The 144179-nt window shown below is 39.7% G+C and overlaps 2 protein-coding genes and 1 pseudogene across 3 annotated transcripts; 2 read left to right on the top strand and 1 right to left on the bottom strand.

Annotated features, from left to right (window-relative positions):
* The first annotated feature begins 6146 nt into the window (after nucleotides 1–6146).
* LOC110583210 lies at nucleotides 6147–6882 on the top strand (annotated as a pseudogene).
* A 16779-nt stretch (nucleotides 6883–23661) lies between these two features.
* LOC110583500 (NADH dehydrogenase [ubiquinone] 1 alpha subcomplex subunit 5-like) lies at nucleotides 23662–24000 on the bottom strand. 2 transcript variants are annotated; one of them, XM_021693558.1, is made up of 2 exons: nucleotides 23948–24000; nucleotides 23662–23833 (listed from the first exon to the last, which is right to left on the bottom strand). In XM_021693558.1, exons 1-2 carry the CDS (start codon nucleotides 23998–24000, stop codon nucleotides 23662–23664), a joined length of 225 nt encoding a protein of 74 aa, XP_021549233.1. The 2 variants fall into 2 exon arrangements, with proteins under 2 accessions (XP_021549233.1, XP_021549232.1); XM_021693557.1 differs by having other exon boundaries at nucleotides 23662–24000.
* A 23245-nt stretch (nucleotides 24001–47245) lies between these two features.
* Nucleotides 47246–135047, top strand: PHACTR2 (phosphatase and actin regulator 2). The gene is made up of 13 exons (XM_021693268.1): nucleotides 47246–47327; nucleotides 48956–49063; nucleotides 50929–51096; nucleotides 79645–79725; nucleotides 84945–85103; nucleotides 91227–91466; nucleotides 95417–95951; nucleotides 101302–101504; nucleotides 102918–103074; nucleotides 107444–107499; nucleotides 112916–112977; nucleotides 116052–116189; nucleotides 134967–135047. The coding sequence occupies exons 1-13, from the start codon at nucleotides 47246–47248 to the stop codon at nucleotides 135045–135047; spliced, it is 2070 nt and encodes a 689-aa protein (XP_021548943.1).
* The last annotated feature ends 9132 nt before the right edge of the window (nucleotides 135048–144179 follow it).

The following is a 144179-nucleotide window of genomic DNA, read 5'->3' as shown; positions in this document are numbered from 1 at the left end:
GCTAGAGAGAAAGAGATGATTGCAATACAGTGTTTACATTCCTGATTTACCTGTTGTTCATGTTTCAGACTTTGTTCTTAACTGTGTACCTGTTACCTTGTACTAGCTATCATCTCTCCTTAGAGATGGAAGGTCTTTGGAATTTTTAATAAAATGTCCTCAGTTTCTTGGTTACACTTATCTACTGAGAATCAAATGTAGTTTACTTTTCCCCAAGCTTGCTTCCAGTAAGTTGCTGTATAAGAGGTAGAAGAAAGCAGGGGGGGCAGCAGATGTGCTGTTTTCTCCTACTTTCTGGCAAAAATCAGATCTCTAGCAAGATCAAAGAGTCCTTTATTCCACTAACTGCACTTGTTATCCTAAGCTGATTACAGGGACAACTGTTTTAAAGCAAGAAACATCAGTGGAGGAAAGAGGAAATCACAGGATAAAATCCATTCTTTGTTTTCCTCTCCAAGCTGAGCTTCGAGCTGCTGGAAGAGAGCGAGGGCACAGGGACCGTGGGGCAGGGGTGCTTGGGGGGATGTGCCCTGGGATGTCGTACTCCTCCCAGCTAGATCAGGGCAACTGACCTTGGCAACTCACTTACCACCCATGAGCCAAAGATTCCTTGTCTGCAAACTGAGGTATCTGAATTCTTTTCCAGCCAAAAAGGTCTTTTATTTTATGATCACATAAGCTGATCTGGAATTCTTTGAGAGATCAATGCTAAGTGAACGTTCAGGTAGATGAATCTGTAATTGAATGAATATTATATCCAATGTCTTGATTCGTGAATAAATATCATCATGGAAGAAGCAATTTCATGGCTTTCAACAAGCCTCTGTAGCTACAACTGATTAGTGCAGCATTTTAAATTAATGATTCAAACAGAAAGATCGTATCTGTTAATTTTGCAATCCACAAAAAGATGAACAAAACACACATGCTAATTCCCAAACTTTGGTTCAAAAAATTAACTGCCAGACTCCAAATGAACAGAGGCTTGATTGACCATAGTGAAACTTTGAATATTTTGAATGTTGGATGACCATAGTTCAACTTGAACCAAATTTGATCTGGTTACTTTTCTTTTTTACATTTTTTATTGGGATTTTTTGAATTGCACAGATTTTAAGAGAATAATTCAATGAGTTTTGACAGATGCATATATCCATGCAACCCAGACCCCTATCAAGATATAGATTATTCCCGGGCGCCTGGGTGGCTCAGTTGGTTGAGCGACTGCCTTCAGCTCAGGTCATGATCCTGGAGTCCCGGGATCGAGTCCCACATCGGGCTCCCTGCTCTGCAGGGGGTCTGCTTCTCCCTCTGCCCTCTTCCCTCTCGTGCTCTCTCTCATTCTCTCTCTCTCAAATAAATAAATAAAATCTTTAAAAAAAAAAAAAAAAAGATATAGATTATTCCCATCCCCACAATAAGATGCTTCATGCCTACTTCCTTTCAGTCCCCTCTCAGAAGCAAACAGAGGTCTGATTTCTTTCACTATCCATTAGTTTTTTCAGTCTTTGAACTCTATCAATGCAATCATATAATATATACTCTCTTGTGTCTGGTTTCTTTCACTCAGTAAAATGGTTTTGAGGGTCACCCATTTTGTTGGGTTTATCAGTAGTTTCTCACAGGTTGGATTCCCCAGAAAGAGACAAAGATTAGCATGCAGGGCATTAATTAAGGAAGCCTCTTGGGAAGGGAGGGGAGAGAAGCAGAATTGAGCAGAGGGAGAAGTGAAGCTGTGAACCAGTCCCCACACCAGCCTTTAGCAGATCCCAAGGGGAGCTCCCAGCAATGGCCTCCATGGGTACATGGGTAGTTCCTGCCTGCCAAGGGGAGCTCTGGAGCTGGATGGCCTGTCAGAGTGATCTCAAGTTGGGATACATTCTGCCCAACCCCATGTTGATTGGGCATTGGACGTAGACTGCCTCTCCAGGAAGAAGGTGGTGCTTTGGGCAAGGCTGTGTGTTTCAGCCAAGAAAATTCTACCCCCCCCCCCAAAAAAAGGGCTGACTGCTGAGGGCTGTCTTCCAGCAGTGCCCCCAGCAGATGGGGAAATAAGTCCTTTATTCCTGAGGGGGATTCGGGGCAGCACATCAAAATGTTTTCTTGCTGAGTAGTATTCCACTGATGGATATACAAAATATATTTCTCCCTTCTCCTGTTGATGAACATTTGATCCAGTTTTTGGCTATTATGAATAAAGCTTCTATGAACATTCTTGAACAGTTCTCTTAATGGATATGTGTTTTCACTTCTGGATAAATGCCTGCAAGGAGAATTTCTGAGTCATAGTATAGGTGTGTGTTTAACTTTGTAGAAACTGCCAGACCAAATTTCCAAACTCCAAGTTATCATTGTATACTCCTGCCAACGATGTATGAAAGTCTAGTTGCTATATATTCTCCCCAACTGGTATGGCCAGTCTTTGTAATTTTAGGAAAGACTTGAAAAGTTTCCTGACCTCTTGAATGGAATGTCAGAAGGGGTTTCTGCTTGAGTTAGAGTCTGGACTAGAAAGATTCTGAATTTATGATATGCAAAAAGCACAAGTTCGTATACACTTCCATCGAAAAAAAATCACATTTAAGCTTTTGACTTCGAGTCCTCTGTTATTTTGGAGGTGTACTTCTATATTCAAATTTACTTCAAAATTACTTTAAGATTTTTTTTTTTTTGTCAGAGAGAGCACAAGCTGGGGGAGTGGCAGGCAGAGATAGAAGCAGGCAGAGGGAGAAACAGGCAAGGAGCCCGCTGTGGGACTCCATCCCAGGACCCTGGGATCATGACCTGAGCTGAAGGCAGACGCTTAACCCTCTGACCCACCCAGGCATCCCTCAAAATTACTTTAAATTCTTGAAGTTCAAGTTGAACTGAAAACCTAACATGAAGTTGAACCTCCTTGATGATGAGATTCTCCTGTATTTGTAAATGAATTACAGTGCTCAGGTTCTTTTTCCTAATAGATTCCTTCAACAAGTAAATTAGATAATGTGCTTTAATAGTAACTAATTTTTACTGTTCAGTTACTATATGCAAGGCTATGTTCTAATCAATTCACATGTATTACATCAGTTAGTCCTTACAATTGATTCAGGTGGAGACTATTATTATCACCCCCATTTACAAATGAGAAAATGATAGGGAAATATGGAGCCGCTTCATTCATTCAACAAATATTTATTGATTGCCACCAATATGCAAGGGGAAAAGACTAAACAAAAAAAATCTTTTTCTTCATGGAGCTTATATTCCAGTAGTAAGAGAGATGATAGATAGATAGATAGATACATGATAGATAGATGATAGATAATGTGAGCAATTTTACTCTTGTGCTTTCAGTCTATATTTTTTATTTGGAATAGTAATTAGAAAGATAGAATGATATAATGTATATAACCTACATTATTCTATATTATTATACTACTCTGTATCATACAACACAATAGGCAGCCACAGCTGGATGTCTAAGAGTTGCAGATAATGGGTCCAGATACTTCTTTGAGGGTCAAGAATGGATCACAAGCCACAGTCCTTAGGGCTTAGATTCACACTTTGGGCTATAAGTGACTTCCTAAGAGGGCTATAAGTGACTTCCTAAGAATTGCTTCTACAGTTCAGATATACTGGGTGGAAGTGGACAATTCAGCTTTGCTGGTATAATTTTTTTTTTTTTAAGTAATCTCTATGTCCAACATGGGGCTTGAACTCATGATCCCAAGATCAAGAGTTGCATGCTCCACTGACTGAGCCAGCCAGGCGCCCATCCACTATAATATTTTTGAATGAAATATGATATAAGTTTATAAAAGCCATATATTTTGATATATAAACTACATTTGTCCTCAATTATTATCTATTGTGTATTTTTCTGGTGCTAGCCTGAACTCATCAAAGGGGAAAGTGTTAGTTTAACCATCTGGTTTCCTTCCTCAGCTGCTTAAGGTCTCTTCCTATTCCCTGATATGCCTCTCCCTCAATTCAAAGTAAACTTCACATATATTCTACTTCCTCTAGTCCTCCATTTTTACTAAATACATCTTCCTTTCGAGTAATCTGTATTCCCACTTGTGTTAGTTATCTATTGCGGCGTAACAATATTACCACAAATGTAGCAACTTAAAACAATACGTATTATCTCAGTTTCTGTGTGTCAGGAGTTAGGGCACAACTCAATGGGGTCCTCTGCTTTGAGTCTCAGGACCTCACAAACTGCAGTCAAGGTGTAAGCCAGGGCTGTGGTCTCATCTGAGGCTTCCCTGGGGAAGGCTATGCTCCCAAGCCCAGGGAGGCTGCTGGCAGCATTCTACTCCTTGCAGAATGCGGGACTGCGGGCCTCAGTTTGTTGCTGGCCTTGGCCTGGAGGTTGCCTTCTGCTGCTTGCCTCTCAGCACTCTCCACATGACAGCACACAACATACCATTTGCTTCTTCAAAGCCAGGAATACAGTGTCTCCTAACAAGACAGACATTATAACCTTACATAACACAATCACACACACATAATCGCATACATCCTTGCCATAGTCTATTGATCAGAAGCAAGTCACAGATCCCATTCATTCTCACGGAAAGGGGCTTACACAGTGATGTGAATATCAGGGGGCTACCTTAACATCTCTCCACCATACCCCCAGTGTTAACAAACTTTTCTTTTTTTTTTTTTAAGATTATTTATTTGAGAGAGAGAGAGAGTGTGTGTGTGTGTGTGTGTGTGTGTGTGCGCGCGCGTGTACGCATGCGCAAGTCAGGAGAGGAGTCAGAGTGAGGGAGAGGGACAAGCAGACTCCATGCTGAGCACAGAGCTCCATGCAGGGCTCAATCTCATGACCCTGAGATCATGACCTGAGCTGAAACCAAGAGTCAGATGCTCAACCAACTGAGCCACCCAGGAACCCCATTAAGAAATATTTCTTGTGGGGTGTCTGGGTGGCTCAGTCGGTTAAGTGTCTGCCTTCAGCTCAGGTCATGATACCAGGGTCCTCAGATGGAGCCCTGCATCGGGCTCCCTGCTCAGTGGGGAGCCTGCTTCTCCCTCTCCCTCTGCCTGCCACCCCCCCCCTTCTTGTACTCTCTCTCTCTGTCAAATAAGTAAATAGAATCTTTTTTAAAAAAGAAATATTTCTTGCATTACCTCAGTTATCAAATATTTCCTTCCTACAAAAGCAGAGTAAATTAGAATCCTCCCTCCAGTTTGTTAACCTGTGTGCAGTGATTTGTGAGTTAATGGGCATTTCTGTTTAGCTTTAGCACTGCTGTTTTCAACCAAATCAATTTTTAACAAATAGATATAGGCCAGTAATCTCAAAGGAGAAGTTGAACAAAGTTTTAACTGGGGACATTGAAAACGTAAATGTGTGTATTTAGTAGATGCATAACAATGTGATTATGAAAATATTCAGATTCTGGGCGCCTGGGTGGCTCAGTTGTTAAGCGTCTGCCTTCGGCTCAGGTCATGGTCCCAGGGTCCTGGGATCGAGTCCCGCATCAGGCTCCCTGCTCGGCGGGAAGCCTGCTTCTCCCTCTCCCACTCCCCCTGCTTGTGTTCCCTCTCTTGCTCTCTCTCTCTCTGTCAAATAAACAAATAAAAAGCTTTAAAAAAAAAAAGGAAATATTCAGATTGTTTTCTCAATTAGTGAATCAAAAAACATAAGGACTTATCTGTAAATGATATTCTATTGACACTATTGTTTATCACTAGGCCTGATAGTAAAGCCCACACTACTTTTACTGCAGACTCAATTTCCTTTTCCTATTTCCCTGGGTACCCACAGGACTAAATGATTCATTGGTACAAATCATCTCCTCCCTTCCCTCTCTCCCTCCCTCCCTCCTTCCCTTCCTTCCTTTCTTCATTTCTTCCTTCATATATAAAATTCATAGTTCCTGAGCCCTTACCCATATGCTGACTTTGTGCTGGTGTTACAATGGTAAATAAGACATGGCCTCCAAATGACATTCAGTTCAGTGCAGGAGACACAGGAGAGTGCCTTGAGACAAATTCCGTCGGGGAAGTTGCTATAGCAATTATATATAGATTATAAAGCGAAGGAAGCCGAAAGCTCTGCTGGATTTTCTTTTCCCCTTCCTTCCACTGCCCCCTTCCAACCTAAGCTAGAGCCAGTGGGCCTCCGGCCTAGCAGAGCTTTCGCAATGGCCCTCAGCGATGCTGACGTGCAAAAGCAGATTAAGCATATGATGGCTTTTTCTGAACAAGAAGCCAATGAGAAAGCAGAGGAAATAGATGCGAAGGCAGAGGAAGAGTTCAACATTGAGAAAGGTCGTCTTGTGCAAACCCAAAGACTGAAGATTATGGAATACTATGAGAAGAAAGAAAAGGCAAAAGAAAATTCAGATTTCTAATTTGATGAATCAAGCAAGGCTCAAAGTCCTCAGAGCAAGAGATGACCTTATTACAGACCTACTAAATGAAGCAAAACAGAGACTCAGCAAAGTGGTAAAAGATACAACCAGCTACCATGTGCTGCTGGATGGACTGGTCCTCCAGGGTTTGTACCAGTTGTTAGAACCCTGAATGATTGTTCGTTGCAGGAAGCAGAATTTCCCTCTGGTAAAGCATGCAGTGCAAAAAGGAATTCCTATGATCAAAATTGCCACCAAAAAAGATGTTGATGTCCAAATTGATCAGGAGGCCTACCTGCCTGAGGAAATAGCTGGTGGAGTTGAGATCTGTAATGGAGATTGTAAAATAAAAGTTTCCAATACCCAAGAAAGCCGGCTGGATCTCATAGCCCAGCAGATGATGCCAGAATTTTGGGGAGCCTTATTTGGTGCAAATGCCAACAGGGAGTTTTTGGACCAAACTTTTGGGCGAGGTGGAGTTCATCCACTGCTCTCCTGCTGTCATGCGGAAGTTTCTGATATTTGAAGAAACAAGATATCTGTGTGGCTTCCTCTTCACTTTTCTAATATTCTGTATTTATCAGTGGATCCTCTCTGTAGCTAATGCCCTTGGCCTAATTGTTAACATGAGAGAAAGTTTCACTTACTATGATCAGGAAACCTCCTTCTTAGCTTATCTGAAAGTAGCACAACTTTCATTTGCTTCTGTAGCATGAAGGTGAGGGTATCAGATTGTGGTTACTGGAGCTTCCCTGAGTCTCTGCTCTTCCTCTCGTCTTCTGCTGTCAGTTCTCGAGTCTAGAGGGTGATGTGTATGGTGTTCTCTGACATTCAGTCTCTGCTCCTTAGGCTTCAAATGCATGGAGGGCATGCATTCCTGCCAGCAATAGTAGCTTCACAGTTCACCTGTTTGGGCCTAGAAGCATTTCTCATCTGTAAATGTGATTTAAAACCTAAGCCATGAATCGGTCTTATTTATTAAAACAAAAGGTTTACATGGGAAAAAAAAAAGAAATATATAGATTAAGGTCCCAGAGGATTTAACATCTAAGCCAACATACCTCTTAGAACATAAAATATAGGAGAACTGGAGGCCAGATTTCAAGAATCAATCAACCCATGTCGACATAGAAAATAAAACGCAAAGGAGGATGAATCCTCTAGATAGTAATAAAAGGGGGAGACACACAGAGATTTGAGAATCAAGGCTTTCAGTAAACCTAGATAGAATATGGGATGAAAAGAAGCAATGAATTTTTAGTAACTGCAGTGTTGTCAGGCTATGAAAAGAAAGTCTCATTCTGCAGATGGTACCAGATATTTCTATATTGCCATAAATAATGGGATACAACTCAATATTCATGGTGCTTTTGCATAAAAATGAAAAAGTCTAGATGAAATAGGGTAATATTTAACTTGGAAACAAAGCAAGAATTATCACCCTAAAGTCACAGACAAAAATGGGAAATGTATAGTAATGTTGACTAAATGTAGCTGAATATTATATTCATCATTGGTTCAAAGAAATATATCGTAGTATGTCTCATTGGCTCACAAAATAATACTGTATATACACACCTCTGAAGAAGAAATCAAATAATCCGAAAAAATAGTGAAATCTTGGGGGCTTCATGTGGGTTTTGGAATACTTCCCAGAAAAGCAAAATTCACAGCATTTTCTCCTGCTACATGTCTTTTAAAGTGTAACAGTAAAACTTTCAGGTAAAATTTGCTTCTATCTTGTATATTGGGCTCTCCTCTGCCCTGTAGAAATTTCCCTTGTGCATTCTCATAAGAAGTTGGGGAATGAAAATGCTTCAATGAAAAAGCGTCATTGCTTGGGAGAGGGGTGTGTAGATTTAAAATGGCAATATTCCAAGCCCATTTTGTATGTCTACTTATTAATTGTGTGATTATATGATTTCTCCCTGAATAAATCTTGTTTTGATGAAAGATTAAGTCTGAACACCTGCAAGGTGCCTCACACCCCCCAACCTCCCCACCCCCCCACTTCTCAGCTTCCATCTCCATCACCTGTTTGGAGAATGTGTCAACTTTCCTTAATTGAGAAGTAATTTGCAGTTACTGAAATCCATTTTATATTATAAAGCCTCTTCACTATGTACAACTTTTCCCTAGAGGGTTGTGTTACTTGGAGGCATTTCTTAGATTTAAGTTCTAATAAAATTAAATATGTTTTTAGGAACCAACCTTGTAGGGTGTTTTTTCTGTTTTAAAATACCAGAAGTAGGATGTCTGCATGGCTCAGTTTGGTAAGTGTCTGACCCTTGCTCAGGTCTTGATCTCAGGGTCATGGGATCTAGCTTGCATGGGGCTCCCTGTTCAGTGGCGAGTCTGCTTCCTCTCTCCCTCTCTTTCTGCCCTTCCCCCTGCTCCTGCACTCTCTTTTTTTCTAAAATAGATAAATAAATCTTTATCAAAAAATAAAATAATAAAATAAAATACCAGAAGCATGAAAGTAAAGAACAGTTGAAGTTAAGCCTGTTAAATATGACAAACTATTTATTTTGTTTGTGATTCCCTTAAGATGCTATTTGGAGTTTTAAAGATACCATTGTACTACAAATAAAAAATATTACAGAGAGATATTTACTTTAAAGGAAACAAAAATAAGCCGTAGATAGTTCTTCATCCATTTTTAATTCTAGGATGCTGAGCTCTTTAATAATGGAAGTGGTTTAAATAACACTAAAAATGAATCTGTATTTTTCTCCCTGAATGTAAAACAGTAAGTTTTAAATTCACTTCCCTATGGGGCACCTGGGTGGCTCAGTTGGTTAAGCATCTGACTCTTGGCTTCTGCTCAGGTCATGATTTCAGGGTCCTGGGATGGAGCCACTCATCCTCCTCCCCCTCCCCCTCCTACCCCCCCGCTTCCTCCTTCCCCTCCCTTTCCCCCCTCCTCTCCCTCCTTCTCCTCCCTGGAGTCTACTTAGGATTCTCTCTCTTCCTCTCTCTTTGCCACCCCCACCCCTTGCATGTGCACATGCACTCTCTCTCTCAAAAAAAAGTAAATTCACCTTTCTACTAGTGATGTTTCAACTCTTCTAACTTCCAGGTAGTTCTGTTTTTCATTTGGAATTGTCTTCACCTACATTCCAGTTACTTTTTCCATTCAAAAGTGTAGAGCATTCTCTCATTGAGTCAGCCCCTGCTTTTCACATGGATGAATGATGGTACTGAATATACCAAAGCAATGAATCGCCTCTCTTGATTTTTAGTTCTTTTGTTTGTGCCCCCCTTTTTAATTCCCCTTCTTCTCTGTTCTTTCCTTCTTTTTTCTTTTCTTTTTCACCCTCATTAGTTTAATACTTAACTAATTTAATGTGTGAGTTTATCCCTAAAGCCACCTGCCTGCCTCCCTCCCTCCCTCCCTCCTTCCTTCCTTCCTTCCTTAGCTTCCTTCCTTCCTTCCTTCCTTTAAAATAAAGGCAGTCAGGGTTTTAAATATACCTCTAATTACCACATTAACATCAACTCACATGTTCTGTGATACTTTCATTGTTTTTTGTTCTAAACATTTTATAAGTTATAATTTGACTTCCTTGTGTTTCTTAGGAGTACATTTTTTTTAATTTCCAAAAATATATGGGAGACATTTTTGTTCCTGTTTTTAAGATTCTAAGAAATGTATTTCTAAGAAATCAATACATTTAATTATGGTCAGAGATTGTGGATTGTTTAATATGAAGTCTTTAAAATTTATTGGGATTTTGCATATGATCCAGTATTAACTCAGTGTATAGTTGCCATTTGAGTACAGGGCTCTACATACATCTACTTTAAGCTTGTCAATTGGATTGTTCAAATCCCTATCCTTAAAAGTATTTTGCCTGCTTGATCTTATTACTTTTTGATGATATGTTAAAATCTCTCCATATTATTGTGGGTTTGTCAATTTATCCTTGCAATTCTGTTAGCTTTTGCTTTTAATATTTCAAGGTTCTGATGGTAGGGGTATACCCCTTAATAATTTGTATGTGTATCTTCTTGTTACTATTTTTATCCTTTGTAATAGATCCCTCTATTCTATTTATTATTTTGACTTGAATTTTAATTCATCTTTTTTTTTTAAGATTTATTTATTTTATTTTAGAGAGAGATAGAGCAAGCATGGGGGGAGGGGCAAAGGAAGAGGGAGAGAGAGAATCCTCAAGCAGACTCCCCGCTGAGTGCAGAGCCCAACACAGGGCTCAATCCCAAGACCCTGAGATCATGATGCTGAAATCAAGAGTCAGATGCTGAACTGACTGAGCCACCCAGGCACCCCAATTATTAATATTGATATACCAGTTTTCCTTTGGTAAGCATTTGCTTTGTATGTATTTTTCATGTTTTTATTTTCAGCTTTTGCTGTTTGGGATATATATCCTAAAGTTGGCAGAGAGAGAAAGATATATAATATTTCTGCTTCCTCCAGTCTTTTAGTGTCTGTCATTAGATAAAGATATTCCTTTCATATTTATTGGGATTACTGATTTGGACTTGCCTTGACCATCTTAATTTGCATCATCTTTTTTAGCATGCTCTTTTTCAATTTTTTTTTCTTTCATTTTACTATCTCATTATTTGGGTTAGTGAAACTTCTATTTTCCCTTTCTTTTATTTACTGACTTGGAAGCTTATTATTGTATTTTTCTTATTACTTGGAACAATAACTTTTTCTAACAAAATCAAAAACTATTCAATTTGTCCATCCTCTTTCTGGTCAAAATCAGGACCTTAACATATATTAAAAATTTACTGACTACCTCTCCATTTTGCATACCCAATATTTTATTAAGTCCACCATAATTTTATCAATTTCTGTACCCACCATTGTTTTTTGCATCTAACCCTTAATCTGGGCTCATTTTCTTTCTTGTTAAGGAATATCTGTAGAAGTACCTTTAGTGATTAACCACTTTTAGTGAGTGATTATTTGACTTAGTGATTGTTTATCTGGGTATGGAATTCTAAGTGGACAGTTATTTCTCTGTAACATCAAGAAAATATAACTCTGTTGTCTTCTTCAATTTATCGGGATTCCTTAATGTGTCATCTGTCTTGTCTACTTACTAATTTTTTGATTTTCTCTGTATTCTTAATACTTGATTTTACTAGGATGTGCCTAGATTTTTTTTCCCTTGGTGACACCTAGCATTGTTTTAATTCTCCCCTTGGATGTCTACTGAACATCTCAAAATTGGATCTATAATTTTCCACTCTAAACCCACTCTACTCACTGTTGTCCCATTTGGATTCATGGCAATTTGGTCCTTCCCCAGTTGCTCATACAAAATTTTGAAGTCATCCTTGCTTCATCTCTATTCTCTTGTGCCCCACATTCGACCCATGAAGAAATTTGGTTCTATCTTAAAATGGATCCAGAATCCAGGTACATTTCACCATTCCCACTGCTGCCAAACTGGTCTAAGTCGAGATCATTTCCTGCCTGGATTATTCCTGTAGTATCTCTTCTGTTTTCTCTGCTTCCAACCTAGTCTCCCCTGTCCTCTACTCAGAAGCCATAGTGATCTTAAAATATGTCGGATCCTGTCTTTTTTCTTTCTTTCTTTTTTTTTTTTTGGTCAAAACTGTCACTGCTTCCCCATCTCATTTATAGCAAAAGCCAAAGTCCACGGTCAACTACAAGGTCTTACAAGGCTTATAATCACTTTCTCATCCACCCTTCCTTTAGTACTCCAATATACTGCTTGAACATACAGCATACTCTTATCTTTGTATTAACTGGCCTTTCTGCTTGGAATGCTTTTCCTTCAGATAGCCAGGTGGCTAACTCCATCACCTCCTTTGGGTCTGTGCTCAAATTACACCTTCTCAGTGAGAACTACCACAACCATCCCATGCTAATCCAATCTCCTACTCTTCTCTATTTCATATCACTTTTCATCTTCTAAATTGTTATAAAATTTACTGACTTATTGTGTTCATTGCTAATTTTCTGTCCTTTCACTAAAATATAAGTTCTGAGTGCAGGTATTTTTACCTTGTGTTTAATTCTATATATAAAATACTTAGAACAGGCCCTGATACAAAGAAGAAGCATAATAAATATTTGCTGGGTAAATAATGAACCAATAAATAATTCTTATTTATACAGAACTATCACATATAATATAATATAATATAATATAATATAATAAATATAATCCAATATTAGTTCTTATGTATTTTTACAGCACAGGAATACAATGAGATAAAGTTACAACCCAAAGGTCAAGTAATTGGTAAATGGTTAAACAAATTTTGCTATAGCCATACAATGGAACACTACTCAACAAAAAGGAACAGAATACTGATACATATAATGTGGATGAATATCAAAAACATTAAGTGAAAGAAGACAGATATAAAAAAACTGCATATGGTATTATCCCATTTATATGAAGTTTTAGAAAAGTCAAAACAACAGGGATGGAAAGCAGGTCAGTAGCTGCCCAGTGCCAGGGGGTGGGATGGGGATTAACTGCAGGACATGAAAGAACTCTTGAGGGCTCTCAAAGTTTTCTAAAATGCTCTTGTGGTGGTGATTACACTATTGTTTACCAAAACTCATTGAACTGTTTATATAAAATGAATAGATTTTAGGGTTTGTAAATTATTCCTCAAAAAGCTGTAAGCAATAAATAAACAAACAAATGCAGTTTAGATGATCCACACATTATCAAAATTTAATCTTTCTTTGATTTAGGAAGTATGTCATAATCTGGAGGCATCTTCAGAATGAATTGCTGACTCCGTGCTGGAAAGATGCAGATTTGGCAATTAATAAAGCTCAGAGCCTCCTCTGTAGCAGCCCATTGTTCATCCTTAACTCTTGGTGGAACAAATCTCTATCATAGTACTCACTTTTATAATCATTTACATGTAAGCCACAATACCCACCCTTCACTATATATATATATATGAACTCTCGCTGGGGTAGGGTCCGTACCTCATTTATGTCCCATGTGCTATAGGTGCTGGGCTGATGGGAGGTGCTCAGTCAATGTAATTGAACAAATAGACGATTATTCATAGCATGGCATATAAAAGCAAATTTACAGTCATTGACAGACTTGATATTATTTTGCTATGGAGTCTGTATACTATTATCAAAAGCATACATATAGTTCTAGATGATTTTTTTAATCCATACTTCAAGTTGCTGTAATTACGGGGGTAATGTAAATGCTTATTCTTTTGTTCATCACATATGTATCGAATGCCCTCTGTGTGCCAGACATTTTGGTAGGTCCTAGGGATGGATGTGATGGTTAATAAAACGATGATTTGGGGGTGCTTGGGTGGCTCAGTTGGTTAAGCATCTGCCTTTGGCTCAGGTCATGATCTCAGGGTCCTGGGATCAAGCCCCACATCATGCTCCCTGCTCAGTGGGGAATCTGCTTCTACCTCTCTCTGCACCACCACCCCCAGCTTGTGCTCGCACCTGCTCTCTCTCTCTTTCTTTCTCTCTGTCTCTCAGATAAATAAATAAAATCTTTAAAAAAAAAAAACCACACCAATGATTTGGACCTTACTTTAAGCAATTGTTTTCTGTAAATTGGGCAGTAATTATTAAAGATGTCTTTAAGGCTTGGTCTCTATAGATTTTGATCAGTAATTAAAGATTATTAATTTTACAGCAGCTGTCAGAGTCTTAGACACTGTGGATGAGTAATTTATCTTTCCTGTGGAATGAAGTGCAGCAAATTACACACTATTTCTCCTGGGGTGAGGAAAATTTGGGGGAAAGGAAATTGCAGCACCACCCATAAGGTCTTTATTTTCCAGGATAAATCTTCCAACTGTCCAACTCAATCACTAAGTAAGCACACGTGAGATACACCACGCCCTCTGTGGAGACTCACTAAGGGCAAGGCAGGGGCAAAGTATTTTGATAATCCTAGCTTGAGCAAGCAGTAGAAGGAAAACTCAGGAAATAAATCATATAAAAATATGAGAACAATAGGAAAGAAAAGCCTGTTTTACAGGTTTGTTTCCTGTTCTAATACTTGTGGAATGTGTTTTTCTCTCCTACTGATGCTTAATATGACTAGAATGCCCAAAGTTATAATTCTTTTCTTAACCAAAATCTCCTTTGTCTGTTTATATTTTCATGTTAAAACTAAAATCTCTCAGAATTGTCCAAATAAAAGGCATAGGAAGCATTTGGTTGCAATGCTATAGAATAACATTTAAAAAAGTAAACGCTAGTTATGTATACAGAATTTCAACTGAAATTATAAGATCCAGTAAAATTTTAATTTGCATTTTAGTAATTACATTTTTCTTAGTAAGCTTCCTTTCACAAAATGTAGCCAAATTTTGGAGTAATACAAAGTTTTCAAAACCCAGCACACATTCAACTAGAAAAAGTACCTTAATACTTAAAAATGTTTGCATATTAGTTTTTAGTTTCCGAGTTACGTATTCTTTTACCTGATTATTAGAACCCCTTGTGTTAAAATAGTCTTCTAACTTTAAAAATTGCCTTCTAGCGTGCTCGCTTCGGCAGCACATATACTGAAAAATTAAAACTGCCCTCTAGCACCTCCATCAGCGGAAGGAAGAAAAGACAGTTTTCTGCTTTTTGATAAATCTGACAATGGTAATAGAAAGAAAATAATTGGCTAACATAGTGGTCTTAGATTACCTGTGAATTTTAGTTGTTTCTTCTGACCATTGTATCTAGAAAACAAACTAATACATTGAGGAAAAAAATCCTATTTGGGAAATTACTCAGTTTTAATCACTAAGTTTCATTTCCTTCCCAGTAGGAAAGGGTTTTTCTTTGACTATAATTCCCCTGACTCAGGGAAATGTCTGTAATTCGCCAAATTTTCATGGCCAAGTCCAGCAATAAGAGTGGCAATTAAGAGAATCCTTGTCTACTTGTACATGGCCACCACCAGCCACTTTGCTTCCTGGACCACCACTCTTCTGACCAACATCTCATCTGCTGGGAGTCTGCCTAACCCTCCTCTCCCACCCAACTGCTGGTGTCTCAAAATGGATCTTGCAGCATCTGGGCAGAGCAGACCCCCAGGATGTGTATTCATGGCATTTGTGCTCTGAGGGAGAAAGATCTCACTCTTTCTCCCACTCCCAGCTTAGATTTGGCCGCCTAGAAAAGACTGGCAGTCACCTAAAGGATAGGATTTGGTAGTGATGACTGTTCTAATTATACAGCATCTTCTCTAGCCACCAAATTATGTGTCTACAATTTGGACTTGGACCTAGTAGGTAGAGACTTTTCCACAAATAGATGGCTAAAGTTTAGGTTTATTTATGCTTTTCACTTTTATCTAGCAGATCTAGTGATTTCCATCCATCAGCGGTGCATGTGTAACTTCGGGTACCCCAGGTAGGAGAGCTTCATAACTCCAAATCAGACAGACCAGTGAAATCTGTGTGATAAGGTAAAATGCTTGAAAACCTCAATGTGTACATCCAACCTTTTTGTCAAAAGGCAAACCAGATTCAGGAAGGGGAAATTCTGCCTAACTAATCCACTCACTTTAACTTCTTTCTGGAGGTAAACGAATAAATCTTTCAGGGATTGAAAGATATTTAGACTGTCGGGTGGAGAAATCAGTAGATGTCATCATTCTATATTTTTAGGAGACCTTAACATAGACTATTGCTCAGTTTCAGTCATGGTATGACCTGATGACAGCATATCACAAAGGATGAAAGTAGTGGTATGCTGAAGACAGCTCATACAAGCCAGTTGGTAAATTTCCAGGAATTTTGCAAACCAATTGACATAAATTTTGCAAGCCAGTCAACTGCTTGTTGAATTGGCCATTGTAGGAGTATTTACATTAAGGAAATCGGCAAATACTACTTACAAGTCACAAATCAATCTTGTCCCCCACTTCCAGACAAACCCGAGTGTTGAGTATTTATCAGGATATCACTGGATAAGAGTTTGGTTTGGAAATACAGACCAAAGAGCAGGACCAATGGGATTTATGCTGAAGAATTATAAATAGATGGCTTCCTCAGAATTAGATGTTGGCACTAATCTTATTTAGCATTTTTATAAACTCCCTGGAAAGAGGTAATACACAGAGAAATGTCCATATTTTTCCGATGACTTTAAATGTTCCCATAGTTAAACTATAAACTGTAGGATTAACACCCAGAGCTCTTAGTAAGACTGTAAATTGGCTGAATAATTGATTATCTCTAATAAGGCAAGAAAAAGGCAATTTTGGAAATTATCTTAAAATACTCTTGTTAGATGATAAATTCTAACGTGATGACCTATAAATGGAATTTAGGGATTTCTGTAGACTTTTTCTGTGTTCATTAGTATAATTCCTTAGCCTTGATAAAAAGGCAGCAAAATAGAATAACTGTCCCACCCTTATAAAGAAACCTTGATGCACACTTATTGCAGTTGTGGTTGACATGTTTCAAGGATAATGTAATGGAACTGGAAAAGTTTCAGAGAAAAGTGTGTAACCTGATCGGGGGATTAAAGGAATCTCAGATGAGGCTAAGATTATATTAACTAGTGAATCCTGAAAGGTTTTGAATAAGGTAAACATAGATGGATCTAGCAAATCCTGAAAGAAGAGAACTATAGAGTACCCCTTTGATGTTTGAAATAAGAATTTGTAGAAGAAATAAAAAAGAAACACACTATTGTTTCTCAAGGAAAAGAAGTAACGATAGCAAAAATAGCCTCAGATTTAGCCTTTGTCAATTTTAAAAAGTCATTACATTTACCTAATTTTTAAAGATTTATTTATTTATTTATTTGAGAGTGAGAAAGAGAGAGAGCATGAGCGGGTGGGGCAGAGGTAGAGGGAGAGAGAATCTGAAGCCGAGTGAGGAGCCCAACCAGGGCTCAATCTCACCACCCTGAGATCATGACCTAAGCAGAAACCAAGAGGTGGATGCTTAAAGGACTGAGCCACCTGGAGCCCCTCCATTTACATTTTTTTAATGCGCAAAATTTACTGTGTATTTCTTATGATCAATGACCTCCCTTATTAATTAGGCTCAATCAGTGGAAGGAAGACTGTGAAGTTTCCTCCTCTCAGTTTAGGTTGAGAGAACAGGTAACTTGAATTTTTTTTGTTATTGTTTTAAGGCAAACTTACTAAAGTAAAGAAATGGAAGAGCCATTATAATTGTTCACTGTCACTGATGAGTCCCCCAGGTGGGCTGTGTTCCCAAAATACAACAGTTTTGCACTTTATAAAGAAATTTAGTTGATTGATTTCATTGCCCTAATTAGAACTCACATCTTGGTTAATCCTCAATTTCATTTAAAAAAAATCAAGTGTCTTAAGAATGAATTAGGCAAAGGGAAGTAGATAATTGATCACAGTATTCTAGGGGAAAAAATTCTCCACAATAGAGGGTGGGCTCTTTGGGTGTGAACAAAATAGGGCAACTTACATCATTATGATAAAACAGACAAGTAAATGCCTTTCAAAAAATAAAGCAAGGTTGTGTGTGATCTTAATAATACAAACTTCAGAAAAAAAAAGATTTTCATGCTTAAGGTATTAAATAACTTAGATTATTATTTCATTATATATATTATCTAGCTTTTTAATAGTTTAGAGTGGAATGTCTAGGATAATCTGAAAAGTGAAAGCTGTGGCAAATGAATTAAATATATTACAGTTAATTTGTTACTTTTTAATGAAATATATACATTCAGAAAAATGCACAAATCATGGTATACAGTGAAATTTCATCAAGTGAACACATTTATGTGACCACTACCCAGTCTCATGCACTATCTATTGATATATATACACATATATACACACACACACATATATATACATATATGCAATTGATGAGTAATCTATATTTTATATATAATATATACTATATAATCTATATATATAATCTATATATAATGCACTATATATATATAATCTATAGATTACTCATCAATTGTATATACCAAGAGTATTTATCTGTATTCGTATTTTTAAGAAATTTGGGGTTAAGATTTACTTATGGGAAGTTTTAATTCAACTTTTAGGGAATGTTAGCTTCAATTACCCTTTGTTTTTGTTGTTTTCACCTTTTTGTATATTTTAAACACCTTACCACAAGGTTTCAGAGATTTCACAGTGATTCTTTTTAAATAGGAGAGGTGCGCTTCCCGGAGTTTAGGTGGTAGAGAGCAGTCTGTCCTTTGCTGATCTCACACATAGATCCATCTTTCAGATTTATTGTTCAACGTAACTGAGGCCACTAATTTTGTTTGTTTGTTAAAAGGAAGCTACTTTTTAAAACGAGGAACGCCCCACACAGGGCAGACCTCTAACAGTCCTGCAGTACTGCCAACAGAATGTGAGGAAGAAACCAACTTTGAAGAACAAATTTTGTTAAATTAAGTACCGTGACTAAGTACTTTAATTCCTTTTCTTACAGCCCTAAAGGATCATTTGACATTGAACCTTTTAAGTTACGCGGGAGTCGCCTGAACTCTCTACTACCCTAGGGGGGTGCCGGTCTTACCGCCCCCGCAGGCGCCGCTGGGCCCGCCGGGCCTCTCCCCTTCCCACTACTTAGTGCCCCTGCGCCCATTCCCCTCCTCCCCTCCCCCTCGCTCTCTCCCCTCCCTCCTCCCCCGTGACCCCTGACCCCAGCTAATCTGCATAGAGGAATGACAGGCATCCGCTGGGCAGGATCCGCCTCGCCGGCTGCGGCCGGCCGGGCTGGGAGACCCGCGCCGGGGAGAAGGTGAGGGAATCCGGCGGGCAGCTCCGCACAGCCCGGGAAATGAGCGCTTGGAAACCTGCCTGCGAACGGACCCATGATCGAAGGACCAAAGGAGCCGCGTGATCGCCAGACCTGGCCCCGCGACCCCAGACATGGGTCAGACCTCGGTCTCCACGCTGTCCCCGCAGCCCAGCAGCGGTGAGTCCGGGGCGCACGGGGCGCCCCCGCCGCGCGGGCGCTGGGCTTGCTCAGTGCAGCTGGGACGGCCGAGGGCTCCGCGGCAGGTCGGGCTCTGCCCGAACCCGCCAAGTCCCTCGGAGAAACCCGAGAGGTAGCGCTCCCCCAAACTCTTTGTCGTGGAGAAGTGGAATGCGTTTTGGGATCCAGCCGGTTTTACCTTAAAGGCACAGGCTCCATTTTCCGTGCGGGATGCCTCGCCTGGGTGTTTATCTGAATTTCTTCCGAGCCTGAACGTTACGAGAAACGCCATTTGCGTATTGCAGTGTTTTTAAAACGCGAAACTTAGAGAGCAAGATAAACGTGCCAACAGGTTTTTCTGTATTTACGCTTGGCTTCCGAACAGACTAGAACTGAATTCTTTCAAGCTTGTCAACTGATTTATGGTTTGTTTTCGGAGTAGAAGTGCCGGTTGCTTTCTCTTATCCTGGCAGAACTCTGAATACTTCGTAACTTTAAAAAAGCGTGATCGTTTCAAAAGATAATTTGTTTTATGTTAGACACATAAGCTATTAAACTGGGGAAAATGTACCTCACAAACTCAGTTGTCGAGGGCTAAAGTTCGTTTTATGGAATCGTGTGTAACGTTTCTAAGTTACAACGATCTGTTTAAAAAGTTTGTTTTTTCCATTTTCTTTAAAAAAGGGAAGGAAGGTAAGCCTGGCATTTCTCCAGCAGGGAGGGATAAACAACTTTTTGGTGGCGTTACTTGTGATTGGATAATGAAATAAATGTAAAAAGTCCTGTTTTGATATTTTTCCATCAACAGTTAAAAAAAAAACAAAAACCTCAAAGGGACCCTTTACGTTATCCCTTGAGATATCTGATACACTTTTAAAATTGTGTAAACATTAACAGGATCTTGCTGAAAGGAAGTGACAGGGCAGAGATGAAGGTTTTTTTAATCAGCTCCAGGATGTCTCCCAACTAGATAGCATTCTATCATTCCAACTTCCCCCCCACATGGGTTTGTTTATACTGCAGTGCTTCACACCCTGAAAAATCATGAGCTTTGCTGGGGCTTATGTTAATGTCCACAAAAGAGGAACCTTCTACAAAGGAGAGAAATCAAAATCCAAAAAAAGATCACACCTTCCCTTCCTGTTAAGGACAAGGTTGTACAAAGCTCCAGAACATCAGAGCCATATTGATATGGCTTTTAGGGATGGGATTGGGGCGGGAGGGGGGGGGGGCAGGTGGTGATTAGGATCTTAACTTTAGTAAACTATCTTGTGCAAATGAGGCTTAGTTGCCTTTGTCTTTCTTTAAAGCAGGGTGACTTCTTTCATATTAAGGGAGAGTTATTATTTTAAATTTCTGCACTGGTAAAACAGAATTAAATCATCACTCGAATACAACAGGTATAAAATACTGCCCTGAATTTAGTTCTTTTGCTGCAAAATATTGTTAGGGTTAATATTAGAAAAGTGAATTTTCTCGAATACAACAAGTATAAAATACTGCCCTGAATTTAGTTCTTTTGCTGCAAAATATTGTTAGGGTTAATATTAGAAAAGTGAATTTTGGCTTTACGAAAAGCAAAGAATATTACATAACTGATCACTAAGAAGCAGAGTAGAATCTTAAAATATGACTGTCCTAGCTCTTACCCAGTACAGCAAAAAATACCCAGATTGCTATAATTCCCAATAAAATGACTAATTATGTCAAGAAATTGTGCAGCTGATGTATACAAAAAGTTATTTATTTATTTATTTATTTATTTAAGATTTTATTTATTTATTTGACACAGAGAGACAGCCAGAGAGGGAACACAAGCAGGGGGAGTGGGAGAGGGAGAAGCAGGCTTCCCGCGGAGCAGGGAGCCCAATGCGGGGCTCTATCCCAGGTTCCTGGGACCATGACCTGAGCCGAAGGCAGACGCTTAATGACTGAGCCACCCAGGTGCCCCTACAAAAAGTAATTTAAACAAAAAGTTGTGCTTGACCATAAAAGATATTTGATTTGGGCTTTTGTAAAATAATTGTTACAGGCCACGAATCAGCTTGCTTTTCACTCTCTTAATTTTAGTCTCTTGAACTTTCAGCTTAGGGCTGCGTCTGTTTCTCTAGGTTTTAGGAAGACCATTAATCACTATTTCTGAAAACATGCAGTGAGAGCCATTATTTCTATTTTTTAAAAACAACTTTATTGACATATAATTAACATACCATGAAATTCATCCCCTGAAAATGTACAATTTGTTGTTAGTGTATTCAGTGTTGTGTAACCATCAGTCTGTTTTCCCAGCCTACTCAACCCCCAGCCCCAGTCCTAATGAACCACTAATCTGTCTATCTCTATCGATTTGCTATTTCTGAACATTTCGTATGAATGGAAACATACATCACGTGCCCTTTTGTGACTGACTTCTTTCACGTAGCATAATGTTACCAAGGGTCATCCATGTTGTAGCATGTATCAGTAGTACTTCTTTTCATTGCCAAATAACATTCTACTGTATGGACATACCACATTTTATCTATCCTTCCATCAGTCGGTGGACAAATTTGGATTATTTCACTGTTTTGGTTCTATGACTAGTGCTGCTATGAACTTTATGTGCAAGTTATTGTGAACATATGTTTTCATTTCTCTTTGGTATATTTCTAGGAGTGGAAACGCTGGGTCACATGGTAACTCTATGTTTATGTTCTGTTTTAAGGAACTGCCAAGCAGTTTTCCAAAGCAACTGTACCATTTTACATTCCCTCCAGCAGTGTATGAAGGTTTCAATTTCTCCACATCCTTGCCAATACTTGTTATTTATCTTTTTGATTGTACCCATCCTAGTAAATATGAAGTTGTATCTCATCGTGGTTTTGATTTGCGTTTTCCTAATTACTAATGACATTGAGCGTCTTTTCATGTAAATGTTGTCCTTCTGTATGTTTTCTTTGGAAAAATGTCTATTCAGATCCTTTGCCCAATTTTAATTGGATAATTTGACTTTCTATTATTGAGATAAAAGAATTATTTATGTACGAGAGATAAGTCATTACCAGATATGTGGTTTACAAATACTTTCTCCCATTCTCTCGATTGTCTTCTCACTTTCTTGAAATGATTTGCAATTCAGAATTTTGAAATTTTGATTATTTCATGTTTATGGGGGTTTTTTTGCTTTGTATTTTTGGAGTTATATCTAAGAAACCATTGTGTAACCAATGTTAAGAAGATTTACACCTGAGTTTTCTTCTAAGAGTTTTATAATTTTCGCTCCTACATTTAGGTCTGTGATACATTTTAAGTCAATTTTTATGTCTGATGCATTGTAGGGCTCCAATTTCATTCTTTTCCATGTGGTATCTAGCTGTCCAGCACCATTTACTGAAAAGATGATTCTTTCCCTCTTGAATTGTCTTGGCACCTTGTCAAAAATCAATTGACAGTATATGTAAGGTTTATTTCTGAACACTTTACTTCTGTCCCATTAGTCTATATGTCTATTAATATGCCACACTGTGTAGATTACTGTAGCTTTGTAGTAAGTTTTAAAACAGAAGAGTGTGTCGTCTAACTTTGTTCTTTTTTTAAATTTTTGTTTTTTAAAGATTTTATTTTTAAGTTATCTCTACATCCGACATGGTGCTCGAACTCACAACCTGAGAGCTGTGTGCTCTACCAGCCGAGCCAGCCAGGCACCCTAACTTTGTGCTTCTTTTGCAAGATTCTTTTTGCTATTCTAGTCCCTTTGCATTTTTGTATGAATCAGTCAGCTTGTCAATTTCTGCAAAAAAGCCAAAAGCTGGGACTTTGATAGGGATTGTGTTGAATAACACTGTTCTCTTAACAATATGAAGTCTTAAAAACAGAAACAATATGAAGTCTTTCAATCTGTGAACACGAATGTCTCTTCATTTATTTAGATCTTCTTTGATTTCTTTCCACAATGTGTTGTAGTTTTCAATGTATAAGTATTGCTCTTTCTTTGTTAAATTTATCCCTATGTATTTTATTATTTTTGATGCTATTATAAATGCAATTATATTCCTATTTCATTTTCAGAATGTTGCTACCTAGCATATAGATACACAAAAATAAATTTTTATATATTGATCTTATACCCTGCAAACTTGTGGAACTCATTTTTTAGTCCCAGTAGTTTCTTAGTGCATTCTTTAGGATTTCTATTTACAAGATCTATATACAAAGTCAGGTGCAAATAGAGATAATTTTACTTCTTGTTTTCCAATCTGAGTGTCTTTTATCTCTTTTCCTTGTCTAATTGCCCTTACTCATTATACACTATCATGTTGAATAGAAGTGGCAAGAGTTAATTTTTTTTTAAATGTAACAGAACATTTAATTACATCAGTTTCCCATCAACACACTAGTCATTTAATCATGATTATATTGGTCATTTCCATTGATTGGCAGGAGGTTCTTCCACTAAAGTCACCCATGGTTTCCACTGTATCATTTTTCTTGCCAGACTTAGTTCATTTTCAGCCTGAAGAATCACCTCTTCTAGTTGGCCACCCTGAAGTTGGTCTTCTAATTTCTTAACATCTGGTTCTGCTTTAACTGTACTCAGCTTCTCATTTGTAATCTGTTCTGTATACTTTCTGTATGCTGCATTTCTAGGAATTTGCTCAAGAACATCAAGAATCTTTGTGTACAATATTCTTAGCCTCTTGTGTGACTCACATACAGCCAGTCCCACGAGCCTGGTGGTCTTCTTCAGCAAAGCCACCATGACAGAGCCCAAGAGTGAAAGTTCTTGTCTTCTTCCTGATCTAAAGGGGAAAGCAATCAGTTTTTACCATTTAGTGTCATGTTAGCTGTGGGTTTTTCATAGATGCCCTTTTATCAAAAAGTTCCCTTCTGTTCCTAGTTTGTGAGCCTCTTTGTCATGCAAGAATCAAAGGCTTTTTTTTTGCTCTGTTGAGATATTCATTTGTTGTCCTTCGTTCTATTAATATGGTATAGTATATTAATTGATTTTCAGATGTTAAACCAAGTTTCCATTCCTGGAATAAAGCTTACACAGGTTTGGTGTATAATCCTTTTTAAGTGTTGCTAGATTTGGTTGCTAGTATTTTATTGAGGATTAGATCCATTATTTCTAAGCACAGGCTAAAATGTAACCAAGGAGGGTGGTTTCAGTACCCTCTGGCCTCATCCCCTAGAAGCATTGAGACTTCAGTATTCCCCTGACCAAGTACAAGGCATGGTAGATTGGACACAATAAATGTTTGTTGAATATATGAATGAATCAACAAATATTCTCAAGGAACAGCCTGATCACTTTAAGCCAATGATAATATGAATGAAGGTTATGTTTATTTGTTTTTTACTTCAAGAATTCTGTGTTATTCTGGCCCTGTTGTCTGAAGGGTGGTATCTAAATCCAGTAACCATTTCTTCTGTCTTCTTCAGCACCACCCCACCCCCACTGTGTCACACAGACCAACTCTTGGCTACTTGGCCTCTGCCCTGGAGTTAAAAGGGCAGAGAAAGCCACTCTTTAATTTTTAGGAGACAAGGAACAAGTGAGTAAAGTATTCAACATCACACCTAGGCCATGATAGAACCTCTATCTATCCGTGTTTTTAGGTTTTCATATTTTGGTCAGTGCCCAGGTCCTGCCCAGAATACTTACCCATTTCTGTGTAAACCTGGTATAGGAAGAAATCATGAAGGCAAAAATGGATAGAGTTTATTTTCCTTAATGAAAATAACATGCACATGATTAGAAGTAAAACTTTATAAGACAATTCAGGCTACAAGTGAGTTTTTCTCCCTTCCAGACCCCCAGTCTCTTCCCAATTATAACCTGGAATGAACAACTTTTTTTTGTTTTGTTTTCATTTCAGAAAATTTTCATTCAAGTATATGTATCTTTATCAAAACACAGTAAGATATGTTATATAGTTACTGCTCTAGAGTTTGAGTTTTTCATGTAATATAACTTCAAAATATTTCCATATTGATATTTTTAATCCTATTAACAAGCAATTTTATAACATATAAATACATCGTAATTTTTTAAAAGACCTCTATTATTTTTTATATTTTATGTTTATATTTTTATATTGTTTTGGGGTTCTTTTGTGTGGGGGCTATTATGAAAAATGCTGAAATGAGCATCTTTATCTAAACATCTTGAACTACATGGACCAGTAAAATCCCAGCAGTGGACTCGTCAAGTCAAAAGATTTGTATATTTTATTTTGATAGACTTTGCCAAATTACTCTCAGAGAGCCTGTATATCAGTATATCTGCTCAGTATATGCAAATTCCTTTTTCTGAACTCCCACCAACACTGCAGGCATATCAGGATCTCTCTTAGACCATATAGTGCTTTGTGAGAAACTGAAGTCACTCCATCTTCTGAGTGAGGCAGCCCTGCAGGCACAAGATTTAACAAGTGGAATATTAGCAGGAATTCAGTCCCAACTCATTCCCTTGCCTAGAGATGCCCTGTGCAGTGAACACTCTGCACAACTATACATGACCACAATGTTATGCATAATTAATTTGAAAAAATCCATGTCAATCTGTATGCAAAAAGGGATATCTCACTTTGATTATGAGTGAAGTGGAGCATTTGTATTTCTTTTTCTCTGAATTGCTTATAGCAAATCTTACAGATTTTTGTGTTAAGATCAGCCTTGTGCTTATCATGTATTGTAAACATTTTTCTATGTTTTTCTTCTTAAATTTGTTTTTCATAAAAACCGTTTTCATGTAGTCAAATTGATCAGTTCTTTTCTTTCTTATGAACTAGAGTTAAGAATCACGTGTTCCTTCGCTGTTTTTCTCATATTTGAATATTGGATCTCTGTAACTTGTTCTGTTTAAAGTGAATGATTTAATGATATTAAGTTTTTAAACTTATGTATAGCAAAAAACCCATCATCAGCAAATTGAAAAATGAAATCATGAAGTTGACAAAATATTTGCACTGTATATGGAAAACAATGATAAGTATCTTAATGTACTAAGACCCTTAAAAAGCAGTAAGAAAAATATCAATAAGAAGAAAAGTAAAGGCTCAAATAGAAAACAAGAAAAGAACATGAACAGGCATTTTTCAAAATATCTGATGGCTGTAACTGTGAACTCACTGTAGGTGAGGAACTGTTCTAAGTGCCTTGCTTGAATTAACTTTTTAACCCTCACAACATCCCTAAAGGGTAACTACTATTAATATTCCCATTGTACAGATGGGGAAAACTAAAGCACAAGAGTTAACTTGCTCACATTACTTAATCAAAGAAGAGACATAATTTACCAATTGGTATATGAAATAGTTTCAGCAGTTTAATGAAAAAAAAAAGATGTCATTGATCACCTATGAAATGAGCAAGGATTTAAAATAATGATTCTCAGACGATTGTCTTGTGGTAGTTTAAATTGGCACAACCTATCAGAAGAGCAGCTTTGGTGATATATATCAAAAACCTTAAAATGTACATACACTCAGACCCAGCAGTTGCACTTTCAGAAGCATATTGAAAAGGAAATAATTACTCGTTCACTGGGACAATGTTTATTAAAAGCCAAAAATTGGAAGTAGCAGTCAAACACCAAGAAATTTTTTCAGTTAATGGGAATACAGTCATATAATGGAATAAACCATTTAAAAATGGTGTAAAATATGGGGCGCCTGGGTGGCTCAGTTGGTTAAGCGGCCAACTCTTGTCTTTTTTTAAAGATGTATTTGAGAGAGAGAGAGCTCGTGTGCATGTGGGCACACATGCATGAGCAGGGCGCAATGGGGGGGGCAGAGGGACAGAGAGTCTCAAGCAGACTCCCTGTTGAGCAGGAGCCCGTCACAGGGCTCCATCCCAGGACCCTGAGATCACGACCCCAGCTGAAACCAAGAGTGTGATATTCAACCAGCTGTGCCACTCAGGCGCCCCTTTAGTGGCCGACTCTTGATTTCAGCTCAGGTCATGATCTCAGGGTCCTGAGATCGAGCCCCACGTGGGTTCTGTGCTCAGCAGGGAGTAGGCTTGAGGATTTTCTCTCTTCCTCTGCCTCTCCCCCTGCTTGCATGCGCGCTCTCTCTCTGAAAAATAAATAAATCTTTTAAGAAAATGGTGTAAAACATAATTTTGAACAGTGATTTTTATAATAAATAACAAAAATATTAAAAGGCAGGTTTAAAATAAAGATTCTATTTTTAAAATATGTGCATGAAGAGAAATCTAGACAGGGGTGGGGAGAAAGAGAGGAATTTCATTGCTGAGGAGGTTGTGTGACTGTCCCGGCTTTCCTCTGCCTTGTACACAATCCTAGCCAGGACTTCCACATCCTGTGTCCACCTGGACCTCCACTGTAATTAAAGCCACAAGCTGACCTGTAAGTATATCAGCTTTTCTCTAGCTGTCCTCGGACTCGGCTTTAAGTTCATTGGCTGCTTTTCAGCCACTTTTTTTTTTTTCTTGTGAATTCCATGATGAAAACAAAAATAATCGGTCCTACCATAGCCATCTTCTTTTTGGGCTGAATTTTCTTCTTAGCCTATTTGATCATAACACAGATGCAATTGCTCACCTGGAGATAAAGAAAATGAGCAAATATTTGAACTTCATTTACTTCTCTTTGGTTCATAGCTCATCAGGTCTGGTTGACGAGTAATATCCCAGATATTTTTGGCTGCAATGTATTTTTTCTTCAGAAGTCCAAGAGGATAACAATCAGTGGGGGAGTCAGACTTCACCTTTTGCCTACTTAATGCAGTAGGGAAGGAGATAAGGACTCTGGGTTGTTGATCCTCTAATTAAGCCTCTTTCACTTGAGTAAAGGAAAAGTTCCAACACATTTTCTTCTCTTGAGGGACTTCAGTGTAAGAGGCTAACTGTCTATTCTTGGGAGTCTCTGTTCTTGGGAGTAGAGATACATATTTAATGAAGACTCAACTTATATAAAAGTGTTCTTGAGGTAGAAATAGTCTTAAGAAAATAAACACTTGGTCTATCCTCTATTCCACCGCTATCTGAAGCAGGGAAACCCAAACCAAAACCAATAGTTCTGTTCCCCAGAAGGGAATGGGCAAATAACATTACTTTTAAAAGTTTGGTCTGTTATTGTTTATATTTGCTTACTACTCCTGTTTATTTTGGTTTCAAGGGGTGGATGTTTTTATTCATATATACCTTCTGGCAAGGATGACATTCCAGCCATTACCGCTAAGGGAATTTGGGTTGACAAAGGAGGGACTGAACTGGTGTTTTGTTTAAGAATAACCTGGAAAGCTGTGCTGGTATGTGCTGGGTGGATATATTCCTGCAAATCAGGCTTGCTTTGTGAAGCAATATTAAAAGGAAAAAGAGTGACACTTTCATCCAACTGAAGTAATTACATGGAAGGTTCTGTGCTGGGCTGTGGGGGAAGATTCAAAGGGGAATCATACACAGACCCTGCCCACTAAGGGTCTGTGCCTAGAGGTCTCATCCACTTGGTGGAGATGGGCAGAAAGGAAGGTGGAAGGAAAGGGACCCTTGGAGAACTATGAGGGCAAATCAGGGAAGCCAAAAAGTACAGAAGGGGGACAAGGATTCTGGCCCACACAGGTGGTGGGAACCATTGAAGGTTTTTTATCAAATGAGAAATCATTAGAGCTTTGGCCCCAGGGGATGGATCTGCCTGCCCCCTGCAGTATTGATTTCCTGGGGGAGACCGAAGGCAGGACCAAGAGGTCGGCTCTGATAATCCAGCAAGTTGAAGTGAACGCCCTACCTGGGAGGGTGGCTGGAGAAATGGGAGTGGGGTGATGTCTGTATCTGCAGCTCGGCTCTTGCCTTGCACTTCCGGGCTCAGATCTGCAACTGTCTATTGGGCAGGTCTGCTTGGGTCTCTCATGGGCATCTCACAGGTAAAAGGTGTCAACAGGAGGCTTGAGTTTACCCTCCAAACCCCTTCTTCCCTGAACTTTCCACATGTCATCAAATGATACCTCCCACCACTCACTCATTCTAGCCAGAAGTTGAGGATTCGTCCTTGAGTTTTCCCTTCCCTTTCACACCAGACCATCAATGTGTCCTGTACATTTCCCTTTCAAAATATATCTCCAGGCCCCTCACTTCTGTCTTTACTGCCACCTTCCAAACCTTGACCACTCATTGCACGGAAAGCTGTAGTGGGCTCGAGCTGATCTGCTTCTGTTCTCAATTTCCTGCAATTCCTGTCTCACACAACAGCTAAAGTGATGTTCTAAAACATAAATCACGTCACTTCTTACTCACAACCTTCCTGTGTCTTCCCATTGCACTTAGAATGAAATCTAGATTTTGTAGTCTGGCCCTCCAGGCCACACACGATCCTCTATGATCCTTGGTCCCTGCCCCCCCCCCCCCCCCCCCCCCCCCCCCCCCCCCCTTTTTTCCTCTTACCCCCCCCCCCCCCCCCCCCCCCCGCTACAGCTTTACTCCCTGTTTCAGTCATCAGACAAACCTGGCTCATTCCTACCTGTGACCTTGGCAGTTGCTGCTCACTCTATCCAGGACGTAAGGGACACTCTTCCAGTAGCTCTTTACAAAGTTGACTCCTTGTCTTCGATCCAACATGACCTGCTTCATAGAGACCTGCCTTGGCCAGCCCTCTTCAGAGGAGCCTGTCCACCCACCCCTAAAGCTACAGTTCTCTGCTCTTTCATTGCATGGATCTCTCATTGCACTGATCTCTCAGATTATCCTGTTTGTCATTGTCTCCCTTCACTAGAACCTAAGCTCCAGGAGCTAAGGGACCTTATCCTGTTTCCCAGTCTGCCTTCTTATTCTGACATCTATGCCTGACACAGCTGTTTGTTGAATAAATCAATGGCTCTGTCTGGTCAGATTGGATATTAATAGAGTGATAGGAACTGAATGGAAAGTCAGCATCCAAGAAGTGTATGGTTGTTTAAACCGATTCTTTAGTATTTACCTCCAGTCTCTAGCATGCTTACATTGCTAATTATCGATTGTACAGCTTGACACATTATTATTGACCTCACAGTATGGAAACTGAAGACATAGCTTTGTTTTTCACACCTTCTCTGACCCCTGTCTCCCCGCCCCATCACGCATTTCCCATCCTTCCATGTTCTCATCTTCCCAGCATTCGTATATTGTACTTTTGATTAGAACAGTATTCTGTATAACTATGTAAAAATTGGTGATAGCTAAGCCTTGTGGTAAACCAGGATTACTTTTTCTTTCCTGCATGGCTTTTGCTTTCCTTACTGGTGTTTTTGTTTGCTTGAAAAGGGGCCTGCATACTCATCCCCAAATCTTTCCCCAATTATGTAAATCTCTTCTCAGTATGCTCAAACACTTTTGTTATTCTGTCAAGTTCGACTGTAAGAAGTGAATCCAAGTTGGACTGGATTTCCTCTAAGCTTGCTGCCTGGCTGTTACCCTGCATCTCTCTTCATTTCATCCTGGGGAGTCCTCCCACTTCCCTCTTGTGATGGATCTCCGGATTGCTAGATCAGAGTCTTATCTTCTCTGGGTCCATTTCCTAATTTGGACAGAGCACACAGGTAGCTTCTTGAGAAAAGCTCATGGGACGTGGTTTTTTTGAGACCTACTACGAAGACATCTTTATTCTGGTTTTCTACTTGGTCGATAGCTTGGCTGCGTCATAAGGTAGCAAAGCAAACTTGCTGTAACATGTCAAAATACTACTGTCACTTATAATTAACCACAATTAATATTTTCTCTTTATGTAGAAGATTAATTTTTTCTCTTTAGCACATAGCTTTTAATTAATTTCAAAAGACTTTCTCGAGGGTGCCCAGGTGGCTCAGTCGTTAAGCGTCTGCCTTCGGCTCAGGTCACGATCCCAGGGTCCTGGGATTGAGCCCCGCATCGGGTTCCCTGCTCCGCGGGAAGTCTGCTTCTCCCTCTCCCACTCCCCCTGCTTGTGTTCCCTCTCTCGCTGTGTCTCTGTCAAATAAATAAATAAAATCTTTAAAAAAAAAAAGACTTTCTCGAATGATTGTCACATGAGAACTCAACTTTGATCTACTCTTGTTGTTATAGTCTAAAAAAATATTTTATGGATGTTTAATGTTTTATAGCTGAATGAACTAATTTAAAAATACGTTTACTGTGATAATAATGGTACTTTACAGACTTTGCTGATTGTGAGAATCACCTAGTATGCCTGGGGAGAATACTCAGTTCTGGGCAACAGCAAAATCCATCTCTTGGATAGGGGTCTCAGAATCCGAATTTTCAGCAAGCATTCCAGAAGGTTCTTAACATGAGAAATATCCTTTGGAGATTAGCAGTGTTTAAAAAGTGGCTTCGGATGAAAATTTCTCTTCATTAACAATGTGTCTTCTCTTGACTGAGGTAGAAGTTACAAAATGTCCAGTTCAAAAACACTGATGTTCTGTACCCAGTGTCTTGATAAATTTGGTCATTAATATGTCCTGTTCCGAGCAAGTATTCCCATTGTCTAGTACAATTTTGGCAAAATCTTGTTGCCAGAAATTTTTTTGCTCTTACGTACATTTTGCTAATATTATAAACTGCAAGATAATTCATTTCCCACAATATAGTCAGGCTTGAGGTAAATGTAGTTACATTAGAAAGGAAAGAAGTTAATCTGCAGAATGACAATTACTGTTTAAGGAAAGGACACAGAATTTTGACTCTGTTGCCTTTTTAGGAAGACCTCCTTGAACTTCCATCTGAGGCGGCTGCATGCTAATTACTTAAGGCGGAACCAAAGTGACAGAGCAGGGGGTTGGATGAAAACAGGTGTTTAATAATGCGTGGGAGGGACTGTAAGAAAGATTTTAGTAAGATCTATTTTCTAAAAAGGAGGCTGAGCCCTTTTCTCTTTTAGAAATGTGGGCAGCAAATTCTGAAAACTTCAAAAGGAAGCAATCATTTATTTAAAAATTCTTTTCATATGTTCCTTTCAGAAATGTTTGGCTTTTTATTTTTGCCTCTGTTTGTACTTCAGGGGTCTTTCCTTTCAGTGATGTGCCTATTTTGCAGTACATTGCCCAGTGTGAAGTAAATTCCAGTCTTAATTGGGGTCTCTTAAAAGCTTTTACTAAAGGGTTTCTAGCCTCCCCGAGGAAAGGCCACTGTTGTTTGTCTAAGGTGCTCTGAGGAGGGCCTGCTGAGCATTGCCTTGGACCTTCCTTCCAGAATAAAAATGCTTCTGACCACAGCTGGGTAGCCCACAGGGCTGAGTAGGGCAACCTGACAGGATGATTCAGGATTGCAATTGCCGATTTCATCTATTTAAAGGGATTCTGTGTTTTTCAAAATTTCTTCTGCATCTGTAAAGTTAACTCACGCTGACCTGCCAGGCTGTCTGTGGAGGAGCTGGCTGAGGATGGAAACTTGGAATAAGCCAGAACGAGTTAACTGAGCTCATGTTGAATGTTCCTGTGTGTCTAACAGAGCAGTGTTTCATTTTCCTAAAGTCTACTAAAACGGAATTATATACATATGTGCGCAACTAGTGTTCTGTCGCTTGGAAAGTACTTGGCTGCCAATTTTTTAAAGAAAACATGAAAAGAATAAAATCAAACTGGAGATTTTAAAAAGGATCTAGAACTGTACACTTTTAAAAAGACTGAATCCCCTTTAGTCATCAGACCATGGAATGTCAGAACACACCGATACCTCATTTTTCAAATGATGGTGTTTTAATTTATAAAGCCATTAAAAATGATTATAGTAGAAGCCTTTAAAGAACTTTCTTTTCCCCTCTGTTAGGTGGGGTGGGGTAGAGATGAGGTTGGAAGCTGTGTGACATTTTCATTCTATCTTCAGTGTATGAATAAACAGCTTTACAGACAATAGTAAAGTCTGTATTAGTTTGCTAGAGCTGCCATAACAAACTCCTACAGACTGGGTTGGCTTAAACAATAGAATTTCATTTCCTCACAGTTCTGGAGTCTGAGAACTTAGGACTTAGAACTTAGAAGTCCAAGATCAAGGTTGGGTTTCTTCTGACGCTCTCTCTGGGCCACTTTCTCCCTGTATCCTCATATGGTCTATGAATGCACAGGTCTATCCAATCTCTATTGTCTTACCAGGGCACCAATAATTGGATTAGGGCCCACTCATTATGACCTCATCTTACCTTACATACCTTTATAAAGGCCTTATATCCAAATACAGTCACATTCTGAGGTGTGTCACACTTCACTTGGGGTGAAGACTTCAACAGATGAATTTTGGGGGGGCAAAATTCAGACATAACAATGTCCTTAAAACAATGTCCTCAGTTTACAAACTGAGATCCACTCACAATGGCCCATAAACACCTTGGATCCATTGTCTTTTTTCTGGTTTCTTCAGTTCCACTTCCTAACAGATTATAGCTTCTTCCCTGCTCACCTTCAACAGTGCCGCCACATACTCAATAGATATGACCCGAGGAAGAGGATGCATTGAAGGTGTTTTTCAGCAATGGGAACCAACATATATCACTAGGCAGTGCCACTTAAGAGATGAGGCATGGAATGTAAAGATTATATGTGGTAGAATTAAAAATAGTCTATGTGAACACTGTTTCTGCCATATTTATGTTAGAAATAATTACCTCATGAGTGGAGCGCCAAATTGATTGTGTAATGCTAAGAAAAACAGTGCTTATGAAGATGCGAATCCCAGTGTGGTCAGCAACTATGTATGTACCACCTGACTAGTTTTATAATCTTTGAGGTCCCTGAATGTGAGGCACACTATTTAGAGAAATGCTTTATTCCCAAATGTCACTACATATATATTCGTCTTTTCTGTGTTTGATTTTTTTCTTACTCTGTATGCTTTTATTATCTTAGATGTGTTTGATATCCAGCAGAGTGACATGTTTCTTCACAAAAAGCTGCTAAAATAAGAAATAGAATGAATAGGGATGCTAAAGAAAGATAACGTTAAAACACCTGTCTGAGTAAAGCCAGAACAGGAATGTTCTCTCCAGAAAATGCAGCAGCCCCATTGAGTCAGGTTGGTAATTCAAAGATGATTCACGTGTGACTAAACACATTTGTGTTATGTCCCATACACATTGCAAAACACTTAGCAGGCTTTGGTAATGGCTTCCTTTCTCTTGTTAAGCTCTTGACTGGAGTGGACAGATTGGGTGGACTTGTTCATCTTGTCACAAGGCATGAAAATAGTGCTTCAAAAACATACCCACCTCCATGAGGTTCAAAATTCTTTAATATAAATGGAACAGGTCCCTCAAGCCATGTAAGCACACAAGTAAGAGGGGTGCATCAGAATCTAGCAATCCTAGATCCTCCCTCAAAAAGGTTGAAAACTCTCCAGACACCTAAGAGATGATTTAATTTTTTGGCATCTTTTGGACCAGGAGTTTCCTAGAAGTAAGTTAGATCTTGAGATGGCTGAGATACAAGGCATTCCTAAAAAGCTCCATGTAAGACCCGGTTGTTTTGGCCCCTGATCTGAATCCAAAGGGTGATGGAGTGGGAGTTGGGGGGTGTACAGGAATTCCTCAGCCAAGCTCCACACCCATTAGTTGTGACCCTGTCACTTTAGTCTTTTAAGGCATTGAGTAGATTAGAATCGGCCAAACACTTAATCTAAGGATGGTTAAAAGTCACAACATTGGTGTTTTTCCAAGTGAGAACATTTCTCTTGCATTCAACCCTGATATTTCAGATTCAGAATTCAATGTCCTAAGACCTAAAGATGAAGTCTTACTATATACAATGGAAATAACTGATAAGGATTTAATGAATAAGTACTTAAGGTTTTGCATTGCCGGTCTAATGTTATTTTTATTGTCTGGTATCTAATCCTGGGAGCAAAAAGAAAGAGCACAAGGTTCCTGTCAGATCTCAAAAAGGGAGTGGTACAGAATGAACACAGGTCCCCTTGATAATGACTTCTTAGCCAGTCCGGTAGATGATGATTCTCAGTAAGTATGAGTCCTTTAGGACTCAGGTATCTATGTTGAATTTATTTATTTATTTTTTAAGATTTTATTTATTTATCTGAGAGACCCAGTGAGTGAGAGAGAGCACAAGCCAGGGGAGGGGCAGAGGGAGAAGCTGACTCCCCGCTGAGCAGGAAGCCCGATGTGGGACTCCATCCCAGGACCCTGGGATCATGACCTGAGCTGAAGGCAGACGCTTAACCGACTCAGCCACCCAGGCGCCCTCTATGTTGAATTTAAAGGTGGCCTTAACTATAAAGAATTGGAAGTTAATAGAATCATGAAACGGAACTTCGTTTTCTCCTCAGATTTTGACACTAGGCATATTTGGAAACAGGAGTAAAATGCAACTTCCTGTGTTTGGCCACTATAGCAACACATCTTGTCTAACACAGGCTTTTAAAAGCAACAACTTGTAGCTCAACGAGATGTAGGCAGTTTGATAACTGAATTTTCAGCATGGCTCAGTAAGAATTCACCAAATATGCAACATGTCTTTTGAGTAAAATAGGTTTGTGGGGTTTTTTACTTTTTTATTTTTTGCAGGTACAAGTGTAAAAATAAACTGTGCACCTTCCCAGCTGGTGGGAAATAGAGCCAAATCCAGTTCTGGCTGTTCTCTCCCATTCTTGTGGGTGATGTCAGCCTTCTTGCCTTGTGACTTTCCTGAGGGCATTTCTGCTGTAGGATGATGGTGATTTCCCTTGAGGGCTGGTTGGTCTCTGCTGCTCTCAGCAATTGGCCTGAGACCAGTGGAGAACACAGGTGGCTCTGTGAAGGAGTCTGTTTTGAACAGGGTGTTTTTGTTTTTCTGGAACCCTCTAGAAGACCAGGGAAATAGCTTTCAAAGAAATTTCACTGTCCCAGTTGCTCCAAATCATAAATAACCCACTTTCTAGAATTTATTCCCCTCAAAACCTTTTTAACAGCCCCATTTCCACTTGTTTGTGTAAGAGTAGGAGAGGAAGTAGTGGAAGGCACTGACCTTTCTTGAATATTGGTGATGCAGTAGGACCCTTTACGTATGTTATTTCTGTTAATGCTTGCAACAACCCAAATGCTAAATTGTATTATCCCATTCTATGGATTAGGAAGAGGTTCTGAAAGCTTGAATGACTTGCCCAAGATTACCAGCTAAGAAGTGGAAGAACAGATTATTAAATTCAAGTCTTTCTGGCTTAAGGCCCATGTTTTCTCTCATTGGAACTTATAGGTCTGTATTTTTACTTAAAATGACTCTCTCTTTCTCCCTGTCTTCCTCTCTCCTGTTCTCCCTCTCTTTGTCTCCCTCCCTTTTCCTTCCTTCCTTCCCTCCCTCCTTCCTCTCTCTCTCTCTCTCAGCATATACTAGGTGTCACCAGGGTGCCAAACAAGATAAAGGATAAAACAAAACATTTTCTTACTTTTCTGGAAGCTTTAGTATAGAGCACAGGAAGAGTTGATCATTTCTCCATTTGTGTTTGCTCCCGTAAGATACTGGTATAACAGGAGATGTTTGATTCTCAGTTGAAAGGTGAGATAAGAGAGTGGTATTTTCTGTTCAGAGTGGAACAAAAACTTGCTGCTGGTTGCTAGGCTTAAGGAATGGTTAGTCATTGGGCATGTTACATTGTCTAGTCAGATATTTGCCACCGCAACACTGGGCTACCATGCAGAGGGCGTTGTAGTTCTACCAGTTTCTGATGTATTTAGTGAATCAAAAATCTAAAGTATCAATACAGAGCTAAATACCCATAATGTTGTATTATGACAGAATTTATCTCAAGTTAAAAATACGGTTTTATAGTTTTCTGTGTGGTTCCCTGTTTTCTGAGAGATTTAAATTCTTGCACGTAATGCCTGAAAACAATGGAAAAACAAAGGCAGTTTGGACTTGGTTTCAGTTTAGTCAGATAATTTGCCTTTCCAGTTTCTTGACTGTGAAACTAAATTGCCTTTCTGAGTCTCCCAGTTAGGAGAAAGAAGATGAAGACTGCAGAAAAGTCTGAGTTGCCTAATGTGTTTTGAGAAGGAAGAAGGAAATGTCCTGTGGGGTGTGTGGAGGGGTCACTCTTGAAAACATTAATTTTTGCCACTCATTGCTGTGTAAAAATACAAAATCCTTAAAAGATCATTTCACATGTACATTATTCCAACTGTTTTTTTTTTTTTCAGTTGTTTGTCTTTGGTGGGTTGTCTTTTTAAAAGGACACAGTAAACCGCAAGTAAGTCTTTGTTCACCTGAAAAATTTGTCAACAATGTCTGTACCATTCTTATGAGTGTTAATCATCCTTCCTGCTGGCTTTGATATTTTCTCAATTTCAAATTTTAGTGTTTGTTATGTTATCATTCAAAATATTTGGAGTTCTGCAGGAAGGCACCGTTGGAAACAATTTCCTCTACATGAAAAATCTAAAGACCTGCTAAAATAAATCATAGCCTAGTTAGACCAGGCCTTTTACATTCATTATTGCCAAACATTTGTCCATGATTTAGTCATTCATTCTGTAAATATTTATTAAGGACCTTCTGTGGCCTGGGTACAGGGTGGGGACACAACCTGGAATAAAATGCTTTTGGTGCCTGTCCTCATGGGACTCCCGATCTAGTATGGAGCGCTGTTACTTTTTCTTTATATACTTGCTCCTCTAAGAGGCAGTCTTTTTTTTTTTTTCTCTACTGCTTAATAACAACAACAATTAAAAGTTACTTTTATGGCTTCTGGAAAAGTTGATGAATTGCAACTAGCTGCTTCTGAAGTTCAGTTACAGGCTTTTTTCCCCATTATTCTAGTACACATTCAGTGTTCCTTTAGGCCAGTATTGAAAATCTTAATAAAAATTATATCAGAAAAGAATTTTGGAATAAGCTGGTTGGCTTGATGATGCCCTAATTGGATTCAGAGAGGCTTTCCTTGTGGTGTTCTACCCAAGTCCTGCTGGTACAAGTCGTTCTCTGGAATGCTTGCTTGACACACATGTCGTTTTAAAAGAAAGAAACCAAAATAGAACATTTTGTAAGTGGGATCTCCTTAGTGACTGTGTTGGGGAAAAAAATTAAACTTGACCCTAAAGTCATCATTACTATAAAATTACTTTTTAAAAAAAACAACTAATAGAATTCTCTCCCTACCCCCCCCCCCCCCCTCCCCCGGCCCGTCTCTAGAGAATTAGGTGTACAAAGGAAGGAATGTTAATCCTTTGCTTTTCAGTGACTTTAAATGGTTTCCTGCCTAATTTGGATGGGGTGTTTCTACCTTTTAAGCACTGTTATGAAACTAGACTCAATCTCAATAACCCTCAAACAGCTTTGCCCTGAATTTGTAACACAGAACTTGGAGAGTGTTCCAGGCCATGCCTGTCACAAGGACTAGTGCTCAACTACCACAGTCTGAGCCCCTCCGGCCACTTACATCCCCCATGCTCTCACAGCGTGGAGGTTTCTATATTGGAATGATGGTTATTTGAAGAATGTCAGCCCCTCTCATAGACGGTAAGCTTCCTGAGGGCAGAGGTCCAATCCATTTTTGCTCACTAGTATGGCTTCGGAGCATTACCTTGTCTATCATAGTTGCTCAGTACATTAATTATGAATGAATGACTCCATTCCACAGTAAGCAGATTTTTCTCCAGCCTCATCTTTTTGTGGACCTCTCCTCCCTCCTTGTCTTGTTTTGTCTGGAACCCACCTCTCCTTGGCTGGTAACTCCGTAATGGAGTTTCTGCTGTCCCCCAGCCTTCACTACTGACATGTGATCCACTCCCGACTGCTATGCATGCCCACTTTGCTTCCAGTAGGGTGTATTCTCACTCGAAGTACATACCATCCTGCTGCGTTCCTCTTCACATCTCTGGTGCCGTCATCCCCTGACTTGCTGCTCATTTCCTCACATTCATCAAGTGAGATTCAGGCTCTCCTTCTCCACCCAGAGTCTCACTGCTATCCTGAGAGAAGCCCATCCCCATGTGGTTAGTCAGTTCTCTCTCCCTTCAGGCTCTTTCTCCTCAGTCCATAAACATGCCCTAGAATCCCCCACATTTGTGACTTTACAACAAATAAACTAAACTTTATCTTGTACCCGATGATTCTCAGTAGAGGAGAAATCCAAGGTTCTTTACTATGTACAGCCTACTGCCTTTTTTTTTTTTTTAAAGATTTTATTTATTCATTTGAGAGAGAATGAGATAGAGAGAGCATGAGAGGGGGGAGGGTCAGAGGGAGAAGCAGACTCCCTGCCGAGCAGGGAGCCCGATGCGGGACTCGATCCTGGGACTCCAGGATCATGACCTGAGCCGAAGGCAGTCGCTTAACCAACTGAGCCACCCAGGCGCCCCAGCCTACTGCCTTCTAAATATAATCATTTTCTAAGTGTTTACCTCTGGCCCTCAACTGCCGCTTTTGTTTGGAAGACTCCCCCAAATAACTTCAACATTGACTTCCTGCTAGTGTGCTAATAATGTATTTCTGACTGTCTGCTGGACATCTTCCCCTGAATGTCCTGCCAATACCTGAAGTTCATGGTGTCTGAACACAAGCCATGTAGGTCTTTCTCCAAGTCCTCTCTTGACATTCCACCACACCTCAGAGAGGTTCAAGCCATAGAATTCTCCGTGATTTCTCTAGACAGTTCCCCCATCTCCTCACTTCTTCCTCAGTGTCCCTTGGATCCATTCATCATTTCTAATTCATTTTCACTGCTTTCCAAGTTCAGATGCCTGGTGGTTGCAGTCACCTCTTAACTGAATTGTAAGGATATAAATCAGGGAGCCCTGGGGATTCTTTATGACATAAATTCTTCTCCCAGCATCTTGCCTAACACTGTATAAGCCTATAGTTTTCATTTCTGCCTTGGGTAGGTAGTCTGGAATTCTGCATGTGGCTACTATTCTCTTCCCAGATACCAGCCTCGGTGACTTGGTGTGACTGCCAGGGGACTGCTGGACTATAAACAGAGTTATCACATTATAGGTAGATTCTCAGGGCTCTTATTTATCCACCAGCTTTTCAACCTAAAGATATGGGTCCAGATTTAATATGTTATTTTATTAGTACTTCTGTTACATTCATCCACAGTGGGAAATTTTTCATAATTGTCTCTCAAGCAAAATTTATTCACTTACTTAAAAATTATGAAATTTCATTTGACTTTATTTTATGACTTGTACATAAGATCTGCCAGTTTCTCCCCAAAAGTTTCATTGCTATGCCCAAGCTCAGCAAACCAAGGGATTGTTGTCCTAACGTAGAGGAGGTAAAATTTGCTCAGTTGATGTTTTGCCCACTGGAGATGTGTCGACCTTTTCTTCTTTTTTACAAACACAGTACAACCTCCACACACCATGACCTGCTCCCCACCCCAGACTCGGGGAGTTGTAGGAGATAAGGTTAGTAAGGGAAGGAAGGTAGAAGGTTGGTTGCTTCCTTTCTTATTTTCACTTCTGTAGCAAAGTTCTTGATATTTCCACGTAGAGCCATCAAAGCTGTTCATAGAACCCTTTGCTTATTGTGATCACAGTGGTATTCAAAACTTGAAATGCTTTTATTTAACAATAAAATTCATTTTCCATTTGCAAAGTGATCCCATTTTCTACTCAATCAGAGTTTCTTTAAACCCCAAATACAAGTGATATTATTTAATCTGTTAAATATCCCATAGCAAGTCTAGGGGCTGTTGTGCATGTCAGAGCATCAGGATGTCATACAGCTGCACAAACATACTCATTCTGCAGGCCTATCAGCCACAAGTTTAAACTCTGAAATTCTTTGTCAGTGCTTGCAGACAGATGGAAGTCTTTAGTAGCTTTTCCCTTTGGGGGTTTAAAAATAATGGCTGCCTCCATTAGAAAAACAAGTTAAAAAACTGGTGATATCAAATTCCTAAAATTAATACTATGGTAAATAAGGATTATGTGCAATCAAAGGACCGTAGTTAATTTAAGCAAAGGACACACACTGCTTGCAACTAGCATGAGCTAAACTGTGAAGACACTGGACATTGTTTTAGAGAGCATAACAGTACCTGCTGTAATTCCTTGGGTTAGTCCACAGAAGAGGCTGAAGGTAGAACTGAGTTATTATACATTAAGGTTTATGTCTTGCCTCCTCTTAAAATAGAGCTCTATTCCCACCCATATCCCTCTGACCCATTTTGTACAAAGGATACCCTGGAGGCAGACTATTGACTAAATCCCACTTACCAGCTCTATGACCTTGGGCCAATTACTTGGCTCTCTGGACTTCACCTTCCTCATTTATAAAGTGGGAGTGCTGACAAGCACCTACTTCACAGGGTTGTGTTGACAGTTAAGGAGGCAACATTCATAACGCACTTAGAACAGGTCTTCATGTGGCCTGTAAGATCTATGTATTCAGCACAAATCAGTATGAGAATCATAGAATTTTTAAAATTGGAAGCGAGCCTAGAGATCATGTAACTTAGTCTCCTCATTTCAGCAATGAAATATTGGGGTCCTTGCCGAAGGTCACGGGGCTATTAAGAAGCAGAGTTGGGTGTGGGACTCAGCTCTCTTCTTGGCTTACAGGCAACCATTCTAATTGGATGGTTAAAACCCAAAACAGGAACTGAGATTTATTGCCTGTCCTGATTGTGCAACATCTTCTTTGCTTTTTGCTCTACAAATAGTTGTAGTGCCCTTCTAGAGCTACCAAGAGGTGCTACTGGTTCACCAGTTTAGCTGTCATATTCCAATGAGGACGGACTCATGGAGTGGGAAAAAAAGCCTTGAACAGGAATCACAGGACCTAGATGATGTCTCTGCCATTAGTTAATGACTTGGGAAGCCACATAGTCTTCTTGGGTCTCAGTTTCTCCACTGAGGAGAGGTTTTTAATATATATATATAGATTTTTAATATACATAGGATAATGTAGAATGTAAACACAGTTGTTGTTCCCATAACAGATAACATGGTACTCAGTGTTTCTGCGAATTGCATGGCTCAGAACTGCTGCATGATTTCATATGCAGAGTGGGAATAAACATAAAGCTGTCGTTATTTATGGAAAATAAACTGCTTCTTCACCTTTCATCTTGCATAGGTGAGCTTCCAATTTAGCACAGTTTCAGGGCAGTCTCAAAAGATAATAGAAAGATAGATTAGCTTTCCCAGAAATCTGGCAAGGGAAGGAAGATATTATTTGCGGTTTCCAGATAAAGAAATTAGTAATGATATCCTTTATAAGTAGAGGAGCTTGCATAAAGCTTATCATTGTCTCTATCATATCATAAAGCTCTATCATCTGAGGTCTTGTTAAGACAGCAGATTTCCATTTTGTAGCTAGGTAACTTTGCTTTGGAATGCTCATGTGTTTAGATGATTCTCATAGACATAAAGTTCAGTGAAAAAGAACAGACATAAAGGAGTATGCTGTATAATTCCACTAAGTTGAAGTTCAAGAGTAGGTGACACAAATCAGTGGTAATAGGGGTTAAAACAGTGGTTATTTGGCGGAATGGATGGGAGAGAGTGGGTATTGACTGGGAAGAAGCACAAGGAAGCTTTCTGGGTCTGGAAATGATTCTAGACTTTGATCTGGATGGTGATTGCATGTACAAAATCATTTACTGTCTGTAAGTATACCTAAAAATCATTTTGAAAGAGCTCCATAGTATTAATTTGAATGACTGATCTTACCCCAGGTCCCTTTAGATAATTTTATAGCTTCTTTCAAGTGACAGAGGACTGGAAATTGGCAAATACGGAGTTGAGTTATGAGAGCAGTCTTCCTCCGGGGGGACTAATATAACTTCATTTGACTCTGGATATCAAGGTTTTTCATATTCTATTCTTTTTCTTCAAATTTAATTTCTTGTTTACATTCTATTCTTTTTACTCTTACTGGATTTTAAAAGATGATGGCTACACAATTAAAAAAGTATTTTTAGCTGGGACGCCTGGGTGGCTTCGTTGGTTAAGCATCTGCCTTCGGCTCAGGTCATGATCCCAGGATCCTGGGATCGAGTCCCCCATCCAGCTCCTTGCTCAGCAGGGAGCCTGCTTCTCCCTCTCCCTCTGCCTGCCGCTCCCCCTGCTTGTGCTCTCACTCACTCTCTGACAAATCAATAAAACCTTTAAAAATATATATTTTTAGCCTTATTACCTTAATGTTGATTTTTCTTTAAACAATCAGCTGATGAAAAGCAGTTTTTTTCCCTGCACCAACCAAGATCTTTTCTAACTCTAAAATTGTATTATTCTCAGATTTTTAAGTCATGGTGTATACATTGATAATATAGAAAGTTCACTAATTCTTTAGTTCCTTTTTAAATATTTCACATTTAACCATTTCACATGTTCAAAAACATATCTTATAAATTTGCTTTCATTTTTTTTCCGTAAATATGTACCATGTGTCTATTTTGAGCACAGCAGCATGGCATGGCAATGAGAACGTTTTTCTTGGCTTTACTTTAAAAGGTCAGCCATCCTTGATCGGATCTCTTTCAGGCCATTCCCTCCTTGATTTCCACAGAAAAGTCTACTCATCTTTTCGGTTCCCAGTCAAGTCTCTCACTCCCTGTGAAACATTCCCCAGTCACCTCAGTCAGCGTTGACTGCTCCCCTCCATGGGCTTCCACCTTTGGGCTCTGTTCCCACCTTTGGTCCAGTGCCTCCTCACGTGGGGAGCACTGATTGCATCTGCTTCCCCAGCCATCCTGCTAGCTCCGTAAGGGTGAGAATCCTGTCCTACTGTCTGTGATCTCCCAGGACCTTATATGGTGGGTTCATAGCACTGAGTTAAAGCAGGCCTTGCTGTGCAGTAGTAAAGAGAACCATCTCGGGCTTAGAACCCAAGCTCTCCCACTTACGCAGTGTGTCACTTGAGGAAGATGCTTATTTATTCATTGTCAGTCGTATAATTTAGTCAATAAATCTTTATTTAATCTTTCTGTATATGAATACACCTCCACACACACACATTGGCAAATACTGAGCTAGGTATTTAGTCTCTGTGAGTCTTTTCTCATCTCCAAGATGGGACTGATGATAGTATCTATGTCAGAGTTGTCATGAGAATTAGCATGAGCCAAGGCAGGTAAGGTACTTAGCTCAGAGCCTGGCACGCATACACACTCAATAAATATCAGTGATTATCAATTCTGCTGTTGATAAAGTGCTCACTAATTTCCACTTTCAGGAGAAAATGAAACACAAGGTAGGTCAGTGGCTAGTTCATTTCTGGGTACTGTTCATCAGACCTTTCACACTGGCATGAGCTATGGGATTTCTGTACCTGAATTGTGCCATTCACTCTTCCACCCCCATGAGTGCAGGGGAAAAAATGGATGAGATAGGAAATGTGTCCTCAATTGTCATGAAATAAGCTTCAGTCCATTAAGTTTACTTTGATTCCCAAATAAAATTCTATTATTGAAAACAGTTCAGCTTCAATGATTTAAAAATAAAGAACAAGAAACCTTTTTTATTCCCAGGTTTGTCATTCTGTGTCAGCAGTGCATGATACTAATCCTGGCATGGTGAGAGAGAGAGAGAGAGGGAGAAAGAGGGAGAGAGAGTATTGGTATGTTCGGATCAACTCTGTCTGTATGGCCTCACAGTAACTGAGTGAATACTTCCTGACACCATTTTTCAAGGCCCATTATCTACGCTTTTGAAAGATGTTGAATGTCAGTTACCTTATTTGGGTCTATCATGTGCTAAAAAGTGCTGAAATAGCAATTTGATGACCTATAAATATCTCTTGGTGATAAAATACTAGGAATTGAAAATATTGTTAAGAAGAGATTTTAGAGAGAAAGATGGGCAATTCTAAAGCATATTAACTTCCCAAAAGCTCTTTGAGCAGAAATGTTTACTGTTGGTAAAAGCAGTACTCCCTGAGGTCTCCCTACAGCTGGTATCTTCACCCCTAAGAACCTCTTAAATCCTCATCCTCATGCACCTCCATGCTAGCTAATGCCACATTTATACAAATAAACTCTTTAAGATAGTTTTAGATTTGTAGAAAAGTTGCAAAGATAGTACAGAGAGTTCTCATATACCCCCTACTTACTTTCTCCTGTTGTTCATCTCATGTGTGAGTATAATACATTTGTGACAACCAAAGAACAGGGCATTGGTGCATTCCTGTTAACTAAATTCCATAGTTTATTAGGATTTCCCTCATTTTCCCCAAATGCTCTTTTTTGTTGTTGTTTCAGGTGGTATCCAGGATACCACATTGCATTTATTTATCATGTCTCCTTAGCATCCTCTGGTCTCTGATCATTTCTTAGACTTTCCTTGTTTTTAATGACCTTGACAGTTTGAGGTGTATCAGTCAGGTAATTTGTAAATGTCCCTCATTTTGGTTTTGTCTGATGTTTTTCTCATGGTTACAGCGGGGTTATGAGTTTTGAAGTATGATTCTCATCCATCATTTCAAGGGTATATATTATCAACATGACTTACTACTGATGGAATTAATGAAGATCATTTAGCGGAGGTAGTGTTTGTCAATTTTCTCCTCTGTAAGGTCACTCCTCCCCCTCCGTTTTATGTTGCAGTCCTTGGAAGGAAGTCCCAATGCGTAGCCCACATTTAAGGAGTGGGGAGTGTTCAGCTCCACTCCCTTGAGATGGAGTGCTTATATAAATTATTTGTAGTTCTTCTGTACAAATTCGTTTTCCCACATTTATTTAATTATTCAATATTTATCTATATTAGTATTATATTATTAACCATTCAGTATTTATATCAGTGTGATATTGTCTGTATCAGTATTCAATATTTATCTCTGTCAATATTGTATATATTAATTTTATACTTTGGATTATCATCTAATACCACTTTATTTTGTTGCTCAAGTTGTTCCAGCTTTGGCCATTGGGACTCTTTCAGTTGGCTCCTGTGTGACTTTGACATACTCCCATCAGTATGTGTTTTAAGTACTTGCTTACTTTCTGGCACTGTAACATGCTCCCGGCTCATCTAGTATTTTCCTTGCCGTAGCCGTGGAAGCAGCCATTTCAGTAGAGATCTGATTCCTTTTCTTTGAAGAGCACTGTTAGAAACCAAGAACTGAGTGCCAGTGTGCTCACTTGGGGTATTGCTGCTTCTAGGCCTTCTGAATGAACAGAACTAGGAAATACAGGTGTGTATACTGAGCTGTATGTACACGTGTATCTCTCTCTCTCTCTCTCCCTCTCTCTCTCTCTCTTTCTGTCTATCTGTCTGGCCAAACAGGAGTTCATTATGACATTTCCAACCCTAATACAGTGCCGTATGGATCATTCTAGCTACCCCCCCCCCTTGCTGATCAATAAGCTCCCTTTCCAGCAGTGAGAAACCTGGCTCCCAACATCGACTGTCCGTTTACTTATTTATTCTATCCCAGTGTACATGGATAGCAGTTTCAGAATTAACTCATACTCTCATGTAATGCCACACACCTTGATTTTTCTGTTCCTTTTCTCTTCCTGTCCAGTGATGATTCATCTTACCCCCCAAAAGGAAGAGATTTGATACAACCCAAAGTAAACTCTGATTAGCAAGAGAGTAAGGATCTCCATTAGTGAACTCAGGACAAGGATAGCCACTTGGCTTCCTTGGAAACCATTATCCAGTCTCATCTGCGATGGCTCAGAGCTTGAGTTTATTCTGATCTTGTTGCCTACTTGGTTCTGTGTCCAGAAATACATGCCCCTGTATATGATAGTACATATATGAAGGCATTTTTCAGTTGAGAGAGGCCTCAAGTCAGTATAGGAAATAAAGTCAAATCTTCCCTAAACACTACTCTAAAGTTCTGTGGCCTTTAAAGGGGAAAGTGGCAGACTTATACTGGAAAACATAAAAGCTGTAAAATACATAAATATTTTAAATATTTTAAAATGTTGATCTCAAGTGTGAAAAAGAAACTTCTGATGAAGGACAGGTTACTTTTCAAAACATGAAAGTCAATCAAAATTAGCCTTTAAAACAGGAAATTTAGACTTTCATCTGGGATTTACCTAGCAGTTTGTTCTCATCTGCATGTAAATGTAAGATTCAGGAGACTTGTGAAAATTTTTTTTTATTAAATTTCAAACTGATTTTAATGGTAAATGGTTCAAAAGAAGAATTATAGATGTACCAGTGGAACTGGCAGTCTCCTAAGTGTTTGGAGGAGAGAAGAGAGTTTATATTCTGTTCATACTACTCAAAAGCAGGTAAAAATCCCCTTCACAGTCATGGTTTAATAGAAATACAATGGCGGTGTGGCCAACTCTGCCAACATATGGTTCCTAATTGGAAGTGTAGTTTGCTTTACTAACCCAACAATTACAAAATTACAGATGAATTTATTCAGTCAGAAAAAAGATACGTATGTGTATGCACTGGTCTGGTCATTGGCACTGGCCCAGGCCCTTTCCAGAGCAGAGATAAAGACTAGAACTGTAGATGCATAATAAAGATAAATGGCAGTTAATTTCTTATGTAGCTATGAATTTAACATTAAGGCTTTAATTCTTCACTCACTCAGTCTCCCCATCTGTCACCTAGAGAATGACTTATTTTTTGTTTTGTTTATTTTTGTTTTCAGGAGAAAAAGTAGATTATTCTTAAGTGGTTTGGATCAAAAGCAGAATTTTTATGGAGTGTCAAGGAACTGGATATGTGGCTTGAGAGAAAAGGAGAAGTAGATGTATGTCTATAGCCACAGAGATGAATTTGAGATAGAAACCCTCATTCCTATGTGTGTAATAGTCAGCCCTTATATCTTTCACAACACTTAAATTGTACAAAATTAAGCCCTTCAGCATAAAATCTCAAAAAAGAAGAAACACCAGACACCCAGTTCCTCCCTAGGTTTGCCGCTTGTTTGAGGAAGGTAGTTAGACAAGAGTGGAAGTAAAGTAAATCAGGATTTTACATTTTCACTCTGGCTTAGCTTCAAAATCAGTCTGTCCTATATTTCTCTCTGCCTATACCCTGTCCATATAGGCAGGTAAAATAGGGTCAGAAACCATCTATGGAAGAAACAGTCACTGCAGGATTTGCATTTCTATCTGAAACTAGAATAGGCATCACTAGAGGGAAGAATGGAATTTATCCTTCTTATTTGGAAGGAGCTCATAAGGATTTAGGTATTAGTGTATATTGATTGTATTTTTTCCTTCAGTTTAAGATTTTTCTAGTTCTGGTATGTCAAGTGATTTTTGATTGAGATGTAGACATTTTTATATTATGCTATGGGCTCAAAATCTTATTGAATCCTTTTTTTTTTTTTTTTTTTTGAACTGGCTATGTCTGCCACATCTCCAGCATTGGAAGGAAGGGTACTGCCTCATTACTGCCAGGTAGAGGTAAAATTCCAGGTTCCCCACTCATCCTCTGTTGATACCTTATGGTGGAAATGGGGGCAGGGAATGCTCCTCATTACTCTTGGGTATAATGGTATTTCCAGATCCCTGCATGGTCTCCACTGATACCACAGTGGATAGGGCTGGTCTTGTTCCCACTGGGCATTGGTTTGATACCACCCCAATATTTATGGGGATGGAGGAGGAGAGACCCCTCATTACTGCTGGGTAGGGGTGGACAGCCAGGCTCCCATGTGGTTACTACTGACACTGTAGAGGATGGTTCATTACCAGCTGGTGGGCATGAAGTTCCCAACTCCCTCCTTGCTCTTCCCTGAATTCTCTGACAGGGAAGTTGGGGCTTCTTGTTACAATTTCATGAGGGTAGACATCTAGTCTACCCCACTCAGCCTTTGCTGGCATTCATGGTGGTAGTTTCTCTTGTGGTATTTGGAGTAGAGCAGTTATTGTCTAAAGGTTTTTCATCTTGCTAGGCTGTCCCTTTCTTGCTCTTTTGTCTGGAGAACAGGCTTTTGTTGAGGCTTTTTTGGTCTATGCCTCATGGTGTCTCCAGGTTGGTGACCGCTTCAGCTACAAGTCTGGTATAAATGAGACAAAAAGATAACCCAGGAATCTCACCTTCATGTTGTTTCTTGGGTCCTGAAGTCTCAGGGTGGTCTACTTTCTTTTCACTTTGCAGAGTCTTCTTATGCTTCGTTTATATATAACATCCAGGGTTTTTAAGTTCTATTTAGCAGGAGGAATAGGAAAATAAGTCTACTCCATTTTCCTGCAAGCAAAAGTCCTTGCCGTTTAGTTTTTCTTTTGTTTTGTTTTTCCCAGTATTTTCTTATGAAAGTTTGAAGACGGAAGAATTACACAGTTAATCACCACGTATCCACCCCAATATTTAACACTTAACTTTTTGCTATATATTTTTTTTGAGTATAAGTTTTATTTACTTTATTGTATTTATCCATCTGCCCATTCCATCTGTCTGTTCATTAATTATTTTTGATGAACATCAGTACACTTCACCCCTAAACACATCAGCATGCATATCATTAATTGCATGCAAAATCACTATTTATTTATGGTTTTTTTAAAGGTAAATTTTATATAAAGTAAAATGCATGATATCATAAATACCATTTGATGAGTTGTGTATGATCTATCCCTTATTGAGATAATTTCAGTCACCTCAGTAAGTTCCCTTCAAGCCCCTTCTCAACTAATGTTTACTTCCATCTCATTCCAAGAAGCAACTACTGTTCTGATTTTCTTTTTTTTTGCTATTGTCATAAATTCATTTTGACTCCTTTAGAACTTCATATAAATAGAACCACACGTATGTATTCTGTTGTGCTTGGCTTTTTTTCAGCACAATGTTTTTGAGAGGCATTCATGTTGTTGTATGTATCAGTGGGGGTTTATCATTATTTTTATTGCTGAGTGTTATTTCATTGCATGAACAATACCATGGTTTATCCATTCTGGGCTGCTTCCAGTTTTTTGCCATTACCATATAATAGTAGGAATAACATAAGCCATCATTGTCTACCTTCTGTTTTGAACATAATGTAAGGCAACTTAAGGTTTTGGGCCTTTCTCTGATTAATAAGTTGATTAAGGCACTAAAGATATGTTCTATCACACACAATACCCACATTTTCCACACATTTCTTATTGTTAGCGAAAATTATCAGTTTATTGGGAAGCTGAAAACTTTCTTTTTAAATAGAAGTAAAAAATAGTTTTAGATTGTAAAAATTAGAATTTAGCTTCTTGGCACTACATTTTATTTTGCAAAGGAGAAACAGTGGTTTTAACTACACCATAATTGTAGTATTCATTACTGAGAATGCCATACTAGCCTCTGGAGGAACATCCTATTTCAGGAATACTTAGAATACTCTCTTCCTCCACAAACTAGTGATGTAGTTGCTGCAGACGGATCCAGCTGTGTTTCACAGACCCTTATTTGTCTGGCCCTACCTATTATGTAAGTCTCTTGCTTCTTTTCTATTTTCCCAAAATGATTATCTAAGGGGACTGTAATTTCTGATTGATTGATTTACTGATTGATATTAGGGGAGTTCTACCAGCTAGGGAGTGGGACAAAATAAACTTTACATGAGATTCCAATTAAAGTGGTCATACTTGCTATTAAAGTGCAGGAAGAGGGGCGCCTGGGTGGCTCAGTTGGTTGGGCGACTGCCTTCGGCTCGGGTCATGATCCTGGAGTCCTGGGATCGAGTCCCGCATCGGGCTCTCTGCTCGGCAGGGAGTCTGCTTCTCCCTCTGACCCTCCTCCCTCTCATGCTCTCTGTCTCTCATTCTCTCTCTCTCAAATAAATAAGTGAAATCTTTAAAAAAAAAAAAATAAATAAAGTGCAGGAAGAAACAGATGATGTTGTCTCAAACTTTTTATTACAGCATTTCTCTGACTTTATTTTTCTTTATACAGTTGATGGACTGGACAAAGCTTCTGTAGCAAATTCGGATGGCCCAACAGCAGGCTCCCAAACGCCTCCCTTCAAGAGAAAGGGGAAACTCTCCACCATCGGTAAAATCTTTAAGCCTTGGAAATGGAGGAAAAAGAAGACCAGTGACAAATTTAGAGAAACCTCAGCAGGTATGAATATCATAACTTTGCTAGAAGATAAGTTGTTAAATTTTTAAAAGATAAAAAATTGTGTCTTGTAGGGCTTTTTTTTTTTCCCCCAGAAAAAAGTCCATATTTGAGATGAAATTAGTTAATTTCAGGATAAAACAACTTAGAGTTCTGATTTGCCTCCTTTTCCACTCACTGACTTTCTAATATATTCTTGTTTTTAACTATATACTTGTAAATTCATATGGAAAACTAGTGTGGAGGGAGGGGAAGGTGAAGGAAGGTGAAATAGAAAATTAGAAGGGAAAATGTTATTTGTCAACATTGTAGCTGAAATATCCATTCCCACACACACAATATTATCTGTCTATCTACTTAGTTCCAGTAGCACAATCCTATTTTTAATTTAAAAGTTTTTTGAATGTTTTTTTTTGAATGTATTTGTTTCGTGGGCAAAATGTAAATGGCTGTTTGAAGGAAAAGTGTTGCTATATTTTATTGTTAAATTTAAAATTTCCATCATGCCTTTAAGACAAATAAATGGTTTCTGTCCTAAGGGAGTCATAACACTATTGGTGTGAAAATTTATTATTATTATTTTGTGGATTTGTTAAACTTTAAGAATTACATTATTTAGTACCTTTCATATGGACTCATGGAAGAAATTGGCTTTAAACCTCAGGCCCGAATTAAGCCCAATTTAAACAAGTGTCTGGTATCAGTGATATTACCTTTAAGGTAGAAAAGCATTTATCTCTTGATATAAGTTCAGCGTTCTCCATGCTTATTGTCTAATACAGCCACTTCATCAAAATTCCTCATTGCACCAAGGTTAATATTGTCAGTGTATGTGCAGGGTCACAGAGCATATCTTACTGGTCTGTGCTGACATAGGAGCTGGCCTTTAGTTCTAGAGCTGTGAAATAAAATAGAAAATACCTCACATAGCACAAAGGTATGGAATAGGGACACCAAAGCTTCCTAACAAATTGCTTCTGATGCATTTGCAGCTATATAACTTCTTTGAGCATTTAATGTTTAAAAAAGAAATAATGATACCATATCTGGGATTTGTTTCAAAATCCTGGAGGTGGGGGTGAGTGTAGATGAAAGAAGATTGACCACAAGTTGGTAATTGCTTAAGCTTGGCGATGGGTACAGGGTGTTTATTATCCTCACGTCTCTACGTGGAGATATTGGAAAATTTCTATAATGAAAAGAGAGGGGGAAAAAGAGACTTGGCTTAAGGGGAAATAACAATAGCTTGGTTATTACATTTTCTGTAGTTTCTAATCGGCTTCTTGGATTAGAAGCAGTGGAAAGTGGACAGAGTGCTGTGCTGAGTGAGGACATCTGAGTTCTGGTAGTGTCCTTGCCTCCCAGGTACCATGTGACCTTGAGCAAGTCAGATCAGAGTTGAATGAGTTGAATTCCAAGGTGCTTTCAGTTCCAGATTCTATTGTCAGTCCTTGACTCCTAATCCCTGGCTGGACATCTTGTTCTCCCTTATTCTTCAGTTGTGAATGGAACCACACCCGTCTTCTTAAGTGTCCCCCTCCCATGTTTCCCTAAGTGTTGAGAGAATCTGGCCCTTCAGGTTACCATGGCTACCCAAGATGGGAGTAGGGCTCCAGACAGTGCTGGTAAGAAAATATTAAGAAGGGAGGATGAAGGTCTCCTTGTTTGTCTAGCTTGCCCTTTACTTGAATCTTGGCTGCTAACTTTTCTCTCCCTAATGTAGAAAAGACAGGCACAAAGAAATTCTCCTTCACTTTTCCTTGTCATCTATTTTTAATATTCAGGCTGTAACCCTGAATATTTAAGAAAAGTCATTTTAAACAGCATTAAGTGTTATTTTATGTTATCCCATATTTGTTGAGGAAAGCCTAGCCATCTTTCTATTGTTTTCTTTTCAGATTCACATAGGATTTTATATAAGTTTAGCTCCAAAGAGTTATTTGTGGATACTATATCCCTAGTTCCTAAAGACTACCAAACTACATTAACAACCTGAAAAAGTTATTAGATGTTTGTTTTCTTTGCAACAAAATTGTGACATAACAGAATAAAGACAAGCCAAGGAGATATGTTAACAATTTTTTGTGAATTTATCTGCTACATTTGTGTCATTTCTTTCTAAACCCATCTTAATGTCTTACTTGAATTTCGTTAAGATGTTATCAAGTGTCCCATTATAAAATACTTTGTTGTTACCTTATATATATGCTTATTTTAAGGCTTAAATTTCTGCTGAGCTTTATGAAGTGTATCAGTAAAGCCTAAAATAAAGGGAGGCACAATGGTGTAACAGATGTTTTATTCACATTGAGGAAAGATGTCACATCTAGAGGAAAACTGATGCATTTGGAAATAACTAAGAGAAAGGTGTTTTCTTCTTTAATAAATTGTCTCAAACAGTGAACTCTAGTTGTTTGGATATGACCAAGGCCATGTGCTGTCTGTCATACTATAAAGTACACCTTAGGCACATCCCACAATATGTTGGGATCTGAAAGAAGATGCATTTCTTCCAAGAAAAGTAAATCTTTGTTTTTCCTTCCCCTAAACTCCCGGCGTTATAGTCACATGGCTATGAATCTTACTGCGTTCTGCTACCTAGTGATTAATGCTGCTTTTCCTAGTCTGGGTTTCTGTTGTAGGAATTTTTAATTGGTAACAGAGAGGATGCAACACTGATTTATTAATGCCATCGTAATCAGTGCCATTGTACTCATATGTTTGCTGTGGTGGTGGTAGTAAAGAAGGATCCTAGTTGGTGGAGCATGTGAGTCTTGATCTCGGGGTATGAATTTAAGCCCCACACTGGGTGTAGAGATTACTTAAAGATAAAAATCTAAAAAAAAAGAGAGAGAGAGAGAAGTGTCCTGTCCTCTGCTTGCTTTGGTAGTCCTTGAGCCAGCTATATTTTGGAAGGCCATCTTGTCCTATAAGTCAGGCTGGGCCTAGACCCCAACTTCAAGTTCTCTGGCCTTGTTTTAAAGTGGAAAGTTACCTGTCTCTTCAACTCTGTGTAGGCTGGTCCACAGACTGTTGGGTCTAGGGCAGGAGAGCAGTCTCCTTTCCATTTACTTTCCCCCAGTGCCTCTTTTCTTCAGTCTTCATCTCCTGAGCTAGAGGGCCCTTCTCTGGTCCCACCTTTGCTCTCAGTTACATCCCTTCTGTGTCTTTAGAACTCAAAATGTTATTTACACTTCTTTTCCTATATAATAATTTCTTCCTGGTTTTTTTCTTTCTTTTTTTTGGTGGGGGGGGGGGGTGCCGTGTGTGTAGTGGCTGAGGTTCCTCCCTCTGGATCCTTAAATATATTTCCATCTCCCCAAAGATAAGAATACAGACAAATCCCCTGTCTAAACAACACTTGTTCCTCCAACTTCTGCAGAGTCTGTTGCCATCAAGACCAAACATCTTGAAAATCCAGCCAATGTCACTGCTTCCACGTCCTCTCCACACTATCATTCCTCTCCCTCTGCCATCTCCGCCTGCATCCAGCACTCCACTGATGACACTCCAAGCCTCCCAATCGGGAAATTCAGAGTCGCTCTCTCATTTTCATCCATCCCAACCGCTGCAGCATTTGCCATCACTGGTTGGTCTTCCCTTGATTTACAAAAGATGTCATTATCTTGGTTGTCTTTGACTTTTCTTGCTGCCTTTTGCCTCCTCTTTCCCCCTTCTCCTGTCCCCTAAACCTTTGAGGGAGTTTGCTACGTGTCTTAGCCCTTCCCTTTCTTTGTGCTCTTTCTCATCATGCCATCTCTTCTCAGTACCCACATCTCTCAAGCCGAGTCTCCACCCAAGACCTAGGCACATCTACCCAAGCACTTGATGGGTAGCAATGCCTAAGGAGTGCATGTTAACTCGAAATCCATTCCTAAGGTCTACATATATCTGCACTGAAAACGTGATGCATGCAAGTATTGTTCTGGAGTCAGATATTCTGGAGTGAGTGAGCAAGCAAGGTTCCCGCCCTCCTGAAGCTTTCATTCTAGAGAGGTAGATGCTATGAATGAGCACAGAGTGAGAGAAGAGGGAGTGGAAAAGTACTATGTACAAAATCCATTTCAAAGCAAAACAGATCCCTTGCCAATCCCAGCTATCTGTGCTGTTGCAGACATGGCTTTATTTGGCATCCAGACTTGGAACCATAGAGTCCTTTGACTCTTCCTTGCCTCTTACCATCTTCTACATTCCATTAGTTCCTAAAACCTTTCATGTGTTTTCTCCCGGTACAGGGTCTCTCACATTAGCCTTTCTTCTCAATCCGTATTATCTGGTCCTTATCACTCTATTACTGCAGGTAGCCTCTTGGTTATATTTAGGTATTAGCTATAGCAGCTATAGAAAGCTAGAGAAGGCTAGAGAAGGTAGGGAGAAGGTGAGGTTCTGGCAGTAAATCTGCCCACAGGAGAAACTGACCTAGCTGGTGAGGCTGACAGTGAAGGTTCAGGATGCCAGAGGCTGTCAGGAACCCCAGAGTAACCAAGATGACAACTTTCCAAGTCTCAGGCCAAGCAAATAGAGCAATGGGTATTTCACACTAAAATGGCTTGTGTTCTGCCTGATAGGGTAGAATAGGAGAGCATCCAGGTAAGTGAGAGTGGGAAATCCAGGTAGACCTTAGTAGCCAGGGTATTCTAAATTACTTAGGTGGTAGTACCTAAGTACCTTGGCTTAAAGTATGACTGACCTCATATTGTTTCCTAAGTGAATTCCAGACTCTTAAGCTCTCCTCAGTGTAACCCACATTGACCTTTTCTGTCATTTTCCTGTCAGTCACTTACATTGGATTTCAGTCACACAGGGTCACCACTTACTGAGCATGCCCCAAAGCCTTCTTGTCCCCAAGCCTGTCTTCCTTTCTTCTTTCTTCTTGCTCTGAGCATCATCGTCTTACAGCTACACCTGGGGAGATACCATGTCATGCAAGGGTCATGACATAGCTCTTCTTTCCTGAAGATATTCTTTTTTTAAGTAGGCTCCATGCCCATTGTGGAGCCCAATATGGGTCTTGAACTCATGACCTTGAGATCAAGACTTGAGCTGTGATAAGAGTTGGACGCCCAACTGACTGAGCCACCAAGGCACCCCTTTCCTGAAGATACTCTTTTTTTTTTTTTAAGATTTTATTCATTTATTTGTGAGAGAGAGAGCATGAGCAGGGGTGGGACTCTCCGCTGAGCAGGGAGCCAGGCTCGATCCCAGGACCCTGAGATCATGACCTGGGGCAAAAGCAGATGCTTAACTGACTGACCCTTCCTGAAGATACTCTTAACCTTGATTCTCTATCAACTGAGTAGGAACTTCCCCTCCTTTGCTTGTAATTCTGTTAAGATATGTATACTTTGACTTTTCTAGTTTATGTGTCTGCTTCTAATTTGCTATGTAAAATATTGAAGGTCAGAGGCTATCTCATTCACTTTTGCCCCACTTCAGAAAGTACTTTATATAATAATTTATACCTAGTATGTACGTTTTTTTTAGAGAGAGAGCTCAAGCATGAGCGGGGGAGAGGCAGAGGAAGAAGGTGAGATAGAATCTTAAGCAGGCTCCATGCCCAGCACAGACCCCGATGATGGGCTCTATCTCACAACCCTGAGATCATGACCTGAGCCAAAATCAAGAGTTGGACACTTAACAGACTGAACCACCCAGGCGCCCCCCAATATGTACACTTAAATGGGCCTGGAATTGCTTATTTATTGAATATCCACTATAACTAAAAATACAGCACTGGGTGCTTTAGGACTTTGTAAAAGAAATTAAAGATTGAAAAATCATAATGGGAAAGAGAAAGACAATAAATTAAAATACTAACCAAAAACATGTACTCACAATTGCAACCATGTACAACTATTAAGAAGCCAACAAAATAATTAGGGAAAATTTCTCTTTCCTATCTTTGCCCTTATTTTAAAAGAAACTTATACTCCTAAATAAAGACATTTATCTTCATTATAATCATGACTTTTTTACTTGTGTTGTCAGTAATGCAGAAGGAATGCCTGCCTAGATTTTTAGATAACATTGTTGCAAGTTATCAGCATTCTAAGAATCAGAGTGATCTGTAGAGAGTCCTCTGGTAAAAACTTTAATGTACTGGTACTCTGCATTCTGTAATAATAATAATGTCTAATTTTTACTGAGTGCTATCATATGCTAGGTTCTGCTCCAAGAACTTTATTCACATTAACTCATTTAATCATCAAAGCTTATGAAGTTTCAGTGCTACTGTTATCTCAGTTTTACTGATGAGGACACTAAGGTCGGAAAAATCAAATGACTTGCCCTCGGGCATACCTGGTAGGAGGCAAACACGATATCTGAACCCAAGCAGTGTAGTGCCCAGCCAGTACTTCTGACCATTACACTATGTTGTATCTCTGGAAGATAACTTCATATCCGGATCACTAAGGATTGATCACTGAAAGGTGATTCTACTGTGTGGGTTTGCTTCATATCCTAGAGTTTTTGCTGTGAGAAGGATTTGGTCTGAAGAATAATTTTGATTCTACTTACCTGACTAATTTTAGCAGCGTATGCATAGAAAAATGGTTGACAAGGGTCAAAATTATGTTTGGTCCTATTAAAGATCATGTTCTCTGTAACCATAGAGGCATAATGTTGCTGCGTGGGATTATTTTCTTTATCTAGAAAGTAGGGCAAAGTTAGAAGATTTGCATAGGGTGATATTTGTTAAGGACTGGTCTGATTGCATAATAAACAACAGCATTTTGGTTTCATCTATCTTGTTCCACTAAGAAGATGGAAGTACTTTCGTGTATCATTCACCCTAACACCACCTTGGAGCAAGGGAAGAGAATCTCTCCCTTTCCCAATTTACTGTAGCAGAAGGAAGTTACATAATCAGCCAAAGACCACACAGCACAACCAGGTCCACATAGCGCTTCTTGCTGATACATTAGACAACACTCATTTGTCTTCTCAACAGATGTTTACTGAGCATCCACATCTACTATGTTTCAGGTACTGTTATAGACTCTAGTGATACAGCAGAGAACTAAAGAGACAAACCTGCCTTCCCTTATGGCGCTTATATTCTAGTAGGGATAGGAGGCAGAAAGTCAACCCCCAACGTTAGAAAATGAGAAGAAAAAACATAAAGCAAGAAACAAGGAGTATAGGAGATAAGTTACAGTTTAAAATGTGGTGGTCAGAGAAACTTTACTCGGAAAACAACATTTGAACAAAGACAGGAGGGAGGGAAAGAAAAGTACTCAGGGAAATCCTATTAAGTAGTCACATGTGTTAGAGCATGGATTTCCTTCTATCTAACAATGGTGTCTATATACTGAATGTAGTTCGTTATGAACTTTATCCAGTCTCTTAATGATTAAAATATCTCACATTCATGAACCTCATGGTTGTTAATCTTGGTATCTATTGCTGGCACCATGGCTCCTAACAAATCATGTCATTTCAGTCTATACAATTCTAGGAGAGAAGGAGGAATCCAGGAAAGGAATTTAACTCTGTAATATAAATGTTTGGTTATGGCTTCCTTTCTTAAGTTAGAATTTAGGAGCCAGATTTTGACAGGGCATCAGAAATCCAGCTTCATGGAGTCTGAGTGTAGAATCCCTCATATGTTGGTTTTTTGGTGGATTTGAGTATCAAGTCCTGCAGAGAATGCTTTTATAAACTGACACAATAATGTGTGATCGCCTCTGTGGGTAAACAGTCCCTAACTCACATGCCAGTGGTATCTGCAATACTGATTTGTTATATTACTTGGAATGACAAGTATATTCCCAAATTAATTTACAAATTCACTTTGGTCCACAATACACCTGAAGCTGGGCACTATTAAAACATATTCACATACAGCCAAACACTACTTACTGAAACTCTAGGAAAATATCTTCTGAATTTTCAATTGAATGAGAATTTGAGGGCTGTAGAATACCGTACCTTTCATCTGGGTCTGTCCCCAAGGCAGGAATGTCCACTGTCTCCAGCAAACCTGACAACATGTAATCATTCCACTTCTGAGCTCCTGATTTCTCGCTCTAATTATTGAGGAAAGTTTCTTTTACATTGAGCCGAAACAAATTCTCTCCAATTTTTCTAGCTATGCCCTGGCACTAATATATATATATTTATACATATCTCCAAATCACAGTGATGGTCCTTCCATCTTTCCGTGATGGAAGGACCATGTGATGGTCCTTCCATCTTTCCGTAAAGTTCTTTCATTCCCTTGATGTGTTTTCAGTTTGGGGTTTCTCACCATGGGGCCATATTAAATTGCCTAGATTATTTAGTACATTTTTGTTGAGTACCAGGCCCAAGGCAGTATGTTCTGAGGACACAGTGATGAACAAGCCTGACGAGGTCCCTGCTCTCACAGAGCCCACAGGGTACCAGACTTCATGTTCCCTTTCTTAGCCATTTCAGTGCCAAGATAACACCATGACTTCCTCCCAAATTGTTATGATTGCACTTCATCAACCATGTTTTTTATATTTAGAATTGCATCTGCAATAGGAATTCATCTTGTTATTAAAATGATAAGAATTTGTCAGTAGGAATGAAATATCTTTTGCTCACTTAATGTTCTATGTATAGAAAAAGAGCCAAATCCTCCAAGCTGGGTGATCCATTTTACCCCTTTCTAACAATGTGCTGTGTATGTCCTTTCTGTATAACCACTTCTACATATTCTCCAACATATGTCTCCCTCAGTTGTGTATGTTTCCCTGACAGTGTCCAGCTGGGTGTGCTCCCTCCCGACATTAGACCTCCCCCTTGGATCAGATCTGACTCTTTCAAGTTATCAGGAATCCTGTCCCACCACATCTCAAAGAGTTATTTTCCTGGGTTGACCCCCCAGATCTCCTTTCTGTAGTACTTTTCTGCCTCTGCACCCATTCATATTGTGCCCACACTTCTGGGATGTTATTTTCTCTGAAAGCACCAGAAATCTCTGCTGCTGTGTCTTCTGTCCTAGCTGCTGTCTTCCATGGGACCTGATTTTAGACCGTTATCTGAGTGTTTTCCTCCCTCTCTAACTCAGCTTTAAGGTCCTCTTCACTAGGCCAATCCAGTCTCCACCCAGCATATTACTCCTTTTTCCATGGAATGGGCCTCACCGGCTGGCATTACTGTATAGATGTTAAGGTCTACAAAACCAGACCTTGATTTGACACCATCAGTTCCAGCAGCTACTCCCTTCGGTTGTCCACTCCACTCTTTGTATGTCGTGATTTCAGCCAGAAGGTTAGAAAACCACCCCTGGCCTTCCACACCTTTCTGTTTCCTCCTCAGAACTTCTGACTGGATGGGCTGTCCAGTTGCTTCTGGGGAAGACAGTCATTCTTGTTAAAAATCAGTAGAATAGGGTTTGAGGAGTCTCGGCATGGCCTCCTTCAGGTCCTAAGAAACACATTATGAGAAGACAGCTTTCCTTCGGAGGAGCCACCCCGGTCTCCGTGAGGCGCCATCCTGAGCTCACACATCAGTAAGAGCTCCTCGGTGACCACCGTGTGACTCTTCCTGCCGGCCCTGCTGAGCCTTCCTTGTTGTTCATTCACACAGCACATACTCACCGACCTCCTCCTGTGAGCCTACATGCTCCTCAATGCTCCAAGAATACAGTAGTTAACAAAGGGGGAGGTTTCTTGAGGCTTGTGAAGCTTGTCCTTCAGTGTCTCGGGCGTACCGTTCTTCTCAGCTGTCCACATTGCACGTCAGCCTTTCCCTCTCTGGGTTCCCCGTTTTTCTCCTGTCAACCTCTTAACTACAGTTTTGATTCCTCTTTTCTTTCTCAAAACATTTCTCTTTGTGCCTTCCTTGACTCTACCGTTTTTCCATTCCTTCTATTTATCTTGTACCTTTTCCAGATCAGAGCAAAGAGAGATGTTCCCCAACTCCTTTTACCTTCACATTGTGGGGTGGGGGGGAACTGGTTTATGTTTATAGCTCGTCTGTTGGGGGCTTCTCTGAGGAAGAAAAGCAGAGGTCACAGCTGAGAGATCACTGGAATGGTTTTCGCATGGTCCAGACCTCATAGCCTCCAGGCTACCTGTGGCTGTTTTTGGCAGCCCCTTTGGAAACATTTCCTGTAAACTTCCCCCAGCAAAGCGGGGCCCTAGGAATGAAGCTTTTCACTGAGCACTGGTTTGTGCTTGTGTGTCAAACCTTAGCCCTTTCAGAAAACACAAATAGGTTTTTGATTTTTCCAAACCTTTTCTCTGCCTTGCCTCTCTTTTTGACCATGGCCATGGGCCAATGAGCCTATATAGTCCACAGACAAATATAGTGGCTATTCCTGACAACTCTGACGCTGGACGCCTGAGATGTTCTTAGAAGTAGGAGTTGTGTTTGGCTTAGGTTGGAGGCAAATATACAAACAAACTACTAACTAGTTCACTATTACTGCATTTGTGATCATGACTTCCCCAGAAGAGGTCATTTCTTGGTCATTCACCACTCTGGTATTTTTTATTTTGAGGGGAGTGTGTGTGTGTGTGTGTGTGTGTGTAGTTCTGTGAATTTTAATATATGTATGTTTTGTGTAACTACCACCATTATCGGGATATGTCCCAGATCCATCCCTCCCCAGTCTTCCCGCCCCATCCTCTTACAGTCATACCCCCCCTCCCCTTGACCACCTCCCCCCGCTCCTAACTTCTGGCAACCACTGCTCTGTCCTTCACTATCATTTTGTTGTTTCAAGGACATCATAAAAATTGAAATCATTCAGTATGAAATGTTTTGAGACTGGCTTTCTTCACTCACCTTTTCACCTTTGAGAGTCATCTGGGATGTTGTGTGTACGAGTCGATCCTTTCCATTGTTGGTTGATACTCTGTGCTGTGGATGTACTCTGTTCATTTATCCATTCACCTGTTGAAGGACGTAGATTGTTTCCAGTTCGGGGTGATTATGAATAGAGCTGCTGTAAATATTCACATACAGGCTTTTGTGTGAACAAAAGTTTGCATTTCTCTAGGGAAAACATGTAGGAGTGAGATTTTTGAGTCATACACTAAATGCATGTTTAACTTTATAAATAACTGCCACAGACTATTTTCTAGAGTTCTGCATTCCTTACCAGCAATGTAGGAAGGTTCCAATTGCTCCATATCCTTGTCAGCACTTGGTATTGTCATTATTATTTTTTATTGTCGTAAAAAGACCTATCATAAAATGTACTGTCTAAACCATTTTTAAATGTACAGCTCAGAAATGTAAAGCATATTTACAGTGTTATGTAACAGATCTCCAGAGCTTTTTCATCTTACAGACCTGAGACTCTGTACCTATTGAACAACTCCCCACTCCCCCCTCCCCACCTCCTGGTAATCACCATTGTACTTCCTATATGTATGAAGGTGACTACTTTAGTATATTTCATATAAATGGGATCATACAGTAGTTTTCCTATTAGGACTGGTTTATTTCACTCAGCATAAAATATCCTCAAGGTTCATTCATGTTGAAGCATGTGTCAGCATTTCCTTTCTTTTTATGATTATACAGTATTTTATTGTATGTATATGCCACATTTTGTTTATCCATTCATCTGTCAATAGACTTTTGGGTTCCTTCCACCTCTTGGTTGTTGTGAATAGTGCTGCTGTGAACACGGATGTGCTGTCTTTATTATTTTAGCCATTCTAGTAGGTATGTAGCAGTATTTTATCATAGTTTTAATTTGCATTTCCCTAATGGCTAATGATGTTCAACTATTTTTAGTGTACATTTCTGCCATCCAGGTATCCTCCTTGGTAAAGGTTCTGTTCAGATCTTTTGCCTGTTTTGTAATTGGGTTATTTGTTTTCTTACTATTGAATTTTGAGAGTTCTTTATATATTCTGGATATAAGTTCTTTGTTGGATATGTGATTGCAAATATTTTCTCCCAATCTGTAGTTTGGCTTTTTATTCTCTTAATCTCTTTTGCAGAAAAAAATTCTTAATTTTTATGAAGTTCAGCTTATCAGTTATTCTTTATAGGTCATGTTTTTTGTGTTGTGTCTGTTTGCCTAACCTCAGATCACAAAGAATTTCTTCTGTGTTTTCTTCTAAAAGTTTTAATAGTTTTATGTTTTACCTTTACGATCAATTTTGGGTTAATTTTTATGTAAGGTATAAGGTTTAGGTTAAGGTTTGTTTTTGCATATAAATGCCCAGTTATTTTAATACCATTTGTTGAAAAGACTATCCTTTCCCCGCTCAATCACCTTTGTATCATTTTAAAAATCAAAAACCATATTTTTCTTCCATATACTTCTCTTTGATAAATACCTGTTCAAGTCTTCTGGCCAATTTTTATTGAGCTATTTCTCCTCTTAATGTTGAGTTTTGAGAGTACTTTACCTAATCTAGATATAATGCCTTTATCAGATACTTTATTAAAGATATTTTTTGCCAGACTGCAGCTTGTTTGTTCTTTCTTTAAGTGTCTGTTACAGAGCAAAGGTCTTAATTCTTAAGAAATACAATTTATTACTTCTTTCTTTCAGGATCATGTTTTTGGCGTCATTTTAAGAACTTTCAAGAGCATTTGTTGAAAAGAGTATCCTTTCTCCATTGAATTGCCTTTGTGTCTTTGCCAAAAATTAATTGGCCACATGGTCTTTGTCAAAAATTAAGACTCACATCTGTGTAGGTTTATTTCTGGACTCACTATTCTGTTCTCTTAATCTGTGTGTCTATTCCTTCACTGATGTCATGCTATCTTGATTAGTATAAGTCTGAAAATTAGATACTGTAATATTTCCAACTTCATTCTTCATTTTTAAAATTGTTTTGACTAGTTTCTTTGCCTTTTCGTACAAATTTTGGTATCAGATTGTTTATATTCTCAAAAGTTTCCTGCTGGGATTTTTATTGGAATTACATTAAATCTATATTGCAATTTGTGTAGAGTTGATATCTTTACTATGGTTACTTTCCCAGTATGAACTGGTATGTCTATCCATTTAATTAGCTCTTTTATTTCTTTCATTAGCATTTTGAAGTGTTTGGAAAACAGTATTAGGTTTATACCTAAATATTTCTTTCCTTTTAAAAAACTATTATAAATATATATGTGGTTTTTTTTAAATTCTGTTTCCAATTATTCATTGCTAGTTTACAGAAATACAATTGTATCATGCTACCTTGCTAAATTTATTTATTAGCTTTAGTGAAGATTCCTGGGGATTTTCTATGTAGACGATTATATCGTCTGTGATTAGGCATGGTTTTATTTCTGCCTTTCAATCTGTATGTCTTTTATATCTTTTCTTGCCTAACTAGGACTTCCAGTATAATAGTAAATAAGAGTGGTAAATGGGACATCCTTGTCTTTTTCCCATTCTTAGATGGACTTTCATTAAGTATGGTGTTAGCTGAAGGTTTTTTTTGCAGATGCACTTTATCAAGTTGAGCAGGTTCCCTTATATTCCTGATTTTCCGGGAGTATTTATTATGAACAAATGTTGAAAGTCTCAAATGCTCTTTCTGTATCAGTTGATATGACCATGTGGTTTTTCTTCTTTGGACCACATTATTATGATAGATTACACTGATAGATTTTTAAATATTGAATCAGTTTTGCATCCCTGAGGTAAACCCCATTGAGTTGTGTGTATTATTCTTTCCCTATGTTGCTGGATTTTACTTGATAATATTTTGTGTAGGATTTGTGATATTTGTCTGTTGTTTTCCTTTCTTGTGCTATGTTTGGTTTTGGTATTAGGATGTTGTGCTGACCTCATGAGTCCTTTCTATTCTTTGAAAAGATTGTGTAGAATTGGTGTTATTTCTTCTTTAAATGTTTGATAGAATTTACCAGTGAAAGAATCTGAGCCTAAAGATTTCTTTTTTAAAAAGATTTTAAACAGCAAATTAGATTTCTTTAATGGGTACATGATCATTAAGGTTCTCTCTTTTATCTTGGATGACTTTTGTTAGGACCTCTAGTGCATCAAAAGAAGTCTCTTCCTCCAGATTTCCTTATGGTTAACCAGCTACTTCAACTCCTTCAGTGAGGTCCCGTGTTTAAATGCTAACTTCTCAATGAGGTCTGCCTTCAGTCTTTATGCTGAATCTCTCCTCTCCCCCAGCACTTTTTCTTTAACAGCTTTTTTGAGATATAATTCATATGCCATACAATTCACCCGTTTTACATGTCTAATTCAGTGGTTTTTCATACTATTTACAAACTGTGCAACTAGCAGCACAATTAATTTTAAACATTTTCATCACCCTAAAAAGAAACCCCCTTGAGCAGTCACTCCCCCCGCTTCCCCTGACTTCTGTTTTCTATCTTGGTAGGTTGGCTTATTCTTCATGTTTCCTATAAATGGAATCATACAATAGATATGTGGCCATGTGTGACTGGCTTCTTTCACTTAGCGTAATGTGTTTAAGATTCATCCATATTGTAACATGCATCAATATTTAATTTGATTTTATTGTCAAATAATATTCCATTGTATGAATATATCGTATTTTATTTATCCATCCCTCATCGGTTGATGGACATGTGTTTGGGTTGTTTCTAGTTTGGCTATTGTGAATAATGCTGCTGTGAACATTCGTATACAAGTTTTTGTACAGACACATATTTTCACTTCTCTTGGTTATACATCTAGAAATGGAATTGCTGAATCATATGGTAATTCAATGTTTAACATTTTGAGGAACTGCCAAGACTGTTTTCCAAAGCAGCTGCACCATTTTACATTCCCATCAGCAGTGTATGGAGGGTTCTAATTTCTCCACAGGCTGGACGGCATTTGTTATTATCTGTCTGTCTTATTATTGCCATCCTAGTGGGTGTAGTAAATTAGGTCACCCCAGCACTCTCGGTTCTCTTTTTCTGCCCTGCCTTGTTCTTTCCACAGTACGTCTTACTTTTTTTTCTTTTTTTTTTTTTTTAAGATTTATTTATTTATTTGAGAGAGAGAGAAAGAGAGAGGTGGGGAGGGGCAGAGGCAGAGAGAGAAACTTTAGCAGACTCTGGGCTTAGCGTGAAGCCTGACGCAGGGCTCGATCTCAAGACCCTGAGATCATGAGCTGAGCTGAAACCAAGAGTCGGATGCCTAACTGACTGTGCCACCCAAAAGCCCCCACATCATACCTTCTAACATGTATAAATTATTTGTGTTGTTCATTAACTGGTCTCCCTTCACACTAGATTATAAATTCCATGAGCATCGGGAATTTTTTTTTCCTCTTTGATAAAATCCAAGAGCAACTAGAATAGTGTCTGGCTTATGTTAAAGCATTTAGTAAATGTTTGTTGAATGAATTAATTAATGAGGGGCTCTTGATAGGCCTTACCGTATTCCATATATATGGTGTTTGCCAGTGAATGTGATTTGGAAAGTGCTGGAACTGGGGGGGGTGGCAATTATACCAGTTTTTAATTCTTTCTTAGTGCTCATATCATTGAGAGCTGCTTAAGAGCCTTAGGAATTGAGAAGCCAAAATAGACAAAATTAATATTTCACCAAATTTAATGGACAGGATGGGGTCCCATTCCCTCATGAATGGATAATGAACTTAAGTAACTGTTTACTGTCTGTTCTGTATGGCAACAGCCTTTAAAAGGCCAATGTGAAGACATCATTGATATGAAAAGGAGGTTTGGGTTGTGTTTTAGTTCAGCCATTTCTGTACCTGTGTATTTTATAAGTGAAGCTAATTAAACCAAATGGTGTTAAAAATTCTGTGGAGAAGAGAGGGAACATACAATAATTTTATCATACAGACTTTTTCTGAAATTCTTTTATTCTGTTTTCCTAAAGACATATAATGGCATTAAAACAAATTTCCTCTCTATGCATAAAAAATGAAGGAGACTAACTATTCCTCTTCATTTTTTTTTTCTCCCAGTAGAATGAATATTTTTCTTGTTTCACTCTTCCCGCATATAGATGGATGGAAAGAGTCATTAAGGCCCCACCTTTTTATTTATGGAGGATTTATTATTCATTATAGATCTATTCCGGGGATAAAACCCATTTATGGGAAAGAATAATGTGAGTGCTAACTTTCTGTATATTTTTCATAATAGAAATTAGTGGTTTCATAAACAGGAAAACCTTCCATCATGGGTTTAAATTAGCTAGCTGCATAATGAATGGCCAAACCATTAGGACCTACCTTCTTTAGATACGTAGAAACCAGAAAAATCTTATTTCTAAATGGAGTGGAGGAGATTCCCTTGCCTCCTGTCCATTCTAGAAAATGCGATATTGTTTGTTTAATCCAAGCTAAGCTTTATTTAAATTTGTTGAGCCATAGAGCAGACTGAGATTTCAGGCCTGTAGCCTCTCCCAGGGGGAGGTAGGCTCTGCTAGGGCAAGTGAGCTCAGGTAAGCAAGGCATTTTCACTGAGCATTCTATGCAAACCTTCTCAAGTGAGCTGTGGACACTACTGATTGCTGATTGTAAATGACATTATTTTAAAGAATCACACCCACTAGAATGGAATATAGAATTGTTAACTTGCATTTCTTTTTTTTCTTTGCCACATTTAATTCCTGAGGGAGATGTAGAGGAGAGAAACGATATTCCCACTGACCTCTTGATAAAAAAGGCTTCCACTGGGATGAGACATCGTTTGTACTGCTTTAAGAGACGATCTGATTGTTTATAAACTTTACTTGGGTGGATAATTTCCTAATTTCATTTTCCTTTGGAGTAGTGCCACTTGTGAAATACTTTTTAAAGGTGCTACAGAACTCTTTCTGGCCTGGGTCAGAGAGTCCTGTCAGGAAAGTCCATTATTTTATTTCCTTTGCATATTATTTCCTTTTGTGGTTTTGTTTTGATTTTTTTCATCCTGTGATACGAATCCGGTCTTTATCACTAAGGGCTAAGTCCTGGAAAGTGACTGTTTTTTGGCTTCTATATTTTCCTGATTTGTTTCCCACTTGGAATATAAATTACAGTCTTAATTCTTGCTTCTTTTTGTCAAGTGAAAAGAGTTTGCTCATCGAGGCTTATAACATTTTTCTGCTAAGTTTTCTTCACCTACTTTTCCAAACCCAAACTCTCCAAGTTTTGAAACAGATGCTCTTGAGGTTTTCTTTATTCCAAAGTCTAAGTGTTCACTTAGTACCTATTAAAAGGCAGGGCAGGAGAGGCTATGGGAGAAATATAAGAGAATAAAAAGCATGGCCGGAGAGAAGATGAGATCCTGGAGAATAGTTGGTGAACACAGTAAACATCAGTGTGGCTAAAATTCTTTGGAAATACCGTCTCATCTATTTTTCATCTTTGATAAATGGCTCTTAGCATTAATGTAGTCCAAAAATGTCTTACAATTTAATTTATTTTAAAAATTGTGGTGGAGGGGCGCCTGGGTGGCGCAGTCCGCTAAGGGTCTGCCTTCACCTCAGGTCATGATCTCGGGGTCCTGGGATCAAGCCCCATGTTGGGCTTCCTGCTTGGGGGGGGAGTCTGCTTCTCCCTCTCCCTCTGCCCCTCTTGCTCGTGCGCTCGCTCGCTCTCTCTCAAATGAATAAATAGTCTTTAAAAAAAATTGGGGTGGAAAACACATAACATAAATTTTGCCATCCTAATAACCACTTTTAAATATACGATTCAATGGTGTCAGGTATATTTGCATTTTTAAGCAGTAGATCTCCCAAAACTTTTTCATCTTGCAAAATCTAAACTGTCTACCATTAAACAAAAATTCTTCATTTCATCTCCCTCCCACCCCTTGTAATTTGTTTTTAAAGAAGACCGTAGGTGAATCAAGCGTGAAACATTAGTGACACCAACTAAAATTTAATTACCTATTTAAATCTGATGTTGACATATTGCTGGCATTATGTAGTCCTTTCTTTTTGCTGCTTTTCACAACTCAGTGCTAAAATGTTCAATTTAGTTACTACTCTATGAGATTTGAAAAAGTTCCCTTTGAATAATTTGTATAATTTGCTACATCTGCAGCATGTGAAGTAAAGTGTTTGTTAAAAAATAAAAGTAGACAGACTTTGATTTCTGTTACTCATTTGCAGTTTTATTTGGGATTAAACTTAAAGTAGGAATAAGATATATGGGTATTAATAATAATAACTAACTCTTGAGTTTTTACTGTGTGCCAGATGCCACTTGAAATGTTTGTAATCCGGGGCACCTGGGTGGCTCAGTTGGTTAAGCTTCTGCCTTTGGCTCAGGTCATGATCCCAGGGTCCTGGGATCCAGTCCTTCACCGGGCTCTGCGCTCAGTGGCGAGTCTGCTTCTCCCTCGCCCTCTGCCCCTCCCCCCACCCGTGTGTGCGTGTGCTCTCTCTCTCTCTCTCAAATAAGTAAAATCTATTAAAAAAATAGAATAAAATAAATGCTTGTAATCTTCCCAGTTACTCAGTGAGTTGGGTTGCTACTTTAACTCTCATTTCACTAATGAGTAAACTGAAGCACAGAAAAGTTAAATAACTTGCCTTAGGTTTCAGGGTTTGTGAGTGGCATAGCCCGTATTTGAACCTCAGAAGCCTGGCTTGAGTCTTCATTCTGAATCCCTGTACAATGCCACCTTCTAGATCAGTAACTATATCAAGGTAAAAATATCAACAGAATATTATCAAAGAGATACACATCTGTATACAAGAGAAAATGGAATGTAGGGGAGGAAGAAACTAATATTTAGAGGGTCCTTACTTTGTGTCAGATACTTACCAAATGTTTTAATCATCCTATTGGGCATCCAACTTAGGTTTTCCTACCTCTGCTTTCATGTATAGAAACAAAGGCATGGAGAGGTTTGGAACTTGCCTATGATCACCTGCTAATAAATTGCAATGTCTAGGGGAGCACCTGGGTGGCTCAGTCAGTTAAGCGTCTGCCTTTGGCTCAGGTCATGATCTCAGGGTCCTGGGATCGAGCCCCGCACCAGGCTCCCTGCTCAGCTGGGAGCCTACTTCTCCTGCTCCCTCTGCTGTTTCCCCCGCTTGTGCTCTCTGGCTCTCCCTCTAACTCTCTGTCAAATAAATAAATAAAATCTTTTAAAAAATAAAAATAAGTTTCAATGTCTGGATGTGAGCTCAAGATATTTTTAAAAGGGCCAGAATATATACTTCCTGGTCCATTTTCTATTTTCTAGCTTTTGCAAGAAGAATGATGAGACCTTGTTACCACCTTAATAATCAGAAATTTGGAAACAGAGAGTAGACAGGGAGACTCCCGAGAGGGGAGCATTATGTCCCAGTGGAAACTTAGCATTGCTGTGAAACTTTAAACATTATAATTTTAGTTACAATGAAAAGCCCCCAGTATTTTTTCGTGTTTTGTCTTGGAAAATAAAAACTTTAGTAGAATCATTCTTTGTCCTCTCACTGCAGGGTCAATCAGGTACAACGCTATTACAATACCATTGACTATATTCCCTATGCTGTACGTTTCACCCCTGTGACTTATTCATTCTGTAACTGAAAGCCTGTATCTTCCACTTCCTTTCACCATTTAGCCCAGCCTCCTACCCTACCTATCTGGTAACCACCAATTTGTTCTCTGTGTTTATGGGTCTGTTTCTGCTTTGTTTGTTCTTTTGTTTTTTTAGATTCCACATAGAAGTGAAATCATACGGTGTTTGTTTTTCTCTGTCTGACTTATTTCACTTAGCATAATACCCCCCAGGTCTGTCCATGTTGTTATAAATGGCAAGATCGAATCCTTTTTTATGGCTGAGTAATACTCCGTGTGTGTATGTGCATGCACATAGAACAACTTTATCCATTCATCTCTCAATGGACACTTAGGTTGTTTAAGAAAACAAATCTTTAGGGGTGCCTGGGTGGCTCAGTTGGTTGAGCATCTGACTCTTGATTTTGGCTCAGGTCATGATCTTGGGTTGTGAGATCAAGCCCCACATCAGGCTCCGCACTTCACACTCAGCACAAGGTCAGCTTGGGATTCTCTCTCTTCCTCTTCCTCCTTCCTCTTTCCCTCCCCTCACTTGTTTTCTCTCTCTCTCAAATAAATTAATAAATCTTACAGAAAAAAAGAAAACAAATTTTAATCACTTTAAGAAACCTAGTCTAATGAGATATGTATATGAAGTTAGTAAACATAGATTTGCAGAAATGCCCACTCAATCTTATTACTAACTCTGACAGGTTATTCACACCTATTGGTTTGAGTTGGTGATGTTTTATGACGTATTGTTTCTAAATTCACTAAATAAAAACAGGCTTTTAAAGATTACACGTTAATGCCTTCAAAAAATTTTGGCCTAAGGTATGAATAATTTCATATGCCTTTAATCCTGCACAGTTGAATTTGATGTTTAAATAAGTGAGACTGTCTTAATTTAGGATAGTTTAGTCTCACTAAGGTCTCTTTCACAGCGACTCTTACCTGCCATTTGGCTATCTGATCAGAGGTAAAATGAGATAGGATCTCATCTCAGTCGACATTGCTGAGTCCCTGAAATGTGTAAAATTGTCTTGAAGCAAATCAAGGAGAAGGGCCTCAGAATTAGAAGTTTGGGCTCTCTAAGAACTTCTCTAATGGGTATTGTTTATGATCTCCTAGTTTGCAAAAACTCTTCACCATATAGAGCTGCGATTCTTTTTTTTTAAATTTTATTTTATTATGTTATGTTAATCACCATACATTACATCATTAGTTTTTGATGTAGTGTTCCATGATTCATTGTTGGCGTATAACACCCAGTGTTCCATGCAGTATCTGCCCTTTTTAATACCCATCACCGGGCTAACACATCCCCCCACCCCCTCCCCTCTAGAATCCTCAGTTTGTTTCTGAGTCCATTTTATATCAAGTCTCTAGCATGTTCTTAGTGTGAAGTTAGAATTAATTGCTCTAAGGATGATTCTCATTATTTTTGTTTCAAGCTTCTGTCCCTTTGGTCTCACCCTGTTTTGGGTTTACTATCTTTTAATGTGAAGAAACAAGAAATGGAAACACACAGGATGCATCCAAAAGCACCTGTCTCGAACATTTGTGTTTGTCATGTGTTTTGAGAGTCACACTGGAAGAAAGACAAGCAGGGTTTCACGTATCTCTCAGATCCTGGCCTCTGATTACTCTCCTGAGATTACTTGTACTTCCTGGCCCATCTGGGATTGGGGACTTGCTCATTGTTCTAGTCCTAAACCTTATCCCTTGGGAATAAAATCCCCGAGTCCCTTGAGTTGACTTGCCATGGCTGTTCCCAGCTTGCCCTCTCTGGAAACAGCCATGATTTTAGCTGCTGCTGTGTGCACAAGGCAAAGATCATCACCTCTTCTCTCCCCAGCCTGGCCTTTGTCTGTCACCCCGTTACCTGAAATTTTAAAAGTACTACATACAGTGTTCAATGAAAACGCATAGTGCTGAACAATTTGTTTTTGTTTCTTTGTTTTAAAGATTTTATTTATTTATTTGAGATAGAGTGAGAGCCAGTGAGAGAGAGAGCAAGAGACCACAAGTTGGGGGGAGGGGCAGGGGGAGAGGGAGAAGCAGGCTCTCCATTGAGCAGGGAGCCCGACTCGGGGCTCCATCCTAGGATGGACCTTGGGATCATGACTTGAGCCAAAGGCAGATGCTTAAGCAACTGAGCCACCCAGGCGCCCCGTGCTGAACAGTTTGTAAAATAGCGTACCTTGGGTGTAAAAAAGAGAATAATTAAAATGAATATTTGGATTTGCCTAAGAAAGTCTGGAAGGGCACAGGAGACACTAAGAAGAGTGGTTATTTGCATATGGAGTACAGGTGGGGTTCAATTTGAATAGGTGGGGGATAGGGTGAAAGTGAGAGCTTTTACTGTACCCTTTTATAACTTGAACTATGAGGATGTACTACCATCTAAAAATTGCTCATTTAAAATTAACTTTAAAAAGTTTTTCTACCTCATGTCTTGAAGGGAAATTGGAAAGCATTATACCTGTTGTGGGAAAGTTGAAATCTTTGTAATTATCGACTCAGTCTGGAGAATGCAAGCAGTAGGCTTTTGGCTAGACACATTGGGTTCGACCAGATTCCGAGTATGTGATTGGAAAATGTGTTTCACCTCTGTGAGTCTCAATATCCTTATCTATTCAAGGGAACTAAAAAGAATTGTTTAGCCTGTCTTTCAGGAATACTGGGAAGCGTAATGAGAAAATAAATATAAAAATGCTACCTAGGCATCAAATAAATGGATGATTACTATCAGGTTTCTGAAGGAAGTTGTGACACTGATTTCCCAAGAGGAGGAGGGGACATGGATCTCACCATCTTCCTCTTTTTTAAGGTCTGGTCAAGTTTCAAACTCTTGGGGGATAAAGAAGTTCCGTGTAGTTCTTTCATATTTCTGCCTTGAAAATCTAGAGGATCTTTAGCCTCTGCTGGAAGAAAATTCACGTTAAAGAAGCATCTGTGAAACACTTTTTTTGACTCTTTAGAAGTAAAACCTCTTTACTGCCGATGAATAATAATAGACTTAGGCAAATGGAGAATTTATTGGTTCATGCAAGTAAAAAGCCCTGGGCCAAACAGCCTTTAGTTTTGGTTGGATCCAGGTGCTTGAAAGCTAAGATTAGGAATCTGTCTCCTTCTTTGAGCCTATGTTCCTCAGTATTGGCTTTTTTACTTTTTTTTTTTAAGTTAGACTTTCCTTTTATGGAGGCAAAATGACTACTTACAGCTCTAGGCCCATATGCAGCTAGTTTTAATAGATAACAAAAGAAAGAGAAAGCCTTCTTTTCCAGTTGTTCGGGAAATCCTTGGGCTGGTTGTCATTGGTGCAACTTGGGCACAGCCCCTCCGAACCAGTCACGAAGGCCAGGAAGATATCAGGCTCTGACTGGATAGGCCTGGGAGCCCTAGAGCCCAGCATTGGGGTTAGCTTCACACAAATGGCATGGACTGAACTATGAGGAAGGTGGTTCCTCAAAGGCTAACTATCAGGAAGACTGTTTCTAAAATAAGAAAATAGAAAATAGAAAAGATTAGAAAAGGGTGCTAGACATGCCTTCCCTCCGTCCCCTCAAAAAACAAAACCAAAAACTTAATGCAATATATTATTTGGGGCACTATGGGGATGAAATGATAAATAAGACATCTGTCATAGGGCTTCGAGTCATGTGAATATGCAACTAGGTACACATGTAGCAATGAAGAAGAAGTGCTGTTAACAGAAATAATAGTAATTAACATTTATTCAGTGCTTTCTAGATTCTAGCTCCTGGTCTAAACACTTTAGCTTTTTAACTCCAAAAGATCTCCAAAAGAACCAGAAAAGGTAGCAGTTGTTCTCCCATTTTAAAGATTTTATTTTTTTATTTGTCAGAGAGAGAGAGAGAGAGAGCACAAGCAGGGGGAGCGGCACGCAGAGGGAGAAACAGGCTTCCCCCTGAGCAAGAAGCCTGATGTGGGACATGATCCCAGAGTCCTGGGATCATGACCTGAGCTGAAGGCAGATGCTTAACCGACTGAGCCACCCAGGTGTCCCAGTTCCCCCATTTTGTAGATGAAAAAGCTGAGGCACAGAGAAGTTACTTTATAGTACGTTAGGAACAGTTATTACTGATTAGCCACCCAGAATGGTGACATTGTCCTGCAGGGGGCGCTGTCTGAAGAGGTTTTAGGATTATAGGAGGATTTCACCAGAGAGGGGGAGAGGGCAAAGGTGTGATTCTAGGAGAAAGAAACACTGAAAGAATGTACAGGAAGTATTTAGGAAATGGTGAGAAGTAAGAGTAAGGTTGGGCTTTAACACTGGGCTTGTGGAAAAGGATGAACAAGAGGGAGGGGGAGAATGGTCCACTGGGACCAGTTGTAAAGCCTGGCCATAGCTCTGAGGGGTTGGGCTTTTTCCATAGTCTGTTGGATTTTTAAGTAGGGGAGAGACTTGGATTAAACGAAAATGGCCAGACCCCTGAGTATTTTTAGTGGGGGATGTTGGCTTTATTTCTCTGCCTTATGTTCTTGAGCTGTTTTGGAAGTTTTTGCAAATGTCCCGTTGGGTGGCATTTAGGTGGTGGTTTCTTTAAAGGACTTTGCTACACTTTAGTGAAGGGTTTTTTAAAAGGGAGCCCGTTTTTTGACATTCTGTTTTCTGTAACTGCTATTGAGGAGAGGTAAAGCAAAGCCAGGCTCTTATGGAACACTTGCAACCTGAGACAAGCAGGTCTCTGTTTCGGTCACAGTTGTACAGTAAAGCCGTTCAGTCCTCAGAACCAGGACGATAACACGGTGCGCTTATTTAATAGTCTAATTGCTCTTCTGTTCTGTTCCGTCATTAAACGGTGTTAGAATTGAGAATTAGGACTCTCTTTCCTCGCCAAAAGAAAACACAAGTGGCTTGTTGACTGCAAGATTTACTCTCACAGATCCTTCCAGAGGAATATAAAATCCTGGCCGTGCCTCCACAGCAAGGAGGTGGCATATGCCCCGGCCTCGTCTCCTGAATGCAGGCTCCGTGCCCAGAAGGACATCATAAATCATTTAAAATTTATGATGAGCCCAGTCGGGTGTTACACCCTGTTAGTTGGCTGCCATCTGTCCTCTGCACACTATAGCCTTCCTTCTTCAGAGCACAGAGACTTTTTCAGATGAGCCGTAGGACAGAGAGCTCAGGATTTTCCCTTTGGCGGGCCCAGCCAAGAAGTAGAGGGGGCAGAAAACAGAAGACGCCTGTTCGTAGAGTCTTACCACAGGCCTCGCTTGCTCTCTCCTAGGCTGGAGGTGGAGAAGGGGCAGAAAACAAGACCGTTAACATTATCAGCCTGTTTTCTCTTATTCGTTTATGCAGCAAATGCACATATTTTCTGAGTTCTAACAACCTGCAAGGCACTATTGGGAAAATGGCAGTAAACAAGAGTTTTGGTTCTCATTGAGATCATACTTAAAAAGTAGATGCCAGTTCAGGAGGGGATGCCGTATTTTGCAGGATAAGATGGATAAAGATGAGAAAAGGAACAAGCTATTCTACGTTGGGTGTGTGAGGAAGGGATTTCTAATAAGGTGACCTTTGAGCAGAGACTTGAAGGAAGTGATGGACTGAGCTGTGTGGGGGTCCGGGAAAAACCCATCCTGGTAAGGACAGAGGCCACCAGGCAGGGGCTTGCCGTGTGTGTCAGGTGACAAGCAGCAGGGCTGGAGGGGCTGGAGCAGAGAGAGCCAGGAGGGAGCCATCAGGGAAGGACCCCACGGTGGGGAGCATCGTGTGGGGGGCAGCCTCTGGGGGTCATTGTGGAGACCATGCCAAGGAGTAGAGATAGTATTCAAAGCCAGATGGACAGCCATTGGATGCTTTTGGGAAGATCGGTCCTTTTCAAATATTTGAAAAGCCAGAGTATAAGCATGAGAGCAGGAAAATGGGGACACAGGGCGTCCTTCCCTTCTTAGAAAAATGTATGCTGTTGTAATCACAAGGGACTGTCGGAACTTTAACTCCCCCAGTCCAGGGAGCAAAACAGAAATCATGGGTTTGCTTGATCTTCATGTAAAAACCACACATGCCTTTTTTGATTGGGATAAAAGTGAGCCCCCATGAGCTATTTACTCAACTGGGAACAATACTTCTCCTGGAGAGACCTGGCTACTGCACCCGGTGATCTATGCCCCTGCTAAGTCTCTTCCCCAGCAGTACTTGCGAGGGAGGCAGACCCCCAACATTATTGCTGTTGTTGCACTGATTAGTGTGAACTTCAGGGTCAAAGAGCAGCTGGTTGGATCCTCGACATCAGATTCTAGGAGGCTTCAATAACCCGCTTTGCTCTCAGTGAACACAGAGCTAACTCACACTGTTTCCCCATCACAAATGACTAGAGCTATAGGGACTGTGGGCTTGATTAACTGCCGAAGTCACAGGGAGTGTGGTTCTGACTCCTTATGAGGAATACTTTCCTAAGAATGAGGGTGACAGATATCTGGAGGAGGCCATCCTGCCTCTGAATGTTTTCAAGCAGGTGAGCACATCTCAGGAATGTTCCTGAAATGACTCTGGCTTTGTGCGGCCCTGTTGGACGAGAATGACCTCTCCAGTTCATTCCAGTGCAGAACACTTCCAAGCCTGTGAAAAAGTGTCCAGTGAATGTGCTCTGCAAACATACAGACACTGTGTAAACATGAGGCAAATATTTTAAAAGATGAAGAGTGTGATACTTGTTCTTCTGGGAGAGTGGTGCTTGGAACTTGGTGCCCTAGCAACATACTTTCCATGCTCAGTCGCCTGCAGTTTGTTCTCATTGGCCCGCTACACAGTTATCTGCACTATGTGTTAAAAACCTGCTCAGCCAGAGACCAAACAAATCGCCAGGGCATTTTCCAATCAGGGCCCGTTTATAAAAGGTAGAGCAAAGAACAAAGCTGTGGGGTTTGATTCCTGGCAGGAAGCCCAAGCTGCGTCCTCAGAGCTCCAGAATTTACAAGGAAGAAAGAGGAGGGATTTATTAACTGAGATTAAGTTAGACTTAAAGCGACAGAAAGCTTAAAACTAAAACTGAAGCATCCTCTGGGATCCATACTGGAAAGGCAGAATCAAAAACGAGATATGTTCTGGGCTCTCGGACGATTTTTTTTTAGTGCAAGAGTGAAAGCTTTTAAAGACGCCCAAAGCAGAGATTACAGAATGGCCTTGATTAATGATAGAGGATCACACACCATTGGAGCTGGGTGAGGTGTCCTTCAGCGACCATTGAATGCAGTGGTCAGGGTCCTTCTGAGCCACCTGTGCAGTGTTGGCAGCGCCCCTACTGTGTCGTTAGGGGTGTTGTTTGGCTCCCTGTGCTGACAGGAGTTCTCTTCTCTTTGACAAAAGCTTGGACAAATTGAAGCTATCCTGAAATAACAGCTCTCTTTTTACCTAAAAGAACAGCTCCAGCTGGCCCCCCACACCCAGTTAACTTTGTCCATTGAAATCACCAGCGTTTAATGAGCTGTGGTTACTTGCTTCTGGAAGGAGGGTGGAGTGGGGCTGGGTGGCAATCTAAAAGAGGGGAAGGTTCTGTGTGTGTGTCCATTTGAACCAAGAAGGTGTTAATTATCATTCTTGTGACCATTTGTTCATCCACTCGTTCACTTATTCATTTTCTTGTTTGTTTCCATTCTGAGTCTGTCCACAAAATGTGTCTGGCAAAACTGAGAGCAAAGGGCACGTATGCTAGAAATTAAATACAAATGAAGTCAGGTTTCTAAGAAGGAGGAAACAGATTTCATCCATGAATTGTCATATGAAATCTGTGTTAATATCAAGTGTTACTCTGACCTCTGGCAACCAGGATAAAAGGGAAATACACAATTACTGGTTGTCAGAAAAGGAAAGAAATATTTCAGTTTCTTCCAGAGAAACTAAGTGTTGGTACTCTGGGGCTCATGCCATTGCTGAAGACTTTCAGGGGCTTCATACAAAGCTCTCAGCCCAAGGTACACCCCTTTCTCCCCCTCTCTGTCTTCAAAGTCCTTCCTTCAGACCACCTGGAGCACCCTCAAAAAACATGTCCTTAGTGTTATTACGAGCCCTGTCTATATGTGTCAGGGCAGGACTTGGGGTAATGGATCTCGAAATGATGTTGTTCATGTGGTTCTAGGATTTGCAAATTCTGAGACCAGACAGAGGAATTGTGGGGAGAATCAGAGTCCAGTCCTGCTGTGGCTACCCAGTCTCCCCCAGTGTGCCTTTCCTTCTCCTTAAAGAGCCGTAGGCCCTTTCTGTGGCCTGGTTCTGCTGTGTCAAGGTGCTTTTTCGAACAGGTCATCTAGAGGGAAGAGAAGTCTCCAGAACACACTTCGGACAGTGTTGGCTCAGAGGATTAGTAGATTAGGATTAGTAGATGATACTAATTTCACACACCATCTTGGCCCCTCAAAGTGGGGAGTCGAGTTAGACATGCACAGGGTTCAGGAAACCAATATTATATACACATAAGGTGAATACTGTCCAAGTCCCACCCTAAACTCCTGAGCTCCACTCTGAAGTTGTAGCAGGAATTTAAATTCTTCCAGAAGAGGGAAGAGGCATTGTTGAGATTCCCATCCCTTGAAGTGCCTTTGAAAGCATGAATTGACCCCATCCTCCTGACTTGGGATTTGTCAAGGGATATAACGGAACATGCTTGAGTATGGCAAGGGAAAGAGTTACAGAGATCTGATGTGTTGGACTTTTGTGACAGATGGTGTGAGAGAGAAAACACTGGAAAAGTAGTGCCTTTTCTCTGGGATCCAGATGAGTTACCTGAATATCTACTGAACGTTTGTCTGTCTGTTTGGTTTTAATGTAAACATACGTATCCTTTGTATACATTGCATATTCATTGAAGCCTGTGTTTTAGAATGCCTAAAAAAAGGAATATTTTGAAGTGAGAAGTAGCCTTTGTGCTCTATAGCTGATATGAAATAATGTGTCTGGTTTCTTGCGCAAACATCATCATTTGAAGAACTAGGTGCAGCAGCTGGGTTTCAGAGCACGGCTGCAGTCCTTTGCCCTTGTCCTAATTATATTGACTCCAACCACGTATTTTGCTAGACAACGCAAAAAACTGGGCGTTGAGCCCTCAGGTGAACAGAATAAATATGCTCAATTCTACTTGGAATGTTTTTCATAATTATTTTAAGCAATGACTTGATTCTTACTTATGCTTATTCTTTTTAAAAGTATTAGAAAGGAAGATATCCACAAGACAAAGTAGAGAGGAGCTGATAAGAAGGGGCGTTCTTAAGGAGTTGCCTGATCAAGGTGAGGAAATTACTCATACATTTAAAGTAACTTGATCCTTTATTCTTTGGTCTTTCTTTCATTTTCTTTTAAAATTTAAGATGATCATGGTCTTTGGGAGATAAAGCAGTGAGTATGGCACTCTGAGAATCTTGCTTTAATTCAGAACACCTTTGTGGGCTGCAGAGAATCTAAGGTATTCTAGAAAAGAAATTCAGTGACCTTCACTGAATTCCGTCCTTCACTGTATGTCACTAACCCTAGAGCTCTACAGAGGTACTCAGCTGAAGATACAGATAAGATACAAATGTTTATATGACTCCTCATCTGTTCTTGAGCTTCAGTCCTTCTATACAAGTTAACTCAGTTGTTTGAGTAAATGCAATGTTGTTGCTTGGCTCCTGCCTTTTGGTTTCTTAAGCCTACCAGTAAAAGAAAAGGGAGAGAAAAGAAATAGTAAATGTATCTTTTGTTCTGATACTCTATAATACAATCAAATTTACAATCAATAAGGCACAAATGGAGAAATTAAATTAATCCGCTTTATGCATTCTCTCAAGTAATTTTCCTAGTATTGTTCTCTTTTCATTTCTTTGAATCTAATTGTCTTTCACCTTTTCACTAACAATTATTATTTCTAAGTATTTTGTTTTCCCTGTCCCTAATCTTCCCCTTTTTTCTCTATCCTAGCAAGAGGGAATCTTGCTCAAAAAGACTAGGCTTAAATAGAAACCAAGATAGACCCTCAGAAGAAGACACCAAGATTGGTTATTTCTCCAAATAAGTAACATCAGATAATTTTCATTGCTCCCCCTCCTCTTAAAACTATAGGAGATTTTTGTTGCAAAATTGTTGATTTACCTCATGCCTTCCCTTGCCCCACCCCCTGGACATTTACTGGGATAAAGTAGTATTATTGTACTTTTATGGGAACAAATAAAGTGCTATTAATTTGGAATTAAATCACAGGATTCTGGTAAATGTTCTTTGCAAAGAACATCTTTTGGAATCCACTATTTATAAATCCAAATGACACACTTTTTCCAACATCTGAATAATTCTAGAGTGGAGCTAGGAAATGCTTTACTATTTTACTGCTGTTTCAAAGAATATAGGGAAATCTAAAGTGAATAATGCCACTTTTCTTGAGCCCTCAAGATTTAGGCATTTTATTTCAATCTCTGACCGATTACATTTTTCTCATTCTGTTTTACGAATGAACTTTATGTCTTCTTTAATTTTCTGTTACCATGAAGCTATTTATTTCCTATCTGGGACTTTTAAAGATAAAAAAAAAAAAAGCACATCCCTAACTTTTTGTTCCTGGAAGGCGGGCTTGCAGTATCAAAATTAGTCTCCCCTCTAATCTCTCTGGAGGCAGGAGAGAAATTACAGATCCACTGAGCAATCACCTTTCTGAGCTATCACCTTCCTGGGCTGGGCCAGCACAATTGTTTGATATCATTTATTTGGAAATTGTTTAAAGAAAGGAAAAATGTAAAAATTTATGATTGAAATTGCTAATGAGTATGAAAGATAGAGATTTAGAGACCCCTTTTTTACCTGATTAAAAATTATAGCTAGAAAAGAGTTTATTTTTCCTAAAAACAAGTGGCACTGGTCAACTTAAAGAAATGCTTAGTGTTGATTGGTTTTTGTTCTGCCTAATCTGTTAAACTATTTACTTGATGGGTTATAATTTCTGATACTTACTTCCCAGAATTCTGACTCTAGTTGACCTTTTGGTAACCTCCGCAGACTGAACATTAAAAGTTTTTAAAACATAAAAGAACGAAACAATTTTTCACCTAAACATAATGTAATATTTAATGTTTGGGAAGTCCTAAATTACTGAATTTTACTTTCTGCCTTTTTCATGGTCCCTATATGGAACTATAGAAACGACCTAATCCTTGAAAGTTCCTGGTGATGCCTATTGTAAATAGAGTCTTTCCCCTTTTCAGCCAAAAGCTGGAGAAAATAGTTTTCTGTCATTTCTCTAGAAACAATTATCTTGAGAATTTCGGTTTGTTTTCAGCTCTAGCCAGAGACTGGAAGCTGCTGTGCTTGGTGACCACCTCTTGTCTTCTGCCACTGAAGATTCATCCTTTGCCTTGATCTTCCTGACCTTGCCTTAGCTCTTGACAGTTATTGTCAATTATGTCCTTTATTCAGGGAGCCAGATAGACTTTTTCGATCCCTCCAGCTTCCCTGGGTTGGACCTCATCCCATCCCACCCCATACCCTCACTCCCAGCTTTTATTATTATTATTCCTTTTAGATGATCTTTTTTACACTAACCTCTAACTTCCATCTAAAAGTTCAACAATTGGTCTTCTCTCCTGAGAATTCCCAGGTCTAGTCCAAGGTCATTCCTTATTTTCTGGTTCTTTCCTTCCATCTTTTCCCTTAGCTTTAGCATGAGGGCATGGAGATGTTCCTGCCTGCCGTGCAGCCTCTTTTCTCTCTCTTCTGCGGTGTACTAGTTTTAACCTTCGATGAGTCACTCACTGTTTGGTCACACACAACTTTCTCCTCATCTCTGTTTCTCTCTTAACTATATCCCAGATATACTCGTTTGGCCAGAAAGAGGGAAAGCCCCCAGACACTCTCCTGCTCCTTGTTTCACCACTGATGTCTGTGTGTGCTTTATCTCTTGTTCACTTGAAGCTTACAGCCTTTCCTGAGCTGTCTTTTTCCTCTGCACACAAGGGCTCCTATTACTTATGACATCAGCATCTTCCCCTGCTCTCCTTTGCTGGCAGGTATGTGTGCATTTTACTTACATACATAAACTATATGCACCCCCACTGGCTGACACACACATTGTGACACACAGAAATGCTCACATACATACATACACTCACATACTTAATCACTAACAAAACACATGTCCACTGTCATTCAAATATGCTTCTAAATTCACTTTTATACACAGACACAGATATATGGACATGCACACATTGACATATTTATTCTTTCACCAAAATATGCTCAACTAATTCAGTCATATGAAAGGGCTCATACTGTTTTATGAATGAACTTTATGTCTTCTTTAATTTTCTATTACCATGAAGCTATTTATTTCCTATCTGGGACTTTTAAAGATAAGAAAAAATTAACATCCCTAACTTTTTGTTCATGAAAGGCGGGCTTGCAGTATCAAAATTAGTCTCCCCTCTAATCTCTCTGGAGGCAGGCGAGAAATTACAGATCCACTGAGCAATCACCTTCCTGGGCCAGAAGGAAGGGCTCAACTTGTTTTAGCTCTACCATTATGCACAAAACTAGAAAACTTTTTCAGTGCACACACCAATTAATTATTAATAACTTTAGTTCTACTCTGTTTGATGTTTGAATTTGTATTTATCACACATCAGTCTCTTTTTCCTACCTTATTTTCATAGGCACTAGCTTTATTTCAGACCTCGAAGTAAGTATCTTTCCACATTGTTGACTCTATTATGTGAAAATCCAATTTCTTATTGCACCACGACTATTTAATTTTCTCTCTAGCTTTTTTGTTCTAGATTTTAAAATCAATTATTTAACCTACTAAAGAATTTTAGCATAATAAGGGTTAAAATATAATTAAGTTTTCGCTAACATGACTTCAGCATATTTTTGTTATCAATTAAAGGCCGAGTAATCAAAGATAAATTTATATTTGGGTTGCCTAAAAATTGAGGGTTTTTTTTATATAAAGAAGTGGTTTTCTATTTTGTTTGGAATTTTCCATTCTTACATTAGTTTTTAATTTCCCTGTGTCTAATATCTGGACATTACATTGTGTCTCCCCTCCCTTGTTTTTAATAGCGAATTCCTTGGTATCTAATAATAAGAATTAAGAATCATTTGGTTTCCCTTTGGTTTGACCTATACTCTTTAAAAAGTATTACCTTAATTTTATTGAAATAGTTAAGATTTATTTGCAGTGGCATTGCCCTCAATTATCATCTATTTTACTTGTATACAGGAATCAGATTATAGGTACTTGGAAGTTATATGGCTCAGCAGTGATTGCTTTTTCATTTTGAGCATGACAAAATTCCATGATATGTATTTTTCTTATTAAAATGTCATGCCTGTTTTTATGGACAAGGCTAATGGATTTTATGTTGAGCCAAAGCAGTTCAATCATATTTAATGAAAATTTGAGAGATGATCTCTGTTTTACTTATAATGATTGCCAAAATAAGATTAATCAAAGACTGCATAAAAAGAGCTCTAATCATGCATTTCTTGAACTTTGCAAAGTCAAAACTTCAACTCCTTATTATTTATTTATTTATTTTTTTACACTGGTAGCAAAGCCTCTTAAAATGTTCCAGATACGATCTAGGGTTAGTCTTTTCAAACATCATTGAATTAAGAGTTTATGCAAAAATCTCATTCACTTTAGAAACTTCTAGAAATTATGAAACTTCACGGATAAGATTTAGTTATTTCTGATTTAGATAACATATTAGAAATTTTATTTTCACTTGTGATTTTTTTAAAAGTTCCTCTGTAATTATTTTTTTTCACATTTTTTTCCCCTAGTGTTTTCAAATTATAATTAGGCCACATTAAAGGCTTTGGTCTGTTATATTTAACAATTACCTGAGTGCATTTTAATATTTCCATCAATAAATAAGAAAATGAAAATAGAATTAGCCTCACTACCACCTTTCCCTGAATACAGAGTGGTAGTTATATTCATATGTAAAGTTAACATTATCACAGATGCAATCATGTGAGACAGAGATGGTTGTAAATTTTCATATTCTCCCTCTAACCATTTGTATATGTAATTACATTTCATGCTATTTGTGTATTTATATTCACCTTATGTTTTCAGTGCTTGTTAAAAATGTTTATTCCATTTTTCAGATTTCTCCTTTTACCGTTCAGTTTGTGAATGACAAAGAGACTCCTAAGTACTGACTTCAACAAAGCCTAAGTACAGAAGAGAAGGGCTCTGTTGCCCAGGCATGTTGTATAATTAGGATAATAATTCCCACTGTCGCGAAAGGGCAAGCAGATATCCCCTCCATTGCTGCTTTCCCCCAAGACTAAGGATTTTCTAGCTCTTTCTTTGGAATGAATTATTTAGTAAAAGATGGTGAAATGATGCAGGATGTATTTGGTTCCCAGGGTCTGAAAACACGAACCCAAACCCTACAGTCCTAGTAACTGGAAAACTGGGTTTTAAGAAAGCCATCAAGTTAGACATCTAGGTGTTTCTTTCCCCATTATAGATGGAGATGTAACAGTTAACTTTGAAAATTCAAACGGGCACATGATACCCATCGGAGAGGAATCTACCCGAGAGGAAAATGTAGTAAAATCTGAAGAAGGTAATGGCTCTGTAGCTGAAAAATCACCACCTCTGGAGGAAAAGGCAGAAGATAAGAAAGGTAAAATCAAGAGATTCTCCATATTCTTTTACTTCAATACAGCTCAACGTTGAGAATCAGGTCTTAGGCTCCAAATAGTGACTCTTAAGACCAGTTAGGGAGAAGGTTTGCAAACACAAAGAAGAGAGAAATTACAAGTGAAGAGAAATGGGATGGTTTTCTCAGGTAGATGCATACATTTTGTAAGCACGTCATTTAATTTTTTTACTTGGAAGCATTAATTAACAGTAATAAGCAGATCGCCTCTTCAATCATTAGAGCTATCTGGGAATATTATCCTTTCCTCAGGAGCTTTCCCTCAGTATTTTCTCTTATTTTTAGAAAAAATGCCATCAGTCTGAGTATCTTCTTCTATTAGTTAGAAGTGACCTTTGTGAGCATGTCAGTGTGGAGGGATGGAGGGGTATCAAAACCAAGATGGCTCTTTCCGCCCAGCATCATCTCTCCAATAGTGGGAACTTGCCTGGTGGCATCCATACACCCAATATTGTAGGTTCTAGTCCAGGTTCTAGACATTTCTGAGAGAGACCCAGGAATAGTTCCCAGAGATGCTGGGGACTTTGGTTGACCACAGCCTCAGCTTCATGATTTGTCTGTGCAATTGGAAATTTCAAAATACGCCAGGGGCAATTATGCCCTTCCCTGAAGGCTTCTTAAAAGACCTTGGTTTCTAGAGTGAATATGCTATGGTCGATTAAGGTACCTGCAAAATCTGTGTCTATCAAGGACCCCTCAAAACATTTCACAAGTTCCTGGTCACTGACTGATTGATTGATTACCTCTCCCTAAGACTTCTATCATGTGCAGGAACTTCCGAGCCTTGTACTTATGCAAATCAGAACTGAAACCCCCACAAAGTAAGGATTTGTTGGGAGATTCTAGATGATTCCATGCAGCCTCGAAATGAATCCTCAGGAAGCAGACTATTTCCTGTTCTGTAATGTCTGCCTCTGAGTTGGATGGCAAAAATTTGTCAGACCTAGCTTAAGTTCTGTAGGCATTGTGAAAATTCTTAGAAACTAAGCAGACTTGTCTTCCTCTGTTCTTGACCCAAATCCTCTAAAGACAAAGAAAACAAAAGAGCACTTGACAGACATTGTAACTTAAAATCATCTTCTCTGGAAGTCCATAACCCCTTATTTGCATATAAATTAGCCTGTAAAAATTTCAGAAGCCTCTGTGAACAATCTGTTAGAAATTTATTATTTTGCTTTATTTATTCAGTATTAAGTATAGTATTCATGAGGCTTTACTTAGTCTTGTTCTATTGAAGGACTCTGGTTAAACTTACAAATACTGATTATAAGAAATTAGCTAATATTTTTAATGATCATATTCCTGGAACATAAAGAGAAAATAGACCTAAATAGATTCCAGTGGGATTAATTTGGAAGTATTCATGCAAGTAGTGGTTTTTTTTTTTTTAAGTCCAACTATCCTGTCTCACCCAACTGTTAAATTTCAGATCCATCTGTGGTTTGTCCCTGGTACAGCCTTTTCACATTCAAGAATCACACCCTTCCTTACGTAATGGTGCCATCATTAATGCTTGCCTGGTCCATGTGGGATGTCCATCAGTGGTCTGACCATGCTTCAAAGGAAGTGCTTCCCTTATCAACTTAATAAAAAGTTGCTGACAGTTCTATGTTAATGAAACCAGCAGGCCTTGATGTTCTAAAAAGATGGCAGACCTCGTAGTCCATGGATATTTGAGAGGTGTTTTTGTTTTCTTATTCTTTTTTTTTTTTTTAAGATTTTATTTATTTGACAGAGAGGGACATAGCGAGAGAGGGAACACAAGCAGGGGGAGTGGGAGAGGGAGACGCAGGCTTCCCACGGAGCAGGGAGCCCGATGCGGGGCTCAATCCCAGGACCCTGGGATCGTGACCTGAGCCGAAGGCAGACGCCCAACGACTGAGCCACCCAGGCGCCCCATGTTTTCTTATTCTTTACTTAGAATTAGTACATTCAGTTCTTTTTGGTCAAACAAGATCTAAGCATCTTGCTTGGCTGGTCTGGATATCAAGAGATGGAAATGCTGGACATGCTGCCACACCCCAATAAGGCAGCAAAGCTTCCCTCCTGCTGCGTGGATGGTGCACCTGCCGGAGCCACACGGAAAGTGAGGGAAGGCATTTGGTATGGAAGCCACTTCCTGAGAGTCAAAAGAATGTCACTCATAACTCACACAGTACACAATGTTAAACATAAGATAACCTCATAAACAAAGATAACCACTTACTTCTCTGGGAAGACACCATTTAATTCCAAAAAACAGCCCAAGATTCACTTTTGCTTCTGCTCCTTTCATGGTTTCACTAGCATGCAAATCCACAATCCCATGTTCTTAATTCACCCTTTGGGTGTTCTTAATTCCCTTTCCCGGGGGTGAAATGCTCCCTTTCCTTTCACATTAAGCCAATTTATCCAAGAGTGTTATTTCATCTATTAATTGTTTATATTTGCAAAACCGTGCCACATGCCCTTAAGCCCCCAAATGCTTGTATGTCTTTGTAAGATAATATGTCAGTACTTTAATAATTGAAACATCGGTGTCAAAGAAAATAGAACAAATGGCAAATGCCCTTACACTGCATGGTGTGTAGGTTCCACCTGCAACTCTTGGGTGTTCCTGGGGCTCTGGATGGCACTGGACTCCAGAGTTGGTACGGTGGTCTGGGACCTCCTCTGCCTAACACTGGAGACTCTTCCCTAAAACCTTCAGGGCTTTCAGTCTCCCATTATTCCTTCTCAGTGAGTGCCTTTAAATATATAAGAAAAACTGATCTTGAATCTGTTATACATATATTGGTATTAAATATAAGAAATCTGAAAATAATTTGATACTCTGTCTGTTGAGGTGTTGTAGAGAGCTTTCCATGAAGTAACAAGGGACCTACATGCATTTGTTCCACAAATAATAATGAAGGTCTCCCATGGGTAGGGCTTTGCTGGGGCTAGGAGAAGAGTGGTGAGTCAGAAATGGTCTTTGACTCCAAGCAGATCGTGGCCTACGGGAGCGCAGCATGCAAACAGGCAATCGCCGAGCAAGATAGAAAGTACTCTGGAAGGCCTGAGCACATGGAACTAGGGGAGCTTGCAGTGGGGACCAAATTTCGTTCTTAGAAGCAGATATTTCCAAACTGAGATCTGAAGGAGACAAGGAGGTAGTCAGGTGAAGGAGGGGAATTGGGGCAGAGGTGCTTTCTTGGCAAAGCGAGGGTCACGCGCTGTTCTCAGGTTTGTTCTAAAAGTGTTGACCTGATGGAAGGAGCCATAGTATAAAAAACAGCTATCCTCCAGACATATTGTTTTTTTTTTTTAAAAGATTTTATTTATTTATTTGAGAGAGAGATTGAGAGACAGAGAGCACGAGAGGGAAGAGGGTCAGAGGGAGAAGCAGACCCCCCGCTGAGCAGGGAACCCGATGTGGGACTCGATCCAGGGACTCCAGGATCATGACCTGAGCCGAAGGCAGTCGCTCAACCAACTGAGCCACCCGGGCGCCCCTCCAGACATATTGTTTTAAAACATAGTATCTGTATCAACCCAGAATGAATAGGCACCCCTTCCTTAACCTTCTCTTGAAAAGATAATACTCCTATACACCATCAGTTTATATCATGTCTTCAGGTCGTATGGTAATAAAAAATATAAAGACTTCATTCATTACCTCTTAGATACAAGTAGAGAGTTTGTTTTCTACCAACATGGTGTTAATAACTATCAGCCAGTCGCATTCATTGAATAGACCTCCTGTTTAAAGCATTGTGTTTAATGGGATTTTAGACATGTAGACAAAAGGAATTTATAATTTAGTCCGAAGAGCGTACTGTTGGCACACAGGGACACACTGCTCCCTTAGGGTTCTCCGCAGAGTAGACGTAAGCATCGGCTATATGGCAAACACGCACACAGCATTGGTAGGGGTCGCAGAGGACGGAGGTGTGGATGGTGCTCGTCCACAAACGCCAGGAGCTTGCACACAGCATGTTCACTTTTCACCTAGTTGGGGTTGTCACTCCCAGCTGTCATGGAGTGAACATCTCCTCCCTCCCAAACCCAGAAACTGCATTCTTGGGGATGCAGCTTGAGGATTTGAAACTTTAGACAGAAAGAAGTAAGATCTTAGTGATAGACCTGTGAGGACAGGCTAAGACCTGCAGCATGAAAGAGAATTGAGGTTCCCAGTGTTGCAGATGAGTCTGATGGGCTCTCACCGTGGACAGTATCATCGGGCTTCATCTCTGTGCGTTATGCAACTGTCTAATCTTACAAAGAGTCACATAAAAAGGTATTTAAAGAGCAGACCTATGCCCCATGTCAAAAGACTGACAAGTCAACAAAGGTTTATATGTTTTATGTTAAAATGAAATGATTTACATGTGGCATCAACTTGTATTGTTCTCGAACCTAACTGACGTTTGTGACTCAGTGGCCTTCTGGTTCAGACCAGGGAGGTTGGGAGAGTCACCACTTAGTTAAAAAGACACAATATGCAAACAGAAAGGCACACATACGAAGTAGCCTCCGGTAAATATTGAACAAGCAGCTCAGACCGTAAATACCAGTAAGTTTAAGGGCAGGAGGGGACTGTGGTGGGCTTCATGGCTGGGGGAAGAGAAAAGAAAAGCTTTATTGATTACCTACTGTAACTTGAATCATTCTTATGGTAGTTATCTATGTAGATTGAGGGGATATAGTAAAAAAAAAAAAATGGCAGTTCTCACTTTGCACTCACTAGTATGAGAAATGAAACAGAAGAAATAATAATAAAATGGGATGCATTCTAATATTAAAACCCTTCCTGGTCATTCAGTAATGGGAGGATATATCCAGCAGAGGCTTATTGGTCTTTTTTTTTTTTTTTTAGGATTTTATTTATTTGACAGACAGAGACACAGCGAGAGAGGGAACAGAAGCAGGGGGAGTGGGAGAGGGAGAAGCAGGCTTCCCACCAAGCAGGGAGCCCGATGCGGGGCTCGATCCCAGGACCCTGGGATCATGACCTGAGCCGAAGGCAGACGCCTAACGACTGAGCCACCCAGGCGCCCCGAGGCTTATTAGTCTTGTCTTAACGCTGTCCGATGTTTTTTTTATTGTGCTCCATTGTTAAAGAAATGCTGCTTAGCTCTTTGGACCAGAACTGTATTTTAATTTATTTTAATTTCAATCAGCCACCATTAGAAATAATACGGATGTGAGTACATGAATGAACATTCAGCGTCTCCGCTTTCCGTAACGAGAGACAGACTGTTTCTCCTCCAGTTAGGCTAAAATCTTGTGAAAGGCTTCTGTTCTTGGGTATGAATTTTTTTTTAATGAATTTCAACCCTTGTCTTTTCAAAATTGTTACTTGTGTTTACATTGCAAAACAAATGTGATATTTTGGGGGATTCTGCACCCTCTGTACCTGGAGTTGTGACATTGTTTGGAAAAGGTCAGAGGAAGTTACTGGAAAACAGGAAGCTGCCCTTGTGCACTGTGAGAGCCTGAGAAAATTTTCATAGTAGAAAATAGTTTATTCGGCAATGCACTGTGCTTCCTGGAAAAGAGTCTACAGAGTCTCCCTGAGCATAGAAAATGATTGATTTTTGACCATAATTTGAGACAGAGCTCAAACCCCTTTCCTGTTGGTGGGGCTTGAGTTCTCCTGAGAGAAAGTCCCTGCACCCAGGGTAATGGTAGTCCAGTCACTGCCTCACTGTCACTCCTCGCGGCATTGTGCGCAGTGCACTGACCTACCACTCTCGGCGCCCTTCAGTTTTGATAAATTTAAATGTAGCACCCCTGCCCAGAGCCTTGTCCAGCAGCCGCTGCTTCATGGCTGGTGTCGGCCCCTGACGGCGGACACTGACACTTGTCCTCAGTGTAACTTCATCAAAGTAGCTCGTGCGACCCTGTTTGATCGCAGGAATGATTCATGTACCCAGACAGTGCACCCCGCTTTGGCCTTCAGCCTGTGCACCTTTGATCCTCTTTGCCGCTGGTATGGCCCACCCCGCTGGTTCCGAAGGGCCGAGCAGCCACGTGCTTGTATCACTGTCACCATACGTCTTGCTCCTTCTATTTATATGGTGTGTGTCTGTATCAGTCTGCTTCTGTTCACTTTCTCATTTGTAGAGAACACTGAAAACCACTCTGCAACACCAGCAGCTCCTGTTCCGTCTCCTCCAGCTCTTCCTAAGCCTAAACCCAAACCTAAGCCCAAAAAAACACCTGTGCCTCCAAAAGGGGCTGCTGCCGGGGCAAGCCCCAAGGGTGACGAAGTGCCTCCTATTAAAAAAATTACCAAGGCTCCTGGTAAGCAGGCCCCCGTCCCTCCACCCAAGCCAACGAGCCGAAACACGACCCGAGAGGCTGGTGAGTATGCCCCCTGGGGGCTGGAGTCTAGGGTGTTTGGCTCTGGGGTGGGGCTCATTGCTTTTTCTAGGAACAGTGGCCTTTCTGGTATCTGGTGTCTTAGAATGTAACACCGGTGGATTTCACTTTGCCCTAGAGAATACCCAGGAGATTCCTTTGTTGTTGCCTCTACCAAAGGAAAGTCAATCAGTTGATTAGTTGACCTCATTAGTTTTTGGGTGAATAGACCTCTTTCATTCCAAGTATCCACTATCGGTGTAAGAACCAGTAGAAGGATTCAGGGTGTAGTGTGCCTGATGAATGCCAGTGATCTGATATCACATTATTTACACATCGCCTGGCCTTCTGCCTATTTGAGTTTATGGGTGGCTCCTTGGCTTGGATTTTCCTTTAAAATGTATATGATCTTATATGCATATATCTTATATCACATATAATCTTATATGCATATAAGAATATGACACTTACGTCTTTGACATTTTTGCTGGAGCTTAGTATCTTAAATCTATCCACAGACGTAGTCATCTCTCTACTGACAAATGACAAAGAGTTCACGTCACTCAGTCCAGCTCCGCCCCACCACTCTCTACTGGAATCACAGCTTTTTCATCCGAGTTGAGGGTCACATGCCCAGTGTTCACTGTCCACCCTCATCCCCAGACTTGCGTGTGTTAGAAGGAATAGCATCCTACAGGTGTAGTTACATTCACTATTGCACATCACCACGGGTGGTTTGGGCAACCTACACACAACGGGTAATGTCTGCCCAGCGTTCCTCTCAAATCAGTTATGCTTAATGCAGAGTGGAGCTCCCCGTCTTCTAGCCAGGTGGCGTAAAGAAGCCTACCATGTCGTCCAGCTGCAAAAAGGACAGTAATCAAAGTATACCTGCTGAATGGCTTTTTCCGCTAACACACGCATAAGCATTCTCCTGTGTTGTAGCAAACCTTATTTTCCTCAAAATCAGTTACTTTCTTGCAGTTGGCTACCAGGATATGCCTCCGTGTTGATCCTTTTCCCTCCGTCATTTATACCCAGACTGCTCAGAGAATGGTTTACTGACAGTATAGCAGAAGTCCACATACAGATAGATATTTCTCTACCTGTGCTCCTCTCTTCGGCCTTTGACCTCCAGAGTCTGGGTGTCTTCTAATAAGCTCTGAAGGGAAATGTCTCAGAATGCTGTGCTTACGGTGCCAACGGGCCATTTCCTCAGGTACCAACTGCCCTGTGTCCATTCTTGTTGGCATCGCTCTGGTTCCCAGACTGCCCAGCAAACCTGAGGAGCCGTGCTTGAAGTGAGGCAGGCAGTGATCCACTTCTTAAAGAGCCCCAAACAGTTGCCCCGTGCTTGGGAATTACACAAACTTTCTCACTTCCTCCTGCCCCAGAGGGTAGAGGCTCAGTATTGACTTGGCTTGGGCTCTCTCATTTCTCCCAGAAGAAAGCTGGTGATTAATGCCGGGACAGGGTACAGCTTTCTTGAGAGATTTGGAGTTATATCCAGATATTTTCCTTGAAGGTTTATTTATGGGCTCATGATGTTCCTGGGAGAATAATACGGTCACATTATTATCCCTTGTATTAAATAAGGTTCCACTGGCCCATAGTGTGAATAACAGTGTTGCTCTTCTTAGGCCATCCCAGAGAAACAGGGTTTCATTGAACTATACCAACAAACCTGATGTGCAAGAATGCCTTTATCAAATATTGGTAATACTCCTTCAGATTCCAACTGATATTCCACTTGTAACCATTCAGAACTTTCTATGTGGTGACTTTGTTTTATTTGAATAATGTTGTCCTTCTAGAAAAGTTACTTCAAATGCAACTCGTGATTTTTAGTCAGATGTTTCCATTCTTATAAAAGCTATCAGTTAGGATTCTTCTTCAATTCCTCAGTTAGTATAGACCTCCAGATAACCAGATGCTGGCTTAGCACATTCAACTGCTTCATGAGTGAAATAAAGTCAAATGTCCTGTATTTTTTTTCTTTCTCATTGTTACACACTGTGTTAACAACGGAAGTATTTAACCGAGGAGAGGTGGCTTTACTTTTTTAATCATGGCCTAATTCAAGGTAGCTTAAGTGACATGGTGGATTTCAGCAGTCTTGTCATTTTAAAAGAAACTTAAAGAAGTATCTAGAGAAGTGTGACTTGACTGCACCCCAGGCATTGAAAAAATTCTTTTTTCCTTAAGTCGAGCTAAAGTTAACTAAAGATAACTGTTAGAAAAGAAAGAATTTTCTTTAAAAATATATATGTATAATGCACATTAATATACGTATGGGTATATGAAAGGGATTCTGTTCAATTTACCTACAAAAGTAACTGAATGTATTTAGACATCAAATCCTTAGATCTTTGTTGTGAAAAATAAATTTAGAATGGACTTAGATTATAGAAGTATGCTTAATACCCTTGTCTTATTAGCAAGTGAAGATTGTTAGCTTCAAAGAAGTAGTATGAGCAGGCCCAGACTTGGGGTAGTGTGAATTCTAGTTGTGTGTATCTAAAATAATAAAGCCCCCAAGCCATAAAGATACCTTTTAAGTCTGGATCTTCTTACCAAGTGAGACTCACACTTTTTTAATATGTCGGAGTTGATGAAGTCTTACATCTCATTGTCTGTTCCTTTATTTGTTCTTCATTTCTTGACCCTCCCCCAACTGACTTCAGTAAAGGTAAGTTATAATAACATCTGTTATGGATTGGCTCCCTGGTACTAACAAGATATTTTGTAATAGTTCTGCGGAAGATAGTTTAACCCCTCATGAAAAAGAAGGAATGTACCACATTACAACAGAAGAGGCAATTAGGAGAAATTTGTAGATCATACAGGTCATGAAACAAAAGACTATTCTCATAGGAGTTTAAATGTGTTTCCCAAAATGATATAAAGAAAAGGAGAGTTAAGCTCTTTTTTTTTTCCTGAAAATTGTTTGGTTGAAGGCAATCATATCCCAAAGCAGGCAAATACCTTCTAGTGGCCCCAACCATCCTCTGATGAAGACCCTCTAGGAACATAAGAGGTAAGGAAGATGGGCTTTGTGAGGGTGTTGGTCACAAGATCTGAGAATGACATTCTTTCCCTTCAAATTATTCGAGTGCTACCCATGTAGACATTTTTTGTAAAAATAATTTTTGGTATTTTGTGGGGTTTGGGGGTTTTTTAATTTAAATTCAATTTAATTAACATACAGTGTATTATTAGTTTCAGAGGTAATTTAGTGAATCACCAGTTGCATATCACACCCTATGCTCATTACCTGAAGTGCCCTCCTTAATGCCTATCACCCAGTTGCCTTTTGATATTTTGAAGGGGACTTGCCTTTCTAATGCGGTCGTGTGTTTTCTCTCTGCCTCATCGCCACTGCAGATGGAGGTGCGGCTGGCATGGCACGCTTCTCTCTCTTGAGCCATGGGGATAACTGGTTTAGAGTTGAGTACATTTGCTTTTGTTCCAGAAAGGAGCCAGAGGGATATACCCTGGCCACTCTGAATGCGGGCCGCTCCATTCCCAAAAAGACATCATTGAACATGTAGAATTTGTGATGAGCCCAACCTGCCCGGTTATAGGACAGCTGCTGTCTGTCCTTTATACACTGTGTTGTCCCTTCTTTGGGGCATGCAGGGACTCATTCAGGTGACCTATAAGACAAGCAGCTGAGGATTTCCCTTTGGCTGGTCCAGCCAGAAAAACTAGAGGGACTCCTCTTGTCCCTTAAGTTTTGCCTTCAGCATCACTGGCTCCCTCCTAGATTCGGGGTAGGAAGGAGGCAGAAAATAAAACCATTATCGTTATTAGCCTATTTCCTTTTATTTGACAAATGTAAACATTTTACAGGGAGCATCATAATTGACAATTGCAACTCATTTGTTTGTTTAAACAAATTTAAACTCATTTGTTTATTCTTTGACTTTTAATGCAAAATCTCTCTATTTTAGCTGGTTCCTCTCATTCAAAAAAAACAACTGGGTCCAAAGCATCAGCTTCACCATCTACTTCCTCCACCTCATCTCGTCCCAAAGCTTCAAAGGAGACACTTTCTAGCAAAACAGGGACAGTGGGAATCACAAAGGGCAAGAAAAAAACTGGCAAGCAGCCAGCCTCTCGCCCATCCTTGGATGCAACCACTTCTGGCACATCTGACCTTAAAGGAGAACCTTCTGAGATGAGGGTGGAGAGTCTCAAGCCTGAGCAGACTGTCCCTGGGACCGATGAGCAGACCACAGGCAAATCTAAGTCTGCAGTCCCTCCACCTCCTGTGGCTCCTCCACCTCCTCCCCCCGCCCCTCCTCTTCCTCATGAGGAGCAGTGCGCTTTTGCCTCAGACACTCCTGTTGTCCTGGTCAGCAATGGAGCTGACCTGCCCGTCCCTGCCTTAGACCCAAGTCAGCTTCTCTGGACCGAAGAGCCCACCAACAGAACCACTGTCCTCTCAGGCACTGTCTTAAGTGTTAGCAGAGAAAATGCAAAATGGTGAGTCGGGGCATAAACCCCCGTATTGCATCTGTATCCCCAGTGAAACATTGTGCTAAAGATCACTAAACCACTCTATGGGAATTGAAGGAACCTACTTGGTTTGGTTTTACAATGTAATCTAGTGATTGTTAGGTAAGCACACGTATCATCCAACCATTGGTTTTTTCGTAGCCCTGCCCCAGGAATGTCACAGGCTACTGGAGAAGATGACATCGGTCCTACTGACAGGTACCACTTCAGATCTGTGGCTTTCAAGTAGATTTAGAGCCTGCTTCATCACTGTTCAGCAATCCCTTTTCTTTTTTCCCGGGACAGTTCCCTTTTCTTTCCTTACAGTGGTTATTTTAAGTCTTTACTACCTGTGTCCAGATGGCTCACCCACTCCTGCCTACCTTCATTACAAGTCACTTAGCCTTCTCTTTCTCGAAGAAAATAAAACTCTCTCAGATTCCACCCCTTTTTCCACCAGCTTCAGAGGGGCCCCCTTTCTTGCTTCCTCAATTCCCCACCCAACTCCAGTGTTACCTCCTCTCTGATGCATTTCAGCACTCATCCAGACAGAACTGGTTGGTGCATCTACTCTACTCTGGCAGCCCTTTTTTCGTCTCTCCATGGGACAGAGCTACGCAATATATCTGTTTGCCTCTACATCCCCGGCAACCAGTACAGAATCTGGAATGCCATAGACATGACATCATCCAGTTGTCCAAGCCAGAAACTGGGGATTCATCCTAAGGGTTTCATTCTTCTTCATTCCCTGCATCTAACTCCTCACAAAGGCCTGTCCACAAAGGCAAAAAAACCACATTAGCTCTCCTGTCCCACAGGTATGAAGGGAGGGCTGTCGGCGTATAGTAGTTGTCATAACCAATTCTGTCTCGGGAAGTCTTAGCGTTCTTAAATCCAACCTCTCCTCTCCTGTTTCTAAGAATAAAACTAAAATTCACTCTTGTGATCATTTAATATTTTCTCTTTTAAAAAAAGCTTAGTACATTAAAAAATTAGTACATTAATTAAGTTGATTTGGATCAAGAGACTAGCGTCGTTAATTATTCAATTGCTGATAATAATCACCTTCATTTATTGAATAGTTATTTAATGTCAGGAACTGTCAGTTATCATTAATTCACATAAGTCTTCCCTGAAATATCTCTGTTTAATAGATGAGAAAACAGACACTGAGAGAGGGAAAGTAGTTTGCCCTAGATTCCCCACTTAGTAAGTAGCGAAGTCAGAATTTAGGCTCAGAGCTGCACACTTACAGCACTCTATGTTCTAAGAAATTTTGTACATTTCCAAAGCACTTGCTTCTACTTCTGCAATTTCTTTTGTGTTTGTTTCTTGTTTTTTGTTTTTATCATTTTGAGTACTATGGTTTGGAGGAAAGCCAAGGAAAGATAAATGTTAAATTATAAATTATTTTATTTGTTTGACACATTAATAAACAATATGGGAGAAGACATTGAAAGGAATGGCTATGATGTCTGTAACACTTCTAGCACATAGCAAATGTCTTCATTTAATTATAGTGTGTGTTTTCCAGCATTGCAATGAACTCCAACCTTTAGAACTCAAAAATCATTCTTTGAGCATGTATTTCCTGCTTGCCTTCTATGGGCTGGGCAGTGTACTCAGCACCAAAGATACAAAAGTAAGCAAGATGGGGCACCTGGGTGGCTCAGTCGGTTGAGCATCTGCCTTGGGCTTCAGTCATGATCCCAGGGTCCTGGGATCGAGTCTGGCATCGGGCTCCTTGCTCAGTGGGAAGCCTGCTTCTCCCTCTCCCTCTGCTTGCCGCTCCCCCTACTTGTGCTTTCTCTCTCTCTCTGTCAAATAAATAAATAAAATCTTGGAAAAAAAAAGTAAGCAAGACCAAGACATTATAGTTAAAAATAGTTCTTACCAACATAATGTCCAACATGCTCAGGAAGTACAAATATTTAAGACAGGTCTGAATAGATTGAATATATGGGTTTATTATTCACTATACTAAAGGACAAGGTACAACAAAGTGATTCCTTAGATAGTCTTTGGCAGTGAGAGAGCCCATATCCCAAGGTGACTTGATGCTGTCTGGTCCACTTCCTCAGACATGTAGGGAAGCCACTATATTGTGCTAAGCACTGTACTGCATGAGGAGGGGGGCTTAATGTCAGTCTGCAGCCCAAGTATGCACAGGATTGTCAGACAAATAGGCGAGTGTCTGTTCCCTATTTCCACTGGAACTATGACCAGAGAGCAAGCTTAGAACATCATTAGACATCGAGATATTTATATATAGATTTTTCTGTCACTCTGGATAACTATAATCCTTTCCTAGAAGGGGGCATTGAGATTTTCTTCTCTGTATGTTCTTCAAAGTTAAAATTTAAATAGCAGTTCATTCCACAGGAGTGGTTTGTTTGCTCTTGAGTTAATGAGCCTGGAATAAGTAGTCTCTCAAATTTTTTTCCAAATTCTTTCTTCCGTTTTTAAGTAGATATTTCAGTTAGAATTTCTAGCTCTTAGTCACTTGCTTTACTTAGAACTTTCCCTCAGTTATGTTTAGTGAACGAATGTGTGAAAATCCTGTCATCTTATGAAGAGGCTTCTGTTTGGAATACAAATATCAAAACTTTAAAGAAGATAAGTGGCTTTGTGTAAAAATATCTTCCTCTATTCACATATTGCAGGGTAGTAACAATGTGGTAGATTTCTATTTATTGGCGGCTTCATTAGTATCATATAGGTCTGGAATAATTTAAGGCGGACACTAAGAAGTCCATCTGGAGCCCATATCCAAAGGGGACTTGACTGTGTTTAGTCCCATTTCCACGAACACTTGAGTTCACTGTTTTGTCCAATGTGCCCAAGACACCTAGGGGCAAATGAGAGGCAGATCATGAGTTGATTGACACAAATTTGGAATATGATAATTTACTATTAAGTTAATTATAATCTACATAATATGATATGAATATAACTTAGAATATCAAGTATAAAATAAAATACAACATTTAATAGGTAGATTAAGAGTCTTAAGTCTGGGTTCTAGAATGGACTTGATACCTTGTTTTGGACAACGCACCCATGGTCTTCTCAGGTTCCATGAACTGCAATTTATCTGTCCCCTTATACTGGAGAACAGATGTAAGTTGTAAATGTATGCAGAAGTCTTTGAAAACTATAAAACATTATAAAATACAAATGATGACATGAAAATAATGATAGATATCATAATAAATTAGTGAGCAGTGACAGAAACAAATACCAGGGCTCAGCCCTGAAGTATCTTTTGTTCTGCTCTTCAGAATGTGTTATTAATTGACACATCTACTAAATGTGCTGTGGTCACCCACAATGGCAGGCTGTTCAGACAAGGATGGCTTCCAGTGGCAGTCAACTAGAAATCCAGACCGTGGAAAAGTTGTCCATATTTAAAAGGAGATTTCATACTGTGGTAACAGTGTGGTGGTTCCTCAAAAAATTAAACCTAGAATTACCATGTGATCCAGCAATTCTACTTCTGTGTATATAGCCCAAAAAATTAGAAATAGGTACTTGAATAGATATGTGTACACCAGTGTCCTTAGCAACATTATTACAACAGCCAAAAGGTAGAAGCAGCCCAAATGTTCATCGACTGATGAATAGATAAAATGCGGCGTATATATGCAATGGAATATTATTCAGCCTTAAAAGAAATTCTGACATATGCTAAAGCATGGATGAACCTGGAAGACATGCTAGGTAAAGTAAGTCAGACACAAAAGGACAGATGTTGCATAATTTTGCTTATATAAAGCACCTAAAATAGCAAAATACATAGAGACAGAAAGTAAAATGGTGGTTGCCAGGGGCTAGGGGATGAGACTGGGGAGTTATTCTTTAAGGGGACAGTTTCAGTTTGGGAAGATGAGAAGATTCTGGAGATGGGACAGTGGTGATGGTTGTACAATAGTGTAAATGTCCTAACTGCCACTCGACTATATACTTTAAAATGGTTAAAATGTAAAATTTTATGCCGTGCATATTTTACTCAATAAAAATAAATAAAATATGTCGTGCATAGTTTCCCCTTTGAAAACAAGAATTTTGGCTGTTGGCTTTTTCTAATAAGTGAAAATTTTTTAGAGTGCTTAGACTAATAACCACAAAGTACAATTTTCAATACCTCAGATTCTGACAAAGTTTACCTGTTTTTATTACTCAAAGAACTTTTTTGGGAGGTTTTTTTGGTTTTTCCTTTTTTTTTTTTTTTTGGTTTTTTAAGTTAATGAAAACAGCAAGCACATGCTTTGCACAAAATGGTCTTTCAGAAGTGTGACATCCAAATTTGGATTCTTCTGTTTTTATCAGAAGGCAATTTGGGGATTTTCTGAATCTTAAAATGAAGATTACATTGTTTTTGATATGATATGTTTTCGGTATGTTTTCAATGACATTTTTTTTCCTATTCTAGTCTGTGAAAACTGGCAGACTTTGTATATTTATAGTAACTTTAAGCCAGAGACTCTTACCAAGCTAACTAATAGAAAATTATTGCATACATGCACATCACCTTTCTTGTATAGAGTGCGTTTAACTCCCCCTTTTTCCATGTCACGTTACTAACGTATTCTTGTGAGGGGCAGTTTTACAAATGGAGAAACTAAAACACAGAGACGATACATGATTTTTTGACTTGACACACTGGCTGTGATGAAAATAAGATTAATTCATACATCAATTAAAGAAGGTATGTTTTTCTGTCACTACCTTTCTAGGTGTTGGGCTGCAAATCAATATGAATCGCACTTGTCAAGGAACTTTGAGGGCTGAGATGGCAGACAAGTGAATGGTGGTCGAGGTGCAGTGTGCTAAGTGCTCCAATGGGGTTGTCTTCAGATCACCTTAAGAGCTGGGAGGTGGGGCAAGGATCTAGATGGAAGGCCACTCAAAGATTCCTGAAGAAGCTATGGCTTTAGCTGAGGCTTGAAGGATAAGTAGGAGTTACAGGTACAGAATAAGGATAGACAAAGTCAAATATCCAGAAACTTCTAGTCCACTGTTCTTTCCACTGAGGCCCCATGGCTATGGAAAAATCAATTTGCAAACTATAGTTTTACCATGTTCATGTACTAAATATATCAGACATCATCTAGTCATTCCTTTATATTTTATAGAGGAAGAATCAAAAACCTTGAGAATGAAGTCCTACCGTATACTCCTGTTCCATTTCACCATCCCTACCTGCCTATGATTGCTTTCTCCTTTCGCCAACTTGAAAGATGCTCATGAATCTCGGGCTCCTTCTCATGGTGTTGGTGTTGTCCCCGAGGGTTGCTCTGAGCTTCACTCCACCCCTGTGTTCTTGTGCCTTTAACAGTTTTACAACCAAAGATGAGCGGGGAAAGGTGGCAGCTCAGCTACTGATTCCTGGGCTGACGGGAGAATCTTCAGAATCCTTCAGTGCCCCTGAGGATGAAGGCCAGAGGGAGGCCCAGGCCAGTGACTCAGACTCTGATGGGCCTGTCTTGTACACTGATGATGACGATGATGAAGAGGAGGAGGAGGATGGCAGTGGAGAAAGTAAGACTTTTTTCAAGAGGTGGGGAGGAAAGTGGATGGTGGATAGAAGCAGGTGAGTTTTGTAGATTACAGAAGCCATCGGTGATCAGATAGCTGATGGTTTCTTTCCCCTCATATTCTTTTCTCAGATTAGAATTGTGTGTGTTCTAAGGTTTAGCTTTTGATGACAGGCCTTTCCAGAAGATGGTTCCACAAGGGCCAGGGGGTCAGGCCTTTGTCTATGAGGAAGATATGCACATTTGTATTTGTACAAGGAATCAGAGCTTTCTAATGACAGAGGTGTTTTCAGAATGATCAGAGATGTCCCTTCCACTCTGAGATCTTTTTTTTTTTTTTAAGATTTTATTTATTTATTCATCAGAGAAAGAGAGGGCGGCAGAGGGAGAGGGAGAAGCAGGCTCCCCGAAGAGCAGGGAGACCGATGCGGGGCTCGATACCAGGACCCCGGGATCATGGCCTGAGCCGAAGGCAGACACTTAACCGACTGAGCCACCCAGGTGCCCCCCTGAGATCTTTCTTGAGTAAAGAGCATAAACTTGGATTCACTGGATTACTTAATTGGAGATGTTTGAGACTTCCACTCACTTTTATACCAGGGTTTAAAGAGAGGGGAGGGAAGAATGAGTTGAGAAAGACAAATACCTTTGAAGAATTAAAAAAAATCGTTCTTCCACATAGGTGAGATAGGATGCCTTTTAGGAAGGAGTGATACAGTAGATTAAGCCAACTGTTTATATATAACTTAGGGAACTGGAAAGTGCTCTTTTTTTAAAAAACTTCTAAGCATCATGGCTTAGGAGTAATTCACTATGGAATTGAATTTATACATTGTGAAAAGTTATTAATGATGAAACATCAGTTTGTCAAGTTCCTTTTAGTTTGTACTGAAAAACAATGACAAAATCATTATCATCCACCTGGTATTAACTATCCTCTGTTGAGGATTCTTGGTAATTAAGGATTAAAACACTGCTACCATTGGTAAACTTTTTCCAGCGTGATTTTTGAGTGGAGGAAAGGGGAAGACAAGAATTAACTGTACAGTATAAATAAAGGAGCTATGTTTTTAAGGCTTAGAAAAGAGAGTGTTACACAATCTGTAATTTCCATGATACGCTGTCTCAGCAAAATAAACTTCAAAATCACTTTCCAAATGATGAGGTGATATTTGCAAGTTTTTTCATGGTGCCCCAACATTTTTCAGGACATTTTTAAAAATAGTTCTTCAGTTTTTCAAAATGAACTACATCCAACTCAGAACTTTTTTTTTTTCCCTGAGGTTAATTAAAATTCCACTCTTGCATTGGATAAAGAATTTCATCTGGACTCTGTTTAAAGTCCATGCCACGTGTAACCTGAGTGCTGCTTGCTTAAAGCCTCTTTCTCTGCATTTCTGCCTTTTCCAATCCTCAGGTGCTTTGGCAAGTAAAATACAACGAAGGGATACTCTTGCTATCAAACTCGGCAACAGACCATCAAAGAAGGAACTAGAGGACAAAAACATCTTGCAGCGCACATCTGAAGAGGAGAGGCAGGAGATCCGACAGCAAATTGGAACCAAGCTCGTCAGGTAATGGCTGAAATGTTCATACAGCACTGACCAGTTCATACTTTTCTCCCACTTGTGCTGTCCTACCCACCTGAGATCATTGTGAATTCCTTGGGTAAGGGCACACCTGGCCTGTGTGGTTTTCTAAAGTTGGTCCTGGATGGTGAACCACTCCAAGAAGTTGCCCTTTGGTCCAGCCAGTCAATGGCTTTGGCATCGCCAAAGCCTGAACCAAGTGTCAAAAAACTTTAGTTATTAAGGACCAGTCAGGAGGTGGTGTTGCAGCCACATCACCGTGCTGTTGTGTGAAAGCAGCCATGAACGTTACATAGACAGATGGGTGTGGTCATGTTCCAATAAAACTTTATTCACCAAAATAAGCGGCAGGCCAGATTTGGTCTGTAGGTCATAGTTTGCCCAACTCCTGGTCTAATCCGTGGACTCTCTGGCATTCCTGGGACTGCCATGAGGTTCTGCCCTGTGGGCCTTGAGACTATAGAAATAGGGAGCTAGCTACAATGACCATCCAAGTCAGGTTACTGTAGCCCCCCTATCATAACCTTCCCCTTTTAACTTCAAACAAATTGTTATCTGATTTCACACTCTGCCTCCAGCCATTGTAGGGTTTCTGCTTTGGCCACCAGCGCCTTTGGAAGTCCATTGAACTGGCAGTTTTAATAGAAGTGAGTGCCATTGTTTGATGATCAATTTAAGCATATTTAATAGTATTATCTATTTTGCTGACTTCTCTCACTCTGCGTAAACAACAGAGTGCATCAGTTGGGAGAAGGGAGCCGTCTGGGATCCCAGGGCAGGATTTGGAAATGGAAGAAATCCCTCTCCTTGCTTGGAAATGGAAGACTTCTGTGACTGTGTTGGACCTGCAGGCTTGGCCTGGGGGGTGCAGTTCCAGAGGCTCTTCTCTGTTTGACAGATGGGGCCAAGCAGTGGCTTGTGGTGGGGAAATGAGATGCTGCACTAAAGCACTTGAGTGCCTGGATCGTAGCAAGCACTTAACAAAATTAAATATTTTTATTAGTAATTTAAATCATTATATATCGGTTAACCAACAGCTAAAACATTTTTTAAAATTAAACCCCATATTGGCACCTTTGTTCAGTATTTCTGAAGAACAACTTAACAATATGAAGAAAAGGAATCGTAAAGCGGTCTCTTTCTTTACGTGGTCATTCCGTTTGAGAGACGATACAAGAAGGAAATAATCCAAAAGAAAAACAAAACCAGGACACTTTATAAAGATGTTTTTTCAAGGCTATTTATAGCAGTGGCAAATTAAACCAAATGCTTGAAAACAGGGGACTATTGAAGGACATTGGGAGAAGTTGACATGGTGAACTAAGCCTAGGGCAGTGGTTTTCTGACTACCTCATCAAGGAGTTCTTAGAGGCAATACTTGGGCTTCTGTGGGGCCACCAGGGGCGGTGTGGGTGTGTTTGCAGTGGGATGGGAGGTGCTCCTTCACCCCATGCTCAGCCATGAACAGCCTCTTCTGTCTGTTTTATGTAAGGATTCTACCCCAACCCCCCAAGGTTTGAGAGCCTCTATAAGTGTACACATAAACCATATCCATAAAAAATTTTATTTGAGTAGAGATTTTAGTGTTCAAAATATGTAAATTTTACAGAATTGTTTTTTTACAAACACCGTACATCTAGTCACTGTCATTCAAAGATAAATCACCCATAGTCCCTACCTTGGGGGACTCTATGTGTAGTGGAAGAGACAGAAAGACATACTGCATGGTGAGGTCAATGAAAAGCACAAGCATGTAGGTCAAGAGAACTAGGAATGAGGCTGTACTCTAACACGCTAGTACTTTATCTCAAGCAAGTGAATTAATCTCTCATTTCCTCATTTGTAAAATGGGAACTGGTTACTCCCTTGCCGAACTATTTTGAGGAGCCATGATAATGTAAATTAAGCACCTTGCACAGTGCCTGGGACTTTTTTTTTTTTTTTAAGATTTTATTTATTTATTTGAGAGAGAGAGAATGAGAGACAGAGAGCATGAGAGGGAGGAGGGTCAGAGGGAGAAGCAGACTCCCCGCCGAGCAGGGAGCCCGATGCGGGACTCGATCCCGGGACTCCAGGATCATGACCTGAGCCGAAGGCAGTCGCTTAACCAACTGAGCCACCCAGGCGCCCGAGTGCCTGGGACTTTAAAAGTATGACCTAATGAGAACTATGATTATTGCCTTATCTTTATTATTACTTGTGTTGTAAGTGCTCTCACAGCTGTGTGATCTGTGTGTGACCACCGCGTAGGGCAGACAACCGGGAGTTTAAAACTCACTCGCGGGACAGGTCAAGTGCCCACCTGCAGGTTACTATTTTAGTCATTTGTAGGATTTCAGTAGGTGGAGAAAGAGAAGAGGGCATTCCTGAAGGAGGAAACTCCATCAGCAAAAGGAGGAGGATGTCTTTGGTGGAGGATACGGTGTAGATACGTAACAGGATACATGGGTACATGGGTGGCACCTCATCTGGCTGGCGTAGTAGCTCCCTGGGTTCTTCTGTAGGCTCAGTTATGTAAGTTACTTTCAAAGTGGCTCTGACGAAGATTAAACTTTAACAAAAATTTTAATGAGGTATTTAAAATACCATTGATTTCAGTTCTTCACTCCATTTCTGCCACAGGCATAACATTAGAATTGATAGTATCTTATATTAAGATTACCTTCATATATATGTTTACTTTGCACAAACTCCTCCTACATCCAGAAGGAATTTTACAACAAATCTGTGATTAACAGCAAATTAATACTATAAGCAAGACCAAGAACAAAGTTATAAAGGGTTGTTAGGTCATTCAGCGTTTGTGTACAAATAGTTAGCTACTAATCGCAAATGAGCCTGGCTTTTGTTTTCTTTTTTTTTTTTAAGAGTTTATTTATTTATTTGACAGAGAGAGACACAGCAAGAGAGGGAACACAAACACAGGGAGTCGGAGAGGGAGAAGCAGGCTTCCCGCGGAGCAGGGAGCCGGATGCGGGGCTTGATCCCAGGACCCTAGGATCATGACCTGAGCCAAAGGCAGACACTTAATGACTGAGCCACCCAGGCACCCTGAGCCTGGCTTTTCTTGAAGGCAGATGGAAAGGGCCCATGTATCTTAAGATAACTCTATGTGTAGTATAAATCCATTTGCGGTCACAAAAGCAGTATTTCTTTTTCTTTTTTTTTTTAAGATTTTATTTATTTATTCGACAGAGAGAGACATAGCAAGAGAGGGAACACAAGCAGGGGGAGTGGGAGAGGGAGAAGCAGGCTTCCCGCTGAGCAGAGAGCCCGATGCAGGGCCTGATCCCAGGACCCTGGGATCATGACCTGAGCCGAAGGCAGACACTTAATGACTGAGCCATCCAGCCGCCCCTCAAAAGCAATATTTCACTTGAAACTCTGTGCAGTGTAGACCAAGCATCTTTTGAGTTAGTATGAACTCTCAAGCAGAAAGCTTTCATAGATTCTAATGATCTGTGTATTAATTAGGAGACAGGGAAACTGTTCTAACAGAGACCAAAAAGTGCAGTGGTCCAAATAAGACACTTTCATGTGTTTATTTCCTTTTCACATAACAGTCCAGAGGTAGGTGGGCTGTCCAGGGTGGGTGGGGAGCTCTATTCCTTGCAGTCAGCTGGGCACCCAGATTCTGTCCTGTTGCTCCGTGGATATTCTCATCTGCATGATCCACGCTGGCTTACGTGACCATGTTTAAGTTCTAGCCTGTGGGGGAAGGAAAGAGAAAAGGGAAGGCACACTCAGTCATTTTAAGGGTAAAAAGCAAATGTTACAAATACCACTCTGCTCACATCCCATCGCAGGGACTCGGTCACATGGCCACACCTTGCTGCTGGGGACGCAGAAGTCTGTAGTTGGGAGCCACAGCTAGATCTCAGGAGGTCCTAGATCTAAAAGGAAGATGGAAGAATGCATAATGGGGAGTAGGTAGCGGTCTCAACCACAATCTTTAGTCTCCAAACTAACAGAAAGGATGGTAACCTATTTTGTAGGTTTAAAATGGATTTGTGTTGGGGCGCCTGGGTGGCTCAGTTGGTTAAGCAACTGCCTTCGGCTCAGGTCATGATCCTGGAGTCCTGGGATGGAGTCCCACATCGGGCTTCCTGCTCAGTGGGGGGTCTGCTTCCCCCTCTGCCCTCTTCCCTCTCGTGCTCTCCGTCTCTCATTCTCTCTCTCTCTCAAATAAATAAATAAAATCTTTAAAAAAAATAAAAAATAATAAAATAAAATGGATTTGTGTTTCTCAAAACAGGAAAAAAAATAAAGCTTTGTGTCTTTGTTCTTTTATTTTGCATCTCCCACCAAGGAGGCCTTGTTTGTAACCTGCGGTATATCCTTTTTGTCATCATAGGAGACTTAGCCAGAGGCCCACGACTGAAGAATTAGAGCAAAGAAATATCCTAAAACGTGAGTATCTTATATTCTACAATGATTCCTCATGTAACCATTAACAAGCTCCCTTTAGAGGCAATCTATTTATCAGTCAGAAACCTTAATATATTTGTTATTCACAAATGATTGAAATGGCCCATTTAGATCACATTTTTATAGAATTTAAAAAACAATTTCTTCAAGTTCATATTTTGTTTTATGGCTTTGAGCCTGGTATCCCCCAGACCAGAGTCACGATTGTGACAGTTGTTTTTAAGAGAGATGAAATATATTCCATGTATTCTTTTACCCAGATATTAAATAGAAGAAAATGCTCTAGTCTGCTTGCAAATAAATGTCAAAGAAAAGGCCAGAGAATCCACAAGGAAATAAATCAACCATTCCTATATTATTATTAATAATACAGTTTGTTGCCAGGTTTAACAAATGACTCAATTTAAAACAGAATTATGGTGAAAGAAATTTTTGAGTCCTTTTCATTTTCCTTTGTTATGATAACTCTGTTTCCCTCTTGAGTTATTTATAATTTCTCAGCACTTAAGGAGTTCTCCATTCATTTTCCTACTTTATTTTCCCATTCTATTTTCCCCTCTGTTTTCTTTGACTTTACTTCTTACTTCCTAGTCCAGTAGAACTTCATTGGAGTTCATATGTTAAAGCTATAAAACTAATAGATGCGGTTTGACGTTATATAGTATATCAATGTGGTTACCAACCACAGTGAGTTAAGTCATGGATATTTTTAAATTGAGCCTAGCTGCAGTTTTATATATTATTAACTTGGTTTCAAAAGAGCTTTTTATTGTATAAAATATCAAAGAGCATGGATGGGCAGAGCTCCGGATACAATAGTAAGAAGGCACTGGCATGTGGGAAATTTTTCTCAGTCAGGCTTTTAGAGTCAAATTGGCTTGTCTGGATGATCCCCACTCTTCAATCTGAGTTGTTTTCTTTCCCAAAGGAATGAAAGATTTTAATGGCATGTTTATACTATATTGCTCTTACTAAGACAACCCAACCAGGAGAATTGCTGGTCTATGGGATTCTTTCCTTGGAATGTTCTTGTCTGGCTCTTTGTGACCAAAAACTGGAATAGAACCCAAAGAAGGACTGAAGTGACCATCAGTGGGTAGAAGAGCCAGTACGGAGATGGAAAAAGTCATGGCGAGAAAAGAAAAGAAAGTTGGGTTTTAGTGTTCTGAGGAAGGAGGAAAGCAGCATCTAATTTTGACAACAACACAAAACCAAAAAAGCTCATGGCTTTTGACAATAGGTTCCTGGAAAATATTTGTTGAATTAAATTTTAGGTAAGCTCAAGTGCAGGCCATAAGCTCCTAACACACAAAGATTATGTCTTATTGGATACCTAATGCAATACCTAGAAAAAAAAGGAAGACCAGATTCTGGGTAATTCTTTCCTGCTTCTGAGAGACGAATAGTGCCAAACCACACTGGTGTTTGGTTATTTGAGGAACTGTTTCATAGATGTAAAAATTTATCACACGTTGATCTTAAGTGCTGTCTTGGCTTCTATGCCCCATTTTCCTGGAGGTTCAGGGAAGAGGGAAACGCCAAAGTCAACTTCAGATTTGACTCCAGCCCTTTTCTTACTTCCTTCTTAGTTTATCTAACTATGCTTATTCTGGAAACAAAAGACACATTTCCAGTCTGGAGAGGCTGATAACTGGCTTATGATCTCCTGACATAATATTGTATAGCCAAGGGAAGCAGAAAAGAGAACTGGTGGAGGTCATCCAGAGCATTCCACTGAGCAATCCCAGGGAACTCAGCGGCATAGCTTACAATACTTTATTCAGCCTCTGTTTGCCTCTGGGTTCTTCCACATAGATTGCTCTTTTTTGTTTGTGTATTTCATCTCCGGCTTTTGTTCAAAAGCAATATGACTGACTCTTTAAAGAAAAGTCTGTGTGTGACATGGTGTGTTTTTTTTTTTTTTAAGGACACTTATTTTAACTACGTCGTCTTGACAGACCAGGGAACTCATTCACAGCATAAATTCATTCAGCAGTTGTCAACTCTGAGCTCATCATTAGTTTAATAAACATGAGCCAGGTGGCAGTCAGTGTTGATCACTTTCACTGGAGACCACAGGACACATTTTATCTCTTAGTATTTCATTCCCACTATCCACCTTACCCCATCGCTTTCCTATTTTATGGAATTGAGGCTTTTTAGAAGAACATATAAAGTTACATTTAGTTGTACATTTTAGAACCAATTCTTTAATATTGTTAAAAGTAGAAGGTAAGCTTTGGTGCTTGAAAGGTCAAATCCACCTTACCCCATCGCTTTCCTATTTTATGGAATTGAGGCTTTTTAGAAGAACATATAAAGTTACATTTAGTTGTACATTTTAGAACCGATTCTTTAATATTGTTAAAAGTAGAAGGTAAGTTTTGGTGCTTGAAAGGTCAACGTTTGCCTATCAGGAAAAGAGATGTTCATGGAATACCTTTTATAGCACAGGGATAGAAGTTATAGATCTATTTAGTTGTGACTGTAATTCCATCTCTATATTCTATAGAGAAAAAAATGTATCAGGTCATTGAGTGCTGCGTGTATTTTTTCCCAACATTTTATTATGAAATTTTTTAAATATAGAGAAAAGTTGAAAGAATTTTACAGTAGACACCCATATACGTACTATTTATATTCTACCATTAACAACTTATCACATCTTTTTTTTTTACATTTTATAACATCTTGCTTTATCACGTATCTGTCTTTCCATCGATCCATGTTATTTTTTGATGCATTTCAAAGTAGATTCATAAATGCATTTTCATTTGTTAAAAACACCCTTATAGAAAAACATGTTAAATCAGCAAAAAGAGAAACAAACCCACAAAAAAATAGTTGGCTTTTTTTAGCCTAGTGTATCCAGATGGATGACTCAAGACTGTAATATTTCAGGTGCTGATGTTTTGGTGCTTTTCTGTCTTCTCCTTTTAGCTTATCCATAAAATGCTGTGGGCAACACTTGCTAGCCGGGCAGGTTTCCTGCAGTGCCCACGGCTGTTAAACCACATGTATTGTTTGTATGTGATGGCAAACACTTCCTGTGGCTGTTCTAGAGTACCCCTCCTCCCCACCAAGCTCTGCTTTGAGGAGTTACTGAAGGCAAGACTTGTCAATGAGCTACGTCATTTCCTTCACGTATATCCCTCCAGTCTGTTTAAAGGGACCAGAAAGGTTTACATCCTACTTTATAATTGGCCCTCTAATAAGTAAACGAAGGAAACATTTAAAAAACTCAGTGAATTTTTTAAACTAAGATTTAACCTTGATTTTTTGTAAGAGATTTTACAAGTATTTAAAAAAATGCAGAACAACAGTCATGCTGACTTCCTTACATATTTCCATATTTGAAATTGTGCTTTTAAAGAAGTTCAAGAAAGTGAGAGGTGGAGGGAAGTCAGCTCCTGATGTTAAAAAGAATTCCCAAGTGGTAAAATCCTGTTTATTGAACTCCCTCAACTGCAGTTGGCCCTTCTTTTTTTTGAATAGGTAACATGCTGTCGCCTGGTGCACACTATGCTTAATAAGATGAAATTATCGAATATCCCCTTGTGAAAATTAAAGCATTTGTTGGCTTTGAGTCATATTTGATACCCACTTTTCTGTCTTTGAAAAGTACCTTTAAAAATACAGCACAGTCACTGTATAGGAGGAATTGACTAAAACGCTTTGAGGATTTTATTTTCCCTTTTATTAGTAATATCATCATAGGCGACCTTGTAAAGCCTTAGTTTGAATCACATGAACCACAGGTTTGGCTCTTGTCTATTATGTATAATTTATAACCTACATGCCTTATCCAACTCATGTAAAGTAAATATTTGACCCTAAGGATGTATTTTAAGAATACCAAAGGACATATATTTTGTGAAGCAATCAGAAAAACCTACAGTGTTTTCATAGGAAGAAACCTGAATTATAACAAAATTTGTTTGACACACAGGCACTTTACTGAAAGTGTACTCACTGGTTGTTTCTTATTTTTGAAGAGTGATTTCAGTTTATGCTTATTCTTTGTCTAAATAACCAGACATATCATCTTCTTTCTTATGAATTAAAATTAGTATTTTGGAAGAATGTTGGAACTTTTCCCTGTCCAGATAAGGAAAATTAATAGAGAATTTAGCATGTTCAGTTAACAAATACAGTTGGTACAAATATTGAATATTGATATTTTATTTGTGATAAAAACAATCTTAGTGGTAAGAAGTCTATTTGAATTTTAAAAATAAATTTACCTTTTCATAGAGGAAACTTTTCTTTTTTAACCTTTCAGTTGAGCCTTTATATCATGTGATGTTCCTTCAGCAGAATTCATAACAGCAGCTTCTAAAAGATAATCTTTTTTTTTTTAATTTTATTTTTTTTATTTGTTTATTTGAGAGAAAGAGAAAGCACAAGAGGGGATAGGGTCAGAGGGAAAAGCAGACTCCCTGCCGAGCAGGGAGCCCTATGCGGGACTTAATCCCAGGACTCCGGGATCATGACCTGAGCCGAAGGCAGTTGCTTAACCAACTGAGCCACCCAGGGGCCCATAAAAGATAATCTTTTGTAAGCATTGGTGTCCAAGAAGTAAAATCTGTGCTCACTTATTGAACAAATGATGAGCTGCTGGAAGCAACAGAGAGAAGTTCATCAAATAAGCAACCATTAAAACCTGAAGGGGGTGTTTATTTCTTTAAAATTTCTGGTCATTTTTCTCTTCATCCCATCCATTGGACAGCATTCATTAAATTGGCCATTAAATTGTACCATTTGGTGAAGCACTAGAGAAACAGAAGACTTTGGAAAGTCAAAGTCACAAGAAAATAAATCATCCCCATCAACAGTACACCATAATAACCCCATTCAGAACATTCTGGTTTGAAGGCAGAGTCCAAAGAAATGACTGCATTTTGCTTCTGTGGAAACCAAAGCAGACAAATCAAGTATTTTGGTTGGATTTGAATGGAAATCAACTCAGACATGCATCAGATGGTTCTAATTTGCTCTTTTGATATGTCTCAGATTTTCATGTGAAGGCCAGATCCAGAAATAAATGTTTATCTGGATTCTGATGAATTGTGCTTATAAGCCCAAGAGATGTTCAGCAATGAAAGGTTTTCACCAGAGTGTGGGCACTCTTGTAATTTTTTTCAGAATGGAATATGAAGTCAGGAAGCTAAAAAGGCTTACAATTAATAAAGAAACCAATCCCATAAGGAGAAAAAGTAATATGTATATAAATTAATGATCGATCTTTCTGCAAAACCTTTTGACAACTTTTTAAAGATGTTGGAGTGTTTGGTCACTAAGTCAAATAATTGTGGCCTGATCTACTTTTCTGATTATAAAATCACTTATAGTAACTACATCTTCATGCCTTTCCTCTCCCATCCCCATTAATAAACAGAAAAGAATGAAGAAGAAGAACAAGAAGCAAAAATGGAACTTAAGCGCAGACTCAGCAGAAAGGTGATGAAACTATGACTGTTAATGAGCATGTGTGTTTTGAGATCTACTTCATTATTTAAATGCAAATCAGCTGTCTGCCTTTAAATCTAACATTGAGGAATACTTATTCCTATTAGCCAATAACCAATCATAGACATTTTAAAATCAATGTAATGTATAGGATGAGTTATGTTTATATTTACAATTGCATGCTATGCTAATTTTGAAAAGCTAACAATCAAGTTTTAAATTACATTTACTGATTATGAAAGTAACATATAATCTATGTGAATTATTTTTAAGTGCAGAAAGGAACAAAAAAGAAAAAATCACACAAATGTCTTTTATTCAGAGATAACCATTATTAACATTTCAATATATAGTTTTTAAAAATGCTCACATTTTCTGTGTAGTCTTGGAAATATTCAGTAAATATGAAATTGGAGACCTGCCACTATTCCATGTGAGCTGGGTCAGTAATTTATTACATGAACTTGATCACCCAAGCTGCCTGCCACGGTGCTACCCACATTGACGAGTGCCTTACCTCCAAGACTCAGAGAGTTGTTTCCACCCATTCGTGAAAATATAAATCTCATACCTGGGCCATCACTCTTTTCTGGACGTATTAATAATAGTCTCAGGAAAAATTAAGCACTATCAGAGTTTATATTTCATGATATTTCATTATAAATCTGTATTCAGTAATTCTTCAGATATACCTTTCACACTTGGATAAGGCAGGATGAGTAAAATATGACATCTGCGGGGAAGTGTGTGACCTGACCCACATTTATCTGGGCTGGCTGGGGAGTCCACAGCCAAAGCATTCTAAGGCAGGGAGAAGAAACAATGTTCCCATGGAAAAGTTGGAGACTGTATTTTGAGAGTTTTTGGTTTTGATTTTTAGGGAAAAAGATCCTTAATTCATCTCTCTCTCTTTTCTTTTTTTCGAAGACCCTAAATGACAAGTAATGATCAAGCTGAAAAAGATTCTATAAACTGAATTGCTAGAGATGGCTCTTCTAACATTCAGTGGCTGTTAAGTTACCAGCTACAGATAAGCAGTAGCCCCTCCTCATTGTTTCAGGCTCACCCCTGCCATATATAATAATCTTTTCTCCATCCAGTTGAGCCCCCTCCGGGAGGCAACAGAGCCCGCCCTGACCCCTGACCCCCACTTGCCTCCACTCTACAGAGCTCTCTGCCAGAGGTGCGGGACGTTCCATAGCACAAATAGCACAGTCCTAAAGGGCAAGACGGGAGGAAGAATTTCTGACCCATGTGGTCTCTGGTCACTTGCCTTTTGGGCACTTCATAGAGGCCTTGGTTTCTCTACCTCCTTAGCCCCAGCTGCCCCAGAGAAGCAGTAAGAAGCTAGCAGTGGAGACTGGACAACAACTGAGAGTAGAAGAGAACCATTTAGATCATTCCTCCCTCTGTCCACTGCCTACCAGGGCTTTAGGAAGCTAGAAGGAGCCACGGTTGCCATACTCCAGCTCAAGTGAGCTCAGAGTGCAGACCCAGGCCTTCTAAGAGTCCTTGAAGGACCTGAGTATTTTAAAATACATTTTTTTTTTTAAGATTTTATTTATTTATTTGACAGAGAGAATGAGAGAGAGCATGAGAGGGAGGAAGGTCAGAGGGAGAAGCAGACTCCCTGCCGAGCAGGGAGCCCGATGCGGGACTCGATCCCGGGACTCCAGGATCATGACCTGAGCCGAAGGCAGTCGCTTAACCAACTGAGCCACCCAGGCGCCCAGGACCTGAGTATTGACCTAGTTCAGCCTCTGATTTTACTCAGCAGGAAACTGAGGCTCAGGAAGGGGATTTTTTTTTTTCACCACAAAAACATCATTTTGTGTGTCCTAGTGCTTAATTTTTTTAAAAAAAAATTGAATCTCTGCAAATGAGGAACCCCTCCAAAGAGGACCACTTAGACAGTGGATGGTCCCGCTGTATGCACAGTACAGATATGGGTAGAAAAGGTACTGGAAATGGACCCCATGGGTACAACAGAGGCCTGGGTCTATGACGTCTTCAGACCAAGAGAGGCCACAAAAGCATGAACCTCAGGAGAAGAGAGTAGATGATGCCTGTCAGCCAGGAGCCAGGACTCTTTAGTCTCTCAGAACCAAGAATCTCTTACTCCTGGGCTTCAGAAAGAAGAGCAAATACACGGGGCTGAGTGGATTAAATAGAACTATAAATTTGAATTTGATAAAGACCATAGGAGGAATCCAAGTTATTAGAAGTGTCTTAATCGTCTCAGCCTTTTTTTTTTTTTTAAAGATTTTATTTATTTATTTGAGAGAGAGCACATGAGAGGGGTTAGGGTCAGAGGGAGAAGCAGACTCCCTGCCGAGCAGGGAGCCCGGTGCGGGACTCGATCCAGGGACTCCAGGATCATGACCTGAGCTGAAGGCAGTCGCTTAACCAACTGAGAGCCACCCAGGCGCCCCGTCTCAGCCTATTTTAAGCAGTTCTGGTGCACTGAATGTACTCTCCCGTGCCCCTGCTGATTTCTGCACAGCATCTTTTGCAAGCAAGGGTAATGTCAAATCTGGGCATGGGTCCCTAGTCTCTCACAGAAGACAGCTGTAAGCACACCCTTCACCGGACCGTTTCTTTGTCATAACTTTGTGCGTTTCTGAATATAAAGGTTTAATATAATAGGAACAGAGATCTCATTTCTAAAGTTAAGAGTGCTTTTGTCTGGATGCTTCAGTCTCCCAGCCAGCCAGCCTCTATCTGGATTGCTCTTGTGTCTGTGCTGCTTCGTGCTCCTTGTGTCGGAGGTGACAGTTGTCTTTATGACAGTGCCAGGCAAGGTGGGGAAAACAGCATAACGCAGATGGCTGCCAAAGCCTGTGACCTATCTAACAATGATGATTTTTATAGTCTCAGAATTAGGGCACACTGCTTTCTGGTTCTCATTAGAAACTCCCAAGATGCTGCTACTGTTTTTTTCTTTTGGATATCTGAAAGTGACCTTATTTAACCATAACTTTGAAGTTCTCTATAGAAGACTCGCCACCATGAGACTGTAAATGGTTTCCTGAACTTGTCCTTTTTTTTTCCCTATCCCCCTGCAGCTCAGTCTGAGACCCACAGTGGCGGAGTTACAAGCTCGAAGGATCCTGCGGTTTAATGAGTATGTAGAAGTCACCGATTCTCCCGACTATGACCGCCGGGCAGACAAGCCCTGGGCCAGGTTAACACCTGCAGACAAGGCAAGAGCCCTCATGGTTTTAGCCATGATTTTATTTGTTTATGATTTTATTGCTTTTCTCAAAGCTTCAGTATCAACTTACCACCCCCACACACACACACATTCAGTTATCCTAGGAGGCCAGATAGTACCAGATAGCTCAACAATTTTCTGCCTTTTCTTATTTAAGCCACTTAAATGATATATTTAGTAATATCAATGAGGTTCTTTCAGCTAAGTCTCAGAAAAATTCTTTCTTAGTTACCATGTAACCTGCCTGCATTCATACCTGGATTAAGGGTGGGGTGGTCCCACAGCCGTGATTTATCCTTACCCTTAGAAAATATAATTTATACAAGTTATCATTTTAAAGGGATATGTTAAGGGGTGCCTGGCTGGCTCAGTTGGTAGAACATTCGACTCTTGATCTCAGGGTCATGAGTTCAAGCCCCATGTTGGGCATGGAGCCTACTTAAAATAAAAATTTTTAAAAATAATAAATAAAAGGATATGTTAACAGTGTAAAAGGTATTGATCTATATCAAGGCCAGTACACTTTTTCTATAAACGGCCAGAGTAAATATTTTAGGCCTTGTGGTCCGTACAGTCTTTGTTGCAGCAGCTCAGCTCTGCTGTTAAGAGTATGAAAACAGCCATAGGCAGTATGTAAGTGAATGGATGGATATGTGTTCCAATAAAACTTTATTTACAAAAACAGATGGTGGGCCAGATTTGCCCTGTGGGCCATGGTTTACCAACCCCTAATCTATATTGTAGCTCACAGTTCAGAAAAACTGAAATGTATAATGGGTCACATCATGGAGAAAGACAATTTTATGAATAATATGGTTCCAAAGCCAAAGAATTTTGCCAACCTTTTGTTTTCAAAGTTTCACTTTATGATTTTCCTAATATCCCAAATAATGATTTCTTTTTTTCTTTCTTTTTTTTCCAAATAATGATTTCTAAATTTTGTCTCTATGCAAAATTTGGTATCGAATAAACTCATGCCACATCCAGTCTTTTTTTTTTTTTTAAAGATTTTATTTATTTATTTGACAGAGAGAGAGTGAGAGCACAAGCTGGGAGACAGAGGGGGAGGGAGAAGCAGGCTCCCCGCCAAGCAGGGAGCCCGATGCAGGACCTGATCCCAGGACCCTGGGATCATGACCCGAGCCTAAGGCAGCCACCCAACCAACTGAGCCACCCAGGCGCCCCGCCACATCCAGTCTGAATGGTAGAGCTAGGTATTTAATTACATGCTGTGCATTTTAGTAGAGATTTCACACTGTAAAGCACCTACTGCATGTCAAGCATATATTGGAGCTACAGATCAGAAATCATTTGCTCAGGGCTCTTGGGTGGCTCAACGGTTAAGCGTCCGACTCTTGATTTTGGCTCAGGTGGTGATCTTGGGGTTGTGAGATTGAGCCCTGTGTCTGGCTCTGTGCTCAGCAGGGAGTCTGCTTGAGATTCTCTCTCCCTCTCTCTCAAATTAAATAAATAAATAAATAAATAAATATCATTTGCTCTTAGGAAGAAATGAAAACTAGGGAAGAAGAAATGAAAACTGGGGAGAAAAAAGATCATAAAGGAAGGATGTTTGGAATGAGAATAGAGGGAAGGAGGCTGGGAATAGCACCCAAGGGACCCAACATTGACGAAAAGGTGGTAGAACACAGAGAAGAAATGTCTGTGAGGTGGGGAAAGAGGAGAAGATGTAGCCCAACAGCCTAGGAAGAAGAAGGTCAGGTCACAAGTGGTTAGGAACATGGTAAGAGGGGGCATTTTAGGAGTCTGGTGGGTGGAAGCCTGACTAGTGGAGACAAGGAGAATAAAATACAACCTCAAGAGTCTTGGCTGTGATGGAGAAGTGATAGGAGGAGGAAGTCACATGAGGGGTGATGACTGTGGAGGCTGCAAGCTTCTATATGCATAAGAAATACCTGAGCAATCTTTTATGCCACGAAGAAGGAGCCAAAAGAAAGGGAAAGGTTGAATCTATATTAGAAGAGGTCAGTAACTGATACAGTAGGGCATAATCAATGGAGCAGCAGGAGAACGTGTGTATGTAGAAAAGGCGAGGAAGAGACCCTTGAGGTTGGGATGAGGGCACAGGCTGAGGTATGTGCCCTGACGGAGGAGGCTTCCCAAGGCAGTTAAAATCACTCAGGTTGAGGGCAGCCTCCAGGGGATGAAGAAGACCGAAACTCAGGTCATGTGTCAAGCTCACCACCAATCAGTGCCTCCCACTTAATTCTGAGTGGTTTCCACTGCTTTATCTGCCTTCCGTCCTGCACTTTCTCCTCACTGTTCAGCAGCGATAGACTGCACTTATGACCTCGTGTGGTATCTGATGCCCACAAAGAAACGCGAGGCTTTAGATCAGATGCAGTCTTTAGAGTGAGTGTTAACAATGGATAACATTTCTTTCTCAACCCTAACTCTATCTCAGGTCTTACACATTCTTCTGGCATTTTATTTTTTCAGTTGTGAATTATATCACATGATAGAGAATATATGAAACAAATGTACCATTTAAATAATAAAAAGAATACACCTGTTTTATTAATCCCTGAGTATTACTGGTACCTGAACAGGGCCCTGTGGGCTCCTCCCCAATTGCTCTTCCCTCCCTTCCATAACCACTTTTGTGTTAATCATTCCCTTTCTTTTCAAGAGTTTAACCACCTTATATATACCCCTAAACAATACGTATGTATTTCTTGGTTTTGCCAGTTTGGGAATCTTAGGGATTGGAATCATACAAAGTTCTTCTGGGTGTTACATCATTCAAGTAACAAAAGAATCTGGGTTGATGGACTAGGTGATAGTGACTCTTTTTCACTGGAATATAATACTTCATTGTATGTTTAAGTCACAAAGTAATTATCCATTCAATCGTTAATTATTTAGTTGGTTTCCAGATTTTAGGTGTGCAAGCTCTATTCTATGAAGATTCCTGTATCATCTTCAAGTTCACTGATCCAAGACTTTTTCTAACATATTCCTTGTGATGGAATTGCTGGGTCCTGGAATGTAGAGATATTCAGCGAAACTAGGCAGCGTCAACAGTCTTCCAAAATGATCGTTTCTGGCTTACCTTTCCACAGCCAAGGTTACCGGTAGTCCAATATTCTTGCCAACATGTGATGGTCAGTCTTTTTGTTTTGTTTTTTTATTTGACAACCTAGTGGTTATGAAATAACATTTCATTGTACTTACACTTTGCCTCTCATTAATTATTAATGAGGTTGAGCATATTTTCATACCTATTGGGCATTCAGGTTCCACTTCTGTGCCTGTCTTTCATCTGTTTTCTTTTGGGTTGTCAATTTCTTGTTGATTCATAGGAATTCTTCATATATTCCAATAATATATTGCAAGATATGTATATATCTCCCAATTTATGACATTCATTATCTTTATACAGTTATCTTTTGACATAAGAGATTTTTTAAATTTAATGTTGTGAATTTATCCACCTTTTCTTTGTGGCTTGTGATTTCTTTGAAAAAATTCTTCCCATACCAAAATCATAAATGTATTCTGCTGTACTTTTTGTTTTTGTTTTTTTTCCAAGATTTTATTTATTTATTTGACAGACACAGCGAGAGAAGGAACACAAGCAGGGGGAGTGGGGGAGGGAGAAGCAGACTCCTGGCTGAGCAGAGAGCTGATGCAGGGCTGGATCCCAGGACCCTGAGATCATAACCTGAGCCAAAGGGAGATGCTTAGCAAGTGAGCCACCCAGGCACTCCAGCTGCTATACTGTTCTAAAACATTTATAGTTTTGCTTTTCACATTTAAGTTGTTAATTTACCTAGAACTGATGTTTTTAGAAGAATATGCCTTGAGCTCTGTGGATCATCTCTAATATGTTTCCTGTGTTGCTATTTGCTCTTTGATCTTTCTCCTAATTTTCTTGGCTTTATTTGGTCATTCTTTTCTAACTTAAGGTGGACTCTCTAAATTATTAACCTTCTGGGGTGCCTAGGTGGGAGCGTCTGACTTCGGCTCAGGTCCTGATCTCAGGATCCTGGGATTGAGCCCTGCATCAGGCTCCCCGCTCAGCAGGGAGTCAGATTCTCCCTCTCCCTCTGCCCTCCCCACTCCACTCTCTCTCAAATGAATAAATAAAATCTTAAAAAAAAAAATAAATCATTAACCTTCTTCCTTTCTTATTTTCTGATACAACCACTGAAAGCTATGAATGATGCTGTATGTCAGTGGTTCCCAACCTTAACTGCATGTTGCTCTCATGGGGCAGGGTGGGGGTGCTTTAAGAACAGTGACACCTGGGTCTGGGTCCCACCCCTAAAGATCTTGATTTAATTGGACTGTGGTGTGACTTTAAATATTGGGATTTTAAAAGTATGTGGTCAGTAATGATAAATGTCCCATATATCCTTGAAAACAGTGTACGTTCTAGTTCTGGGGTATGGAATTTTAAGTATGTCTGAAACTTAAGCTTGTGAGTCTCATTTCTGTATCCTTCCCTTTTTTCTTTTTCTGTTTTTTTTTTTTGTCTGTTTGGTCCCATACCAAGAGAGGGATATGTTACCTCTCCCACTACATATATGGATCTTTCCTTCTCTTTATAATTCTGTTTTGCTTTCTATATTCTGAGATTGTGTCAATAGATGTATATAAGTTTAGGATAATTACATTTTCCTGATGAAGCATTTATTATGAGACTATTCAAGAAATGCTTTCTGTCATAAAGACTGTTTTATTTAATATTATTGTAATATAAAGGTGAGTTATTTTGGACCACCTTAGTGCTATGAATTCAGGCTGTAAACCCATGTGAGGGCTACTTACTGATTCATGTCCTCAGGGTAGATTTAATGCTGCCTCACCTGCTAAGCACCAGCATGACTTCATCTGTGCTGTCCTCTTGGGGATCAGACATTCTAGCGCACCCTTCACTGAGGCTGTGCTGTAAGAGCTCCTTCCTGAGGCAGGAGGGTCATTCATTAGACTTTCTACCTTGGGCAGGTTTCTTCACTGGTCTTCAGTATCTCACCAAGCTATGAAAATGACCGCTCACGGTCACCGCATTTAACATCGCAAATGCCCTCAAGGTCAAAGCCAATTTCAGTGCTCAGCTTACTTCATTTCTCTGGGCTTCATCTTCATTTATTCTTTTATGTCGAAGTATTTTTTACTTTCTTACTGGCTGATCAGTACATTTAAAATAATTTTTAGGAATTCCTGGGTGGCTCAGTTGGTTAAGCAACTGCCTTCGGCTCAGGTCATGATCCTGGAGTCCCTCGATCGAGTCCCGCATCAGGCTCCCTGCTTGGCAGGAGGTCTGCTTCTCCCTCTGACCCTCCCCTCTCTCATGTGCGCACTCTCTCTCACTCATTCTCTCTCTCTCAAATAAATAAAATCTTAAAAATAAATAAAGTAAAATAATTTTTAAACGTTATATTCAGCATTTTAGTTGTTTTTCAATAGAAGGCCTAGTCAAGGCACCTGGTGTGTTGTTTTGTAAAAAATAGCGTAGGGGCACCTGGCTGGCTCAGTCAGAAGAGCATGCAGCTCTTGAGCTCGGGGTCATGAGTTCGAGCTCCATGCTGCATGTAGAGATTACTAAAAAAAAATAAACTTAAAAACATCTTAAAAAAAAAAAAAGAAATAGTGTACACCGTTTACAAGTTTTTTTCCATTCTCCTCCCCTAGTTGTGGGCTTTTGGTCACTCACCTCTCATTTAGTGACTTCTAGTTGACCCTGTTCAGTCACCATTTCTGAGCAGAAATGCACACCATTCCCTAGCTAGCTTGATATTCCAATGCTGAACTTCACAGAGGCAGGTAGGGGGTGGCCAGGGAAATGAGTAAAGATCACAGCAGGTGCAAAGTATGCAAGCAGTGAGAGTCTCAATGATTGAATTTTCCATACCCTAGAAATAGTTTCTAACTCGTTGAAAGGTTAAACTCATCCATCTCTAGTTATAATGGAGAGGAGTTTTCTTTTTAACTTTGTGTTGAAACAAGAATAGATTTTTCGGGCGCCTGGGTGGCTCAGTTGGTTAAGTGACTGCCTTCAGCTCAGGTCATGATCCTGGAGTCCCGGGATCGAGTCCCGCATCGGGCTCCCTGCTCAGCGAGGAGCCTGCTTCTCCGTCTGACCCTGCCCCCTCTCATGTACTCTCTCTCATTCTCGCTCTCTCAAATAAATAAATAAATCTTTAAAAAAAAAAAAAAAGAATAGATTATTCTGCTGGACTTCTTTTTTTTTTATTCTTATGTTAATCCCCATACATTACATCCTTAGTTTTAGATGAAGTGTTCCATGATTCATTGTTTGTGCGTAACACCCAGTGCTCCATGCAGAATGTGCCCTCCTCAATACCCACCACCAGGCTAACCCATCCTCCCACCCCCCTCCCCTCTAGAACCCTCAGTTTGTTTTTCAGAGTCCATCGTCTCTCATGGTTCGTCTACCCCTCCGATTTCCCCCGCCTCATTCTTCCCCTCCCACTACCTTCTTCTTCTTCTTCTTTTTTTTTTCTTAACATATATTGCATTATTTGTTTCAGAGGTACAGATCTGAGATTCAACAGTCTTGCACAATTCACAGTGCTTACCAGAGCACATACCCTCCCCAGTGTCTATCACCCAGTCACCCCATCCCTCCCACCCCAACCCCCACTCCAGCAACCCTCAGTTTGTTTCCTGCAATTAAGAATTCCTCATATCAGTGAGGTCATACGATACATGTCTTTCTCTGTTTGACTTATTTCACTTAACATAATACCCTCCAGTTCCATCCACGTCGTTGCAAATGGCAAGATCTCATTCCTTTTGATGGCTGCATAATATTCCATTGTATATATATACCACATCTTCTTTATCCATTCATCTGTCGATGGACATTTTGGCTCTTTCCACAGTTTGGCTATTGTGGACATTGCTGCTATAAACATCGGGGTGCACGTACCCTTTCGGATCCCTACTTTTGTATCTTTGGGGTAAATACCCAGTAGTGCAATTGCTGGGTTGTCCGGTAGCTCTATTTTCAACTTTTTGAGGAACCTCCATACTGTTTTCCAGAGTGGCTGCACCAGCTTGCTTCCCACCAACAGTGTAGGAGGGTTCCCCTTTCTCCGCATCCCCGCCAACATCTGTCGTTTCCTGACTTGTTAATTTTAGCCATTCTGACTGGTGTGAGGTGGTATCTCATTGAGGTTCTGATTTGGATTTCCCTGATGCCGAGCGATATTGAGCACTTTTTCATGTGTCTGTTGGCCATTTGGATGTCTGCTTTGGAAAAATGTCTGTTCATGTCTTCTGCCCATTTGTTGATTGGCTTCTTTGTTCTTTGGGGGTTGAGTTTGATGAGTTCTTTATAGATTTTGGATACTAGCCCTTTATCTGATATGTCATTTGCAAATATCTTCTCCCATTCTGTCAATTGTCTTTTGGTTTTGTTGACTGTTTCCTTTGCTGTGCAAAAGCTTTTTATCTTGATGAAGTCCCAATAGTTCATTTTTGCCCTTGCTTCCCTTGCCTTTGGCGATGTTTCTAGGAAGAAGTTGCTTCGGCTGAGGTCAAAGAGGTTGCTGCCTGTGTTCTCCTTTAGGATTTGGATGGACTCCTGTCTCACATTGAGGTCTTTCAACCATTTGGAGTCTATTTTTGTGTGTGGTGTAAGGAAATGGTCCAGTTTCATTCTTCTGCATGTGGCTATCCAATTTTCCCAACACCATTTGTTGAAGAGACTGTCTTTTTGCCATTGGACATTCTTTCCTGCTTTGTCAAAGATGAGTTGACCATAGAGTTGAGGGTCCATTTCTGGGCTCTCTATTCTGTTCCATTGATCTATGTGTCTGTTTTTGTGCCAGTACCACACTGTCTTGATGATGACAGCTTTGTAATAGAGCCTGAAGTCCAGAATTGTGATGCCGCCAGCTTTGCTTTTCTTTTTCAACATTCCTCTGGCTATTCGGGGTCTTTTCTGGTTCCATACAAATTTTAGGATTATTTGTTTCATTTCTTTGAAAAAAGTGGATGGTATTTTGATGGGGATTGCATTGAATGTGTAGATTGCTCTAGGTAGCATTGACCTCTTCACAATATTTGTTCTTCCAATCCATGAGCATGGAACGTTTTTCCATTTCTTTGTGTCTTCCTCAATTTCTTTCATGAGTATTTTATAGTTTTCTGAGTACAGATCCTTTGTCTCTTTGGTTAGATTTATTCCTAGGTATCTTATGGTTTTGGGTGCAATTGTCAATGGGATCGACTCCTTAATTTCTCTTTCTTCTGTCTTGTTGTTGGTGTATAGGAATGCCACTGATTTCTGTGCATTGATTTTATATCCTGCCACTTTACTGAATTCTTGTATGAGTTCTAGCAGTTTTGGGGTGGAGTCTTTGAGGTTTTCCACATAAAGTATCATATCGTCTGCAAAGAGTGAGAGTTTGACTTCTTCTTTGCTGATTTGGATGCCTTTCATTTCTTTTTGTTGTCTGATTGCTGTGGCTAGGACTTCCAATAGTATGTTGAATAGCAGTGGTGATAGTGGACATCCCTGCCGCGTTCCTGACCTTAGGGGGAAAGCTCTCAGTTTTTCCCCATTGAGAATGATACCCGCTGTAGGTTTTTCATAGATGGCTTTTATGATATTGAGGTATGTACCCTCTATGCCTGTACTCTGAAGAGTTTTGATCAAGAAAGGATGCTGTACTTTGTCAAAAGCTTTTTCTGCATCTATTGAGAGGATCATATGATTCTTGTTCTTTCTTTTGTTAATGTGTTGTATCACATTGATTGATTTGCGGATGTTGAACCAACCTTGCAGCCCAGGGATAAATCCCACTTGGTCGTGGTGAATAATCCTTTTAATGTACTGTTGGATCCTATTGGCTAGTATTTTGGTAAGAATTTTTGCATCCATGTTCATCAGGGATATTGGTCTGTAATTCTCCTTTTTGATGGGGTCTTTGTCTGGTTTTGGGATCAAGGTAATGCTGGCCTCATAAAATGAGTTTGGAAGTTTTCCTTCCATTTCTGTTTTTTGGAACAGTTTCAGAAGAATAGGTATTAATTCTTCTTGAAAGGTTTGGTAGAATTCCCCTGGGAAGCCATCTGGCCCTGGGCTTTTGTTTTTTGGGAGATGTTTGATGACTGCTTCAATTTCCTTACTGGTTATAGGTCTGTTCAGGTTTTCTATTTCTTCCTGGTTCAGTTTTGGTAGTTGATACATCTCTAGGAATGCATCTGTTTCTTCCAGGTTATCTAATTTGCTGGCATAGAGTTGCTCATAATATGTTCTTATAATTGTTTATATTTCTTTGGTGTTGGTTGTGATCTCTCCTCTTTCATTCATGATTTTGTTGATTTGGGTCATTTCTCTTTTCTTTCTGATAAGTCTGGCCAGGGGTTTATCAATCTTGTTAATTCTTTCAAAGAACCAGCTCCTAGTTTCGTTGATCTGTTCTACTGTTCTTTTAGTTTCTATTTCATTGATTTCTGCTCTGATCTTTATGATTTCTCTTCTCCTGCTGGGTTTAGGCTTGATTTGCTGTTCTTTCTCCAGCTCCTTTAGGTGTAGGGTTAGGTTGTGTACTTGAGACCTTTCTTGTTTCTTGAGAAAGGCTTGTATTGCTATATACTTTCCTCTTAGGACTGCCTTTGCTGCATCCCAAAGATTTTGAATAGTTGTGTTTTCATTATCATTGGTTTCCAGGTATTTTTTTAATTCTTCTTTAATTTCCTGGTTGACCCATTCATTCTTCAGTAGGATGCTCTTTAGCCTCCATGTATTTGAGTTCTTTCTGACTTTCCTCTTGTGATTGAGTTCTAGTTTCAAAGCATTGTGGTCTGAAAATAGGCAGGGAATGATCCCAGTCTTTTGGTACCGGTTGAGACCTGATTTATGACCTAGGATGTGATCTATTCTGGAGAATGTTCCATGGGGACTAGAGAAGAATGTGTATTCCGTTGCTTTGGGATGGAATGTTCTGAATATGTCTGTGAAGTCCATTTGGTCCAGTGTGTCATTTAAAGTCTTTATTTCCTTGTTGATCTTTTGCTTAGACGATCTGTCCATTTCAGTGAGAGGGGTGTTAAAGTCCCCCACTATTATTGTATTGTTGTCGATGTGTTTCTTTGCTTTTGTTATTAATTGCCTTATATAATTGGCTGCTCCCATGTTAGGGGCATAGATATTTATAATTGTTAGATCTTCTTGTTGGATAGACCCTTTAAGTACGATATAATGTCCTTCCTCGTCTCTTATTACAGTCTTTGGTTTAAAATGTAATTTGTCTGATATACGGATTGCGACCCCAGCTTTCTTTTGGTGTCCATTAGCATGGTAAATGGTTTTCCACCCCCTCACTTTCAATCTGGGGGTGTCTTTGGTTCTAAAATGAGTCTCTTGCAGACAGCATATCAATGGGTCTTGTTTTTTAATCCAGTCTGATAGCCTGTGTCTTTTGATTGGGGCACTGAGCCCATTTACATTCAGGGTAACTACTGAAAGAGGAATTTAGTGCCATTGTATTGCCTGTAAGGTGACTGTTACCGTATATTGTCTGTGTTCCTTTCTGGTCTATGTTGCTTCTAGGGTCTCTCTTTGCTTAGAGGACCCCTTTCAAGATTTCTTGTAGGGCTGGTTTTGTGTTTGCAAATTCCTTTAGTTTTTGTTTGTCCTGGAAGCTTTTTATTTCTCCTTCAATTTTCAATGACAGCCTAGCTGGATAGAGTATTCTTGGCTGCCTATTTTTCTCATTTAGTGCTCTGAATATATCCTGCCAGTCCTTTCTGGCCTGCCAGGTCTCTGTGGATAGGTCTGTTGCCAATCTAATGTTTCTACCATTGTAGGTTACAGATCTCTTCTCCCGAGCTGCTTTCAGGATTTTCTCTTTGTCTATGAGACTCGTAAGTTTTACTATTAGATGTCGGGGTGTTGACCTATTTTTATTGATTTTGAGAGGGGTTCTCTTTGCTTCCTGGATTTTGATGCCTGTTTCCTTCCCCAAATTAGGGAAGTTCTCTGCTATAATTTGCTCCATTATACCTTCTGCCCCTCTCTCTCTTTCTTCTTCTTTTGGGATCCCAATTATTCTAATGTTGTTTCGTCTTATGGTATCGCTTATCTCGAATTCTGCCCTCGTGATCCAGTAGTTGTTTATCTCTCTTTTTCTCAGCTTCTTTATTCTCCATCATTTGGTCTTCTATATTACTGATTCTCTCTTCTGCCTCATTTATCCTAGCAGTTAGCGCCCCCATTTTTGATTGCACCTCATTAATAGCCTTTTTGATTTCTACTTGGTTAGATTTTAGTTCTTTTACTTCTCCAGAAAGGGTTTCTCTAATAACTTCCATATTTTTTTCAAGCCCAGCTAGTATCTTTAAAGTGATGATTCTGAACTCTAGATCTGACATCATACTAATGTCCATATTGAGTAGGTCCCTGGCAGTCGGTACTCTTGTTCTTTTTGTTGAGGTGATTTTTTCCGTCTTGTCATTTTGTGCAGAGGAGAATAGACTAATGAGAGAACAAAATGCTAGCAGAGTAACAACGTCCCCAGAAAATATACTCTAAACAAATCAGAAAAGACCTGAAGCAGTGGAACAAGAAACGGAAAGAGAGAAAAAAGAAAAAGAAAAAAAAGAAAAAGAAAAAGATAAAGATAAAAACAAACAAAACAAAACAACAACAACAAAAAAAACCAGAATGTGATCAAATATGATCAGGCTGGTATATAGATCAGTGCCACACACTAGATTTGGGGTGTATTTTGGTCTTTTAGAAGAAAGTGCCTCCCAAAATTTTAAAGAAAGAAAAACTTATATATGTACAAAAATAAGGGTTGATATGATGAAGGGATGGAATATGACTGTAAAGATGGAAATTATAAAAAATTTTATAAAAGGAATTGATAAGAAGTTGTTTGAAAAAAGAAAGAAGAGGATTTAAAAAAAGAAAAAAGAAAAAAAAAGGGAGAGAATGTGATCAAGCAGGGGAGTAGAAAACACCAATACTATAGATTTAGGGTATATTTTAATCTTTTAGAAGAAACTATCTCAAAATTTTAAAGAGAGAACAACTTATATATATATATGCCAAAAATACGGGTAACTACTATGAAGGGATAGAATATGACTCTAAAAATGAAAAATAAAAATGTTTTTTAAAAAAAGGGATTGATAAGATGTTGGTTGAAAAAGGGAAAAAGAAAAATTCAAAAAAAAGAAAAAAAGACAGTTAAAAAAAATTAACTTTGAAAGACTAAAGAATCATGGTAAAAAAAGCCATGAATTCTATGTGCAGTATTCCCCTAGGGCTGGAGTTCTGCCATTCTCATTGATCGGTAAACTTGGTCTTGGCTGGCTGTTCTCGCTGATCTTCTGGGGAGGGGCCTGTTGCCGTGGTTTCCAAATGTCTTTGCTGGAGGCGGAATTGCCCCACCCTTGCCCTGTCCGGGCTAAGTAATCTGCTCGGGTTTGCTCTCCGGAGCTTTTGTTCCCTGTGAGCTTTCCGTACAGCTTTGGAGGCGGAGAGTGAAAATGGCGGCCTCCCAATCTCCGCCCCGGAGGAGCCGAGAACTCAGGCCCCGCTCCTCAGTGAGCCCCCAGAGAAAAGCTGTCAGTCACTCCCGTCTCCCCGGTCTCCGGCTGCACTCCGTGCTCACCCGGCCTGTGACCGTGCGTTTCTATCTCTGGCACCTGACCCCGGGTGGAGTCTCCAAACCCAGCAGATCCCTGCGGTGCACTCCCGCGCAGCTCCTCCCGGGGGAGGAAGGTGAGTCTCCCCGGATCTGCTGCTTGTTGGGTCCCTGCTGGAGGAGCAGTGGCCCGACTGTGCTGCGGATCACGGTTTATGGCAACCCCGAGTTGAGAGCCCGCGCCTGGGCTCCACCTCTGCAGCCGGCTTCCCTGCTCCGATACCTGGGAGCTCTGCCACACTCAGGCACCCCCGGTCTTTCTGTGACCCCGAGGGTCCTGAGACCACACTGTCCCGGAGGGTTCCACCCCCCGCTTAGCCACCAGAGTGACGTCCCTCAGCGGAGCAGACTTTTAAAAGTTCCGATTTTGTGCTCCGCGGCTCTATCACTTGCCAGAAGCGGCCAACGGAGGCCCCTCACCCGCCATCTATTCTCCCGAATATCGCCTCGGATTCACTTCTCCGCACGTCCTACCTTCCAGAAAGTGGTCGCTTTTCTGATGAGAGAGTTGTTGCTATTCTTTTCTTCGATCTCCTGTTGAGTTTGTAGGTGTTCAGAATGGTTTGATCCCTATTCAGCTGAATTCCTGAGAGGAGACAAAATCCAGGTCTCCTACTCCTCCGCCATCTTGCTCCGCCCCCCCTTTCTGCTGGACTTCGAAGCTGCAGGGGAGATCTGCTTGGTCAGTTTCTCTTCTGCAGGCCTCCTGTCTGTTCAAGAGCACTTTAAAGGCACATGACTAGCATCTCCCCTGCAGAGCAAACTCTGAGCCCCAGAGCACAGCCAGAATCCCTCCCTCCTCACACCTGAGGCTCAGATATTTGTACCCTATGACATTGTCTCTCCCATTTCTCCTGACACTTGTGAAAGTCTAAAGGACAGCATTTTTAGAACTCAAATTATATTGTAAAATTTTTTTCCTCAAAAAAAAATAAGAATAATTTCTTTTAGCTTAAAAAAATGTACACTTTAAAGATAGAAGATAGAAAAAAATGCAACAATTTAAAATGCCGTTAATATAAGTACATTGTGCATATACAAGTGTCTCATGTTTGTTGGTAAAAATCAGAATATTCAAAAATATAAAAAGAACAATGAATGCATTAATGCATATTATTGTGTATTATTTAATGCACGTAAATGTATATTAATGCACATTAATGCATATTATTTTCTACCTAACGCTGAAAAAAGTAAAGTTACTTGTTTTCTCTAGAAGTTAAAAAAGGAGTATAGTGGGCACCTGGGTGGCTCAGTTGGTTGGCGACTGCCTTCGGCTCAGCTCATGATCCTGGAGTCCCGGGATCGAGTCCCGCATCGGGCTCCTTGCTCGGCGGGGAGTCTGCTTCTCCCTCTGACCCTCCCCCTTCTCATGTGCTCTCTCTCATTCTCTCTCTCAGATAAATAAATAAAATCTTTAAAAAAAAAAAAAAAAGGAGTATAGTGAAATGTTACTTATTGCCCAGAGATACTAAAACTATTAATGGTCTTAGTGTATTTTTTTATTTTAGTATGAAAATAATATATGCTAATCATCATTATTATAACAAACATTTCTGGATTTCTGTTGCTTTTTACTGTAAAACACTTCGTAATGCATAATGATCAGGTTAAAGATAATGTATTTTATTCAATGAGTGTGTATTTTATTCTATTAGTAATATATTTTATACCAATTAAGTATAAAATCTGTAATTTAACTTTCAGGTTAAAAAAGAGTTACTTTTTATAACTTTTGAACTGTATATCCCATTTAAAGAAAAAAAAATATTGGAACTAAGTATTTCCACCTCTGCTCTCAAAATAAACACTGAACTTCCTGCCTCCTAAAGGCACCATCCCTTCTTTCTCTTTTCTTAGTACTAAGTCTTAGCCCCACTAAGATACTACTTTGCATTTAAAAAAATCTTTGCAATTCAAGTATAAAGAGAAGAAATCAGGAGGCAGTCAATAACCAGTCAATGCCCATGCTATGAAAACACTGTAGGGAATCTCATAAATCTGGCAGTCTTATTAAATTGCTCAAATTAGGAAAGAGAAATGGTGGGAGAAATGCCTTATTAATTGTGAATTTTTTTGTCTCCCCCCCCATTAATTGTGAATTTGATTGAGCTTAATTCACCTTTGAGATACCATTTTTAATTTTAGAATATATGTATTTGAGTAGAGCACTAGAAACAGATACATAAACAGTAAGATAGAGCATCTGTCTATATCTGTGCTCAAGTAGATAAATGAGCCCTAAGATGACGGGACAGGCAGAGCCAAAGAAGGCCATCAACTTGGCCTGAAGACCGAGGCTCACCTGGTAGTTGCCATCTCCCAGGTTAGGCTCTGGAAGCTCCATCCATGGTGGAGATGGGAGGGTAGGCTTTGGAGCTGGGCACCTAAAGGTTTGATTCCTGACTTGGCCACTTGGAAGATGTTTGACTTTGGCAAGTCATTTAAGTCCAGTTTCCTCACTAGGAGAGCCAATTACATCCATCTTGGGAATTAGGTAGTGTATCCATAAAGTTCTAGCTCATTAATAAATGGTAGCGCTTATCAGTGTTACATTCATGGGCAGGCTTAATAATCTAAGCTTTGTTTCCCATTGGTGACATTTTCACTATGCAGTGAAGCCTCAGTTTACAATCTAGTCTAAAATTATCTAGTGAGAGATAATTGAAAATTCAGATGGTACATGGATTTGTCCAAGAAGTTACTCAGTAATTACTTACTAATATATTAAGAACTGTCTTACATACTGGGGACATAAAGATGAACATACTACCCTTCCAGGAATGCAATGTCTAAACAGGTTGCAGGAAAGACAGATTTTAATTCTATGCAGAGACATTCTTGGCCTGTTCCTGGTTGTCCTGCAGTAAAGAAGAGTACACTTACATACTCATGGCATAGAGCTTGATGAGTAGTCATGAAGTTCCCTCCAGGGGCGCCTGGGTGGCTCAGTCGGTTAAATGTCTCCCTTAGGCTCAGTTCATGATCTCCGGGTCCTGGGATCAAGCCCCGCGTCAGGCTCCCTGCTCAGTGGGGAGTCTGTTTCTCCCTCTTTCTCTGCCCTTCCCCCCAACCCCCACTGCTCGTGCTCTCTCTCTCTCAAAAAAATAAAATCTTAAAAAAATTCCCTCCTTGTTCCATATCAGATTTTTATCAAAGAAATAAGCAAAAAACATCAAATGAGGGGAACTCTAGTTAATCTTGGCCTCACAGCTCATGTTATTTGAGAAGGCAGCAGGGTCCATATTTTCAACAAATCACCTATTGCTTCTGGCCAGGGTGATCCCTGAGCTGACTGGAAGAGATTAAGCACCTTCTGACACCAGTTATCACTAGTCAATTTTAAACTTCGTTTCAGTCATTTTTCTTTCCTCTTTCCTCTCTATTATTCTCATGGTACCAAAAAATGCTGTGTATTTGGTCTCAGGGGATTTGTTTTATTTAAATCTTAGAAATACCTGGTTTCTGGGGCACCTGGGTGACTCAGTTGCTTAAGCATCCAACTCTCGGTTTTGGCTTAGGTCATGATCTCAGGGTCATGAGATTGAGCCCTGAGTTCGGCTCCACACATTGGAGAATCTGCTTGAGATTCTCCCTCTGCCCCTCCTCCCACTCACACATGCTTGTGTGTGCTCGCTCTCTCTCAAATAAATAACTCTTAAAAAAAAAGAAAAGAAAGAAATACCTGGTGTCTGCTCAGTGACTACCCTGTGTTGGTCCAGCTCAGCACCATTTAGGCTCCAACCAATCTCACCACAGCAGCCTAGCTCTCTCTATCCCATATCTTTCTAAAGAATCAGTCCCATTTACATTTATGGCAAGAGTCCTTAGGCCTAAACTCTGGTCTCATTTGCATAGAAGGGAGTTAAGATTATTGTACCTGTATTTTCTGAACATGAAGGGTCTTTAATTACTCTTTTCCTCTCAGGAAACCTCTTTATTTATTTTTTTTTAAGGTTTTTTATTTATTTATTAGAGAGCAGAGCTTTCGAGAGAGAACATGAGGGGGGGGAGGGGCAGAGGGAGAGGGAGAAGCAGACTCCCCGCTGAGTGGGGAGCTGGACATGAGGTTCCATCTCACGACCCTGGGATCATGACCTGAGTCTAATAAGCGCTTAACAGACTGAGCCACCCAGGTACCCCAGGAAACCTTCTCTTTAAATAGTAAGAGGACGCAACTCTTTGGAATAAAATTGTGGTAGTTTTGCAGTGAATTTTTAAAAGGAGTATTGCATTTCTTTAATTACCTGTAGTCACATCTTAATGATATGTATTTTCAGACAGCCAGTCCCTATAATTTCACATCGCATTCATTGCTTATAACTCATTATTCCTAATTACAAACCAGCACACACAACCTGGAGATCTGAGGCAATTATCTCGATAGCTTAGGCACTGAAGCTCATTTCAGTGGAAATACTGTGGGACTTGAAGTAAGAAGGCCTATGTATATGAGCTCCATCTTTGTCCCTAACACCCATTTGATGTCTAGCAAGTGACTTGATCTCTCAAGGCCTCCATTTTATCATTTGTAAGGTGATAGGTGTTTGGGTTATCAACTCCTTAGCGAGTTAACCATCTTACTTTGCTCGCCACTTCCAAGTTGGCTCCTTCATAGTCACATCTGTGCCTTGTTGCTCTTTGGCCTCTCTCTCCATCCCCATGGCCTCTCATCCTCCCAGGCCTCTTCCTGTACCTTGGCTTTCTCACAGTGTGGTTTCCTGAGGGTAGTCACATTTTTTACATGGCGGGTGACTTCCAGGAAGAAGGAAACAAAAGATGCCAGGCCACTTAAGGGCTGCATCCCAGACTGGCACAACCTCACCTCTGCTGTGTTCTGTTTTTTAAAGCAGTGGCAGGACTCATGCAGATCCAAGGCCGGAGAGAGAGAGTCCACCTCTTGATGAGGGAGTGACAGAGTCACGTTGCAGATGAACATCTGGGATATGCCCAAAAATCTTGAACTGACTTTCTCAGGAAAAATGCATGTATATATGGTCATAAATGAATTGTCAATGTTACTAATGTAAGGGATGTGTAGCACCCAGTTTACCATTAAAAATAAACTATACCATACTCTTTTTTGCAGATTCTATACCTCAATTGATTCTAAAAGAATGCTTCCATTGACTTTTGCAGACTCCTAGATTGGTAGCCAACCTACTATTGAAAATAAGGACTTTGCCTTTATGTGTCTTTGAGTCTCCTTCAGTGACATTCTCTTCTTGTACATAGTAGACTCTATAAATAACAATGAAAGATGGGGCACCTGGGTGGCTCAATCATTGGGCATCTGCCTTGGGCTCAGGTCATGATCCCAGGGTTCTGGGATCGAGCCCCGCATCGGGCTCCCTGCTCAGCGGGAAGCCTGCTTCTCCCTCTCCCACTCCCCCTGCTTGTGTTCCCTCTCTCGCTGTGTCTCTGTCAGGTAAGTAAATAAAATCTTTAAAAAAAAAAAAAAAGAACAATGAAAGAATTGTTGGTCACAATCATAACTGATCATCATAACATCATAACATCTCAGTTTTTCAAGCTGAGGGACAGAAGCATCTCTTCAGACCCCAACATCTACATGACATGGGTGATAGGTTTGTTACATGGTAATAGTCATCACATTCAATTAACACATTTTCTTTGAATGGCTTTAAGTGCTGTGCTGAAATTTTTCATTCTGACTGTCTGAACTTTAAATATTAAAGAATAAATAAGCAGCTGCCTTCTCAGTAGTTCCATGGCACCTAGTCAAAGCCATGTTGCGGTGGGTGGTGTGAACTGTAGAACTTTCATAGGAAAATGACATTGTTTCTCAGAAAATCTCATGACCTCAACTATCCTTGTGGTCATCAAGGGTGGGGGATGCACGTGACTCAGACCAGGCCCCAGGACGAGTTTAGCAAAGGCCTTCTTCCTCTCCTCCTCATCATGACACGTGAAGGAAATCTTCCCTGGTTTTAGTATGATCTTACATTTATCTTACCTTTACCTAGTAGAAATTAGGAATCTCTTTTGGCAAGACATTTTTTAAAAGAATGTCTGCTTTGTTGATGCTGTATATGCTGAGGAATTACGTGACCTAAGTAACATTTCTGTTTATCTATTTTTTTCCTATGCAGGCAGCTATAAGGAAAGAACTAAATGAATTTAAAAGCACAGAAATGGAAGTTCATGAAGAGAGTCGACAGTTTACAAGGTAGGTGGGCAAGATGCAGTTCAGCATATTTTGTTATGTGTACTTTACCACAGTTTAAAAAAAATTTTTTTAAACAGATGAGCATAACACCATCTAATGAACATTTCTAAAATTAAGTGTTTTTTTTTTTTCCTTTCACAGAAGTCTGAATCATTCCAAAGGGCTATGTTCTGGTTTCTTTCTTAGTCTTATTTTCTGGGCCAGGAGACAAGGATTAGAATCATTTATTCTGCTCTTGAAGAGACTCAGTTGAAGTTTTATGCCCAGAACAGATGCTGGTGAGAGCCACTATGAGCACCTGTGTGTCTGCTTTGGGCTCACAGTAGACATAACTTAGAGAAGATAACTCCGTTTTCAGAAGACCTAACTTAGACTAGGAATCTAATTTTTACTGCTGCTGTGGAAGGCTACGGTAATCCTACCCTTTTTCCTCTCAGTACCCTTGGGGTTCAGTTTATTCTTCCGCTAAAACCAGAAGAGACCTGTGTGATCATGTAGTCTGACCACCACCCTCCCCCTCACAGGTGTTCTGTTTATTTCTCTCCAACGGGTTTATGTGCTTTGCTTTTTTATAACATGTATGTTCCTAAAAATTTGCCTGCCAGTTAAATCTTGAAATACTGAATTGTTAAAAAACATACCGGGACAGATGATTACATGAAGAAGACCACAGTAGGTCTTTCTGGAAAGCAAACACTGATTCCCTAGGCTCAAAACAGCCTCTGCAAGACAGGCATACATTATAGTGCTACTCTCTCTGCAGTGGTTCCTGTTGGTGGTGGTGGTCCATGCTGAGAGCATGTCCTGTGATAAAGGAAGTAATGCTATAACGTCATAATTTAATAGCAAATCCCTCCGCTAACGTTGGTAGGGACCTCCTTGCTCCAAAGCTTTTGCTCCTATGATAATGTCTGGTTTGCAGAAGAAATTCCCCTTTCTTCTAGGGGAGTTGTATTTGTTTTGGTTCTTCCTATATCATGTTTATTTGTAAATGCATTCAGGGCTTTTAGCCATCTGGATGTATAGGATTTTTCTCTGTTTGAGGGCTGCATCCTATCCTGATCGACTCTTAGACCAGTCACATGCCCAGATCAAGCCAGACCTATTGTCCCCTCCTTTTCTCCCTTCCACTTGTGGGGTCAGGGAAAGTTCATGCTGATATTTGACGCCTGTGGTCATACGTCTCCAGTAAAGTTGATCAAAATAAGGTGGCTGAATATTTACGGTGACATCGAGTTGGCCGGGACCTCTGGGTAATTGGAAAGATAGCATACACGTGTTTGTGCCTTTGAGTCCTGACCCCTGAGATATAGTGACTGTGCTCAACCTACTCTTTATCATTCAGGATCGTTTGACTTCTGCATAGTTTTCCTAGAAATCATAGTATCTGATTACCTAATTATCATTTGATAACATTATATGAAGACTAAACTAAAATAGAAAATAATCAGATTTTTAAAATGCATTTCTATGGAAGTTCCCAGCTTATGAAAAATAAACATTTATACTGAAAGAGGTTCTTTCTCTTCTGTTATTTGCTATGAACAAGGAAAAAAAAAAGGTTGCAAGGAGAGTAAAGGTCATTTATTTTTTGCATCTATATTTGTTATGGGCACAAACAATATATTCTAATTAAGCATTCAAACAGTACAAAAATCCATCAAATAAAAATGAAAACTCTCTTCACTCCCTCCTTCCTCAACTTCATTCCTATTCTCACAGGTAATCACTGGTAAAAGTTTGGTGTAGATCCTTATAGACATTTTTCTGTGTATTTGCAAACATGTAGGTGTATATATATGATCTACATCTATGTGCATATATGCCTTTATGTCCTCCCTCTGAGTCACACATAAAACAGCATCTAGAACATCTTTCCATATTAGTGTATATCTTTCATTTGAATGACTTTATGGCATTTTGTAGATAATGTACCATAAGTTATTGAACAATTATTCTATTGATGGATGCTATGGAATTTTCAGTGTTTCATTAGTAAAACAATGACTTGACTTTCTTTATAAATACATCTTTGTGGGGGCACTTGGGTGGCTCAGTTGGTTAAGCGTCTGCCTTCAGCTCAGGTCATGATCCCAGGGTCCTGGGATCGAGCCCCACATCGGGCTCCCTGCTCGGCGGGAAGCCTGCTTCTCCCTCTGCCTGCCGTTCCCCCTGCTTATGCTCTCTCTCTCTCTGTCAAATAAATAAATAAAATCTTTTTTTAAAATATCATTAAAATATATAGAGAGAGCTTTGTGCACACATGCCAGTATTTCTGTACTAGTAACATGAGTGGATTTGCCAGGTCACTGGATATATATATTTTTTACATTTTGAAAGATGCTATTCTAAAACTTGTAGTTTATGAGCATGCCTAGTGTATCACCCTCATCAGCACTGGTGGGGCAGGATGGTGGTGGTGGTGGTGGTGAGGGGTCTATAGTATAAAGAATAAACATTGATTTCTGTAAGGTTGAGCATCTTTACATATCTTTATTGACCATTTATTTTTAATTTTTGATTTACTTCGACCTGTTTTCTTTTGGTTGTCTTTTTCATATGGATTAGTAAAAACTCCTTAGATATTGTGGATATTGGCTCTTTATTACATATGTCACCATACTTTTCCTCAATTTTTTCTTAACGTTTTAACTTTTTTTTATGGTCTTTTGTTTAAAGTTTTGCACATTTAAATGTGTCTGTATTGTTACATTTACTTCATTGTTTTGTGTCTTATGGAGGAAGACCAAGATTATAAATCTGTCATCTTCGGTTTTTATATATGCTTTTTTTTCCTAACACTTAGATCTTGTATCCATTGGGCATTTTATTTGTGTGGGTGATTTAAGAGAGTAAACTAACTTTACTTTGTTCTAAATCAGTAGTTAGGATGAATGGGTAAAGAAGATGTGGCATATGTATACAATGGAATATTACTCAGCCATCAAAAAGAATGAAATCTTGCCATTTGCAATCACATGGATGGAGCTAGAGTGTACTATGCTAAGCAAAACAAGTCAGTTAGAGAAAGACAAATACCATGTGATTTCACTCATATGTGGAATTTAAGAAACAAAACAGATGAACATAGGGGAAGGGGAGAAAAGAGAGAGGGAGGCAAAACTTAAGACTCTTAACTGTAGAGAACCAACTGAGAGTTGATGGAAGGAGGTGGGTGGGGGATCGGCTAGATGGGGGATGGGCATCAAGGAGGGCACATGTTATGATGAGCGAGTGATGAATCACTAAATTCTACTCCTGGAACCAATATTACACTACATGTTAACTAACTAGAACTTAAATAAAAACTTGAAACAAAAATAAATAAATAAGTCAGTAGTCAGGTGCCCCAGTTACTTCCCCCGTGATATGAAATTCTTCTCATATACACATGGATTAGTTCCTGGATTCTTTATTATGCTCTAGTGATCTGTTGCCTATCTTTGCACTGTGTCACCCTGTTGAATTAGAATAGATTTGTAGGGGCGCCTGGGTGGCTCAGCCGGTTAAGCATCTGCCTTTAGCTCAGATCATGATCCCAGGGTCCTGGGATCGAGCCCCGCATTGGGCTCCCTGCTCTGCGGGGAGCCTACTTCTCCCTCTCCCTCTGCCTGCTGCTCCCCCCTGCTTGTACTCTATCTCTCTGTCAAAAAAAAAAAAAAATACATTTGTAGTGTGTTTTTGTATCTGATAGGGTATTTTTTCACCTTCAAAATTCCATTGGCTGTTTTTTCTGTATTTACTCATCTACAGAAATTTAGAGTATACTTGTTGTATACTATAAAAGCCTATTGATATCTTTATTGTTTAAGTAAATATTAATAGATGTAAATAGGGATGAGCTGCATTTCAAGAGAAAATTATAGGCTTTTTTTTTTTTTTGTAACAAGGGTAAGCTTTAAAAGTTTTCCAAAAAATATATTGATTGACACTCTCTAAAATGTCTATCCAGATAAGGAAAAATTAAATATTCATGTCACTAAGATAAATATGCCTTGCTTAAGTACTCTTTAAAACCTGGCAGCAAAGCCAATGTCTGCTGCTATTTTTCCATTAATTTGTATTACATCATTAGAGTTTCATTCCAATAGAGAGATCTTTTGGCTCTAAGACTTACAAAAATCGTGCTTATGATTTTCAAATTGTTTCAGTATTTCTTTTAAGAGGATAAAGGTTTGGTAAACACTGCTGAGTATAATCAAAATAATACCAAAATATGATAATGTTTTACATTTAGAAAATTGCTTATGGAGAAGATAGTGTTGCTCTTAGCACCAGCCACCCTTGGAGGGAACATACAGGCTGTGGATCATTACCTAGCCCTTTAAATGCAATCTAGATAGAGAGCAGCTCACTTATTAGTTCTTCTTATTAGTGCCAGACATTATCTCCTTATATCAAGTAAACCTGCCATTCAAAACCTAAATCTATTAACTCCCTGTGGGATTTAGAGTGGTTAATAGAAAGGCAGCCCTGCGCCCTCTGCCCAGGCACCTCTTTATCCAGAGATTATCTTCCACACAGTGATGTATCAGTCAACACCAGAAGGATCCATTCCCATATAGATCTTCCCTTGAGTCTGTATCTCTGGAGAGATTCACAAAAAGCTGATAACATTGGTTGCCTCTGGGGAGGAGAACTGGTGGGTAGGGGCAGGCATGAGAAGGCTTTCCACTCTGAATTTTTGAAATACAAGAATTTATTACCAAAAACAAATATTTAAAAGAAAAATAAAGGATCCATTCCCGGAGTTCTCGTTCTGTAAATGAGGATCCCATCCTGGTAGCTTTTCTTGAATAATGTGCCAGGACTAAAATTAATTGTGACATTCTTGTTATTGGTGTACCCGGAAAACACCTCTGAAACCTCCATCATGGAATACATTCTGTGACATGTTTGATCTGCCCCACAGTAAAGAATTATAGTGATCCACCCTTTCATCTAATTGCCCTGGTTTCTCCCAGTATCTTTTAGATAGCTGTCTGGCATTGCAGTGCATTCTGGGGCCATGTAACAAGAGGACTAGTGGTGCCTATGAGACTTCATCCTGTGGCCTGAGAGGTACCAAGCTCTAATCTCGGCTTCTTAGAACACTCACTGCTCATCTGGCCACATCCTGTGTTTTCTGCCACCAACAGCTGCCCACCCAGCCCACTGTTCAAAGCCCAAAAGACCATTTGAAGGGCAATGTATTATTTAATAGGATTATTGCATTCTGGAAGGAGACCACCATGGCAAAATAAAGCCACTCCTTTTCATAGTAAAGGGCATTTCTACAATTTAAAATGATTCTCTAAATTACGAAGACAAATTGTATGAAAGGTCAAATTTTACTTAAAAACTAAGTTTTATTTACTTATTTACTTATTTATTTTTAAAGATTTTATTTATTTATTTAACAGAGAGAGAGAGCACAAGCAGGGGGAGCAGCAGGCAGAGGGAGAGGGAGAAGCAGGCTCCCCACAGAGCAGGGAGCCCGATGCGGGGCTTGATCCCAGGACCCTGAGATCATGACCTGAGCTGAAGACAGACCCTTAACTGACCGAGCCACCCAGGCACCCCTTAAAAACTAAATTTTAAAATGTTTATAGCTGAGTGGTAAGATTATGGGTCATTGTAATCTTCAGGATATTCTCTGTTTTCCAGAATTTTTTTAAGTGTCCACATGGGTTAGATTTATAATCAAGAGAGAATATTACTTTTATAAAAGTAAACTTTGAATTTGTAAATAAGAATATTTTTAGAGTGTGCAGTGTACTACTTTCATGTTTATAATTTTATTAGGTTATTAATTATTTACTTGTTATATTAAGCAAAGAATCATTAAATTGATGCTCTTAGACTCAAAGTGGGTCTCAAGAGATCACTGGCATATTGTTAGGTGGAAAAACCAGGATACTGATAAAGCTACAAATAGCAATGGTATGTTTTATCTAAAATTCAGATGCACAGAAAAAAATTGGAAAATAACATTCAAAAGCTCTTAACAGTTTCTTATAGAATGGCGTTATTGTTTTGGGGGTTTTTTTCTCTACTCCAACTTTTTTAATGTGGTTGAGATATGTGTGTGGATGTGTGTATTTAAATTATCTTGTTCTGTACCATCTTGAGTGATTACTGTCCTATGTAGATTTACAGTGAAACTGCTTTTCAGCTTCTAGATATGCTTATGAAAATGTGACATGGGGGGCACCTGGGTGGCTCAGTAGGTTAAGCCTCTGCCTTTGGCTCTGGTCAAGATCCCAGGCTCTCTGCTCAGCAGGGAGCCTGCTTCTCCCTTTCCCTCTGCCCCTCCCCCACCCCATGCTCCTGCTCTCTCTGCTAAATAAATAAAATCTTTTAAAAAAATGTGACATGTTAGGAATTACATGTGGGACCTCAATGAAAAATAAGGGGTGCTCCACAGAGGAATGAGAAGGCTTCTTCTGCAAGGCTGCTCTCTTCCATGGGTGCTCCATGTACCTGGACAGAAACTTGAAAAAGTTGCAAAATGCTGCTTTAACCACCAGCGTTGAAAGCATATGGCTCAGTATTTGGAATCATAAAAGCCCGGGCACCTTGTGGTCTGGCTTCTCAGGTAAAACTAGGAGCCTGGTTTAGGAGAACCTGCTCATTTAACGTGTATATGCCTTGATGATAAAACCCTTTCAAATAAAGGAGAAATGAATTATTCAGGATTTCTGTATCTATCAAACAGGGAAGTATAAGAAAGTAACATTTTACATTTGTGAGTAATTTTCCATGTTCTATTATCTGAATGATTTTACAGGAAGGTGAGTATGTTTTTATATGGTAATTTGTGGAGGAATCATCTTTATGGAAAACAATGATCTTTACCTGAATTCCATGACTTAAAAATAGCTCCGCCCGCATTCACTTCCTCTCAACAGTATGAAAATAAAAAAGATGTATTCCAGTTTTAATAAGAAGAAGAAAATATAGGTAACTTCAAATTTGAGTCTCGGGAGAGTTCCAAAAAAAAGAGTGGATGAAAAGTTTCAGTATCCTTGGGGCACAATAAATGTATTTATTGCTCTGTTTATTGCTCCATCAACTGGAAGCCTGAAGCCAAACTGTCATTCTGTCGGGCTAACTTCTCAGGAGGTAAAGCTGAACTTCTCATATTTCAAAATGAGTGCAAACCATTGAGTAGTAACAAATGTAAGAACAATTTGCATTTTCAGTACCTCTGAGCTGAATTTGAAGAAAAGATGCCTAATTTAAACAGGATATAAATGTCTTTTTGTGATTGGATAGTGCAAGAAAATATATGAGGTGGCTTTTTGGTTTATTTTTGGTTTATTTTGTTGTTGTTGTTTATTTGTTTTCTAAACCAGGTCTGGCAGTCCATATGAAGAGAGGGTTACATTTCTGACCCCCTGGCTTTGTCAGCATATTGTTGCAATCACACTCTTGGTTGGTCATCTTCTTCTCTTAGCCAGCCCCAGGAGCTGTGCCGAAGGCCTGTGATCCTCCACACATCCAGATGTGGAATTCATTCTCTAATGGAATCCGTGGACAAATAGTGCCTGCAGGAAAAACAAAAAACTTTATAGTGTCCGGCGAATTTTGGGAAATTAAAAGCAGGACACTTTCCAGGAAAATGCTGGGCTTTAGAAAGTGTTAAATCTCTTCCGTTCCATTGACTACTCACTTTTCACTGCTCAGCTCACTTATTAACTTAACTTCTTCATCTCATAAACATTATTGGTGTGAAGACCAAACCTGTCACGTCTTGTTTCCCCATGCTTGTCCTCTGAATCCAGAGCCAAATGAAGATCAGGTCATTGTGGAATGTTTGCTGTACAGAGCCCAGCAAATTAGGAGAGGGCTAAAATAATTGCTAAATTGGGTGAATTTGTATTTAATTCCTAGAAAAGCTGAACCTAACAAAGAGGGGTCTTTGATAGCTCAGGGTGGGAAGACCCTGCAGGTGCAGTATATTTGTCTGTATTGTCAGGGTCCCCGGAGCTCCTGCTTCCTTTGTGTGGCATGTGCTTGTGTGTCCTGCATGGAGAGAAATGATACTGCTCATTGCAACCACAAGGACATCACTGGACTTGCTTTTCTAGTAATTGCAAAAAGTTTGTGCTGAGCCCATTCTCATCCAGTTCCCTTTGTGACAAAAGTGAGAAAACTATAGCTATCAAAGTATAGCCTAGGGGGCTCCTGGGTGGCTCAGTCAGCTAAGCATCCAACTCTTGATTTCAGGTCAGGTCATGAACTCCCCACATCAGGCTGGATGGAGCCCCACGTCGGGCTCCGCGCTCAGCGCAGAGTATGCTTGGGATTCTCTCTCTCCCACTCTGTCTACCCCTCTCCCTGCTGTCCCTGTTCACTCTCTCTCTCTCTCTCTCTCTCAAATAAATAAATAAAATCTTAAAAAAAAAAAAAGTGTAGCCTCGGATTTGGAACAGAACTTTTCTCTGGTCAAAATTCATCAAAACTAACTGACAGATTTAGAAATCTAACTGATTACCTTTTCCTTTGCATTCTGCCGAGAGGGCACCAAGAAAACTCTTTGAATAAAAGTATGAGTGAAGACATGTTTTGTTCTCATAGTCTGGTCTAGGTTAGGAATAGAGTCTGGAGCCTGGCGCCTCTCCTTACCAGCTCTGTGCTTTGGGCACATGACTTAGCATCCCTGTGTCTGTTTCTACACCTGTACAGAGGGGAGGGGATACTGGAGTAGATGCCTCCTAGGATTGTTTTGAGGATTGAACTAGGTAATATATGTATAGTACTTGGACTTCTGCTGGGCATATGGTAAACAGTAGTAATTTCATCTGTCATTATTATTATCTGCCTCTTTTTTATATTTTACATAAAAAGGTTGATTTAAGAGGTTTTCAATTACTATTTTGAAATACTTTCATAGAATTTCTGTATTTTTCTTCAGGTAATGGTTGACTCTTCCTAGAAAGCATGATGGAATGTCCTTGTATTGTAGATTAGTATAAATTTAATTGTAGTTAATATTGGGGGTCTCATGATTGGACTCTTCAGTTACAAGAATTACTTATAGAAAGTTATCAATAACTTTCTAAGTGCCCCAGTATATATGTATTCAGTTGTTTATGCATTCAGCAAGTATTGACTGAGCACACAGAGTGAGTCAGACTCTGTTCTGGACCCT

This window comes from Neomonachus schauinslandi, chromosome 8 (assembly GCF_002201575.2).
Source record: "Neomonachus schauinslandi chromosome 8, ASM220157v2, whole genome shotgun sequence".
NCBI classification, from domain to species: domain Eukaryota; kingdom Metazoa; phylum Chordata; class Mammalia; order Carnivora; family Phocidae; genus Neomonachus; species Neomonachus schauinslandi.
The sequence above is the reverse complement of the archived record's forward strand: the minus strand, read 5'-3'. Positions and strand labels throughout refer to the sequence as shown.

What these genes read in the sequence shown, in the direction of transcription:
- LOC110583500 (XM_021693557.1), bottom strand. Translation starts at nt 24,000, where the DNA reads ATGGTGGCTTTGCTGAAGAAGACCACCAGGCTCGTGGGACTGGCTGTA.
- PHACTR2 (XM_021693268.1), top strand. Translation starts at nt 47,246, where the DNA reads ATGTACCAGTGGAACTGGCAGTCTCCTAAGTGTTTGGAGGAGAGAAGA. An exon ending in AAACACGACCCGAGAGGCTG is followed by an intron (nt 91,467 to 95,416) that starts GTGAGTATGCCC and finishes TCTCTATTTTAG; the next exon opens with CTGGTTCCTCTCATTCAAAA. An exon ending in AGCAGAGAAAATGCAAAATG is followed by an intron (nt 95,952 to 101,301) that starts GTGAGTCGGGGC and finishes TGCCTTTAACAG; the next exon opens with TTTTACAACCAAAGATGAGC.